We start from the raw sequence: 141,515 nt of genomic DNA, 5'->3' as shown, positions 1-141,515 counted from the left end.
TACCATGGAGCCTTATTCTATTATAATGTATTAGCTACCATGGAGCCTCATTCTATTATAATGTATTAGCTACCATGGAGCCTTATTCTATTATAATGTATTAGCTACCATGGAGCCTTATTCTATTATAATGTATTACCTACCATGGTGCATTATTATATTATAATGCATTAGCTGCCATGGAGCCTTAATCTATTGTATTAGCTACCATGGAGACTTATTCTATTATATTGTATGAGCTACCATGGAGCCTTATTATATTATAATGTATTAGCTACCATGGAGCCTTATTATATTACAATGTATTAGCTACCATGGAGCCTTATTCTATTGTACGAGCTACCATGGAGCCTTATTCTAATGTATTAGCTACCATGGAGCCTTATTCTATTATAATGTATTAGCTACCATGAAGCATTATTCTATTATATTGTATTAGCTACCATGGAGCCTTATTATATTATAATATATTAGTTACCATGGTGCCTTATTCTAAACTACTGTATTAGCTAACATGGAGCCTTATTCTATTACAATGTATTAGCTACCATGGAGCCTTATTCTATTATAATGTATTAGCTACCATGGAGCCTTATTATAATGTATTAGCTACCATGGAGCCTTTTTCTATTATAATATATCAGCTACCACGGAGCCTTATTATAATGTATTAGCTACCATGGAGCCTTATTCTATTATAATATATCAGCTACCACGGAGCCTTATTATAATGTATTAGCTACCATGAAGCCTTATTATAATGTATTAGCTACCATGGAGCCTTATTCTATTATAATGTATTAGCTACCATGGAGCCTTATTATATTTATCAATGTATTAGCTTCCATGGAGCCTTATTATGTTACAATGTATTAGCTACCATGGAGCCTTATTCTATTGTATTAGCTACCATGGAGACTTATTCTATTATATTGTACGAGCTACCATGGAGCCTTATTCTAATGTATTAGCTACCATGGAGCCTTATTCTATTATAATGTATTAGCTACCATGGAGACTTATTCTATTATATTGTACGAGCTACCATGGAGCCTTATTCTAATTTATTAGCTACCATGGAGCCTTATTCTATTATAATGTATTAGCTAACATGGAGCCTTATTCTATTACAATGTATTAGCTACCATGGAGCCTTATTATATTATAATGTATTAGCTGCCATGGAGCCTTATTTTATTATAATGTATTAGCTGCCATGGAGCCTTATTCTAATGTATAAGCTACCATGGAGCCTTATTATATTATAATGTATTACCTACCATGGAGCCTTATTCTATTATAATGTATTAGCTACCATGGAGCCTTATTCTATTATAATGTATTAGCTACCATGGTGCCTTATTATAATGTATTAGCTACCATGGTGCCTTATTATATTGTAATGTATTAGCTGTCATGGAGCCTTATTCTATTCTAATGAATTAGCTACCATGGAGCCTTATTCTATTCTAATGTATTAGCTACCACAGAGCCTTATTATATTATAATGTATTAGCTACCATGGAGCCTTATTCTATTATAATGTATTAGCTACCATGGTGCCTTATTCTATTATAATGTATTAGTTACCATGGAGCCTTATTCTAATATAATGTATTAGTTACCATGGAGCCTTTTTCTATTATAATGTATTAGCTACCAGGTTAGAATCAAGAAATCCAAAACTCCATTCATCTTTAAAATAATTAACATTTAGCAATATCCCAAAAATATAATGAACAATATATACTCGTATGCAATGGATGAAAGTTCATTTCCTTCAAAAGAGACTGACAAAGACACGTTTTTGTTGATCGATTGGTAAGAATTTAAAATAAACTTCACATCTACTACACATCTGTATTCAATGCAAATTCTGATTTATTCAGTCAACAGATTATTTTGATATTAACACGTCACCCCGCTCCTCCGCTCTCTCCACTGGCTTCCAGTTGAAGCTCGCATCCGCTACAAGACCATGGTGCTTGCCTACGGAGCTGTGAGGGGAACGGCACCGCAGTACCTCCAGGCTCTGATCAGGCCCTACACCCAAGCAAGGGCACTGCGTTCATCCACCTCTGGCCTGCTCGCCTCCCTACCATTGAGGAAGTACAGTTCCCGCTCAGCCCAGTCAAAACTGTTCGCTGCTCTGGCCCCCCAATGGTGGAACAAACTCCCTCACGACGCCAGGACAGCGGAGTCAATCACCACCTTCCGGAGACACCTGAAACCCCACCTCTTCAAGGAATACCTAGGATAAGATAAGTAATCCTTCTCACCCCCCCCCCCCTTAATGATTTAGATGCACTATTGTAAAGTGGCTGTTCCACTGGATGTCAGAAGGTGAATTCACCAATTTGTAAGTCGCTCTGGATAAGAGCGTCTGCTAAATGACTTAAATGTAAATGTAAATGTAATAACAACAGAGCTCTGATTTGAACATATTTATATTCTTACTTTTGATACTTAAGTATATTTTAAACCAAACACTTTTAGACTTTTACTAGAATTTTACTGGGTGATTAGTCATTTTCTATTAAATTATCTTTACTTTTACTCAAGTATGACAATTTGGGTACTATTTTCCAACACTGGTGCAACCCAACAGAGTGCTGTTGTGGCTACTGCCTTCATTTTAACGCAGTCTTTTAATACATAATTTGGTGACGCGAATATACACTGCTCAAAAAAATAAAGGAAACACTTAAACAACACATGGATCTGGATAAGAGCGTCTGCTAAATGACTTAAATGTAAATGTAACAAGTCTATACTGCTTCTACATAGTGGAATTGGTGGGAACATTCATGTTTTTCAGGTAGTAGTCAATGCTGTTATAAAAACGCCATCACATTTTCATTGTTCTTTATCTTGACGACAAGTAAACAAATGAACTCAATGAAACAAAACGACTGAATTCAAGAGGTTTCAATGTTCAAAATCAAGAAATGCACATTCTATTAATTCATTCCATAATGTACATGGTGCAATATCTAAATCATGTATTCAAATCAAATTCATTTAGCGAAAAGCCAGATCACATCCAATCCAAGAAGTTTAAGGTTAGAATCAAGAAATCCAAAACTCCATTCATCTATATAATAATTAACATTTAGCAATATTCCAAAAATATAATGAACAATATTAGAGGGGTTTATACTCCTATGCAATTGATGAAAGTTAATCCATTGTATAGTATTTATCATTTATAGTATTTATCATCTCCAGATGAAAACTTGAAAAAAGTAGGTCTATTTTGTCAATGATTTCATGTAAACAATATGATTTAATTTGGCATAAACAAAAACCTAAATTCTCAGGTCAAAAACATAAGTCAGAAATCAGCCTCTATATTCTCTCATGTGTTTTCAGGTCCTCTGAACAGGAAAATGTATTTCCACAATGTGAGCACTGGTAGATGAATGCTTATTCAGATGTCTTAAGTTGGTAAAACTCTTTCCACACAGGGAGCATTGGTAGGGCTTTCCCCCTGTGTGTATCTTTTCATGCTTCTTCAGGCTACTTAAGCGGGTAAAACTCTTTCCACACTGGGAACATTGGAAAGGCTTTTCCCCTGTGTGTGTCCTCTCATGCTCCTCCAGGCTCCTTAAGCGGGTAAAACGCTTTCCACACTGGGAACATTGGACAGGATTTTCCCCTGTGTGTATCCTCTCATGCTCCTCCAGGCTCCTTAAGCGGGTAAAACTCTTTCCACACTGGGAACATTGGAAAGGCTTTTCCCTTGTGTGTATACTCTCATGCGTCGTCAGGCTACTTAAGCGGGTAAAATGCTTTCCACACTGGGAACATTGGAAAGGATTTTCCCCTGTGTGTGTCCTCTCATGCGTCATCAGGCTCCTTAAGTGGGTAAAACTCTTTCCACACTGGGAACATTGGACAGGATTTTCCCCTGTGTGTGTCCTCTCATGCCTCTTCAGCCTGCTTAAACAGGCAAAACGCTTCCCACACTGGGAACATTGGAAATAATGTGTGTGTATCCTCTCATGCGCCTTCAGGTTGCTTAAGCGGTTAAAACACTTTCCACACTGGGAACATTGGAAAGGCTTTTCCCCTGTGTGTATCCTCTCATGCCGTTTTAGGTCCCCTGATTTGGAAAATCTCTTTTCACATTGGGAGCAGTGGTGTTGTCTCCCTGGTTTGGGCGTCTCTGGGTCTGGTTCCCCTGAAGGACTCTTTCCGCTGTCAGAGTGAGAGTCTGGTCTCTCTCCTGCCAAAGACAAACAGATTATTTAGTTAAATACTTAATAGAGACCTGAATAAAATTTCTACATGATAAAACTGTCTCCATGTTAGAGGAGGAGCCTGGTGAAGAGCTCCGGTCTGAGTAACTGACTGACGCTGCTCCCCTCTGTGACATCGCTGCTCCCCTCTGTGACATCGCTGCTCCCCTCTGTGACATCGCTGCTCCCCTCTGTGACATCGCTGCTCCCCTCTGTGACATCGCTGCTCCCCTCTGTGACATCGCTGCCCCCTCCTTTTAAACTACTGCCCAGCCTTTCTGAACAGCCTGACTGAACAACACCTTATCATCTGAAGCTGTGGAAGACCATCACCAAGACCTGCCAGATCTCTACATGTGTTTTGTTAGTTTTGGCAGTTTCTACAGTCTGAGATTGTTTTGTAATGAAATGTGTTGTATATAATACATTAATTACTACTATTGTTATACTATCAGGTTTAGTCCCCCAATCACCTCATGAATTTAAAGGAAGACCATCACTACTACTGTTTACTATCAGGTTTAGTCCCCCAATCACCTCATGAATTCAAAGGAAGACCATCACTACTACTGTTATACTATCAGGTTTAGTCCCCCAATCACCTCATGAATTTAAAGGAAGACCATCACTACTACTGTTATACTATCAGGTTTAGTCCCCCAATCACCTCATGAATTTAAATAAAGACCATCACTACTACTGTTATACTATCAGGTTTAGTCCCCCAATCACCTCATGAATTTAAAAAAAGACCATCACTACTACTGTTATACTATCAGGTTTAGTCCCCCAATCACCTCATGAATTTAAATAAAGACCATCGCTACTACTGTTATACTATCAGGTTTAGTCCCCCAATCACCTCATGAATTTAAAGGAAGACCATCACTACTACTGTTATACTATCAGGTTTAGTCCCCCAATCACCTCATGAATTTAAAGGAAGACCATCACTACTACTGTTATACTATCAGGTTTAGTCCCCCAATCACCTCATGAATTTAAATAAAGACCATCACTACTACTGTTATACTATCAGGTTTAGTCCCCCAATCACCTCATGAATTTAAAGGAAGACCATCACTACTACTGTTATACTATCAGGTTTAGTCCCCCAATCACCTCATGAATTTAAATAAAGACCATCACTACTACTGTTATACTATCAGGTTTAGTCCCCCAATCACCTCATGAATTTAAAGGAAGACCATCACTACTACTGTTATACTATCAGGTTTAGTCCCCCAATCACCTCATGAATTTAAATAAAGACCATCACTACTACTGTTATACTATCAGGTTTAGTCCCCCAATCACCTCATGAATTTAAATAAAGACCATCACTACTACTGTTATACTATCAGGTTTAGTCCCCCAATCACCTCATGAATTTAGAGTATTACTCTGACATTTTTTATTCATGCCCCCTTCAGTCCTTGATTTTCCCTCAATAAGTCTAAATAATGATATATATATATATAAAATGATATATATATATATATAAAATGATATATATATATATATATATATATCATTTTATATATATATATATCATTTTATATATATATATATATATATAATGGACTGTCAATGTTACAATCTTAATCTTCATTTCACCTACAAGACTGACATTACCCCCTGAGGAGGGCATGTCATTTACCCTTTTAATGTAGACCACATGGAGAATTCAAATACATTCTTTATATGAATAAAAGCTTGCTAGAATGACCAAAGTCAGCATTTTGACATGTCTCTCTATCAAACATGTATCACTTCCAGGATCATTTGAACCCCCCCCCCCACAAAAAAATGCTGTAAATTTCACCATAATTGTAAAGCCCAAAAGGTTTAATTGCTACCTTTATAGGGTTACTGTTCCCACATGGCCATATTTCCATGTTACAGCGCGTTTGAGGAAAACAGATGATAGACAGGGCATACCTGGCCTAATTAGCTATCAGCGACTCCTAACACCTGCGTGTAAACGGAAAACGGACGCTGTTGTCGCTGAAAAACACTGTCGGCTGCAACTGTGTTAAAACCGGTTTAAAAACGTGTGCAGTAAGAGTATATTTGTGCAATTATTTTTTTATGTGATATGAACGTAGAGAGATTTATGTTTCTGGAACCGTACCACAATTGAGAATGGATTCACATTTAGATGTAGTACTTGTACTGTTTTGGAGCCAATTCGCCTCAAAGCAGAACAAGTCTGGTCCTTGGACTATAAAGAGTCACGTCAGGTTTCTTCCGTCCATTAGTGGGCAAACAGAGGTTGTGATCCTGTAATTAAGAAAGTACGTACTGGTCTTAATCAGATCTTCTGTCTCCTCCTCGTCGTCGTCTTCTTTCAATGTGACAGTAATCTCCCCCTCCTCTCCTGCATCCTCCTCTTGCTCCTCTTCTTTTACTGTAACATCCTCCTCCTCTTTCACTCTGAACGCGTCTTCCTCTTCTTTCACAGTAACGTATTTTTCTTCGTCTTTAACCGGAACAGACTCAACCTCTACTTGTTTTTTAACGGTGACATCCTCCTCTTCTTTCTCCTCTTTCATGACAACGTTCAGCCACAGACCCTCTTTCTCCGTCCAGCAGACCTCCTCTTCTTTAGCAGGAGGAGAGCAGCTCAGTGAACTCATGGTCGGGGATGTTAGCTAGGTAGCATTAGCGACTAGCCGAGCTCTAAGCTAACTTATTAAGCCAGCTAGGTGAGTAACAATGTACATATAACATTACATAAGGTAACTAGCTAAACGACAGAACTTTAAAACACCAAAACAGTTTAAAGAGCGTGAATGTTTCAGCTATGTTGGCCAGAAAGCTACCGAGGTGTCTGACGAGCTGTTGTTGTTGAAGGAGCGTCCCGTCCACTAGATTATACGTCACATTGGCAGCGTCATCTGAAATACGCTCATCGCCATCTGCTGACTGGAGTTGGTAACGCAGTTGAGGGAAAAGTGTATTTCATTTCATTTAAAGCATACTTTTCATCTGCTACAAATCCAAATCTGACTGCATTTAAGGAAATGTCACATTAATTCAGTCAAACAAACAAATCTGGACCATGGTTTAACAGTGATCTACGTTCTATGAAAGCGGCTGGGAGCAAACTGGAGAATAGCTAGAGGAAAACAAAGCTAACTATATATGAAGTGTGTAAAACGGTATGTAAACATTATTAAAGTGACCAGTGTTCCATTATTAGTGACCAGTGTTCCATTATTAAAGTGAGCATTGTTCCATTATTAAAGTGACCAGTGTTCCATTATTAGTGACCAGTGTTCCATTATTAAAGTGACCAGTGTTCCATTATTAGTGACCAGTGTTCCATTATTAGTGACCAGTGTTCCATTATTAGTGACCAGTGTTCCATTATTAGTGACCAGTGTTCCATTATTAGTGACCAGTGTTCCATTATTAAAGTGACCAGTGTTCCATTATTAAAGTGACCAGTGTTCCATTATTAGTGACCAGTGTTCCATTATTAGTGACCAGTGTTCCATTATTAAAGTGAACAGTGTTCCATTATTAAATGGTTCCATGTCTATGTACATAGGGCAGCAGCCTTGAAGGAGCAGTGCTGAGTACCGGGCGGTAGCCAGCTAGTGATGGCTTTTTAACAGTCTGATGGCCTTGAGATAGAAGCTGTTGCTGTACCAGGCGGTGATATAGTCTGACAGGGTTCTCTCAATAGCACACTGTCTGTGTGGATGGACCATTTACAGATTGTCAGGGATGTGAACCTGCAGCTTTTCACCTTCTCCACTGTGGCTCCTGAAGTCCACGATCAGATCCTTTGTTTTGTTGAAGTTGAGGGTTATTTCCACCACTCCACCAGGGCCCTCACCTCCTCCCTGTAGGCTGTTTGGTCATTGTTGGTAATCAGGCCTATCACTGTTGTGTCGTCAACAAACTTGATGATTGAGTTAGAGGCGTGGCCATGCAATCATGGATTCATAGTAGGACAAGAGGAACTTGTGCATTTCAGACAACATAACAACCCAATGTTAATATCCCAGGACAAATGAGCTAGCAACAGCAAGCGAACGAGCTCAATTGCCATGAATGCTTTTCGACCTGTCCCAAAATGAATGTACTTGGTTCAGAGTTATATTTGATATTTCAAACTGCGTGTCCTGATCGCGTCTGGTGTGGATGGACAAAATCAACATGCATTTATGGTAACTTATTCTATTCTAATGTATTGGAGCCTTACCATGGAGCCTTATTATAATGTATTAGCTACCATGGAGCCTTATTATAATGTATAAGCTACAATGAAGCCTTATTATAATGTAATAGCTACCATGGTGCCTTATTCTATTATAATGTATTAACTCCCATGGAGCCTTATTATAATATATTAGCTACCATGGTGCCTTATTATAATGTATTAGCTACCATGGTGCCTTATACTATTATAATGGATTAGCTACCATGGAGGCTTATTCTATTCTAATGTATTAGCTACCATGGAGCCTTATTATAATGTAATAGCTACCATGGTGCCTTATTATATTCTACTGTATTAGCTACCATGGAGCCTTATTCTATTATAATGTTTTAGCTACAATGGAGCCTTATTCTAATGTATTAGCTACCATGGAGACTCATTCTATTATAATGTATTAGCAACCATGGTGCCTTATATTATACTGTATTAGCTACCATGGTGCCTTGTTCTATTATTATGCATTAGTTACCATGGAGGCTTATTCTATTCTAATGTATTAGCTACCATGGAGCCTTATTCTATTTTAATGTATTAGTTACCATGGTGCCTTATTACAATGTATTAGCTACCATGGAGCTTTATTCTATTATAATGTATTAGCTACCATGGAGCCTTATTATATTATAATTTATTAGCTACCATGGAGCCTTTTTCTATTATAATGTATTAGGTACCATGGAGCCTTATTCTGTTATAATGTATTAGCTACCATGGTGCCTTATTCTATTATAATGTATTAGTTACCATGGAGCCTTATTCTATTATAATGTATTAGCTACCATGGAGCATTATTCTATTATAATGTATTAGCTACAATGGAGCCTTATTCTAATGTAATAGCTAGCATGGAGCCTTATTATAATGTATTAGCTACCATGGAGCCTTATTCTATTCTACTGTATTAGCTACCATGGAACCGTATTCTATTCTACTGCATTAGCTACCATGGAGCCTAATTCTATTGTATTAGCAACCATGGAGTCTTATTCTATTCTACTGTATTAGCTACCATGGAGCCTTATTCTGTTATAAAGTATTAGCTACCATGGTGCCTTATTCTATTATAATGTATTAGCTACCATGGAGCCTTATTCTATTATAATGTATTAGCTACCATGGAGCCTTATTATATTATATTGTATTAGCTACCATGGAGCCTTATTCTATTATAATGTATTAACTACCATGGAGCCTTATTATATTATAATGTATTAGCTACCATGGAACCGTATTCTATTCTACTGCATTAGCTACCATGGAGCCTAATTCTATTGTATTAGCAACCATGGAGTCTTATTCTATTCTACTGTATTAGCTACCACTGAACCTTATTCTATTCTACTGTATTAGCTACCATGGAGCCTTATTCTATTCCAATATATTAGCTACCATGGAGCCTTATTCTGTTATAATGTATTAGCTACCATGGAGCCTTTATCTATTATAATGTATTAGCTACCATGGAGCCTTATTCTGTTATAATGTATTAGCAACCATGGTGCCTTATTCTATTATAATGTATTAGCTACCATGGAGCCTTATTCTATTATAATGTATTAGCTACCATGGAGCCTAATTCTATTTTAATGTATTAGCTACCATGGAGCCTTATTCTATTATATTGTATTAGCTACCATGGAGCCTTATTCTATTATAATGTATTAGCTACCATGGAGCCTTATTCTATTATAATGTATTAGCTACCATGGAGCTTTATTCTGTTATAATGTATTAGCTACCATGGTGCCTTATTCTATTATAATGTATTAGCTACCATTGAGCCTTATTCTATTTTAATGTATTAGCTACCATGGAGCCTTATTCTATTATAATGTATTAGTTACCATGGTGCCTTATTACAATGTATTAGCTACCATGGAGCCTTATTCTATTATAATGTATTAGCTACCATGGAGCCTTATTATATTATAATTTATGAGCTACCATGGAGCCTTTTTCTATTATAATGTATTAGCTACCAGGGAGCCTTATTATATTATAATGTATTAGCTACCATGGAGCCTTATTCTATTATAATGTATTATTTACCATGGTGCCATATTCTATTTTAATGTATTAGCTACCATGGTGCCTTATTCTATTATAATGCATTAGCTACCATGGAGCCTTATTCTATTTTAATGTATTAGCTACCATGGAGCCTTATTCTATTATAATGTATTAGCTACCATGGAGCCTTATTATATTTTGCTGTATTAGCTACCATGGTGCCTTATTCTATTCCAGCGTATTAGCTACCTTGGAGCCTTATTCTATTTTAATGTATTCGCTACCATGAAGCCTTATAATATTATAATGTATTAGCTACCATATAGTCTTATTCAATTCCAATGTATTAGCTACCATGGAGCCTTATTCTATTTTAATGTATTAGCTACCATTGAGCCTTATTCTATTGTAATGTATTAGCTACCATGGAACCTTATTCTATTATAATGTATTAGCTACCATGGAGCCTTATTCTATTATAATGTATTAGCTACCATGGAGCTTTATTCTGTTATAATGTATTAGCTACCATGGTGCCTTATTCTATTATAATGTATTAGCTACCATGGAGCCTTATTCTATTATAATGTATTAGCTACCATGGAGCTTTATTCTGTTATAATGTATTAGCTACCATGGTGCCTTATTCTATTATAATGTATTAGCTACCATTGAGCCTTATTCTATTTTAATGTATTAGCTACCATGGAGCCTTATTCTATTATAATGTATTAGTTACCATGGTGCCTTATTACAATGTATTAGCTACCATGGAGCCTTATTCTATTATAATGTATTAGCTACCATGGAGCCTTATTATATTATAATGTATTAGCTACCATGGAGCCTTATTCTATTATAATGTATTAACTACCATGGAGCCTTATTCTATTATAATGTATTAACTACCATGGAGCCTTATTATATTATAATGTATTAGCTACCATGGAGCCTTATTCTATTATAATGTATTAGCTACCATGGAGCCTTATTCTATTATAATGTATTAGCTACCATGGGGCCTTATTCTAATGTAATAGCTACCATGGAGCATTATTCTATTATAATGTATCAGCTACCATGTTGCCTTATTCTAATGTATTAGCTACCATGGAGCCTTATTATAATGTATTAGCTACCATGGAGCCTTATTCTATTATAATGTATTAGCTACCATGGAGCCTTATTCTATTATAATGTATTAGTTACCATGGTGCCATATTCTATTTTAATGTATTAGCTACCATGGTGCCTTATTCTATTATAATGTATTAGCTACCATGGAGCCTTATTCTATTTTAATGTATTAGCTACCATGGAGCCTTATTCTATTTTAATGTATTAGCTACCATGGAGCCTTATTCTATTATAATGTATTAGTTACCATGGTGCCATATTCTATTTGAATGTATTAGCTACCATGGTGCCTTATTCTATAATAATGTATTAGCTACCATGGAGCCTTATTCTATTTTAATGTATTAGCTACCATGGAGCCTTATTCTATTATAATGTATTAGCTACCATGGAGCCTTATTTTATTTTACTGTATTAGCTACCATGGTGCCTTATTCTATTCTAGCGTATTAGCTACCATGGAGCCTTATTCTATTTTAATTTATTCGCTACCATGGAGCCTTATATAATTATAATGTATTAGCTACCATATAGTCTTATTCTATTCCAATGTATTAGCTACCATGGAGCCTTATTCTATTTTAATGTATTAGCTACCATGGAGCCTTATTCTATTATAATGTATTAGCTACCATGGAGCCTTATTCTATTATAATGTATTAGCTACCATGGAGCTTTATTCTGTTATAATGTATTAGCTACAATGGTGCCTTATTCTATTATAATGTATTAGCTACCATGGAGCCTTATTCTATTATAATGTATTAGCTACCATGGAGCTTTATTCTGTTATAATGTATTAGCTACCATGGTGCCTTATTCTATTATAATGTATTAGCTACCATTGAGCCTTATTCTATTTTAATGTATTAGCTACCATGGAGCCTTATTCTATTATAATGTATTAGTTACCATGGTGCCTTATTACAATGTATTAGCTACCATGGAGCCTTATTCTATTATAATGTATTAGCTACCATGGAGCCTTATTATATTATAATTTATTAGCTACCATGGAGCCTTTTTCTATTATAATGTATTAGCTACCATGGAGCCTTATTACATTATAATGTATTAGCTACCATGGAGCCTTATTCTATTATAATGTATTAACTACCATGGAGCCTTATTATATTATAATGTATTAGCTACCATGGAGCCTTATTCTATTATAATGTATTAGCTACCATGGAGCCTTATTATATTATAATGTATTAGCTACCATGGAGCCTTATTCTATTATAATGTATTAGCTACCATGGGGCCTTATTCTAATGTATTAGCTACCATGGAGCCTTATTCTATTCTACTGTATTAGCTACCATGGAACCGTATTCTTTTCTACTGCATTAGCTACCATGGAGCCTTATTCTATTCCAATGTATTAGCTACCATGGAGCCTTATTCTGTTATAATGTATTAGATACCATGGAGCCTTATTCTATTATAATGTATTAGCTACCATGGTGCCTTATTATAATGTATTAGCTGTCATGGAGCCTTATTCTAATGTATTAGCTACCATGGAGCCTTATTCTATTCTACTGTATTAGCTACCATGGAACCTTATTCAATTCTACTGTATTAGCTAACATGGAGCCTTATTCTATTCCAATGTATTAGCTACCATGGAGCCTTATTCTGTTATAATGTATTAGCTACCATGGAGCCTTATTCTATTATATTGTATGAGCTACCATGGAGCCTTATTCTATTATAATGTATTAGCTACCATGGTGCCTTATTCTATTCTAATGTATTAGCTACCATGGAGCCTTATTCTAATAGAATGTTTTAGCTACCATGGAGCCTTATTATATTATAATGTATTAGCTACCATGGAGCCTTATTCTATTATAATGTATTAGCTACCATGGAGCCTTTTTCTATTATAATGTATTAGCTACCATGGTGCCTTATTCTATTCTAATGTATTAGCTACCATGGAGCCTTATTCTAATAGAATGTTTTAGCTACAATGGAGCCTTATTCTATTTTAATGTATTAGCTACCATGGAGCCTTATTCTATTAGAATGTCTTAGCTACCATGGAGCCTTATTCTATTCTAATGTATTAGCTACCATGGAGCCTTATTCTACTTTAATGTATTAGCTACCATGGAGCCTTATTCTATTATAATGTATTAGCTACCATGGAGCCTTATTATATTGTACTGTATTAGCTACCATGGTGCCTTATTCTATTCTAGCGTATTAGCTACCGTGGAGCCTTATTCTATTTTAATGTATTCGCTACCATGGAGCCTTATAATATTATAATGTATTAGCTACCATATAGTCTTATTCTATTCCAATGTATTAGCTACCATGGAGCCTTATTCTATTTTAATGTATTAGCTACCATGGAGCCTTATTCTATTATAATGTATTAGCTACCATGGAGCCTTATTCTATTATAATGTATTAGCTACCATGGAGCTTTATTCTATTTTAATGTATTAGCTACCATGGAGCCTTATTCTATTATAATGTATTAGCTACCATGGAGCTTTATTCTATTCTACTGTATTAGCTACCATGGAGCCTTTTTCTATTATAATGTATTAGCTACCATGGGGCCTTATTCTAATGTAATAGCTACCATGGAGCATTATTCTATTATAATGTATCAGCTACCATGGAGCCTTATTCTATTATAATGTATTAGCTACCATGGAGCCTTATTCTATTTTAATGTATTAGCTACCATGGAGCCTTATTATATTTTACTGTATTAGCTACCATGGAGCCTTATTATATTTTACTGTATTAGCTACCATGGAGCCTTATTATATTTTACTGTATTAGCTACCATGGAGCCTTATTATATTTTACTGTATTAGCTACCATGGAGCCTTATTATATTTTACTGTATTAGCTACCATGGAGCCTTATTCTACTCTACTGTATTAGCTACCATGGAGCCTTATTCTAATAGAATGTTTTAGCTACCATGGAGCCTTATTCTATTCTAATGTATTAGCTACCATGGAGCCTTATTCTATTTTAATGTATTAGCTACCATGGAGCCTTATTCTATTAGAATGTCTTAGCTACCATGGAGCCTTATTCTATTCTAATGTATTAGCTACCATGGAGCCTTATTCTACTTTAATGTATTAGCTACCATGGAGCCTTATTCTATTATAATGTATTAGCTACCATGGAGCCTTATTATATTTTACTGTATTAGCTACCATGGTGCCTTATTCTATTCTAGCGTATTAGCTACCGTGGAGCCTTATTCTATTTTAATGTATTCGCTACCATGGAGCCTTATAATATTATAATGTATTAGCTACCATATAGTCTTATTCTATTCCAATGTATTAGCTACCATGGAGCCTTATTCTATTTTAATGTATTAGCTACCATGGAGCCTTATTCTATTATTATGTATTAGCTACCATGGAGCCTTATTCTATTATAATGTATTAGCTACCATGGAGCTTTATTCTATTTTAATGTATTAGCTACCATGGAGCCTTATTCTATTATAATGTATTAGCTACCATGGAGCTTTATTCTATTCTACTGTATTAGCTACCATGGAGCCTTTTTCTATTATAATGTATTAGCTACCATGGGGCCTTATTCTAATGTAATAGCTACCATGGAGCATTATTCTATTATAATGTATCAGCTACCATGGAGCCTTATTCTATTATAATGTATTAGCTACCATGGAGCCTTATTCTATTTTAATGTATTAGCTACCATGGAGCCTTATTATATTTTACTGTATTAGCTACCATGGAGCCTTATTATATTTTACTGTATTAGCTACCATGGAGCCTTATTATATTTTACTGTATTAGCTACCATGGAGCCTTATTATATTTTACTGTATTAGCTACCATGGAGCCTTATTATATTTTACTGTATTAGCTACCATGGAGCCTTATTCTACTCTACTGTATTAGCTACCATGGAGCCTTATTCTAATAGAATGTTTTAGCTACCATGGAGCCTTATTCTATTCTAATGTATTAGCTACCATGGAGCCTTATTCTATTTTAATGTATTAGCTACCATGGAGCCTTATAATATTATAATGTATTAGCTACCATGGTGCCTTATTCTATTCTAATGTATTAGCTACCATGGAGCCTTATTCTATTTTAATGTATTAGCTACCATGGAGCCTTATAATATTATAATGTATTAGCTACCATGGTGCCTTATTCTATTCTAATGTATTAGCTACCATGGAGCCTTATTCTATTTTAATGTATTAGCTACCATGGAGCCTTATAATATTATAATGTATTAGCTACCATGGTGCCTTATTCTATTCTAATGTATTAGCTACCATGGAGCCTTATTCTATTCTAATGTATTAGCTACCATGGAGCCTTATAATATTATAATGTATTAGCTACCATGGTGCCTTATTCTATTCTAATGTATTAGCTACCATGGAGCCTTATTCTAATAGAATGTTTTAGCTACCATGGAGCCTTATTATATTTTACTGTATTAGCTACCATGGAGCCTTATTCTACTCTACTGTATTAGCTACCATGGTGCCTTATTATAATGTATTAGCTATCATGGAGCCTTATTCTACTCTACTGTATTAGCTACCATGGTGCCTTATTATAATGTATTAGCTACCATGGAGCCTTATTCTACTCTACTGTATTAGCTACCATGGTGCCTTATTATAATGTATTAGCTACCACGGAGCCTTATTCTATTCTACTGTATTAGCTACCATGGAGCCTTATTCTATTCTAATGTATTAGCTACCATGGATCCTTATTCTATTCTAATGTATTAGCTACCATGGAGCCTTATTCTACTCTACTGTATTAGTTACCATGGAGCCTTATTCTACTCTACTGTATTAGCTACCATGGAGCCTTATTATAATGTATTAGCTACCATGGAGCCTTATTCTATTCTACTGTATTAGCTACCATGGTGCCTTATTATAATGTATTAGCTACCATGGAGCCTTATTCTACTCTACTGTATTAGCTACCATGGAGCCTTATTCTATTATAATGTATTAGCTACCATGGAGCCTTATTCTACTTTTTATTTTTCATTTCTTTCACTCTCTCTATACTATATATAAATAAACAACTCTATACTGCTTCTACATAGTGGAATAACATTGATGGGAACATTCATATATTTCACATCAACAACTTATCAATGTTTTTATAAAAACGCCATCACATATCACATATTAACTCAATGAAACAAAACGACTGAATTCAAGAGGTTTCAAAGTTCAAAATCAAGAAATGCTCATTCTATTAATTTATTCAATCATGTACATGGTGCAATATCTAAATCATGTATTCAATCAAATTCATTTAGCGAAAAGCCAGATCACATCCAATCCAAGAGGTTTAAGGTTAGAATCAAGAAATCCAAAACTCCAGTCATCTATATAATAATTAACATTTAGCAATATCCCAAAAATATAATGAACAATATTAGAGGGGTTTATACTCGTATGCAATGGATGAAAGTTCGTATAGTATTTATCATGTATAGTATTTATCAACTCCAGATGAAAACTTGAAAAAAGTAGGTCTATTTTGTTAATGATTTCATATAAACAATATGATTTAATTTGGCATAAAAAAAAACAATTTTCAGGTCAAAAACACAAGTCAGAACACAGTCTCTCGATTCTCTCATGTGTTTTCAGGTCCTCTAACTGGGAAAATGTCTTTCCACAATGAGAGCAGTCGTATGACTTCTCCTCCTGTGTATGTATTCTTTCATGCTTATTCAGATGTCTTAAATTGATAAAACTCTTTCCACACAGGGAGCATTGGTAGAGCTTTTCTTGTGCGTGTGTTGTCTCGTGCTCTTTTAGGGTCCCGAACTGGGTAAACCGCTTTCCACACAGGGAGCATTGGTAGGGCTTTTCCCCTGTGTGTATCCTCTCATGCTCCTCCAGGCTCCTTAAGCGGGTAAAACGCTTTCCACACTGGGAACATTGGAAAGGCTTTTCCCCTGTGTGTATCCTCTCATGCTGCTTCAGGCTCCCTAACCAGGCGAAACTCTTTCCACACTGGGAACAGTGGTAAGGTTTCTCTCCAGAGTGTATTCTCTTATGCTCCCTCAGGTTTCCTAACAAAGTAAAACTCTTTCCACACTGGGAACATTGGAAAGGCCTTTCTCCTGTGTGTGTCCTCTCATGCCTTTTTAGGGCCCATGATAGGGAAAATATCTTTTCACAATGGGAGCAGTGGTGTTGTCTCCCTGGTTTGGGTTTCACTGGGTCTGGTCCCCCGAAGGACTCTTTCTGCTGTCAGAGTGAGAGTCTAGTCTCTCTCCTGCCAAAGACAAACAGATTATTTAGTTAAATACTTAATAGAGACCTGAATGAAATTTCTACATGATAAAACTGGCTCCATGTCGAGTAGGAGCCTGGTGAAGAGCTCCGGTCTGAGAAACTGACTGATGCTGCTCCCTCTGTGACATCGCTGACCCTGCTCCCTCCTGTGACATCGCTGACCCCTCTGTGACATCGCTGCCCCCTCTGTGACATCGTTGCTCCCGCCTGAGACATCGCTGCTCCCTCTGTGACATCGCTGCTCTCTCCTGTGACATCGCTGCTCTCTCCTGTGACATCGCTGCTCCCTCCTGTGACATCGCTGCTCCCTCCTGTGACATCGCTGCTCCCTCCTGTGACATCGCTGCTCCCTCCTGTGACATCGCTGCTCCCTCCTGTGACATCGCTGCTCCCTCTGTGACATCGCCGCCCCCTGTGACATCGCTGCTCCCTCCTGTGACATCGCTGCTCCCTCTGTGACATCGCTGCCCCCTCTGTGACATCGCCGCCCCTATGACATCGCTGCTCTCTCTGTGCCATCGCTGCCCCCTCCATTTAAACTACTGCCCAGTCTTTCTGAACTGCCTGACTGAACAACACATCATCTGAAGCTGTGGAAGACCATCACCAAGACCTGCCAGATCTCTACATGTGTTTTGTTAGTTTTGGCTGTTTTTACAGTCTGAGATTGTCTTTGTAATGAAAAGTGTTGTATATAATACATTAATTACTACTATTGTTATACTATCAGGTTTAGACTAGTTAGGTTTAGTTTAATGATATATAATGATAAATAATGATATATACAGTGGGGAAAACAAGTATTTGATACACTGCCGATTTTGCAGGTTTTCCAACTTACAAAGCATGTAGAGGTCTGTAATTTTTTATCATAGGTACACTTCAACTGTGAGAGACGGAATCTAAAACAAAAATCACATTGTATGATTTTTAAGTAATTAATTTGCATTTTATTCCTATGGTTGGGTAACTCCTACCAGTAATCTCTTTCCAGAGTTATCCATCCCTGTGATTGGGTAGAGTAACTCCTACCAGTAATCTGCCCTCCTCTTTCCAGAGTTATCCATCCCTGTGATTGGGTAGAGTAACTCCTACCAGTAATCTGCCCTCCTCTTTCCAGAGTTATCCATCTCTGTGGATCCCTGTGGCTTATCCATCCCTGTGGCTTTAATGAAGTGGAAGCTGCATTCATGTAGATCAGGTTGTCATACCTGTGGTATTATTGATCAGGTTGTCATACCTGTGGTATTATTGATCAGGTTGTCATTCCTGTGGTATACGGGCTTTATTGCTTAAACTATTTATACCCTACGTATTTATCTAGACAGGGAAGATAACAGTTTAATGTGGCTCTGTGTTCCCCTACGTATTTATCTAGACAGGGAAGATAACAGTTTAATGTGGCTCTATACTCCCCTACGTATTTATCTAGACAGGGAAGATAACAGTTTAATGTGGCTCTGTGATCCCCTACGTATTTATCTAGACAGGGAAGATAACCTTTTAATGTGGCTCTGTGATCCCCTACGTATTTATCTAGACAGGGAAGATAACAGTTTAATGTGGCTCTATACTCCCCTACTATTTATCTAGACAGGGAAGATAAAATTAATGTGGCTCTATACTCCCCTACGAGACAAAGGAACAGTTTAATGTGGCTCTATACTCCACTATTTTAGATTGGAGATCAAATGTTTCATATGAGACAAAGGAACAGAACGTCACCTTTTAGTTGAGGGTATATTCATACATATCAGTTTTACCATTTAGAAATAAAATATCTAGTCCCTACATTTGAATGCCTCATAAGTATTTGGACAAATTCACTTATATGTGTATTAAAGAATTTGATCCCATATTCCTAGAACACAATGACTACATCAAGCTTGTGACTCTACAAACTTGTTGGATACATTTGCAGTTTGTTTTGGTTGTGTTTCAGATGATGTTGTACCCAATAGAAATGAATGGTGAGATGGTGATGTATAATGTTTACATTATATCAGGGATCCTATTGGAAGACTGAGTGCAGTGAGGCGATCACATTGATAAGTTTTGTTTTGGTTGTGTTTCAGATGATGTTGTACCCAATAGAAATTAACAGTAAGTAATGTATCGTATCATACGAGTCACACAAGAATAGAAAATGTTTCTGAACACTTGTATATTAATGTGGATGCTAACATGATTAGGGATAATCATCAAAGAATCATGAATAATAATGAGTGAGAAAGGTAGAGACATAAATACCATACGCCTTATTGGTACTTAAACGTTTTATATCTCCACTGTCCTAATAAACAGATAGGGAGAGTAGCTGAGGGTTTGAACAAATGGAACATCTCTAATTCATAGACAGAGCTGTGGATGCAAGGACCCACCATGAGATCAAAATGATGGTTTTAAAACCGTTTTGAGTCAAATACAGTGTTTGTTTACATTGTCATTGTTTACAAGCTTATATTTGGGGTTCTGGTGAGGTGCAATGTCCCTTTGGCTTTAAAACCACACATTAGTTCAACAACTACAGAGTTTCTGGACATGTTTTTAAGACAGTACTCACTGGTGTTAATCTGATCTTCAGTCTCCTCTTCCTCTCCTTCATCTCCCAAAACATCCTCCTCTTCTTCTTTCAAGGTGACAGGCTCCTCTTCCTCCCTTTTCATTCTGAAATCTTCTACTTCCCCTTCTTCCACTGTGACAGCCTCTATCCCCTCTTCATCTTTCACTCTAAAATGTTCTGTCTCTTCTTTTACTGTAACATCCTTCTCTTCTTTCAATGTGATACTGATGGCCTCTATTCCTCCTCTTTCATTCTGAAAGCTTCTTCCTCTTCTTCCACTGTGACAGCCTCTATCCCCTCCTCTTCTTCCACTGTGACAGCCTCTATTCCCTCTTCTTCCACTGTGACAGCCTCTATCCCCTTCTTCTTCCACTGTGACAGCCTTTCCCCTCCTCTTCTTCCACTGTGACAGCCTCTACCCCCCTTCCTCTTTCACTCGAAAATGCTCTTTCTCTTCTTCCACTGTGACAGCCTCTATCCCCTCTTCCTCTTTCACTCTAAAATGCTCTTTCTCTTCTTTCACTGTAACATCGTCCTCTTCTTTCAATGTGACACTGATAGCCTCCTCCACCTTTTCATTCTGAAAGCTTCTTCCTCTCCTTTTACTGTAACATCCTTCTCTTCTTTCAGGACAATGTTCAGCCCCAGAGCTTCTTTCTCCGCCCAGCAGACCGCCTCTTCTTTAACAGGAGGGTAGTCGTTCAGTGAGTTCATTGTCGGGCTAGCTAGCATTAACGATAAGCTTAGTGCTAGACTCAGTATAATCAACACATTTGTACATTTAACAAGCAAATTACTTTAAGTTAAATAGTAGATAATAAAGAGGATTGTGTTAAAAACACCGAGATCAATATTCACAAAAATGGTCTAAAGAGCTTTAATGTTTTCGGTTGTATGTTGGCTACAAGGCTAAAGAGGTGGTTGAATGAATCAGTATCCGTGATGGTGAAACAGCTTCCGGTGTCGTGTTGGTCCACTAGATATGACGTCAACATCTGAAGGTCGTGCATCGCCGTCATCTGACTGGAATGGGTAACGCAGTTTAGAAAAATATTCACTACATTGTTTATTCATTTAAAGATGAGCAAATATGTTTTGTCTGACTTCTTTACAGCCAATACTTTCGTCTATGCAGACCTATAGCTACATGTGAATATTACATTAGGAATATATACTGTTAGAGTAGTTTAATGCAGACCTGTAGCTACATATGAATACACGAGAGATACATGAGGTGAGAATAGTTTCCTGTAGATCAGTTGGTAGAGCTTGGCGCACACAACGCCAGGGTTGTTGGTTTGATACCCGCGCGGGACCAGTACGAAAATGTATGCATATGCTAATGTAAGGCGACCTGCGTCTGCTTAATGAGTAACATGTTAAACAATTAAGACCTAATTCAGGACTTAACTCCAGTCTTGACCGTATAATGTCAGTTGCATGCTAACAATGTGGCTGACTAGCTGCTGTTGTTGAAGAAGCGTCCTGTTTACTAGATTACACGTCACGCTATAATATATATTTTACTCAACTGCGTTTTACTCCAGTCAGCAAAAAGCATTGTGGGACTTTAAGCCGATGCTGCTGGTGTGACGTATAATGTAGTGGACGGAACGCTTCTTTCAACAGCAGCAACAGTGAGTAGACACTTCGGTAGCTTGCTAGGACAAAATAGACGAACCAATAAAGCTCTTTAGACGCTTTAGTGTATATTATACACAGTTTTTTAAACACACTTCTGTCGTCTAGTTAGTTATCCACTTTAATGTCATATTTGCGGTGTTGTTGTTTAGTCAGCTAGTGGGCTTGTTAAGTTAGCGTTAGCATAGCTAGCTAACATCTCCGACCATGAGTTCACTAAACTACTCCCCTCTTGATAAAGAAGAGGAGGTCTGTTGGACGGAGAAAGAAACTCTCGTAAAAGAGGAAGAAAGAAGAAGCTGTTACAGTAAAAATAGAAGTAGAGGGTGAAGCTGTTATAGTGAAAGAAGAGGAAGACGCGTTATAGTGAAAGAAGAGGAAGATGTTACAGAGTAAAGAAGAGGAGGATGTTACAGTAAAAGAAAGAGGAGGATGAGATGACTGTTACATCGAAAAAGGGGGAGGAGGAAACTGGATATCTGGGCCCCGTTTCCCAAAGTTATCTTAAGGCGTCTTGGCATGGTTCTACAGATGAAGTTCGCCGTGAAATGCTTTTGGGAAACCGGGGCCTGATAAACACTAGTAAGTGTCGTAAAAACAGAGGCATAAACTCTGCAGTTGAACTGATGTGTGGTTTTAAAAGGGAAATCTACAGTTGCCTTTAAATTATTTATTTATAGCCATTGATTTTTGAAGATTATAAACTGTGTGGTTCCCGCCCTGAATGCTGATTGGCTGACAGCCATGGTATATCAGACCGTATACCACGAGTATGACAACTTTTTACTGTTCTCATTACGTTGGTAACCAGTTTATATAGATAAGGCACGTCAAGGGTTTGTGGTGTAAACCAACACTGTGTAGCCTCAGAACGTGGTTAAAACTAGAATGTTGATATCGTGGATGGAATTTTAGAGTAGTTACATTTCTCCAGCCGCATCCATCACCATCTTATTACCTAAACAGTGGTGGAATGTGTAATTACATCATCACATCATTGTTACATCATAAACGTTTATGAAGTGGCGGAATGGCGCTTTATTGTTTGAGCTGCAGATTGGTTGGTTGATTTGATTGTGGCTTTTTTTTTTGGCAGAGTGACATCTTTGTTGTTGAACTTCTACAGGAAAAACTGTCCCAAGGTCTGGACAGTTGCTGCATCGCAGAGATAAAAATGTAGCATACTTTTGTTTGATAATATCCAGTGTTTTGTTTTATATCCAGTGTTTTGCATTAATTCCAGACTCTTTGAACTTGCAACAAAACAATTTATGAAATCTAATCGGCAAAACGTTGTTTAACCCGGTCAAGTTTGGTTCCTGTGCAATCCCCAGACACTCTAGAAGACAACCAAACTTGTTTCATCATTCTACATTACATATTGGCTACGCAACACGTCAATTATACCACGAAGATCAACCACCATTACTCACCAATGAGACAAGCGGTGTTCACTTGATTGACAGTGCGGTTATTAGTTCTGAATATTTTTTGTATTTTTTTTTATGCCGTTGTCATAGGCAACTGTTGTTTTTGTTTTGATTATTACTTGAAACAGTCGCTAAGGTAATATCTTGTATATTTGGTTGTGATATTTGCAAAATACTTTATTCTTGATGCTGATTAACACCAGTAAGTACTTTCTGAAAACATAAACTCAGTTGTTGAACTGATGTGTGGTTGTTAAAGGGGAACTCTGCAGTTGTTGAACTGATGTGTGGTTGTTAAAGGGGAACTCTGCAGTTGTTGTTGATGTGAAACTCTGCAGTTGTTGAACTGATGTGTGGTTGTTAAAGGGGAACTCTGCAGTTGTTGAACTGATGTGTGGTTGTTAAAGGGGAACTCTGCAGTTGTTGAACTGATGTGTGGTTGTTAAAAGAACTCTGCAGTTGTTGAACTGATGTGGTTGTTAAAAGGGAACTCTGCAGTTGTTGAACTGATGTGTGGTTGTTAAAAGGGAACTCTGCAGTTGTTGAACTGATGTGTGGTTGTTAAAAGGGAACTCTGCAGTTGTTGAACTGATGTGTGGTTGTTAAAAGGGAACTCTGCAGTTGTTGAACTGATGTGTGGTTGTTAAAGGGGAACTCTGCAGTTGTTGAACTGATGTGTGGTTGTTAAAAGGGAAATCTGCAATTATTTTTAAAATTATTTTTATTAGCTTGAATGCTAACACTCATTGATAGGCTGGTTGCAAAATAGCATTTTTACTGGTTGAAGTATTTAAAAAAAGTATAAATCTAATTTTATTTGTCACATACACATGGTTAGCAGATGTTAATACGAGTGTAGCGAAATGCTTGCGCTTCTAGTTCCGACAAAGCGGTTGATTTGTGACAATGACACAAACATTATATTTTGCAGGACATTATAACGAGCCTCACGATTATAATCAAAGTTAAATGCTCTCATAAGCAACCTGGAAATGGAGGCTAATTTTGCAGCCTACGATCTTGATGTGTAGTAATATTCAGAATACATTGTGAAAAACTAAAACCTTCGCTCACCATAACTAGTGGTTTCCTCATTACCAGATATACTACATCCATAACCAGTGGTTTCCTCATTACCAGATATACTACATCCATAACTAGTGGTTTCCTCATTACCAGATATACTACATCCATAACTAGTGGTTTCCTCATTACCAGATATACTACATCCATAACTAGTGGTTTCCTCATTACCAGATATACTACATCCATAACCAGTGGTTTCCTCATTACCAGATATACTACATCCATAACTAGTGGTTTCCTCATTACCAGATATACTACATCCATAACTAGCGGTTTCCTCATTACCAGATATACTACATCCATAACTAGTGGTTTCCTCATTACTAGATATACTACATCCATAACTAGTGGTTTCCTCATTACCAGATATACTACATCCATAACTAGTGGTTTCCTCATTACCAGATATACTACATCCATAACTAGTGGTTTCCTCATTACTAGATATACTACATCCATAACTACTGGTTTCCTCATTACCAGATATACTACATCCATAACTAGTGGTTTCCTCATTAGCATGGAGGAATTTCTGCAACCAAATTGCCCTCTTGTGGCAATGTTTGCAAACACAGAAAGGGGTGTTTATTGGAAACCGAATCTCATCTGGCACAATGCACTGCGCCCGGCCCGCCACAGGAGTCGCTAGTGCGCGATGAAACAAGGATATCCCTACCGGTCAAACCCTCCCTAGCCCGGACGACGCTAGGCCAATTTTGCGTCGTCCCATGGACCTCCCGGTCACGGCCAGCTGTGACAGAGCCTGGGCTCGAACCCAGAGACCACTGCGCCACCCAGGAGGCCTAAAAAATTTTGATCACTTGACTGTCTTAAGACAATAGTCAATTTAGTTTGTAAAAGCATTTAAACATTCATTACAGACCTCAATTGTTGTACAACATCCTGGGCATCACCTTTTAGCTGAATGATACAGTGGATTTATGCTGTTGTGGGTCTTTAACCATCTGTCTGACTTTGTTGTTCACACAGGAGAAGGATGTGACTATTGTGGATCTTCTGGGGAGCCTCAACAACATCATGATGCTGACGAGGCAGAGGAGAGTCTCTCTACATCAGAACACCTCAAGAAACACCAGCGGAAACCCACAAGGAAGAATTATCACCACTGCTCTGACTGTGGGAAGAGTTATTTAAGATCAGATTCACTAAAAATACACCAGAGAACACAAACAGGAGAGAAGCCTTACAGCTGTTATCAGTGTGGGAAAAGTTTTACTTCATCTAGCCACCTGACCATACACCAGAGAACACACACAGGAGAGAAGCCTTATACGTGTGATCAATGTGGGAAGAGTTTTGTTACATCTAGCTGTCTGACCATACACCAGAGAACACACACAGGAGAGAGACCTTACCACTGCTCTGACTGTGGAAAGAGTTTTGTTATCTCAGGAAATTTAACATCACACCAGAGAACACACACGGGAGAGAAGCCTTATAGCTGTAATCAATGTGGGAAGAATTTTTCTCACTCAGGCAACCTGATAGCACACCTGAGAATACACACTGGAGAGAAACCTCACTGCTGCTCTGACTGTGGGAAGAAATTCATCTTTTTAGCAGATCTTAAAATACATCAGAGAATCCATACAGGAGAAAAACCTTACCACTGCTCTGACTGTGGAAAGAGTTTTGTTTCATCAAGACATTTAAAATCACACCAGAGAACACACACAGGAGAGAAGCCTTATAGCTGTGATCAATGTGGGAAGAGTTTTGGAACATCTAGCAGCCTGAAAACACACCAGAGGGGACACACAGGAGAGAAACCTTATAGCTGTGATCAATGTGGGAAGAGTTTTGTTACATCTAGCAGTCTCACTATGCACCAGCGGACACACACAGGAGAGAAACCTCATACCTGTAGTCAATGTCACATGAGATACTCTGCTAAAAGATCTCTGATTAAACATCAGAAAATACATACATGAAGAAGTTGTTTCATGATATCAATGAAATAATGTTACAATATAGAATGTTTTAACATTGTAGTAGGAGTATTTTAACGACGTTCTGTTGGTTTAAGTGTCATGTGGATATGAGCCTCATCAGGGCAAAATCCAGGCTCTTTGAAATTTTATTGAAAGGGTATTTAACCAAAAAAGTGTTGCGTTACCCTTACCTCGTTGTGAATTAAAATGCATCACTTCAAAATGTAGCTAGCTGTTTTCTACAAATTGTCCTCCAACCAGTGATGTACACATTATTCTCAGATTCCGTGTCGTGTTTGAGCTGTTAGTTTAATTTTGGAGACATATAATTGAAACGCATCCCTCCAAAATGCAGCTGACTGTCTTCTGCAGGTTGTCCTCTCACCAGTGAGGCAAAAGATATCTCCCATTTTCAGGTGTTTTGTTTAGTTGTGTTCGTTTCAACAGCACGTACAACCTGATTTCCCCTAATCGATATCAGTGATTTATTACTACTTGTCAAAACAACAGTGTTTTTGGTGCTTGTGCAGTTTATAAGGTGCTTGTTTAAAAAAGATACAAGTAATATGTGTGGCAGATGTTTGTGTACATAGCACATTTTATGTTTAGGTTCTCAATATATCTCAAACTGTTTCTGCATATTTGGTGATTGATATGGACACGTTAAAACTGTTTTGACATTGGGGCTATCCCATCTAGCAAAATGACTTTGAAAACAAGACTATCCCATCTAGCAACATGACTTTGAAAACAAGACTATCCCATCTACCAACATGACTTTGAAAACAAGACTATCCCATCTAGCAACATGACTTTGAAATCAAGACTATCCCATCTAGCAACATGACTTTGAAAACTAGACTATGCCGAAGTCCAATCTACCTCTGGTTTTGGGATAGTATAATAAATTGGTCTATAATACATTTTATAAACAAATCTACATCACTCCAGTATTTCTAAAACTACATTCAAGTGCTAATTGTCTTTGTTCCACTACTGAAGAAGCAAGAACTCAAATCACCTCATATTTCAAACAGCCTGACAAAATATACATGTTTTATTATTCCATGCCTCACCATTAAGTGAAGTATTGCGAAGCGAAGGAGTGTACATTCTGTTTTGATATTTCAGCATATTTTCAATTCATGTAACATTTTGTAATCATTAATATTTATGCTACCAACTGAAAAAATGTTGGTACAATTATGTTATTTTCCATTGGATATTACATCCAGTCCTTACTATTTTAATCAACGTCACTTCCTTAGAATGCTCATTAGTCTTTCAGTTTTTTTTTCTTAATGTTTGTTGTGGTGTAAATATTTCATTCGTTTTCCAGTGCGAAGCGCACTGCATTGCATCCGTGTCTGAAATGTGCTTCATAAATAATGCTCGGTTTGATTTGAACATATCGTACAACCAATGAACCCAATGACCGACCAATCAACAGACTCAAAAACCAATGAATAAACATGTACAAAGGCAACAAAAAATATCTTGGTCCATGAATAGTATCTTAGTATGAATAACAGTATAAATGCAGTCACTGGTAAAATAGGACACAAGCCTATTGGGAATTATTGATCAATTATTGATCCAAAAAAGACACACACCTGTTCTGGGTTAATTCCATAGCTGTTTGCATGGCTTGGTAGTGTATTAGCCGGGTATGAGACATGATAATTAATACAATTGAAGTAAAGTATAAAATAAACAGTATTATCCTAAATTGAGAGATGAATTAAAAATCACATCAACATCACAATCTTTCAGAATGTACCTGTTTTCCGTATAGAATGACATATACATGACGTATACAGATTATATTACAACTCTTTGTGTTTTGTCTTAGTGGTTGTTTCTTTAGTAAATAGGAAACTCAACAGTGTGTTAGTCTGAGAAACATTATTGAGCTGGTTGGTTTATTGTTGTTGAAAGCTTGAAATGTACACATTGAGAAGTGATATTGCAGCAACAGTTTTAAAGGGGGTAATTGTATCAAATATATAGCCTTGCATGTTTGAATTAGAGCTCCTTTAAAGTGTTTTCATCACAGCCTGGTAAACACTTTCTTGTAAGTTGTCTACGTTGACATTTGGCATAAGTTCAACACTCAGGAGTCAATGTCCTATCTTTTGTCTTTTTCATAGCCTGAGAGAGAGAATATATTCCACACTTAAATAATAGGTCATCGTTCACGCACACACAGCCCTCTCTTCATAGTTGTTTATATAGTATATTGTCATAGCTTCTAATTATCGTTTCTAATCACAGATTGAATATAAATATAGGTGGCCTTGGTTTCTAATCATACTTTCTCATCAATAAGCGGGTCAAGTAGACCCTAAGAGGGCAGAAGCTATTGTTTACAAACGGTATGAATAAAAAACATTGTTTCATTGTATAAATATTCTTAATTTTTAAAAATATACATGTAAATGCCTAGAATTAATACCTATCATTCTTAAATAATATATATCTATATACACACACCACCTTGAATATTCAGCTCCCCTTCAAAACAGTTCCATGAGGAAGGAAGGATTCCTCGATTATCGTTTAATCTGTTCTGGGACTGCTGCCTGGTGACTGCTGCCTGCTGACTGGTGCCTGCTGCCTGGTGTCTGCTGCCTGGTGTCTGCTGACTGCTGCCTGGTGCCTGCTGCCTGCTGCCTGCTCCCTGCTGCCTGGTGTCTGCTGACTGCTGCCTGGTGTCTGCTGCCTGGTGTCTGCTGCCTGCTGCCTGGTGCCTGCTGCCTGGTGCCTGCTGCCTGGTGCCTGGTGTCTGCTGCCTGGTGCCTGGTGACTGCTGCCTGGTGTCTGCTGCCTGGTGCCTGCTGCCTGGTGCCTGCTGCCTGGTGCCTGCTGCCTGGTGCCTGGTGTCTGCTGCCTGGTGTCTGCTGCCTGGTGTCTGCTGCCTGGTGTCTGCTGCCTGGTGTCTGCTGCCTGCTGCCTGGTGTCTGCTGCCTGCTGTCTGCTGACTGGTGTCTGCTGCCTGGTGCCTGCTGCCTGGTGTCAGCTGCCTGGTGTCTGCTGCCTGCTGTCTGCTGCCTGGTGTCTACTGCCTGGTGACTGCTGCCTGGTGTCTGCTGCCTGGTGTCTGCTGCCTGCTGCCTGGTGTCTGCTGCCTGGTGTCTGCTGCCTGGTGTCTGGTGTCTGCTGCCTGCTGCCTGGTGTCTGCTCCCTGCTGCCTGGTGTCTGCTGCCTGGTGTCTGCTGCCTGCTGCCTGGTGTCTGGTGTCTGCTGCCTGGTGTCTGCTCCCTGCTGCCTGGTGTCTGCTGCCTGGTGTCTACTGCCTGGTGACTGCTGCCTGCTGACTGCTGCCTGGTGTTTAGGGTAAGGCCGTCAGTACAAAAACGTAGAATAGCATCTGTTTCATCTGCTCTTCCGGAGTCGTTCAGAGTGCACACTTTTCGTTTTTTAACTATCTCAATATTCTTGCGGTTATTTGGACTTACGCCGAAAATTGTGTGATGGTGAAGGGCTACGTAACGGACAGGGCGAAGGTTTGCTTCTGAGAATCCCCGTCTAACAGTCGCTTCCCCAATCACTTATGTCCAGTAGCCTTCAGAAATATCCATTAGGAGGGATTCACAGACTATCTTTGTTATCTGTCCTGGCCACTATATATTCGGGGCTGTTGGCCTGTGCTAAAGCTGTGCTAACATAATGTTAAAGTATATGCTCCACTAGACTCGCTCCGCGTTCGTGTCCCTAGCTAGAGAATGTACGGAATGAGTTTACAGGGCAGTGTTGACATTTTTTCGGGAAATATCATGTATCCAACACCCTGTATATTTGGTTTAGAGAACAAAGGCAGTGAATTCAAACAACAGGAGGGGATGTCGAGACATTTTGTCTACAACCGGGGGGGGGGGGTGCTGATTAGAAATATCAATGTTTAACCCCGGGGGTCGGCAGATATCTGGACATGCTGTATGCATGATAGTGCAAACCTTGGTTTCAAACGATCTTCTACAGAGATAAAGTGCTCTGAGTGCGTATGCCTGGGCAATGTTATAATTCAACATTTTTACCCCCCACACACACAAACATTGGTAATCAGTGTATCAGGCTCCTGTGGCGCAATCGGTTAGCGCGTGGTACTTATACAGCAGTATGCAGCGAAGCAATGCCGAGGTTGTGAGTTCGAGCCTCACCAGGAGCATCTGCTTTTCTTGAACCCTCTGCCTGTCTATTTATTGTCCAGAAATGGGCCATTTTTCAATCCATTTCGGAGGACATTTCATAAGTATGTCATTGAGATAACAGGTCAGAGTGCAGACACAGCTAAATTACTTTTATTTAATTCCAACATTTTTAGTACAAACTTTTTTAAGACATGTTAGAATTAATGACCAAATGTGACTAATATTTAAACATGCATCACGAGTGTTTTATGTAAAAACATTGGAGGCCTACAGTTGTACATCATTACAAACTTTAATAACCAGTAATGTTTATAACATAACATTGTAGGAAAGACTATAAAATAATACATGTTTTTTTTAAAAAGACATTACATTTCTCGGGGACAGACCCTGGCGTGAGAGAAAAGACAGCTTCCCTTTTCGTTAAATGGTGAGACACATTTTTAAAACCATTGATTTAATTCAAAATATTTATTACATTTTAACACACGTTATAATTCAACATTTTTTTTACTATTTCTTACAGATAAAGGGTCCGGTTAGCCCTGACCATTATCCGTTTCCAATTCACCATCACAAAGACGCTTGCCTGCTCCATCAAAGCTCTGTAAGTTTTCCCTCCATGGGTAGATCATCCATCTGGCATGTAAATCCTTAAGCCCACAGCATTGATTAATAAGATGGGCAGAAACTGTTTAGCCATAAGTAAAGGTCTTTCATAAAGTGGCTGTCGTGATTGACCGTGACACATATTTAACACGTATTGCTTGTTACAGAATACTACTGTTGTACATTGAATAGCAGAGGGAACTCAACAGTGTGTAAGGCTGAGAAACATTATTTAGATGGCTGTTTTATTGTTGTTGAAAACTTGAAATGGACACAATGCCAAGGGACCTTGTTTCTAACACACACACACACACACACACACACACACACACACACACACACACACACACACACACACACACACACACACACACACACACACACACACACACACACACACACACATATATACATATATACACACACACATATATACACACCCACACACACACACAATCACCCTCCCAGATATTCCTGCTTCATAGATAGCAACCATAAGAACAATAAAACTGGGGGTGTGGGGCCATATTCTTTCAAAAGTTCAAACACAGAACCAGCTAGCTAACATAGCATCCCTGTTTGAGCAGGGTGTTTGAGTAGACTAAACTAGATAGCTGCATTTGCTAGCTAAGTAAGTGAAACTGAAAGTGGAAAATAAATGACGAAATATCTCTCTCTCACTTCTCCTTCATTTTGGAATAAAATAATTTGTTCAAAACTGTTCAACTATTGTATTTTTCTCTCTTTTAGTCAACTACTCACAACATGTTATGCACTGCAGTGCTAGCTAGCTGTAGCTTATGCTTTCAGTACAAGATACATGATCTGATCCTTTCATTGGTTGGACATCATGCCACTTCATGCTGCAAGAGCTCTGATGGGTTGGAGGATGTCCTCCGGAAGTTGTCATATTAACTGTGTAAGTCTATGGAAGTCTTGAGAACCATAATCCTCCTAGGTTTTGTATTGAAGTCAATGTACCCAGAGGAGGATGCAAAATAGTATGTTTTAATCAATTAATTGGTTACATGATTATATTTAGTATAGTTTTATCTAAAAAGGATAACTTTTGAGATGTTTTACCATTTTTATTTTTAATAAAATAACTTGAGGACGATGGTTCTTCCCTTCCTCCTTTGAGGAGCCTCCACTGCACCCAAAGGACATCCAGCCAACTTGACACAATTGTGGGAAGAAACTGGAGTCAACATGGGCCAGCATCCCTGTGGAATGCTTTCGACACCTTGTAGAGTCCATGCCCCGACGAATAGAGGCTGTTCTGAGCGGAAAGGGGAGGGTCCAACTCCATATTAGGAAGTTGTTCCAAATGTTTGGTATAATCGGTGTATAACGAACTGAACAACCGAACTGACATCATATTCATTAAGTACCACCGCATATGTTCAATTGGTCGGATTACCAGAATATAGTTCATTTCCCCCCACCTTCTGATGTTCCCAGAATCTCTATGTTAACCAAGGGGTTTTCTCATGTCACATCAGTAGGGTAGAGAGAGGAAAAAGGGGGAAGAGGTATTTATGACTGTCATAAACCTACCCCCCAGGCCAACGTTATGACACCTACATATCAATTCATACACACAAACTATATAGGTCAAATAGGGGAGAGGCGTTGCTTGATCTGTTTTTGGAAACCAGGTTTGCTGTTTATTTGAGCAACATGAGATGGAAGGAAGTTTCATGCAATAAGGGCCCTATATAATACTGTACGCTTTCTTGAATTTGTTCTGGAAACTTGGGGACTGTGAAAAGACCCCTGGTGGCATGTCTGGTGGGATAAGTGTGTGTGTCAGAGATGTGTGTAATTTACTTGTAAGAACTTTGATGATATCTGTACATTATAGAAACACCTGTGATGACAAATGTACAATGATTCATGTTTTGCTTTAGCTTGAGATAAAGAATCAGTGGTAGACACCTTGCAAGTGCATGAAAAGGTCAACTGTACAAAGTCAGATGTCTGTGTGTTGAAACTATATTTTAGGTAACAGATGGATAAAGGGAACTAAGAGTTCCTGTTGATACTATGTTCCAGTCTTACTTCCAGTCTTACATGATAGCAATAAGGGGAAGAGTGATTGGGGAAACTAACTGCCAATAACGCAATAAACTAAACTCCGCCTAGCAGAAACATCGTTGTATTAGCAACTATTAATTATGAGATTATATGGTATTAAAGTTAAGGGACATCAGCCTGGGCGGGGTGATCCTCAGTAGGGGATAAAAAGGGAAAACACCATCTTTTGAACTGAGTGTCTTGCTTGCAAATTGCTGTAAGTGTAAACTCCGGGTTGCAATACTTATTAAACAAACTAACCTCTGATCAAATAAGTTTTCCTGTGGTCTCTTCTGTGCACATAGGGCAGAATTCCCTTACAGACTATGCAAACAATTTAGGATTTTCAACACATTCATGTTTCTTATTAAAAAGAAGTGATGCAGTCAGTCTCTCCTCAACTCTTAGCCAAGAGAGACTGGCAGTATAGTATTTATATCAGCCCTCTGGTTACAATAAAGAGCAAAACATGGCGCTCTGTTCTGGGCCAGCTGCAGCTTAACTAGGTGTTTCCTTGCAGCACTGGACCACAGATTAGACAAAACTAGAGCCTGCAGAACTTGCTTATTGGAGTGTGGTGTCAAAAAAGCAGAGCATCTCTTTATTATGGCTAGACCTCTCCCCAGCTTTACAACCATTGAATCTATATGTTTTGACCATGACCGTTTACCATCTAAGGTAACGCAAAGTAATTTAGTCTCCTCAACTTGTTCAACAGCCACACAATTCATTACCAGATTCAGCTGAGGTCTAGAACTTAAGGAATGATTTGTACCAAATGCAATGCTCTTAGTTTTAGAGATGTTCAGGACCAGTTTATTACTGGCCACGCATTGCAAAACAGACTGCAAGTCTTTGTTAAAGGTTTCAGTGGCTTCATTTGCTGTGGTTGCTGGTGCTTATATGGTTTGTTTAATGCCAGTGGCAGGTCATTGGTAAAAATAGAAAAGAGTAGAGGGCCTAGAGAGCTTCCCTGCGGTACATCACACTTTATATGTTTGACATTAGAGAAGCTTCCATTAAAAGCCATAGCACAAACATTCTTAAACAACAGGTTATGGTCAATAATATCAAAGGCTGCACTGAAATCTAACAATAGAGCTCCCACAATCTTCTTGTTTTCAATTTCTCTCAACCAATCATCAATCATCATGTTAGTGCAGTACATGTTGAGTGCCCTTCTCTATAATCATGCTGAAAGTCTGTTGTTAATTTGTTTACAGAGAAATAGCATTGTATTTGCAATTTTTTCCAACAGGTTGCTAAGAGCTGGCAGCAAGCTTATTGGTCTGCTGTTAGAACCAGTAAAGGCCGCTTTACCACTCTTGGGTAGCGGATTAATTTGGCTTCCCTCCAGGCCTGAGAACAAAGACTTTCCTCGAGGCTCATATTAAAAATACGACAGATAGGAGTGGCTATAGAGTCAGCTACCGTCCTCAGTAGCTTTCCATCTGTTGTCAATCCCAAGAGGTTTGTCATTATTGATCGATAACAATTTTCCCACCTCTCCCACAATAAATTTACAATATTCAAACTTGCAACTGCTTTTCTTTCATTTATTTTTTTTTTTATGCATGAATATAATTGCTCACTGTTTCCTTCCCATCATTCTTTATATCATTGATCTTGGCTTCATAATAAAGTTTCTTCTTCTTTTTGTTGAGTTTGGTCACATCATTTCTCAGCCAATCAGATGTGCAGCCAGACGTACTAGCCACTCCTTTTCCCCCATCTCTTTCAAACATACATTTTTTAAATTCCTCATCAATCCATGGAGCCTTAACAGTTCCAACAGTCAGTTTCTTAACAGGTACAGGTAATAATTGGAAGAAGCAATTTCATATGGTAAAAACAGGTAAACACATTATCAGTCAACAATATAAGACAACGGGAGCACTGTGTATGTTCTCTGATGAATGTTAAGTCAATGTGATGTGAAATATCACTATACACGCTAAGAGAATTTATCTCTCCTGTGTAGATTCTCTAATGACGTTTAAGTGTAATATGTTACGAGTAATATGAGCAATATGTTTTCCCACAGTCTGAGCTTTTCTCCTCTGTGTGCAGTCTCATGTGTTCTTTCATGCTTCCTAAATGGGCAAAAGATTTGCACCCTGTGAGGAGTGGTTAGGCTTCTCCCCTGTGTGTATTCTCTCATGTTTCTTCAGATCACCTGACCTGCCGAAACACTTTCCACACTGTGAGCAGTGGTAAGGCTTCTCCCCCGTGTGAATTTTCTGGTGAGCTTTTAGGTGTCCTTTCAGTTTAAAACTATTTCCACACTGTGAGCAGTGGTAAGGCTTCTCCCCTGTGTGTGTTCTCTCATGTTGTTTCAGATCCCATAATAAGTTACAACCCTTTCCACATTGGGAACAGTGGTAAAGCTTCTCCCCTGTGTGTAATCTCTCATGTTTTTTCAGATCCCCTGACCAGTTGAAACACTTTCCACACTGGGAGCAGTGGTAAGGCTTCTCCCCCGTGTGTATTCTCTCGTGTTGTGTCATGGCCCCTAACTGGTTAAAACACTTGCCACACTGGGAGCACTGGTAAGGCTTCTCCCCTGTGTGTATTATCTCGTGAACTTTCAGGTTCCTTAACCGGCTAAAACTCTTTCCACACTGGGAGCAGCGGTAAGGCTTCTCCCCTGTGTGTATTCTCTCGTGAGCTTTCATGTGTCCTTTCTGGTTAAAACTCTTTCCACACTGCGAGCAGTGGTAAGGCCTCTCCCCTGTGTGTGTTCTCTCATGTTGTTTCAGCTCCCATAAGAGGTTACAACCCTTTCCACATTGGGAACAGTGGTAAGGCTTCTGCCCTGTGTGTAATCTCTCATGTCGTTTCAGAGACCCTAACAGGTTAAAACTCTTTCCACACTGGAAGCAGTGGTAAGGCTTCTCCCCTGTGTGTATTCTCTCGTGTTTGTTCAGGGTTCCTTTATGGCTAAAACTTTTTCCACACTGGGAGCAGTGGAAAGGCTTCTCCCCTGTGTGTATTCTCTCATGTTGTTTCAGCTCCCACAAGAGGTTAAAACTCTTTCCACAGTGGGAGCACTGGTGTCGTCTTGTTGGTTTGGACGTCCCTGGCTCTGGTTCTTCTGAGTCTGGTCTTTCACCTGCCAAAGAGAAAAAGTGTTTTTTAAAATAGAGACCTGAATGAAACCTCCACATGATAAAACGGTCTTGCTACGAGGGTAAATCCTAATCAGATCCCTCAATAACCTAAGGCCAGTTAACAATCTTGGTGTGATTTTAAAACAAATATTGTAGAGTTTCCTGGTAATTACTGATAATGTTTACACTACTTATTTATTAATTCTGTTTTTGTCAGAACACAAAAAACTAGACAGTTCTAGAACACTCAAGACACAGACGTCACACGATTCCAATCGAGCAGGTGGTTCTAAATATAGAACATTCATAGCTGTATGATACAGAATGCGACCTATAGTCGTGGACAAAAATTTTGAGAATGAAAGAAATATTAATTTCCACAAAGTCTGCTGCTTTTGTGTCTTTAGATAATTTTGTCAGATGTTACTATGTAATGAAGTATAATTACAAGCATTTCATAAGGCTTTTATTCAAAGGCTTTTATTGACAATGACATGAAGTTGATGCAAAGATTCAATATTTGCAGTGTTGACCCTTCTTTTTCAAGACCTCTACAGTCCACCCTGGCATGCTGTCAATTAACTTCTGGGCCACATCCTGACTAATGGCAGCCCATTCTTGCATAATCAATGCTTGGAGTCAGAATTTGTGGGTTTTTGTTTGTCCACCTGCCTCTTGAGGATTGACCACAAGTTCTCAATGGGATTAAAGTCTGGGGAGATTCCTGGCCATGGACCCAAAACATTGATGTTTTGTTCCCTGAGCCACCAAGTTATCACTTTTGCCTTATGGCAAGGTGCTCCATCATGCTGGAAAAGGCATTGTTCGTCACCGAACTGTTCCTGGATGGTTGGGAGAAGTTGCTCTCGGAGGATGTGTTGGTACCATTCTTTATTCATGGCTGTGTTCTTAGGCAACATTGTGAGTGAGCCCACACCCTTGGCTGAGAAGCAACCCCACACATGAATGGTCTCAGGATGCTTTACTGTTGGCATGAAACAGGACTGATGGTAGCGCTCACCTTGTCTTCTCCAGACAAGCTTTTATCAGGACGCCCCAAACAATCAGAGAAAGGGGATTATCAGAGAAAATGATGTTACCCCAGTCCCCAGCAGTCCAATCTTTGTACTTTTTGCAGAATATCAGTCTCCCTGATATTTTTCCTGGAGAGAGGTGGCTTATTATTTGCTGCCCTTCTTGACACCAGGCCATCCTACAAAAGTCTTCGCCTCACTGTGCATGTAGATGCACTCACACCTGCCTGCTGCCATTCCTGAGCAAGCTCTGTACTGATGGTGCCCCGATCCCGCAGCTGAATCAACTTTAGGAGGCGGTCCTGGCGCTTGCTGGACTTTCTTGGGCGTCATGAAGCTTTCTTCATAACAATTGAACCGCTCTCCTTGAAGTCCTTGATGATCCGATAAATGGTTGATTTAGGTGCAGTCTTACTGGCAGCAGTATCCTTGCCTGTGAAGCCCTTTTTGTGCAAAGAAACAATGATGGCACGTGTTTCCTTGCAGGTAATCATGGGTGACAGAGGAAGAACAATGATTCCAAGCCACACCCTCCTTTTGAAGCTTCCAGTTTGTTTTGGGGGGGGGGAATCAGTTCATTTGCAAAGAGGGACTTGGCAATTAATTACAATTCATCTGAACACTCTTCATAACATTCTGGAGTATATGCAAATTGCCATCATACAAACTGAGGCAGCAGACTTTGTGAAAATTAATATTTGTGTCTCAACTTTTGCCCAGGACTGAACACACTTCCTTAAATATAAAATAAGTAAAGAAGTAATTTTAAGTGGAAGTCCAAAACGTGTTTTTTTTTTCCCGCGAAGATACAAAGCACATCAGTCTCCCCATTGTTGAAAGGGTTCGACACATTGCTGTTTAAATGGACCAATTTCTTATTTAGACATTCATAAATTTTCAACATTTTGATTATCGCTGATGTCATATTTTGGGTAAAAAAAACAAGGTGAAATATTTGGAAAGATGTTCCTAAAACTGATAGTTTCTACAATAAACAAAAATATAAACGCAACATGTAAAGTGTTGGATGTTTCATGAGCTGAAAAAAAAAGATTGCAGAATTTATTGAACATTTATTCTTTGCCAAGATAATCCATCCACCAATCAAGAAGCTGATTGAACAGCTTGATTATTACACAGGTGTACCTTGTGCTGGGGATAATAAAAGGCCACTCTAAAATGTGCAGTTTTGTCACACAACACAATGCCGCAGATTGTCTCAAGTTTTGAGGGAGCGTGCAATTGGCATGCTGACTGCAGGAATATCCACTGGAGCTGTTACCAGATAATTGAACGTTAAATTCTCTTCCAGAAGCCTCCTCCAATGTCGTTTTAGAGAATTTGGCAGTACATCCAACTGCCTCACAACCACAGACCATCCTAGGATATATAGGGTAGGATAAATGTATATTAATACATGTAATATAGGATAAATGGTATATTCTAGAATTCATCCGTGATGTCATAATGACATATAAAGACGCCCAGGACCTCCACGTCATCTGAGACCAGCCACCAGAGTTGTATTTCTCTTTGTAATGAAGCCCTTTTGTGGGGAAAACTCATTCTGATTGGCTGGGCCACGCAATGGGTGGGCTTCCTGCCCAGTCATGCAAAGTCCATAGATTAGGGCCTAATTTAATTATTTACAATGACTGACTTATATGAGCTGTAAATCGTTGAAATTGTTGTTTATATTTTGGTTCAGTATACACAGACCCACACACACACTGCATTTGTTAAGTATTCCAGACCCCTTGACCTTTTCCAAATCAAAAACAAAAGTAACAGTCAGAATCTGCTGTGGCCACCAGCTGCATTAAGTACTGCAGTGCATCTCCTCCTCATGGACTGCACCGGATTTGACAGTACTTGCTGTGAGATGTTACGCCACTCTTCCACCAAGGCACCTGCAAGTTCCCAGGCATTTCTGGGGGGGGGGGGAATGGCCCTAGCCCTCACCCTCCAATCCAACAGGTCCCAGACGTGCTCAATTGGATTGAGATCCGGGCTCTTTGCTAGCCATGGCTGAACTTTGACATTCCGGTCTTGCAGGAAATCACACACAGAGCGAGCAGAATGGCTGGTGTCATTGTCATGCTGGAGGGTCATGTCAGGATGAGCCTGCAGGAAGGCCACCACATGAGGGAGGAGGATGTCTTCCCTGTAACGCACAGAGTTGAGATTGCCTGCAATGACAACAAGCTCAGTCTGATGATGCTGTGACACACCGCACCAGACCATGACGAACCCTCCAGCTCGATCCCGCTCCAGAGTACAGGCCTCCGTGTAATGCTCATTCCTTCGACGATAAACGCGAAATCTGACCATCGCCCCTGGAGACAAAACCGCAACTTGTCAGTCCTGTCTGGTCGGGGTAGATCCAAGAGGTTCGACCATTTCACAGGTGCATGTTCATTAATTGTTTATGGTTCATTGAATAAGCATGGGAAAAAGTTTTTAAACTCTTTGCAATGAAGAAGATCTGTGACGTTATATGGATTTTTTTACGAATAATCTTTGAAGGGTCCTGAAAAAGATCCGTACATTTTTTTTTTTGCTGAGTTTATGTTTTATGTTGAAGTTTATGTTATTTTGTATATGTTTTATGTTGAAGTTCATGTTATTTTGTAGATGTTTTATGTTGAAAAGTGTTTTATTCTCAGACATAAATAAACAACTCCAGGTGAAAGACAAAGGCCATAGCTGTAATAAAATAACAAATTAACTGGCAAAGCAGCAGAGCGAGGCCCGCATCCAGCAACGTCACGAGTCACGTTTTGCAGCTGTTTCAGTACAGCACTACAGGGAGAGAGAGGGAGAGCAGCTGTTTCAGTACAGCACTACAGGGAGGGAGAGCAGCTGTTTCAGTACAGCACTACAGGGAGAGAGGGGGGTGGCAGCTGTTTCAGTACAGCACTACAGGGAGAGAGGGGGAGAGCAGCTGATTCAGTACAGCACTACAGGGAGAGAGAGGGAGAGCAGCTGTTTCAGTACAGCACTACAGGGAGAGAGGGAGAGCAGCTGTTTCAGTTCAGCACTACAGGGAGAGGGGGAGAGCAGCTGTTTCAGTACAGCACTACAGGGAGAGAGGGAGAGCAGCTGTTTCAGTACAGCACTACAGGGAGAGAGGGGGAGAGCAGCTGTTTCAGTACAGCACTACAGGGAGAGAGGGGAGAGCAGCTGTTTCAGTACAGCACTACAGGGAGAGAGAGGGGGAGAGCAGCTGTTTCAGTACAGCACTACAGGGAGAGAGGAGAGAGCTGTTTCAGCTGTTTCAGTACAGCACTACAGGGAGAGAGAGAGAGCAGCTGTTTCAGTACAGCACTACAGCACTGTTTCAGTACAGGGGAGAGAGGGGGAGAGCAGCTATTTCAGTACAGCACTGCAGGGAGAGAGAGGGAGAGCAGCTGTTTCAGTACAGCACTACAGGGAGAGAGAGGGAGAGCAGCTGTTTCAGTACAGCACTACAGGGAGAGAGAGGGAGAGCAGCTGTTTCAGTACAGCACTACAGGGAGAGAGGGGGAGAGCAGCTGTTTCAGTACAGCACTACAGGGAGAGAGAGGGGGAGAGCAGCTGTTTCAGTACAGCACTACAGGGAGAGAGGGGGAGAGCAGCTGTTTCAGTACAGCACTACAGGGAGAGAGGGGGAGAGCAGCTGTTTCAGTACAGCACTACAGGGAGAGAGAGGGGGAGAGGGAAAAAAATCCACGGGACTAGTTTCAATGTATGGAATCAATTAGGAGTTTCCTTAGGAGGCCTCCTTTAAGACTCCATAATGTTTCATCATTAGATGCTACAGCCCTCCTTTAAGACTCCATAATGTTTCATCATTAGATGCTACAGTCCTCCTTTAAGACTCCATAATGTTTCATCATTAGATGCTTTAAGACTCCATAATGTTTCATCATTAGATGGCACAGGCCTCCTTTAAGACTCCATAATGTTTCATCATTAGATGCACAGGCCTCCTTTAAGACTCCATAATGTTTCATCATTAGATGCTACAAGACTCCATAATGCCATTAGATGCTCCTTTAAGACTCCATAATGTTTCATCATTAGATGCTACAGTCCTCCTTTAAGACTCCATAATGTTTCATCATTAGATGCTACAAGGCTCCTTTAAGACTCCATAATGTTTCATCATTAGATGGCACAGTCCTCCTTTAAGACTCCATAATGTTTCATCATTAGATGGTACAGGCCTTCTTTAAGACTCCATAATGTTTCATCATTAGATGCTACAGCCCTCCTTTAAGACTCCATAATGTTTCATCATTAGATGCTACAGTCCTCCTTTAAGACTCCATAATGTTTCATCATTAGCTGTTACAGTCCTCCTTTAAGACTCCATAATGTTTCATCATTAGATGCTACAGTCCTCCTTTAAGACTCCATAATGTTTCATCATTAGATGCTACAGTCCTCCTTTAAGACTCCATAATGTTTCATCATTAGATGCTACAGTCCTCCTTTAAGACTCCATAATGTTTCATCATTAGATGCTACAGTCCTCCTTTAAGACTCCATAATGTTTAGAATGTGTCTGGAAGCGCTACTCTATTTATTCTACTCTCATCTTTTCGGTTTTAATAATATTTATAAAAATGTTATAATAGGTAATAACTAACTTTAACAACTAGGGTTAATACCTGCCTGGCGCACCAACAAAATATTTATATTTACCCCCTCTAACAATACCGCTACAGAATTAGCGTAGTAGGCCATGTAACTTAAGGTAATAAGAAATATTTAGGACTAACTTGTTCCTTGCCACCCATTCTGAAACTAACTGCAGCTCTATGTTAAGTGTTGCAGTCATTTCAGTCGATGTAGTAGCTGACGTGTACAGTGTTGAGTCATCCGCATACATAGACACACTGGCTTTCCTTAAATGTCACTGGCATGTTGTTGGTAAAGATTGAAAAAAGAAGGTGCCAAACAGCTGCCCTGGGGAATTCCTGATTCTACCTTGATTTTGTTGTACAGGCTTCCATTAAAGAACACTGTGTTCTGTTAGACAGGTAGCTCTGGGGCGGCAGGTAGCCTAGCGGTTAGAGCGGTAGGCTAGTAACCGAGAGATTGCTGGATCGAATCTCTGAGCTGACAAGGTAAACTCTGTCGTTCTGCCCCTGAACAAGGCAGTCCGAGGCCGTCATTGAAAAAATAATTTGTTCTTAACTGACTTGCCTAGTTAAATAAAGGTTACATTTAAAAAAAAAAATACTCTTTATCCACAATACAGCAGGGGGTGTAAAAGCCATACGTTTTTTTCAGCAGCAGACTACGATCGATAATGTCAAAAGCCACACTGAGTCAAACAAAACAGCCCCAACAATATGTTTATCATCAATTTCTCTCAGCCAATCATTCATTTGTAAGTGCTATGCTTATTGAATGTCCTTCCCTATAAGCTGAAAGTATCAATTTGTTTACTGTAAAATAGCATCGTATCTTGACAAAATATTTTTTTCCAAAATTGTAAGGGTTGGTAACAGGCGGATTGGTCGGCTATTTAAGCCAGTAAAGGGAGCTTTACTATTCTTGGGAAGTGGAATGACTTTAGCTTCCCTCCAGGTCTGAGGGAACACACTTTCTAGTAGGCTTAAATTGAAGATAATGCGAATAGAACTGGCAATATCGGCCGCTATTATCCTCAATCATTTTCCATCCACGTTGGTCAGACACCATGACAACATGTCATTGTTGATTTTTTTGCCCAAAATTTCAATGAAGGTGTTCCAAAGCTTTTTACAATCATTCTTCATGTATTTTATCTTTGTTTCGTGGTGTACTTTCTTCTTTTTATTCAGTTTAGTCAAATGATGTCTCAATTTGCAGTGGGTTTGCCAATCTCAGCCATCTCTTTTGCCTCCCTCTTAAATCATACCATTTTTAAATTCCTCATCAATCCACGTGGATTTAACAGTTTTTACAGTCATTTTCTCAATGGGTGCTGCTTATTAGTAACTGGGATAAGCAGTTTCAAATGTGTCAAGGGCAGCGTCTGGTTGCTCATCATTACACACCACGGACCAACAAATATTATTTACATCAACAACATAGGAATCACTACAAAAAAATGTATGACCTCCTATACACAATATTAGGCCCAGCCTTTGGAACTGTGGTTTTCCTAGACATGGCTACTATATTGTGATCACTACATCTGATGGATCTGGATACTGCTTTAAAACCCATTTCTGCAGCATTAGTAAAGATATGATCAAACCATGTTGATGATTTCATTCCTCCCCTGTTTGTCACTACCCTGGTAGGTTAATTGATAACCTGAACCAGGTTGCAGGCACTGGTTACAGTTCAAAGCTTTCTCTTGAGTAGGCAGCCTGATCACAGTTTTCCTCCAGTATTAGATAATTAATGACCAAAGTCTTGAGTTTAGTTTGCCTCTTCTACAGTCTTGTAAAGATAGGGGGGCTGACTGGGACAACCAATGTAACATCCATCATGTTTTATGGAAACGTTTTTGTAAAACAAGCACCTTATATCAGGTCTTCTTGAAACTTTCCCTCTAAAGTGAACTTTCATCAAGGTTTTATATGGTCAATTGGTTTCTCTTTTCATTGGCAGAATTATTTTTTAGTGTTATGATATTCATAACATCCATATACACCAGTCTCTCTTCCTGTCAGCTAACAGAACTCTGCTGGTTGTCATGGTAACAGATACCAGTCCACCTTCCTGTCAACTAACAGAACTCTGCTGGTTGTCATGGTAACAGATACCAGTCCACCTTCCTGTCAGCTAACAGAACTCTGCTGGTTGTCATGGTAACAGATACCAGTCCACCTTCCTGTCAACTAACAGAACTCTGCTGGTTGTCCTGGTAACAGATACCAGTCCAACTTCCTGTCAACTAACAGAACTCTGCTGGTTGTCCTGGTAACAGATACCAGTCCAACTTCCTGTCAACTAACATAACTCTGCTGGTTGTCCTGGTAACAGATACCAGTCCAACTTCCTGTCAACTAACATAACTCTGCTGGTTGTCCTGGTAACAGATACCAGTGGGCAGATCTATTGTATTTGTTCAAACTAAATTACAGCACTTACTTTGATGAGTCAAATCTGATCCTTTCTTCTCTTCTCCTCCTCTCACAGTTCCACTCAGCCCCGTTGTTTTCCTGCAGTCCACCAGCAGCACAGACAACCTCTTCATACCCAGCAGTAAGGTGCTACCGGGAGAGGCACGCCACGGGGACTCCGGGAGGAAGGAAGGGCTAGCGTTGTCCTGGTAACCATAAAGAGGGGACACAGACACATATCATTATGGATGCTGATGTCACTGTTGTCATATAAAGTGCCTTACAGAAATCCAGCCCCTGATAGAGCAAGCTGATGATGAGCAACGTCACCGCACGAAGAGGCAAAAAAAGACTTACCCCCATCGCGACGTCCACCCCCCCAGGCTAACTTTCTAGCCCCTGCTATCTGCTTGCTTGCTAACCCGGTCTGCTAACTGCTAAACTTCCGGGCCCTGGTCTGCTAACTGCTAACTTGCCTGGTCTGCTAACTGCTTGCCCTTGCTAACTGCTTGCTAAGCATCCTGGAATGACATTGACCTCATCTCATCAGTAGATAATGCCTGGCTATTCTTTGAAAGTGCCATCCTCACCATCTTAAATAAGCATTCCCCTCTCAAAAAATGTTGAACTAGGAATAGATAAAGTCCTTGGTTCACACCAGACCTGTCTGCCCTTGACCAGCACAAAAACATCCTGTGGCGTTCTGCATTAGCATCGAATGCCCCCCATCAATGCTCAACAAACTGGATGCAGTCTATCACAGTGCCATCCATTTTGTCACCAAAGCCCCATACACTACCCACCATTGCGACCTGTATACTCTCGCTGGCTGGCCCTCGCTTCATACTCGTCGCCAAATCCACTGGCTACAGGTTATCTACAAGTCTCTGCTGGGTAAAGCCCCGTCTTATCACAGCTCACTGGTCACCATAGCAGCACCCACCCATAGCACGGGCTCCAGCAGGTATATCTCACTGGTCACCCCCAAAGCCAATCCCTCCTTTGGTTGTCTTTCCTTCCAGTTCTCTGCTGCCAATGACTGGAACGAATTGAAAAAATTTCTGAAGCTGGAGACTCACATCTCCCTCACTAGCTTTAAGCACCAGCTGTCAGAGCAGTTTACAGATCACTGCACCTGTACTTAGCCTATCTGTAAACAGCCCATCTATCCACCTAACTCATCCCCATACTGGTATTTATTTATTTTGCTCCTTTGCAACCCAGTATCTCTACCTGCACGTTCATCTTCTGCCGATCTACCATTTCAGTGTTTAATTGCTATATTGTAATTATATTCGCCACCATGGCCTATTTAATGCCTTAACTTACCTCATTTGCACTCACTGTATATAGACTTTTTGTTTTCTTTTGTTCTACTGTATTATTGACTATGTTTTGTTTATTCCATGTGTAACACTGTTGTTGTATGTGTCACATTGCTATGCTTTATCTTGGCCAGGTCGCAGTTGTAAATGAGAACTTGTTCTCAACTAGCCGACCTGGTTAAATAAAGGTGAAATAAAAATAAATACACTTTAAAAAGCTGTACCAAACGGCTAGCGTTGTCCTGGTAACCATAAAGAGGAGACACAGACACATATCATTATGGATGCTGATGTCACTGTTGACATAAAGTGCTTTACAGAAACCCAGCCCACGATAGAGCAAGCTGTATGCCAGACCAGACCAAGCTGTACCATCTGGTGTTCTGATCTGGAGAGACTCTTCTCTGCCTCTTCAGCTTCATGGGGTTGTTGAGGCTCCCCAGAGGATCCACCATAGTCATGTCTCTCTCCTGTGTGAATGAGAACATCAAACAGATGGTAAACTTATGACCATCTACTGCAATCCGAGTCTTACAAGAGGCATGAATATGTATAAAAAAGTGCCTATAATGGAAACTTTCATCGTGATTTCCTAAAATATTGTTTGTGTTGCAAATGTAAACTGGGTCTTTCCACAAAAAAGGGTGCCTTCTGCGTCCCTTTGACAATTTAAGTAGAAATTATGCCTCATTGTTGAATTCTGAAAAGCCTGTTAGATGAAGTGCACTTTAACGTGGACTACACGGATATTTCAATAAATCTAATAGAAAAGTCACAAAAATATATGTACCAATGACGGATAGCACCTCTAACAATGTATTGAGCACTGAACAACATATTAAATTGTAGAACTTCATTAGAATGCCCCTTTCAAACCCCACATTAGTTCAAGAAATGCATATTTTGTGCCCGTTTTTAGGTCAGTGCTCACTGGTCTTACTCGAATCTTCAGCCTCATCCTTTTTCACTCCCAAAACGTCTTCCTCCTCCACTTTAATTGAGATAGCCTCCTCTTCCTCTTTTACTCCAAAAGGTTCTTCCTCTTCTTTCAAAATTACGGCATCTTCCTCCTTTTGATTCTGAAAGCTTCTACCTCCTCCTCTTCCACAACCTCTTTCCCATCTTCCTCTTTCACTGTAATATCATCCTCTTCTTTCAATATGATAGACTCCTCTTCCTCCCTTTTCATCCTGAAAGCTTCTTCCTCTCCGTTCACCAGAGCTTCTTTCTCCGTCGAGTTTAGTGAGCTCATGTTCCGGGCGATTAGCCTAGTGCAATATCAATTTACCACATTAGTTAATTTAACAAGCAATCTACGTTTCAATGAACGAGTAGATATGTACACAGAATTGTATTTAAAACACTAAGAGTAATATACACAAGATTTGTCTTAAACGCTTCAATGTTTCGGTTTAATGTTCGCTAGCAAAACCACCACGTTGGTTGAATAAGAAGCCTTTGTCGCTGTTGAAGAAGCCTCCAGTTCCGTCCACTAGATTGTACGTCACGCAAGAAGCATCACCTGAAATACTCATATCGCCATCTGCTGACCGGAGTGGGAAACGCAGTTTGGAATAAATAAATAAAAAACACATAATAACACCTCACATAATGGTGGCCAAAATCAATGAAAACTTCTCACCCAGCGGCATATGGGATATTTATGTGAGTGTTGGTGTTACCACATGAAGCAGTGCCCACTTTACAAAAGGGAACATGGACAGATATGTCTCTACCTGTGTAGAGCACATGCCCCTTTACCCTCCCAGTCTCTAAAGTGCCCTGGTATAATTTGTATTCATTTATTGTTATAGTTATTCTGAACTCTCTGCCTGAAAATCATCGTTAAATTTGCCTCAGTGATTTGTATTTCCCTTCAACCTTTTGAAGATTAAACAGCCAGGAAATGCCCCTGTCTGAGTGCAGTCTACCACTATGTGTAGCTGTTAGCGATGATGCTAATGATCCACTATGTGTAGCTGTTAGCGATGATGCTAATGATCCACTATGTGTAGCTGTTAGCGATGATGCTAATGATCCACTATGTGTAGCTGTTAATGATCCACTATGATGATGCTAATGACAACCATCTTCTGGTTGATGAAAAAGCTTTCCCACAAACCTTGTCAATTAAATGTTAACTACAAAGTAGTCTGTTCCTACCTGGCAGAATATACCATGACTATTAGCATCAATCCAGTTGTGATTTGTTCAGCAGACTCTGCAATCACATGTGTGCGACAGAGACACCACTAACCAAGCAAGGCTCTTGTGTGCGACAGAGACACCACTAACCAAGCAAGGCTCTTGTGTGCGACAGAGACACCACTAACCAAGCAAGGCTCTTGTGTGCGACAGAGACACCACTAACCAAGCAAGGCTCTTGTGTGCGACAGAGACACCACTAACCAAGCAAGGCTCTTGTGTGCGACAGAGACACCACTAACCAAGCAAGGCTCTTGTGTGCGACAGAGACACCACTAACCAAGCAAGGCTCTTGTGTGCGACAGAGACACCACTAACCAAGCAAGGCTCTTGTGTGAGACACCACTAACCAGACAGAGACACCACTAACCAGACAAGGCTCTTGCTGGTGACACTTGAATTAAAGGGTATCTACACATAAAAATGAAAATGTCTTAGATTTTTCTCAGACTTCAAACATGTTCTCCTGATGTGGTTTAAGTGTTGTTGTGGACTAAGAACATCCAATGTTGTTGTTTTCTATTAACAGCGTGATTTAGAGAGAAAAGCAGACAAACAGGGACAAATCAGAAACCTAAACGGAGAAAATAGAATTAGGTAAAAAAAAAAATTAGATAGAGATGTTATGGAGCCATAAATATTCTATACATTTTCTCTCATTACTGTATTATCTAGGGATAGTGTAGAGTAACAGCTGTATCCTGAAGTGACCTTTAACCTTTTTGAAATCGGGCACGATTAATAAGAAGTTAATGTTTAATTTGGTGTATTACACTTGTGAATGTATGAAAGTTAAATAATCCCAAAAATATTTTTGAATTTCGCGCTCTGTCATTTCAGCGGATGTTGTCTAGGGGTTCCTAGCCTTAAGAAGTTTTAAGGAGAAGTTTATTTTTAAACGCTTCAACATTTCAGTTTAATGTTCGCTAGCAAACCACCGCGTTGGTTGAATCAGAAGCGTTTTGTCACCGTTGAAGAAGCCTCCTGTCCCGTCCACGAGACGCAAGAAGCATCACCTGAAAGACTCACATCGCCATCTGCTGACTGGAGTGAGTAATGCAGACTGGAGAAAAATCTCCATTACAATGTTTATTCTGGCAAGCAATGTCATAAGAAATCATTTAAAAACAACCAGTTGTTATTTTTTCTCTTACTTCTTACAGCCAATACTTTCCTCCAGGATTGACCTGCCCATTAGTCAGGTTTAGGTGACAGATTGAAGAGGTGGGCATATTCCGAGCTAAACTGACAAAGGCTAATTGCTAACAACACATAATATCACCTCACATAATGGTGCCCAAAATGAAGGAAAACTTCTCTCACCCAGCGGCATATGGACTATTGAGGTGAATGTTGCTGTTGCCACATGAAGCAGTGCCCACATTGTTTAAGGACAGATAGGAGGTGGACAGACAGGGCTCTACCTTTGTAGAGCACATGCCCCTTTGCCCTTCCAGTCTCTGAAGTGCCCTTTTGGGTGGTGGTATAATCTGTATTCATTTTTGGTCATAGTTATTCTAAACCCACTGCCTGCAAGTCAGTGTTGAATTCACCTAACTGAATATCTTACAGATAGACCCTGTCTCACTCTCTCATCATGTCACAAGCTGTCAGGCTCCGAGAGGCAGGGCAATAAAAGGCCCCAGCTCACTCAACTGCCCCTCACCTCTCCAACAGCCATCAACCTAGAACATCCTGAAGACAGAACATCTAAAAGATAATCTGGGAAGCCTTTCTTCCTCATGGAGCTTTTCAAAAGTGAGGTGAATATTCAATGTGATGTTTGTACAGTGCATTTGGAAAGTATTCAGACCCCTTGACTTTTTCCACATTTTGTTAAGTTACAGCCTTATTTTATAAATGGATTTTAAAAAATGACATATTCTGAACTGGTTCTCTATCAGCAATCTACTGATAGAGGAAATTATGGTTGACATGACTAATTATGTATACATTCCAATCAGAACTGACTAGTCAAAATGCTATAATGTACTGTACATGTGAATTTTCTCTCTTGCTCCCATTCCCAATTGTATATAATGTAGTCAGGAGTTTAGTAACAATGAAGGTCTGTTCCTTAGTTCATTCAGTTGTACAATCTCCAGGTGGCGGGAACGGCCCATCTCCAGACTGTCTAGAATGTTGATTTATACTGACTGGCCTTGACTTCGTGCTGATAACGCGAAGGCTCCAGAGCTAGAGGGCCCCTCTACTTGTGGAAATAGATAGAACGTTTAGAAAACGCTGACGTCATTTTCAGTTTATAACCTGTGGAAATATGTGTATGCGGTTAGTACTCTCTTGTAATAAACGCTGTTACCTTTGGCTCTTAAGACTGGTCTCGATCTACTTCATGCATAATTAATGAACTTACAACTCATTAATGAATTAGAAATGAGTGCGAATTGGTTTTGGCAATAAAACATACAGGAATTTAGAATTCCTCTATCATCTACACAATACCCCAATATGAAAAAGTAAAAACAGGTTTTTAGAAAATGTAGCTAATTTATTAAAAGATAAAAAGCAGAAATACCTTATTTACATAACAGTAAGTATTCAGACCCCTTGCTATGAGACTGTCGGAGCAAAAACCAAGCCATGAGGTAGAAGGAATTGCCCGTAGAGCTTCGAGACAGGATTACGTTGAGGCACAAATCTTGGGAAGGGTACCAAAACACTTCTGCAGCATTAAAGGACCCCAAGAACACACTGTGGTGAAGAAGGCGCAACAGAGCCTCTTCAACACCAGGAGGCAGAAGAAATGTGGCTTGCTGCCACGAATCCCACCGAAGATGGTGCCTCTTCCTGTTCGGGCGGCGCTCGGCGTCGCCGGCCTACTAGCTGCCATCGATTCCCTTTTTTTTGTTTCTGTTAGTTTGGTCTGATTGGTTACACCTGTTTTGAGTTTAGTTTTGTTTGTGGGCTATTTAAGGGCACGAGGCCCGCCGGCTATTGTATGCGCCTGGTGTTTTGACCTACTTTTCTCCAGAATAAACACAGTGTTCCTTTACCCTCTGCTCTCTGCGCCTGACTCCACACCCACTACTCCTAGAAGTCGTAACACTTGTCACCTAAAACCCTCACACAGTTTTACAGATGCACAATGAAAGCATCCTGTCTGGCTGTATTACCGCCTGGTACGGCAGAGCCTCTTCAACATCAGGAGGCACGAGAAATTTGGCTTGTCACCTAAAACCCTCACAGAGTTTTACAGATGCACAATGAAAGCATCCTGTCGGGCTGTATTACAATACAAGCCATAGAAAGTTGGTTTTAATTTCAGTTTAACCCACCAGAAAAGACAGAACAAATAATACTACAACAATTCTGGTTAAACTCAAATATACTAATTGATAAAAAAAAATGTTTTTAAAATGAATACATAAAAAAGGTATAATCTTTGTAAATTATATCATAAATAGGACTGGTGGAGTTGTCACACATGCAGACAACAGAAATATATGGAAATGTCTGCACTACCCAACATTACAACCAACTAATTGCAGCATTACCACAAACATGGTGGAAAGGGGAAAAAGTAAGACACTTGTCTGTCAGTCCTGCATTAAAGACCAACATTGGTTAAAGAAAATTATGAATGACGCAAGATTCAAAACTTGGAATTTTTCAATTTGAATTATTATACAAAATTATTGCAACCAATACAATGTTCTATATATGGGGGATACAATGAACCTCTCTGCAGATTTAGCTGCGAAGAGACAGAATCATTAGATAATTTGTTTTAGTACTGTAATTATGTCGCTTGTTTTTGGTCACATGTCAAGGAATGGCAACATTTACCTGGAGCTAACTCTGCAGACAGCACTACTGGGGGATTTGAAAAGTCATAGACAATTGATCAATAATATAATAATACTTTTAGCAAACATGTTTATTTTTAATTTACTATCTGTAGCAACTATGAGAATATAAAGGTCAATAACTTTTGTGAAACAGCACAGTTAAAAATATATGGCAAATAGAAATCAAAAGGGGTGGTCTTCAGAGATAGATAGGAGAGGTTTAGGGTAACTGAAGGATAGGACTGGGTGGTCTTCAGATATAGATGGGAGAGGTTTAGGGTAACTGAAGGATAGGACTGGATGGTCTTCAGAGATAGATGGGAGAGGTTTAGGGTAACTGAAGGGTAGGACTGGATGGTCTTCAGAGATAGATGGGAGAGGTTTAGGGTAACTGAAGGATAGGACTGGATGGTCTTCAGAGATAGATGGGAGAGGTTTAGGGTAACTGAAGGGTAGGACTGGATGGTCTTCAGAGATAGATGGGAGAGGTTTAGGGTAACTGAAGGATAGGACTGGATGGTCTTCAGAGATAGATGGGAGAGGTTTAGGGTAACTGAAGGATAGGACTGGATGGTCTTCAGAGATAGATGGGAGAGGTTTAGGGTAACTGAAGGATAGGACTGGATGGTCTTCAGAGATAGATGGGAGAGGTTTAGGGTAACTGAAGGATAGGACTGGATGGTCTTCAGAGATAGATGGGAGAGGTTTAGGGTAACTGAAGGGTAGGACTGGATGGTCTTCAGAAATAGATGGGAGAGGTTTAGGGTAACTGAAGGATAGGATTTAAAACAAACTAAATATAACTATTGTATAATACATTGTGTCTGTAAAATGTACATAGTATGTATGAGCTGGACGTAGAAGCCTAATAGTTGTTGTGCATTAGTTTCCTCCAATCAGGGAAGGGGTGGTAGGGTTAGTGGAAAACAAAGGAAAATACATGTCTATACATACAGTGCCTTTGGAAAGTATTCAGGCTTTTAGAAATGATTACAAATGTATATAGAGATATATATATTTAAACAGAAATAACTGATTTACATAAGTATTCAGACCCTTTGCTGTTCAAATCGAAATTGAGCTCAGGTGCATCTTGTTTCCATTGATCATCCTTGAGATGAGGTGGAAGGAATTGTCCGTGCATTAGCGCCGACACAGATCTGGGGAAGGGTTAGACAAAAAAATAATAATTCTGCCGCATTGAAGTTCCCAAAGAACACAGTGTCTACCATGGCTCTTAAAAGGAGAGGTTTGGAACCACCAACTGCTCTTCCTAGATTCAGACCGCCTGGCCAAACTGAGCAATCAGGAGATCTTGGCCTTGGTCTGGGAGGTGGAAGGAACCTGATGGTCACTCTGACAGAGATCTAGTGTTCCTCTGTGGAGATAAATATAAAAAATAAATAAATATATCCCATTTAGAAGACGTGTTGTCCATGGCTCTTACAAGTCGGCTGGGGCCACTACTTTTTTTTTTTTACATAGGGTGGCCCCAGCGGGAATCGAACCCACGAGCAATCAGGCGAGAAGCGCCATGCTCTACCGACTGAGCCACACAGGACCCACAGGACCTAAATAACCTAAATAACCTAAATAACCCACAGGACCTAAATAACCCATATGCCACTGGGTGAGAGAAGTTTTCATTGTATTTGGGCAGCATTATATTAAGTGTTATGTGTTGTTCGTGATGAGCCTTGGTCAATTTAGCTTGGAGTATGGCACCCTATTCTATCTGTCACCTAATCCTGCCTAATAGGCAGGCCGATCCTGGAGGAAAGTATTGGCTGTAAGAAGTAAGAACATAACATCTGGTTATTTTTAAATGACCTCTTATGACATTGCTTGCCAGACTGAACATTGTAATTCATATTTTTCCAAATTGCGTTACCCACTCCAGTCAGCAGATGGCGATATGACTTTTTCGGGTGATGCTTCTTGTGTGACGTATTATCTAGTGGACGGGCGGGAGGCTTCTTCAACAGCGACAAAAGGTTCCTGGTTTACCCACGCGGTGCTTTGCTAGCAAACCTAAAAATTGAAGCTGTTTCGACCAATCTTGTGTATATTACTCTTAGTGTTTTGAACATAATTCTGTTTACCTATCTACTGGTTCGTTTAAACGTAATTTGCTTGTTAAATTAGCAAATGTGTTACATTGATACTGCACTAGGCTAATCTCCCGGAGCATAAACTCACTAATCTAGACGGAGAAAGAAACTGGTGAAAGGAGGCAAAGAAGCTTGAAGAATGAATAAGGAGGCGATCACATTGAAACAAGAGGATGATATTACAGTGAAAGAGGAATATGGGAACGAGGTTGTCAAAGTGGAAAAAGGGGTAGGAGCTTTCAGAATCAAGAAGGAGGAAGAACCTTTTGAAGTAAAAGAGGAGGATTTCTCAATAAAAGAGGAAGACGAGACCGAACATCCGATTACCACCAGTGAGTACTGTTTTATAAACAGGGGCACTATGCAGTTGTTGAAATAATGTTTATTTTTTAAAAAATTGCCATTATACTGAAGTTCTGCACTTTAGTATGTTGTTCAGTACTGTAGGAATTGTTTAAGGGGCAATCTGCCATTGGTACATATATTTTTGGAACTTCAAATTTTGATTTATTGAATTCTCCATGTGGTCTATATTAAAGTGCACTTAATCTATTATAACAGGCTTTTAAAATATAATATACCGTGCATAATTTATACTTAAAATGTCGAAGGGACGCAAAAGGCATCCATTTTGTGGAACGGCCCTTTAACATTTGCATCACAGTGGTGGGGGGAAAAGTACGCAATTGTAAAAGTAAAGATACCTCAATAGAAAATTACTCAAGTAAAAGTGAATCACCCAGTAAAATACTACTTGAGTAAAAGTCTCAAATGTAATTAAATATACATCATTTCAAATTCCTTTATATTAAGTAGACCAGATGGTGCCATCTTGTTTTTATTTTTAACATTTTATTGACGGATAGCCAGGGACACACTCCAACCCTCTGACAATCTACAATTGAAACGTGTGTTTGTTGAGTCCGCCAGGTCGGAGGCAGTAATGATTTACCAGGGACGATCTCTTGATTAGTGTGTTAATTGGACCATTTTCCTGTCCTGCTAAGCATTTGATGTTCTTGTTCACACAGGAGAGGGACGTGACTATCGTGGATCCTCTGGGGAGCCTCAACAACCCCATGAAGAGGCAGAGAAGAGTCTCTCCAGATCAGAACACCAGATGGTACAGCTTGGTCTGGTCTGGCATACAGCTTGCTCTATCGTGGGCTGGGTTTCTGTAAAGCACTTTATGTCAACAGTGACATCAGCATCCATAATGATATGTGTCTGTGTCCCTTCTTTATGGTTACCAGGACAACGCTGGCCGTTCCGTCCTCCCGGAGTCACAGTGTCGTACCTCTCCCGGGGGAAGAAGTTGTCTCTGCTGCTGGTGGACTGCAGGAAAGCAACAGGGCTGAGTGGAACTGAGAGAGGAGGAGAGAAGAACGGATCAGATTTGACACATCAAAGTAAGTGCTGTTGTTTAGTTTGAACAAATACAATAGATCTGCCCACTGGAATCTGTTACCAGGACAACCAGCAGAGTTCTGTTAGTTGATATGAAGATGGACTGGTATCTTTTACCAGTAGGGCTGTCCCCGACTACAAAAAATCTTGTTTGACTTAGTCACCTGTTCTTTTGACCAATTGATTGGTACACATTTTAAACATGTATTTCTATATATACAGTACTGTTGAAAAGTTTGGGGTCACTTAGAAATGTCCTTGTTTGTGAAAGAAAAGCACATTTGTTGTCCATTAAAATAACATCAAATTAATCAGCAATACAGTGTAGACATGTTGTAAATGACTATTGTAGCTGGAAAGTTTTTTTAATGGAATATCTAAATAGGCGTACAGAAACCCATTATCAGCAACCAGAGGCCCCGGTGCACAACTGAGCAAGAGTACAAGTACATTAGTGTCTAGTTTGAGAAAGACGCCTCACAACTGGCAGCTTCATTAAATAGTACCCACAAAACACCAGCCTCAACGTCAACAGTGAAAAGGTGACTCCGGGATGCCGGCCTTCTAGGCAGAGTTGCAAAGAAAAAGCCACATCTCAGACTGGCCAATAAAAATAAAATATTAAAATGGGCAAAAGAACACAGACAGTGGACAGAGGAACTCTGCCTAGAAGGCCAGCATCCTGGAGTCGCGTCTTCACTGTTGACATTGAGACTGGTGTTTTGCTGGTGCTATTTAATGAAGCTGCCAGTTTTGGACTTGTGAAGCATCTGTCTCTCAAACTAGACACTCTAATGCACTTGTCCTCTTTCTCAGTTGTGCACCGGGGCCTCCCACTCCTCTTTCTATTCGGGTTAGAGTCAGTTTGTGCCGTTCTGTGAAAGGAGTAGTACACAGCGTTGTACGAGAACTTCAGTTCCTTGGCAATTTCTCACATGGAATAGCCTTCATTTCTCAGAACCAGAATAGACTGACAAGTTTTAGAATAAAGTTCTTTGTTTCTGGCCATTTTGAGCCTGTAATCAAACCCACAAATGCCGATGCTCCAGATACTCAACTACTCTAAAGAAGGCCAGTTTTATTGCTTCTTTAATCAGAACAGTTGTCAGCTGTGCTAACATAATTGCAGAATAGTTTTCTAATGATCAATTAGCCTTTTAAAATGATAAACTTGGATTAACTAACACAACGTGCCATTGGAACACAGGAGTGATGGTTACTGATAATGGTCCTCTGTGTAGATAATAATGGGCCTCTGTGTAGATAATAATGGGCCTCTGTGTAGATAATAATGGGCCTCTGTGTAGATAATAATGGGCCTCTGTGTAGATAATAATGGGCCTCTGTGTAGATAATAATGGGCCTGTGTGTAGATAATAATGGGCCTGTGTGTAGATAATAATGGGCCTGTGTGTAGATAATAATGGGCCTGTGTGTAGATAATAATGGGCCTGTGTAGATAATAATGGGCCTGTGTGTAGATAATAATGGGCCTCTGTGTAGATAATAATGGGCCTCTGTGTAGATAAATGGGCTACAATAGTCATTTACAACATTAACAATGTCTACACTGTATTTATGATCAATTTGATGTTATTTTAATGGACAAAAGGACATTTCTAAGTGACCCTGAACTTTAGAAGGGTAGTGTACATCCCAACACGGTCCATGTTGGAAACAGCATTCTGCATGAGTTCCGACTCTTTCAACTTGCAGCAAAAAAACAATTTTATGAAATCTAATTGGCTAAACGTTGTTTAACACGGTCGAGTTCGGTTTCTGTGCAATCCTCTGACACTCGTTTCATCATTCTACATTATGTATTGGCTATGCAACACCTGGTGGTGTCCAATGACCACCTATCGTTTTGAAACCTAGCCGGGTAGCCAATGAGCTGGGCTTTCCAGCAGTATGTGAACGCCGTTTGTAGGACAAACAGCCATCATGCTAGAGCTGTGCGCACCAGAGTTCATTCTCTGGTGAAAGGAAACAGGACGCACTGTAGTTTACGTTTCACAGCTGTTCGTTCTCTTCTAAAAACTTCTCAAATCTGAAATAGTTAAACATGGCTACTAAGAGTGGAAAAGCTAAATCAAAAGTCCAAGTATAAACATGTTGATGATATTATTGCAGAAATTGAGAGTGACACGAAAGGAATGGATGAGGACTCTATGAGTGATCTGAGTTTTGATTCCAGCGCGGATGAAATGTTTTTGGAAGAAGAAGATCCACTTTTCGATCAGTAAGTAATAAATAATTTTTGCTTCTCATGCTAATGCAGTTGTTCAAATGGTTGCATATTAATTTGAGATTTTTTTATTGATTTATATACAGTGGGGAGAACAAGTATTTGATACATTGCCGATTTTGCAGGTTTTCCTACTTACAAAGCACGTAGGTCTGTCATTTTTTATCATAAGTACACTTCAACTGTGAGAGATGGAACCTAAAACAAAAATCCATAAAATCACGTTGTATGATTTTTTTAAGTCATTAATTTGCATTTTATTGCATGATATTAGTATTCGATCATCTACCAACCAAAAAAGATGAGAGGCCTGTAATTTTCATCATAGGTACACTACAACTATGACAGAGAAAATGAGAAGAAAAAATTCCAGAAAATCACATTGTAGGATTTTTAATTAATTAATTTGCAAATTATGGTGGAAAATAAGTATTGGCCTCATCTTTTTAAGCGGGAGAACTTGCACAATATAAATACGTATGTTTACAAATTACAGGCCCCTCATCTGAACTTGCACAATTGGTGGCTGACTAAATACGTTTTTTGCCCCACTGTGATGTCTTCACTATTATTCTACAATGTAGAAAAGAGTACAAATAAAGAGAAACCCTGGAATGAGTAGGTGTTCTAAACCTTTTGACCGGTAGTGTATATTATGTTATATGGTTTTTAGGTAAGACGAACTGATATGATTGTGTATATGGTACATATATACACTGCTCAAAAAAATAAAGGGAACACTTAAACAACACAATGTAACTCCAAGTCAATCACACTTCTGTGAAATCAAACTGTCCACTTAGGAAGCAACACTGATTGACAAATTTCACATGCTGTTGTGCAAATGGAATAGACAACAGGTGGAAATTATAGGCAATTAGCAAGACACCTCCAATGAAGGAGTGGTTCTACAGGTGGGGACCACAGACCACTTCTCAGTTCCTATACTTCCTGGCTGATGTTTTGGTCACTTTTGAATGCTGGCGGTGTTGGCTAGTCATTGTGAGTGAGGGTCTGTTTGTATGTATGTGAACGACCCATAGCCTATGTATGTGAACGACCCATAGCCTATGTATGTGTATATATGTATGTATATATAATATGTGTGTATATATGTATGTATAAGTGTGTGTGTCATGTTAATTAATATAATTAATTGTATGGTGTAGAATGTAGGCAAACACAGCCAGCATGCTTCCTCCAATCAGTCTACATTAGAGAGAGCATGGTCTACCAGCTGCTGCTCCACCCCACCCCCACATGAAATAGCCTATTTGAGGCAAGCCCACAACAAAGTGAAATGGAACAGCGCTTTATATTCCCTGTACTCTATATGTATGTGTGTGTTTATTATACCTGTTGATGCAGGGCTCATATGTGAAACTATTCTAACTGAACATTTTCTTTCACAGTGGCTCCGACTGGGAGTCCCCAGTGCCAACTTGTCCATCCCCCTGTGAAGCTGGTTCATCCAGCTGTCCCCCTGCTGTCTCCGGCTCCACGCCTCCCGGGCTCCTCCCCTCTAGAGGACCGGCATTGAAGAGGAAGAGGGGAAGTGTGTCATCCGCTAACAGAGGGACAGAAGGGCGTTGGCACACCGTCCTAGAAGACGATGTGGAGCCACCCCAACCAACTTTTAGGCCGAAAAGGAAGCCAGGACCTCAACTAAACATGACTGCTAAGTACAGTCCCCTTCAGCTTTTTCAGCTGTTCTTCACCCCATCCGTTGTAGAGTCGCTCGTGTCTAACACCAATAAGTATGGGAAGAAGAAGCAAGCAGGCAAAAAGGCAGCATGGAAGCCCATATCCACGGCAGACTTGTTCTGCTACCTTTCTCTGGTCATCTACATGGGGCTGGTGAGGCTGAAAAGCCTGAGGGACTACTGGAAAACGTCATCTCTCTACCAACTGCCTTTCCCCATGACTGTTATGTCCTGCAAAAGGTTTCTGGATCTCTCCCAGGCGCTTCACATCAGTGACCCAATGGTTGATGAAGAGAATGAGAAGAAGAGAGCACAGCGAGGTTTGATAGACTGTGCAAAATCAAACCTCTCTACCACAGCATTGTCGAGGCCTGCAAGACATACTTTCAGCCAGCCCAGAACGTGTCAATCAATGAGAGGATGGTGGCCTCAAAGGACAGCATTGGCCTCCAGCAGTACGTGAGAAACAAACCAACCAAGTGTGGTTTCAAGCTGTTTGTGTTGGCTGATTCTGAGTGTGCCTACACGTGCAATTTCTTGGTCTACGAGGGGAAGAACAGTTTCGCTTACGGTAAGGAACTCAGCTATGCCTCTGTAATGGTGTTATTGGATTTTCAACTGCTCGGGAAGGGCTACAAACTGTTTGTGGATAACTTCTACACAAGCCCTGCCCTGTTTGCAGACCTTAGGAAGCGGGGAGTGTGGGCTTGTGGCACCATTCGTACCACCAGGGAGGGCTTCCCGAAGACGAAGGTGAACGACATGCCTAAGCATGCTGATCGGGGACCATGCGATGGATCCGTGAAGATGGCATGCTGTTTGTAAAGTGGATGGATGCCAGAGAGGTGGTGATGTGCTCCACAATCCACAAGTCCTTCAATGAGAATTATGTTGTCAGACGTGTGAAGGATGGTGCTGGGGCGTGGACCACCAAAAATGTCCCCATTCCTGCTGCTGTGAAGGACTACAACAAGAGCATGGGAGGTGTGGACCTATCAAATGCGCTAGTAGGCTATTACAATGTTCTCCACAAGACAATGAAATGGTACAAGACCTTCTTCTATCATTTCATCGACATTGCTGTGGTGAATGCATTCATCCTACACAAGGAAATGGCTAAGAGCTGTGGAAAGCCCTTCCTCTCACAGAAAGCCTTCAGAGAGCAGCTCATCAAGGAGCTTGCTGGCTACAGCACCACTGCACCACGTTCTACACCACTCTACCTCTGTCCCTTCTGCTCCTGCCACAAGTGTTCATCTGCCCAAATATATTTGTGCAGACATGGATGTGCCTAAGGGCCAAAGGGGCTCAGCATGGAGGCGTTGCTGTGTTGTTTGCAAGAAGAAGTCCCCCATCACCTGCACAACATGCTCAGTGACCCTCTGCTTTACATCAGAAAGAGACTGCTATGGCATCTGGCATCAGCAGCAGAACATTGTGTAGAGCTCTGGCATCAGCAGCAGAATATTGTGTAGAGCTTTGGCAAAGTGGGTGGGGTTATATCCTTCCTGTTTGGCCCTGTCCGGGGGTGTCATCGGATGGGGCCACAGTGTCTCCTGACCCCTCCTGTCTCAGCCTCCAGTATTTATGCTGCAGTAGTTTGTGACGGGGGGCTAGGGTCAGTATGTTATATCTGGAGTACTTTTCCTGTCCTATCCGGTGTCCTGTGTGAATTTAAGTATGCTCTCTCCAATTCTCTCGTTCTCTCTTGGAGGACCTAAGCCCTTGGACCATGTGTCAGGACTACCTGGCATGATGACTCCTTTCTGTCCCCAGTCCACCCGGCATTGCTGCTGTTCCAGTTTCAACTGTTCTGCCTGCGGCTATGGAACCCTAAACTGTTCATTTTTACTCTTGAGGTGTGTAGCAAAAACCAAAAGAGATCAGACCCCTCCCCCAGTAGCCGGTCCAGATCCAGAGCCACATCCTCTACGCTCTAAGACCAACTATTGACTGGGGAATGCGGGAAGAAACTGCCACAGCAGCAAGTGACCAGCAGAGGGAGCCAAATACACAGGAACTATAAGTACTGGACATTAAACAAGAACCAACCTACAGGAATACTGAGGAGGAGTGGTAGGAACAGATCTACCAAACCAACGCCCCAACGGAAGAATGCCTATGGGCATCAGTGCTGAAGGACTTAACATTGGACTAAGTGATACTTAATCTAGAGCACGTTGCAAAGAAAAGTGGCAAGGACATAATGTAATGGCACACTGTGTTAAGATAGATTGCACTCCCGAACATCTTCCCCCAAACTGAGTGTCTAAAAGAGGTATAAAAGGAGGAGAGATCAGTGCCAAGACATGATCCTCTACCCATATGATTTGGACATCATAGAGAATCATCAGATCAGGTAAATTACTTTTGCTATACTCTGTTTGTATTGACTACTTTGACATCAAGGCGCGACTATTGACTGGTATATCTTAAAGAATTGTGTTGTACACTGGAAGCTCACTCCACTTAAAAACAGTAAGAGAACAAGGTTGTGTAAGAGAGAACTTCACCCCTCAACAGAGCGAGGCGTAGAGAACTCTTGGGAGCAACAAGTTCCATCTTTGGAGTGCAATCGCAGTTCGGCAAGATTGAAACAGCCCAGAAATAAATAAAGCCTTGTGGAATAGAGCTTCAAGGTAAATATATGGGTGTTTGCTTTGTTTTAAGAGTTTTAGAAGTGTTTTAAGCTAATTATATTTGCAATATTATTTGGCATAGTATAGTGCATTAAGGATTGATTGAGAATTATTGATGTATTAGGAAACTGTAGAACCATTGAATTGTAATAATGTGTATTAGACAAAAAACAGAGTGACTTAATAAAAGCTTGAAACTTAGACAACTAGGCCAGATTAACGATCTGGAGAGCAAACGCCTTTGACACTCTCACTGAACAGAAAGTGACCCTGGTTATAGGTTAAAGTTATTGCACTAAAGAATATTTCATTGTGTGGACATTAATATATCTTTATTAAAGTCAATACATATAACAATACTAGTTTCCAAGTGACTACTAGCTGACGAGCATAATAGCTAACAGAAAACAAGTTATTAGGTATTGATATATAAAAGAAGACAAGACAAGACAAGGTAGGGGAGTATAGGAAGAATCTATAAACATAAAGTACTCATCTATCCAAGACCTCATACTAGACCGGAAAATAAGGGAGTGACAACGTGAACGAAGGAACAAACCCAACTCACGCGAAGGGCCATTACGAAGAAATAGAAGGGTTGGTAGGGCCGCACGGCTCGGCCCTTGTTACACCGCAGTAACTAAAATCCTAAAGTACTCTGCCCAGCCAGAAGACGGGGAAGAGGCATTTGCTGCAGGTGTTGGGCAAAAGTCAGCAACTATCATTATGACATCATGGATGAATTCTAGAATATACTATAAACTATCATTATGACATCATGGATGAAAGAATATACCTGGTTAAACCATCATTATGACCTCATGAATTAATTCTAGAATATACTATACAGCCTAGAAAACTGGTTAAATTATCATTATGACATCATGGATTAATTCTAGAATATATTATATAGCCTAGAAAACTGGTTAAACTATCATTATGAGTCTGATTCAGTCAGGCCACATGTCCCTCTGATATCCTGTTTCCATGGACACATCTGAAATCCGGCTACCTGATGTCCCTCTGATATCCTGTTTCCATGGACACATCTGAAATCCGGCTACCTGATGTCCCTCTGATATCCTGTTTCCATGGACACATCTGTAATCCGGCTACCTGATGGCCCTCTGATATCCTGTTTCCATGGACACATCTGTAATCCGGCTACCTGATGTCCCTCTGATATCCTGTTTCCATGGACACATCTGTAATCCGGCTACCTGATGTCCCTCTGATATCCTGTTTCCATGGACACATCTGTAATCCGGCTACCTGATGTCCCTCTGATATCCTGTTTCCATGGACACATCTGTAATCCGGCTACCTGATGTCCCTCTGATATCCTGTTTCCATGGACACATCTGTAATCCGGCTACCTGATGGCCCTCTGATATCCTGTTTCCATGGACACATCTGTAATCCGGCTACCTGATGTCCCTCTGATATCCTGTTTCCATGGACACATCTGAAATCCGGCTACCTGATGTCCCTCTGATATCCTGTTTCCATGGACACATCTGTAATCCGGCTACCTGATGGCCCTCTGATATCCGGGAATGAACCCGGGTCTGTGTTAACGTCTCCAGCACTGCGATGCCGATTAAGATGAGCAGTGTAAGGTGCTACCATGACCACCTACATCTATATCCTGCCGATAGTCAGTTTAATATCCAATTATTACTGTGCGTGTAACTGTCCTCGTTGATTCCTGCAGCTGATATATCACTAGCCACTTTAAACAATGCTACCTTATATGTTTACATACCCTACATTATTCATCTCATATGTATACATATATACTGTACTCTATATCATCTACTGCATCCTTATGTAATACATGTATCACTAGCCACTTTAATAATGGGAATTGATGGGAAATTATGTAAATATATCACTAGCCACTTTAAACAATGCTACCTAATATAATGTTTACATACCCTACATTATTCATCTCATATGTATATACTGTACTCTATATCATCTACTGCATCCTTATGTAATACATGTATCACCAGCCACTTTAACTATGCCACTTTGTTTACATACTCATACTCACTCATTCATATATCTTTATGTACATATTCTTTATCCCTTACGCTGTGTATAAGACTGTAGTTTTGGAATTGTTAAGTTAGATTACTTGTTGGTTATTACTGCATTGTCGGAACTAGAAGCACAAGCATTTCGCTACACTCGCATTAACATCTGCTAACCATGTGTATGTGACAAATAAAATTGGATTTGATTTGAACTATTCCCGGGAATTAAAATACTTAACGTCTGAGGAGCTGCATGGACTCTCACGCTGTCCTTCCCTCTCAGGCCCCACATGGGATTTAGAGCTTTTCGAATAACTGAAGGTTTCGGAATATGAATAGATATTCCCCTGTAGTGGAATCAGTAAACCCGAAGAAGAAGTCAGCAACCTATCGGAGGTGTTCGGTGAGAGAAAGGCGGGTTGAGGTTGCCAGGGTTACAGTAGGACAGAAGGTGTTGTATGCCGATAGCAGTGAAGAGCGTGGTAAAGAGGAAGATGGGTACAGGGTGAGGGATCCCTGTGAATAGGCAGAGACCAAGGGAGAGTGATGGGAAGAATATGTGCTTCAGTAAAGGTGGGCTTTTTTTTTTTAGCATTCATAGCCATGGTTGTCAACTGTACTACAGAAATGGATCGGAAGTCACGGGGGTTGTGGGGGCTGCGGCAGAGAAGTACTTTGGATTGCGAGGATTTACTGCAGAACAGTTGCAGGGGTAGTGTTCCGTCCTCCCAGACCGTTGGCCTGGAGTACGATTAAATAGTGGAATGGGTTAATAGTTGTCAGGGAAACTTTCCTTTTACACTTGGTGTTACCGAATCAAGAATTGAATGTTGGTTGGCCGTGAATGGCCTCACACACCAGTACAGCAGGTGGCGGTATACGCGCCTTAAACCCGGATGAGCGCCGCCAACCAAATCCTAAAGAAGAAGAACAACCACCTCGGTGTCTTGCTAGGCAACAAAGCTGAAACATTGGTGCTCTTCAAACGATTTCGGTGATTATTAGCCACTGTGTTTTAAACTAATTTTTTATCCTCTAGTTAGTTACTACCCCTTTCGTTTAAATATTCCGTTGTTAGTCATCTAGCTAGCTGGTTAAGTTAGGACGAGTATTAGACGAGTTGCTAATGCTAACTAGCTAGCAAGTTAGCATCCCCGACCATGAGCTCACTAAGCTACTCCACCCATGAGGAGGTCTGCTGGACGGAGAAAGAAGCTCTCGTCAAAGAGGAGGAGGAAGAGAAAGATGTTACAATACAAAAACAAATAGAGGGTGAGACTGGTACTGTGAAAGAAGAAGAGAAAGACGTTTCAGTGAAAGAAGAGGAAGACGCGTTCAGAGTGAAAGAGGAGGAGGATGTTACAGTAAAAGAAGAGAAGGAAGAGAGAGAGGAGGATGCCGTTTTTGGAGTGAAAGAGGAGGAGGATGTGACAGTAAAAGAGGAGGATGTAACTGAAGAGATGGAGAATGCCGTTTTTGGAATGAAGAAGGATGAGGGGGAGGTGACTGTGAAGGAAGAGGAGGAAGACTATGCCGTTTTTGGAAAGAAGGAGGTGGAGGTGACTGCTACTGTGAAGGAAGAGGAAGAAGCTTTCAGTGTAAAAGAGGAGGAGGATGTTACTCTGAAGGAGGAGAATGCAGTTTTTGGAATGAAGGAGGAGGGGGAGGTGACCGTTTCAGCAAAAGAAGAGGAAGAAGTGTTCAGAGTGAAAGAGGGGGAGGATGTTACTCTGAAGGAGGAGAAAGAGGAGAATGCCGTTTCTGGAATGAAGGAGGAGGGGGAGATTACTGTCTCATTGGAGGAGGAGGAAGAAGAAGAAGAGACGACAGGAGATCTGATTAACGACGGTAAGTACTGTCTTAAAAACAGGGGCAAAAACTCTGCAGTTGTTGAACTATATGTGTGGTTGGGAATTGTTAAAGCCACAGATTGTTGTCAACCAACAAAATGTTAATGGCTAAAATGCTTCCCATTTCTTATATTTTTCCCAACATTTTTAATCATCACTGAATATCTCTTCCTGTAGTGCTTTGCTCATTCTCTACCCTCGACATCCCATGAGAGCATGCAACCGAAAGGTTGCAAGTTCATATCCCAGAGCTGACAAGATACAAATCTGTCGTTCTGCCCCTGAACAGGCAGTTAACCCACTGTTCCTAGGCCGTCATTGAAAATAAGATTTGTTCTTAACTGACTTGCCTAGTTAAATAAAGGTAAAAATAAAAAGAGCCAAGTTATTATTGTGTATTTATTATAGTTATTATCAATGGTAGTATAATTAGGTCCCTGGTTGTTTAGTTATAAGGTAAGGCTGACTGATCTGGTTTAAAATGAAATATACATTTGACCTTTATTTAACTATTTTCAATGACGGCCTAGGAACAGTGGGTGAACTGGCCTAGGAACAGTGGGTGAACTGGCCTAGGAACAGTGGGTTAACTGGCCTAGGAACAGTGGGTGAACTGGCCTAGGAACAGTGGGTGAACTGGCCTAGGAACAGTGGGTGAACTGGCCTAGGAACAGTGGGTGAACTGGCCTAGGAACAGTGGGTGAACTGGCCTAGGAACAGTGGGTGAACTGGCCTAGGAACAGTGGGTGAACTGGCCTAGGAACAGTGGGTTAACTGGCCTAGGAACAGTGGGTTAACTGGTCTAGGAACAGTGGGTGAACTGGCCTAGGAACAGTGGGTGAACTGCCTTGTTCAGGGGCCGAACAACAAATTTTTACCTTGTTAGCTCGGGGATTCGATCTTGCAACCTTTCGCTCTAACCACTAGGCTACCTGCCGCCCCATTTAAGGTTTGAGATCTCTGTGGTTACCATACCACACACAACCAACTCTGATTTCAAATGATGAAAGATTCTTCTTTTGAAAAAAGCGAGCCACATGAATGTAAGCAATAAGGCATGAGAACCCGTCCTTGACTTGGACTGAAATAGCTTCCGTTACTGTTTATATTTAAGGTGCAGGAACAATACAGTACTTTCAAACTCTTATTTTTTTTATAAGAGGTGCAGAAACTCAAGCGATAGAACATTTTTAGGTGCCGGTACTCAGTTCTGGTGAGCTCCTGCCCAAATCAAGCAGTGAAGAGAACCAGTGTGTTATTGTCGACAACACAGCATTGGTCTGTTCAGGTTAAACATGACGTGAAGCTGAGTTCCGGGAAACGTCTCTAAAGAGTCTGTTATTATTCACAAAAACAGGGGTTTGACTGCTTTATTTATTTCCTAAAATGGTTACATGTTAAAAAGTTGTTATTTTGTATGTTATGTTAATCTTTATTTAACCAGGCAAGTCAGCTAAGGACAAATTTCTTATTTACAATTACGGCCTACCCCAGCCAAACCCTAACCCAGATTGTGTATCATCTATATACTGGGTGGTGGTGGTGGTGTATCATCTATATACTGGGTGGTGGTGATGGTGTATCATCTATATACTGGGTGGTGGTGGTGTATCATCTATATACTGGGTGGTGGTGATGGTGTATCATCTATATACTGGGTGGTGGTGGTGTGTATCATCTATATACTGGGTGGTGGTGGTGGTGTATCATCTATATACTGGGTGGTGGTGGTGGTGTATCATCTATATACTGGGTGGTGTGTATCATCTATATACTGGGTGGTGGTGGTGGTGTATCATCTATATACTGGGTGGTGGTGGTGGTGTATCATCTATATACTGGGTGGTGGTGGTGTATCATCTATATACTGGGTGGTGGTGGTGTATCATCTATATACTGGGTGGTGTGTATCATCTATATACTGGGTGGTGGTGGTGGTGTATCATCTATATACTGGGTGGTGGTGGTGTGTATCATATATATACTGGGTGGTGGTGGTGTATCATCTATATACTGGGTGGTGGTGGTGTATCATCTATATACTGGGTGGTGGTGGTGGTGTATCATCTATATACTGGGTGGTGGTGGTGGTGTATCATCTATATACTGGGTGGTGGTGGTGGTGTATCATCTATATACTGGGTGGTGGTGGTGGTGTATCATCTATATACTGGGTGGTGGTGGTGGTGTATCATCTATATACTGGGTGGTGGTGGTGGTGTATCATCTATATACTGGGTGGTGGTGGTGTATCATCTATATACTGGGTGGTGGTGGTGGTGTATCATCTATATACTGGGTGGTGGTGGTGGTGTATCATCTATATACTGGGTGGTGGTGGTGTATCATCTATATACTGGGTGGTGGTGGTGGTGTGTATCATCTATATTCTGGGTGGTGGTGTATCATCTATATACTGGGTGGTGGTGGTGGTGTATCATCTATATACTGGGTGGTGGTGATGGTGTATCATATATATACTGGGTGGTGGTGGTGGTGTATCATCTATATACTGGGTGGTGGTGGTGTATCATCTATATACTGGGTGGTGGTGGTGGTGGTGTATCATCTATATACTGGGTGGTGGTGGTGGTGGTGTATCATCTATATACTGGGTGGTGGTGGTGGTGTATCATCTATATACTGGGTGGTGGTGTGTATCATCTATATACTGGGTGGTGGTGGTGGTGTATCATCTATATACTGGGTGGTGGTGGTGGTGTATCATCTATATACTGGGTGGTAGTGGTGGTGTATCATCTATATACTGGGTGGTGGTGGTGGTGTATCATCTATATACTGGGTGGTGGTGGTGGTGTATCATCTATATACTGGGTGGTGGTGTATCATCTATATACTGGGTGGTGGTGGTGGTGGTGTATCATCTATATACTGGGTGGTGGTGGTGGTGTATCATCTATATACTGGGTGGTGGTGGTGTGTATCATCTATATACTGGGTGGTTGTGGTGGTGGTGGTGGATCATCTATATACTGGGTGGTGGTGGTGGTGGTGTATCATCTATATACTGGGTGGTGGTGGTGGTGTATCATCTATATACTGGGTGGTGGTGGTGTGTATCATCTATATACTGGGTGGTGGTGGTGGTGGTGGTGTATCATCTATATACTGGGTGGTGGTGTGTATCATCTATATACTGGGTGGTGGTGGTGGTGGTGGTGTATCATCTATATACTGGGTGGTGGTGGTGTATCATCTATTTACTGGGTGGTGGTGGTGTATCATCTATATACTGGGTGGTGGTGGTGTATCATCTATTTACTGGGTGGTGGTGGTGGTGTATCATCTATATACTGGGTGGTGGTGGTGGTGTAGCATCTATATACTGAGTGGTGGTGGTGTATCATCTATATACTGGGTGGTGGTGGGTATCATCTATATACTGGGTGGTGGTGGTGGTGTATCATCTATATACTGGGTGGTGGTGGTGGTGTATCATCTATATACTGGGTGGTGGTGGTGGTGTATCATCTATATACTGGGTGGTGGTGGTGGTGTATCATCTATATACTGGGTGGTGGTGTATCATCTATATACTGGGTGGTGGTGGTGGTGTATCATCTATATACTGGGTGGTGGTGGTGGGGTGGTGGTGTATCATCTATATACTGGGTGGTGGTGGTGGTGTATCATCTTTATTCTGGGTGGTGGTGGTGGTGTATCATCTATATACTGGGTGGTGGTGGTGGTGTATCATCTATATACTGGGTGGTTGTGGTGTATCATCTATATACTGGGTGGTGGTGGTGGTGTATCATCTATATACTGGGTGGTGGTGGTGGTGGTGTATCATCTATATACTGGGTGGTGGTGGTGGTGTATCATCTATATACTGGGTGGTGGTGGTGGTGTATCATCTATATACTGGGTGGTGGTGGTGGTGGTGGTGTATCATCTATATACTGGGTGGTGGTGGTGGTGTATCATCTATATACTGGGTGGTTGGTGGTGTATCATCTATATACTGGGTGGTGGTGGTGGTGTATCATCTATATACTGGGTGGTAGTGGTGGTGTATCATCTATATACTGGGTGGTGGTGGTGGTGTATCATCTATATACTGGGTGGTTGGTGGTGTATCATCTATATACTGGGTGGTGGTGGTGGTGTATCATCTATATACTGGGTGGTTGTGGTGTATCATCTATATACTGGGTGGTGGTGTGTATCATCTATATACTGGGTGGTGGTGTGTATCATCTATATACTGGGTGGTGGTGGTGTGTATCATCTATATACTGGGTGGTGTGGTGTATCATCTATTTACTGGGTGGTGGTGGTGGTGTATCATCTATATACTGGGTGGTGGTGGTGGTGGTGGTGTATCATCTATATACTGGGTGGTGGTGGTGGTGGTGTATCATCTATATACTGGGTGGTGGTGGTGGTGTATCATCTATATACTGGGTGGTGGTGGTGGTGTATCATCTATATACTGGGTGGTGTGTATCATCTATATACTGGGTGGTGGTGGTGGTGTATCATCTATATACTGGGTGGTGGTGTGTATCATCTATATACTGGGTGGTGGTGGTGGTGTATCATCTATATACTGGGTGGTAGTGGTGGTGTATCATCTATATACTGGGTGGTGGTGGTGGTGGTGTATCATCTATATACTGGGTGGTGGTGGTGTATCATCTATATACTGGGTGGTGGTGGTGTATCATCTATATACTGGGTGGTTGTGGTGTATCATCTATATACTGGGTGGTGGTGGTGTATCATCTATATACTGGGTGGTGGTGGTGTATCATCTATATACTGGGTGGTGGTGGTGTATCATCTATATACTGGGTGGTGGTGGTGTATCATCTATATACTGGGTGGTGGTGGGTATCATCTATATACTGGGTGGTGGTGGTGGTGTATCATCTATATACTGGGTGGTGGTGGTGTATCATTTATATACTGGGTGGTGGTGTATCATCTATATACTGGGTGGTGGTGGTGTGTATCATCTATATACTGGGTGGTGGTGGTGTATCATCTATATACTGGGTGGTGGTGTGTATCATCTATATACTGGGTGGTTGTGGTGTAGCATCTATATACTGGGTGGTGGTGGTGGTGTATCATCTATATACTGGGTGGTGGTGGTGTATCATCTATATACTGGGTGGTGGTGTGTATCATCTATATACTGGGTGGTGGTGGTGTGTATCATCTATATACTGGGTGGTGGTGGTGTATCATCTATATACTGGGTGGTGGTGTGTATCATTTATATACTGGGTGGTGGTGGTGTGTAGCATCTATATACTGGGTGGTGGTGGTGTGGATTCTCTATATACTGGGTGGTGGTGGTGTATCATCTATATACTGGGTGGTGGTGGTGTGTAGCATCTATATACTGGGTGGTGGTGGTGGTGTAGCATCTATATACTGGGTGGTTGTGCAATTGATAAACTTGATCTCCACTATAAAAATCATAAATTATTTTAGACTTCCTGAAGTCATTAACCAGCATTTCTCTCCTGTTCTATTGGTTTCCATATCAACTTTCTTTCATTGTCCAGAAGCCATCCCGGTCGTATTATCAACCCATTCTGGTCATGTTAACAACCCATCCTGGTTGTAGTTTCAACCCATCCTGGTCATAGCATCAACCCATATCACCAACCCATATTATCAACCCATCCTGGTCGTATTATCAACCCATCCTGGTCATGTTATCAACCCATCCTGGTCATGTTAACAACCCATCCTGGTTGTCGTATCAACCCATGCTGGTCATAGCATCATCCCATATCACCAACCCATATTATCAACCCATCCTTGTCGTGGTTAACAACCCATCCTGGTCATGTTAACAACCCATCCTGGTCATGTTAACAACCCATCCTGGTCATGTTAACAACCCATTCTGGTCATGTTAACAACCCATCCTGGTTGTGTTAACAACCCATCCTGGTCATAGCATCAACCCATATCACCAACCCATATTATCAACCCATCCTTGTCGCGGTTAACAACCCATCCTGGTCATGTTAACAACCCATCCTGGTCATGTTAACAACCCATCCTGGTCATGTTAACAACCCATCTTGGTCATGTTATCAACCCATCTTGGTCATGTTATCAACCCATCTTGGTCATGTTATCAACCCATCCTGGTCATGTTATCAACCCATCTTGGTCATGTTATCAACCCATCTTGGTCATGTTATCAACCCATCTTGGTCATGTTATCAACCCATCTTGGTCATGTTATCAACCCATCTTGGTCATGTTATCAACCCATCTTGGTCATGTTATCAACCCATCTTGGTCATGTTATCAACCCATCTTGGTCATGTTATCAACCCATCTTGGTCATGTTATCAACCCATCTTGGTCATGTTATCAACCCATCTTGGTCATGTTATCAACCCATCTTGGTCATGTTAACAACCCATCCTGGACAGGTTAACAACCCATCCTGGTTGTTGCTATTAGATTCCCCTCTTTCTAAGTTTCTAGAGGAGATTTTCATCTCTGTCACACATTGAATCGCTCACATGAAGTACCACAGTTGGAGTCACAATACCCATAAACCTAGCGGTCAAACAGGGGAATGATTCCAATCGTTTTTTCGAAATCCAATCGGGATTTTAGAAACTTAAAATAAGTTCTGTGTTTTGTGTATTCCTGGTGTGACGTTCTGATAACTGTGTACATTCCTCTAGGACAAGGTGACGTATGAAACCTCCGCTCACTGTCAACTGCCTTTATTTTCAGCAAACTTAACATGTGTAAATATTTGTATGAAAATAACAAGTTTCAACAACTGAACAAGTTCCACAGACATGTGACTAACAGAAATTGAATGTGTCCCTGAACGAAGGGGGGGGGATCAAAATAATCAAAAGTAACAGTCAGTATCTGGTGTGGCCAGCAGCTGCATTAAGTACTGTAGACATTTCTGGGGGGAATTGCCCAAGCCCTCACCCTCCGATCCAGCAGGTCCCAGACGTGCTCAATGGGATTGAGACCTGGGCTTTTCGCTGGCCTTGGCAGAACATTGACATTACACGTGGTCTGCCACTGCGAGGATGATCAGCTGTGTACGTCCTGTCTCCTGTAGCGCTGTCTTAGGCGTCTCACAATACAGGCATTGCAATTTATTGCCCTGGCCACATCTGCAGTCCTCATGCCTCCTTGCAGCATGCCTAAGGCATGTTCACGCAGATGAGCAGGGACCCTGGGACGTCTTTCTTTGGTGTTTTTTAGAGTCAGTAGAAAGGCCTCTTTAGTGTCCTTAGTTTTCATAACTGTGACCTTTTAATTGCCTACCGTCTGTAAGCTGTTAGTGTCTTAACGACCGTTCCACAGGTGCATGTTCATTAATTGGTTATGGTTCATTGAACAAGCATGGGAAACTATGTTTAAACTCTTTACTATGAAGATGTGTGAAGTCATTTGGATTTTTATGAATTGTCTTTGAAAGACAGGGTCCTGAAAAGGGACATTTTCTTTTTTTTGCTGAGTTCATGTATGTGTATACAGGACCAGTCCAAAGTTTGGACACACCTCCTCATTCAAGGGTTTCTCTATTTTTACTATTTTCTACATTGTAGAATACTAGTGAAGACAACTAAAACTATGAACATAACACATATTGAATCATGTTGTAATGAAAAAGTGTTAAACAAAAAAATATAGAAAATAAGCTTTGCACACTCTTGGCATTCTCTCAGCCAGTTTCACCTGGGATGTTTTTCCAACGGTCTTAAATGAGTTCCCACATATGCTGAGCATTTGTTGGCTGCTTTTCTTTCACTCTGCGGTCCAACTCATCCTAAACCATCTCACTCGGGTTGATTGTGGAAACCAGGTCATCTGCAGCAGCCCTCCATCACTTGTAGTCAAAATAAAGAAAAGGCCTGTAATGAGTAGGTATGCCCAAACCTTTGACGTTGTACTGTATATACACAATACCAGTGAAGTTTGGACACACCTACTCTTTCCAGAGTTTTTCTTTATTTCGAGTATTTTCTACATTGTAGAATAATATTGAAGACATTGGTGTTTACATGTCATTATAATGATGTACCCTTCTAGTAACAACCCAACAATTGGTCATTATAGCAAGTAAAGGGAACTAACGCTAGACGACACAGGCGTGTTTAAAAGAGAGTGGCTAATATATACACGAAAGCGTCTTTATTGGTTCATCTATTTAGTCTAGCAAGCTACCGAGCTGTCTGACTAACTGTTGCTGCTGTTGAAAAAAGCGTTCCGTCTACTACATTATACGTCACACCTGCAGCATCGCCTTAAAGTCTCAGATCGCCATCTGCTGACTGGAGGGGGTAACGCAGTTGAGATAAAATTAATATTTAATTTTCAGACAAGTTAAAGCGTGAGAAGAAATTAGAAGAAATTAGGGAATTTTTACTCCCCAATGTTACCACACTGTGTGGTTGAAGACTTAGTACATTAGTTAAAGTTAGTAACTTAGTTGTGGTCACGATCTGGTTACCTATAAGAACAAACAGTTATGTTTTTGCATTATTATGTATTTATTAACTTATTTCCAGGGTGTCTTCTAAACTTCCCACAATGCACTATTTCTCAACGTCATATGGATGTAGTCTGTGCTACTGTGTTCATATCCTAGCAGCCTTTTAAATATGAGGTTGGAAAATATTTAAGAATATATGACAATATTCTTACCAAGACGAGGAGAGTTGAAGAAAGTATCATTACAAAGATCACCTGTCTCGTTCAAAAGTCTGTTGAAAGTCTCTCAGAGGAGGACAAATCTGTTCTGTTTGAGCTACAACACAAGTTGGATGATATGTATAAACTGAAAGCAGAGGGAGCCTTTGTCAGATCTGGGAAGAAGTGGCTGGAGGAGGATGAACAAAATTCATCTTGTTTTTTTCAGGTTAGAAAAAGACCACTCTTAAAAATAATACAATTTAACAATTAAATATCAATGGTCTCATCACAGACAATCCCAAATTAGTCTCTAACTTTAATTCCAACTTCTTCAGGAATTTATATACACTGCTCCAAAAAAATAAAGGGAACGCTAAAATAACACATCCTAGATCTGAATGAATGAAATATTCTTATTAAATACTTTTTTCTTTACATAGTTGAATGTGCTGACAACAATATTACATAAATTTGATTTCCATGGATAATTTTTATCAACCCATGGAGGTCTGGATTTGGAGTGACACTCAAAATTAAAGTGGAAAACCACACTACAGGCTGATCCAACTTTGATGTAATGTCCTTAACCTGTTGAAACTCCCCATCCCGGATCCGGGATCGTGACTAAAGCCTCAGGCTCATTAGCATAACGCAGCGTTAACGATTTCTGAAAATCGCAAATAAAATTAAAATAATGCGTCTGCTCTCAAGCTTAGCCTTTTCTTAACAACACTGTCATCTCAGATTTTCAAAATATGCTTTTGAACCATAGAAATTGACTAATTTGTGTAAGAGTATGCAAAGCTAACATAGCATTTTGAGTAGCATTTAGCACGCAACATTTTCACAAAAACCAGATAACCAAATAAATAAAATCATTTACCTTTGAAGATCTTCGGATGTTTTCAATGAGGAGACTCTCAGTTACATACCAAATGCGCAGTTTTTCCTGAAAGCGTCTGTGTGTAGGAGAAATCGTTCCGTTTTCTACATCGCATCTGGCTACCGAAACGAACCGAAAATTCAGTCACCTACAACGTCAAACTTTTTCCGAATTAACTACATAATATCGACCGAAACATGGCAAACATTGTTTGGAATCAATCCTCAAGGTGTTTTTTCACATATCTCTTCATTGATATATCGTTTGTGGAAGCTTGCTTTCCTCTCTGAATCCCATGGAAAAATACTGGCAGCTGACTTTTGCGCACCAATTTCGGCGCAGGACACCGGGCGGACACCTGGTAAATGTGGTCTCTTATGGTCAATCTTCCAATGATCTGCCTACAAATACGTCACAATGCTGCAGACACCTTGGGGAAACGACAGAAAGGGCAGACTTACTCCTCTCGCATTCACAGCCATATAAGGAGACAATGGAAAACAGAGCCTCAAAAATCCTGCTCATTTCCTGGATCCCGTCTCATCTTGGTTTTGCCTGAAGCTCACGTTCTAGGGCACGCACAGAAAATATCTTGGTAGTTCTGGACACGTCAGAGTGTTTTCTTTCGAAAGCTATCAATTGTATGCATAGTCGAGCATCTTTTTGTGACAAAATATCTTGTTTAAAACGGGAACGTTTTTCATCCAAAAATGAAATAGCGCCCCATAGCATCAAGAGGTTAAAACAAGTCAAAATGAGGCTCAGTAGTGTGTGTGTGGCCTCCACGTGCCAGTATGATCTCCCAAAAACGCCTGGGCATGCTCCTGATGAGGTGGCGGATGGTCTCCTGAGGGATCTCCTCCCAGACCTGGACTAAAGTATCCGCCAACTCCTGGACAGTGTGTGGTGAAACGTGGCGTTGGTGAATGGAGTGAGACATGATGTCCCAGATGTGCTCAATTGGATTCAGGTCTGGGGAACAGGCGGGCCAGTCCATAGCATCAATGCTTTCCTCTTGCAGGAACTGCTGACACACTCCAGCCACATGAGGTCTAGCATTGTCTTGCATTCGGAGGAACCCAGGGCCAACCGCACCAGCATATGGTCTCACAAGGGGTCTGAGGATCTCATCTCGGTACCTAATGGCAGTCAGGCTACCTCTGGCGAGCACATGGAGGGCTGTGCGGCTCCCCAAAGAAATGCCACCCCACACCATGACTGACCCACCGCCAAACCGGTCATGCTGGAGGATGTTGCAGGCAGCAGAACGTTCTCCACGGCGTCTCCAGACTCTGTTATGTCTGTCACATGTGCTCAGTGTGAACCTGCTTTTATCTGTGAAGAGCACAGGGCGCCTGTGGCGAATTTGCCAATCTTGGTGTTCTCTGGCAAATGCAAAACGCCCTGCACGGTATTGGGCTGTATGCACAACCCCCACCTGTGGACATCAGGCCCTCATACCACCCTCATGGAGCCTGTTTCTGACTGTTTGAGCAGACACATGCACATTTGTGGCCTGCTGGAGGTAATTTTGCAGGGCTCTGGCAGTGCTCCTCCTGCTCGTACTTGCACAAAGGCGGAGATAGCGGTCCTGCTGCTGGGTTGTTGCCCTCCTACGGCCTCCTCCACGTCTCCTGATGTACTGGCCTGTCTCCTGGTCGCGCCTCCATGCTCTGGACACTACGCTGATAGACACAACAAACCTTCTTGCCACAGCTCGCATTGATGTGCCATCCTGGATGAGCTGCACTACCTGAGCCACTTGTGTGGGTTGTAGACTCCGTCTCATGCTACCACTAGAATGAAAGCACCGCCAGCATTCAAAAGTGACCAAAACATCAGCCACGAAGCATAGGAACTGAGAAGTGGTCTGTGGTCACCACCTGCAGAACCACTTCTTTATTGGGGGTGTCTTGCTAATTGCCTATAATTTCCACCTGTTGTCTATTCCATTTGCACAACAATATGTGAAATTTATTGTCAATCAGTGTTGCTTCCTAAGTGGACAGTTTGATTTCACAGAAGTGTGATTGACTTGGAGTTACATTGTGTTGTTTAAGTGTTCCCTTTTTTTTTTTGAGCAGTGTATATATGTACCATATACACAATCATATCAGTTCGTCTTACCTAAAAACCATATAACATAATATACACTACCGGTCAAAAGGTTTAGAACACCTACTCATTCCAGGGTTTCTCTTTATTTGTATTCTTTTCTACATTGTAGAATAATAGTGAAGACATCAAAACTATGAAATAACACGTATGAAATCATGTAGTAACCAAATAAAAGTGTTTAAAAAAATTCAAATATATTTAATTTTTGAGTTTCTTCAAATAGCCACCCATTGCCTTGATGACAGCTTGGCACACTCTTGGCATTCTCTCAACCAGCTTGACCTGGAATGCTTTTCCAACAGTCTTGAAGGACTTTCCACATATGCTGAGCACTTGTTGGCTGCTTTTCCTTCACTCTGCAGTCCAACTCATCCCAAACCATCTCAATTTGGTTGAGGTCGGGGGATTGTGGAGGCCAGGTCATCTGATGCAGCACTCCAGTACTCTCTTTCTGGGTAAAATAGCCCTTAAACAGCCTGGAGGTGTGCTGGGTCATTATCCCGTTGAAGAATAAATGATAGTCCCACTAAGCCCAAACCATATAGGATGGCGTATCACTGCAAAATGCTATTTTCATACATTTCTATTGAATAATAAATCACCAGAATACGTTCTATACATATTGTCTGTACATATACAAAATGCAGAGGTCAGATAACAAGGTTTAGAACAAGTCCCTTCTGTTGCAAACCAAACGCTGGACTAGAAACATGGGGTAATAATGTTGAGTTTCTTTTTTCCAGTGGAGATTAGTTTATAAATTGCCTGGCTGGGCTGTGGGACAGTGGAGATTAGTTTATAAATTGCCTGGCTGGGCTGTGGGACAGTGGAGATTAGTTTATGAATTGCCTGGCTGGGCTGTGGGACAGTGGAGATTAGTTTATGAATTGCCTGGCTGGACAGTGGAGATTAGTTTATAAATTGCCTGGCTGGGCTGTGGAGATTAGTTTATGAATTGCCTGGCTGGGCTATGGGACAGTGGAGATTAGTTTATGAATTACCTGGCAGGGCCATTGGACAGTGGATGTGTAGGAATGATTAAAATGGAACTGTTAACAGCCATTCCCGAGTAGTATTGTGAATAACTAGTGGCTATTAACCAATCTGCATGCAGGATCCAAGTGTACGGTTTTATAATGAAGGATCTCGTCTAGATTAAACCTCATAGGAAGGACGTTTTTATCATGTGGAGGTTTCATCCAGGTCTCTCTATTTAACCAAATACTCTGTCTTTGGCAGGAGAGAGACCAGTCTGTCACTCTGACAGCAGTAAGAGTGCTTCAGGGGAACCAGACCCAGAGACTCCCAAACCAGTGAGACGACTCAACTGCTCCCAGTGTAATAAGAGTTTCAAGTTGTCATGGAACCTGAAAGAGCATGAGAGGGCACACACAGGAGACAAGCCTTTCCACTGCTCCCAGTGTGGAAAGAGGTTTCCACGATCACAGAACCTAAAAATACATCAGAGGACACACACAGGAGAAAAGCCTTTTCTCTGCTCCCAGTGTGGAAAGTGTTTTACCCAGTTATGGAGCCTGAACAAACATAATCGAATACACACAGGAGAAAAGCCTTACCATTGTTCCCATTGCGGAAAGAAATTTAGGTTGTTAGATAAGCTGAAGGAGCATGAGAGGACACACACAGGAGAGAAACCTTACCATTGCTCCCTGTGTGAAAAGAGTTTTACCCAATTAGCTTACCGAAAAGAGCACGAAAGGAAACACACTGAAGAAAAGACTTACCAATGCTCCCAGTGTGAAAAGAGATTTTCACGATCACAGGAACTAAATTCACATGAGAGGACACACACAGGGGAGAAGCTTCATCACTGCTCTCATTGTGAAAAGTGTTTTACACAGTTAGGGAGCCTGAACAAACATAATAGAATACACACAGGAGAAAAGCCTTACTCCTGTGCCCATTGTGGAAAGAGATTTTCTAGATCACAGGACCAAAAAGCACACGAGAGGACACACACAGGGGAGAAACCTTACCATTGCTCCCTATGCGGAAAGGATTTTACCCATTTAGGGAGCCTGAACAAACATAAGAAGAGAATACACTCTGGAGTGAAGCCTTACTCATGTTCCCATTGCCTAATGAATTTCAGGTTGTTAAATAACCTTAAGGAGCATGAGAGGACACACACATCTTACCATGGTCGCAGTGGAAAAGATTTGACCAATTTAGGGAAACTATAAGATCATGAGAGGACACATGGGAGAAATCACCCAGTTGTTCCCAGTGTGGAAAGAGTTTTACCTAGTTAGGGAGCCTGAAAAGGAACATACACACACAGGGGAGGAAAAGCTCACAGTTTGGAAAGAGTTTTAATTAGGGAACCTAATTGTGGAAAGACATTTTCCCAGAGGACCTGAAATCACATGATAGAATAGACAGGCTGTGTTCTGACTGATGTTTGACTGTTGTTTTATGCCACATTAAATCATATTGTTTATATAAAATCTTAATCAACAAGCCTGTTTTAGTTTTTTCCTCTAGATACATGATTATGTCTAAAATCAGATTACAATTTTAAAAATGTTTTTGTTATTGTTTTTTTATTCTACACTTTGATAGATTGGACCCTTAGATGTTAATGACATGATTTAGATATTTTAAAATGTAAATTATTAGTTGCACATTGTGTGTATTTCTTGATTCTAACCTTAAAACCTCAAGAAACGTAGTTGTTTTGGTTTCATTTAGTTAACTTGTGTTCTAGTCTCCAAGCTAAAGATGTATGAAACTGTGGTGATATTCTGAGAACGTAGTTGTTTTGGTTTCAATTAGTTAATTTGTGTTCTAGTCTCCAAGCTAAAGATGTATGAAACTGTGGTGATATTCTGAGAACGTAGTTGTTTTGGTTTCATTTAGTTAACTTGTGTTCTAGTCTCCAAGCTAAAGATGTATGAAACTGTAGTGATTTTCTGATGACGTAGTTGTTTTGGTTTCATTTAGTTAACTTGTGTTCTAGTCTCCAAGCTAAAGATGATGTTGTAAACATGAAGAACACTCACTTCCTCATGAATGTTCCCGTCAGTATTATTCCACCCTGTTAGAGAGAACACAGGTGCTGATTGTTAAACACATTTGATCAATGCAACATTTTTATCTGAAATAAAATTAAATAGATATTTTTTTTACTGTGTTAGCCACTAGTGGAGATTGATTTATGTACATCTATGTACTTACAGAAATGAGCTCTTCTGAGTATTGAAATTTTAATTTTGTAATACAGTTATGTTTATCCCCGTTTCGTAACGTTTTTCAACAGAATCATTGGGATAAACACACCTCTGATCAACCGCACACACAGTTCACTTTCATAGCAGCCACATACAAGCAACACGACCCCTTTTCTCATGGTATAATTCTTACTCCCATCTACGCGCTCTCCACTTCTCACCTTTTCCCTTCATTTGTGGACTTCAGTGCACATCAGCTCTATGTGATCAGGAGAAAAAACCTTTCCAAGCCAAACCACATCATAACCGCTACACACAGCCTATATCATTGTCACCATAATAGCTAAAGTAACGTTGTAGTCAACAAAGCTAATAAGACGTTAGTAAACCTGCTACAATCATGCAGTAGCTTTATAGGGCAATAAATGAGTAAAACCAAAAGCTTACCTTGACTTGGAAGAGTTCCAGTGTTGGATAGCCAGCTAGCTAACTTAGCATCCCTCTCTGTTGGATAGCCAGCTAGTTAACTTAGCATCCCTCTCTGTTGGATAGCCAGCTAGCTAACTTAGCATCCCTCTCTGTTGGATAGCCAGCTAGCTAACTTAGCATCCCTCTCTGTTTGAGCCGGGTGTCTGAGTAGGCTAAACTAGTAGGCTAAACTAGCTAGCTGCATTCGCTATTAAGTGAAAGTAAAAAACATACTATGAAATATAGCTAGTTTTTGCTTCTCCTTAATTTTTGAATAAATTATTTGTTAAAAAATTTTCAACTATTGTGTCTTTCTCTCTTTGAGTAAACTACTCACCATATTGTATGCACTGCAGTGTTAGCTACCTGTAGCTTATGCTTTCAGTACTAAATTCATTCTCTCATCCTTTGATTGGGTCAACAACATGTAAGTTAATGTTGCAAGAGCTCTGATATGTTGGAGCCAGTGTACCAAGAGTGTACCAAGAGGAGGACGGAAGCCAGCTGTCCTCCGGCTAAACCATGGTGCTACCTTACAGAGTGCTGTTGAACCTACTGTAGACCTTCATTGATGGAGGTGTGTGGCGACCAATCAGGGAGAGCTTGTCTGTAAATTGAAGGGGTTTCAGGGTATTGAACAGGGGTGTGTTCAATTTGATTGAACGTTGTGGAAGAGTTTGTACCGAATAACACTATTACCAACATCTTGTATGTTCTTGAACAGACTATGAGGTACATTTTGGTTTGCTCCAGTTGGTGGGTGTGTCGGTGTGTGGCTAGAGTCTAAGGCATTTTGGGCCGTTTTCCACACGCTACCCGTGGTGATCTGAAGGATCAGGATACAGTGGGTCTCTCTCGTAGAGGGGGAGAGCGGGAAGTCTTCTGTTTTCAAATCGGTCATCAAATACGGTGCCCCTATGGCCTGTCGTGTTCGAGATAGGAATGTAAACCGTGGAACACGGAGAGACCCTTGGACAATCAAAAGTTTGAATAATTAAACAATATTTATATTTTTGAGAGAATGGGAATGGTCCGTGGACACTTAAGGGACAGTCCTGATAAGTGTGTTTTATTTTTGGCGATCTCATGAAGGACAGGAAACAGTCATTACTGTGTCTGTGGTTGTGTTCCACTTCTGAATTATGGGGGTTCCATCTACATATTGTGAAACGTATGTAATTAAACTTGACACTATTTGTGAAAAGATGTATTGTGATGTCAACCTTCTATATGAGAAAATATGGGTTTTCATGTCAAGTTAACCAAATCAGGGGCCACGGCCACGTGAGCATAGACATTTGGGCGGCACATGGACCACCCTGTTCTCAGAAGTATATAAAACCCACTCCTGACGGAAATTTACATCAGACCACGCAAGCGTAAGCTAAGGTTGCAAATGGTGAATTTCTAAGACCGAAAATATGAAGCGGCAGCAACAAGTTGAAATGGTTGGCACTACAACTCTACCAAAGGACAAGACTATACAGCGTGGAGCATTGGCTACACGGCTGGAAATGGTTCACCTCTCTGGGATATTCGGGACGGTAGCGTCACACCCTGCCAACAGCCAATGAAAGCCAATTCCTCTAGCATACAAGTATTTTACACCATTTTAAAGATACAATTCTCGTTAATCCGGCAACAGTGTCTTGATTTCAAAAATGCTTTACGGCGAAAGCTCCACAAACGATTGTTATGTCACCACCAAGTCACAGAAAAACACAGCCATTTTCCAGCCAAAGAGAGGAGTCACAAAAAAACAGAAATATAGATCAAATTAATCACTAACCTTTCATGATCTTCATCAGATGACACTCATAGGACTTCATGTTACACAATACATGTATGTTTTGTTCGATAAAGTGCATATTTATATCCAAAAATCTTATTTTATATTGGCGTGTTATGTTCAGTATATATCAATTCACAGAAATGCTCATAATAAACATTGATGAAAGATACAACTATTATACATGGAACTTCTCCTTAATGCAACCTCTGTGTCAGATTTAAAACAAATTTAAGTAGAAAGCAAACCATGCAATAATGTGACTACAGCGCTCAGAGACCCAACAAGCCAAATAGATATCTGCCATATTGTGCAGTCAACAGAAGTCAGAAATAACATTATAAATATTCACTTACCTTTGATGATCTTCATCAGAATGCACTTCCAGGAATCCCAGTTCCACAATAAATGTTTGATTTGTTCGATAATGTCCATCATTTATGTCCAAATAGCTACTTTTGTTAGCGCGTTTTGGAAACAAATCCAAAGTCAAGAAGCGCGTTCACTAGGAGCAGACGAAATGTCAAAAAGTTCCGTTACAGTCCATAGAAACATGTCAAACGATGTATAGAATCAATCTTTAGGATGTTTTTAAAATAAATCTTCAATAATGTTCCAACCAGAGAATTCCTTTGTCTGTAGAAAAGCAATGGAACGCAAGCTACCTCTCACGTGAACGAGCGTCACGAGCTTGTGGCACTCTGCCAGACCACTGACTCAAAGAGCCCTTATGAGCCCCTCCTTTACAGTAGAAGCCTCAAACAAATTTCTAAAGACTGTTGACATCTAGTGGAAGCCTTAGGAAATGCAACATGATCAATATCCCACTGTATCTTCAATAGGGAATGAGTTGAAAAATGACCAACCTCAGATTTCCCACTTCCTGGTTGGATTTGTTCTCAGGTTTTTGCCTGCCATATGAGTTATGTTATACTCACAGACATCATTCAAACAGTTGTAAAAACTTCAGAGTGGTTTCTATCCAAATATACTAATTATATGCATATTCTAGCTTTTCTGGCTGAGTAGCAGGCAGAGTACTCTGGGCACCTTATTCATCCAAGCTACTCAATACTGCCCCCAGTCACCAAGATGTTAAACTCTGAGACTATCGATTCACTACAGAAGTAAGAAGTCCTAGGCCATCAAACTACCTGTCTGCAGCCAGAAAAGTACGAAGCCTAGGACAAGAATACAGACAACCGCCAAAACATCTACAGTATTCTATGCGACAACCATGGGTACGCCTAACGTATCCATTATAAACACAGCCAAAGTCTTTGTCGATTGACTCTCCAGCAAGAGTAACCGGCGACCACAGAGAAAGACATCTAGGCATAAATATGTAAATGTCATTTATTTTCGATTGAGCTGTAGTTCATGTAAGATATGAGCCATTTCTATGAGTGTAGTAGTGTGTGTGTGTGTGTGTGTGTTATAAAATGACTGTGTTCTCATTTTTGACTTCAGAGCGCTCTCTCCGAATAAAGAATTAACCTTTTGCAGAGACTTTGCCGAATTATTTTTAAACCAGGGACTTACAAACCTTGGGGATTTGGTCAAAGCTATAAAATAGTTGAGTTATCATCATTGGGATTGAAAATTCTCGTGACTGTGTTTTCATGTTATTCTGTGACTTGGATTAGTTAGTTAGTAAATAAATAATTAAACCAATTTGTATATCGCTGATTCATTATTTATGCGAGGGTTTGTGCAGATATCCGAGGTTTGCAATGTTCAGTAATGAGAACCGATGCGAGACAGTACGTTAAGCGATTGTTTTGATAAGATATGAAAACATCTGGGGAGTCGATTTGGGAAATAGTCTCTTTAAACATTTTCCCGTGGTGCCCCGACTTCCTAGTTAATTCAAGTTTAAATGATTAGTTTAATCACGTAATAATAATTACACAGAATTGATTTGATAAAATAACAGTCTTCACATTTATTGATGTCACGGAACGACACTACTTTGACATTTTGTCTTTGACAGTGGTCCTCCTTTATGGGATAAACCAGTCCTTAATGGTTATGGGTTCAGCTGTATAGGATAAACCAGTCCTTAATGGTTATGGGTTCAGCTGTATAATAAACCAGTCCTTAATGGTTATGGGTTCAGCTGTATAATAAACCAGTCCTTTATGGTTATGGGTTAAGCTGTATAGGATAAACCAGTCCTTTATGGTTATGGGTTCAGCTGTATAGGATAAACCAGTCCTTTATGGTTATGGGTTCAGCTGTATAATAAACCAGTCCTTAATGGTTATGGGTTCAGCTGTATAATAAACCAGTCCTTTATGGTTATGGGTTCAGCTGTATAATAAACCAGTCCTTTATGGTTATGGGTTCAGCTGTATAATAAACCAGTCCTCTATGGTTATGGGTTCAGCTGTATAATAAACCAGTCCTTTATGGTTATGGGTTCAGCTGTATAATAAACCAGTCCTTTATGGTTATGGGTTCAGCTGTATAATAAACCAGTCCTTTATGGTTATGGGTTCAGCTGTATAATAAACCAGTCCTTTATGGTTATGGGTTCAGCTGTATAATAAACCAGTCCTTTATGGTTATGGGTTCAGCTGTATAATAAACCAGTCCTTTATGGGTATGGGTTCAGCTGTATAATAAACCAGTCCTTTATGGTTATGGGTTCAGCTGTATAATAAACCAGTCCTTAATGGTTATGGGTTCAGCTGTATAATAAACCAGTCCTTTATGGTTATGGGTTCAGCTGTATAATAAACCAGTCCTTTATGGTTATGGGTTCAGCTGTATAATAAACCAGTCCTTAATGGTTATGGGTTCAGCTGTATAATAAACCAGTCCTTTATGGTTATGGGTTCAGCTGTATAATAAACCAGTCCTTTATGGTTATGGGTTCAGCTACCAGTCCTTCCTACATAGACCGGTCCCAGTTGTAATGATGGTAAACACAGACCGTCCCAGTTGGTAATGATGGTAAACACAGACCAGGTCCCAGTTGGTAATGATGGTAAACACAGACCAGGTCCCAGTTGGTAATGATGGTAAACACAGACCGGTCCCAGTTGATAATGATGGTAAACACAGACCAGTTCCCAGTTGGTAATGATGGTAAACACAGACCAGGTCCCAGTTGGTAATGATGGTAAACACAGACCAGTCCTAGTTGATAATGATGGTGAACACAGACCGCCAGGTTCTAACTAAAACAGGTTCTAACTGATAATGATGGTAAATCAGGTTCTAACTGATAATGATGGTATAAAACAGGTTCTAACTGATAATGATGGTAAAACAGGTTCTAACTGATAATGATGGTATACAACAGGTTCTAACTGATAATGATGGTATAACAGGTTCTAACTGATAATGATGGTAAAACAGGTTCTAACTGATAATGATGGTATACAACAGGTTCTAACTGATAATGATGGTATAAAACAGGTTCTAACTGATAATGATGGTAAAACAGGTTCTAACTGATAATGATTGTATACAACAGGTTCTAACTGATTATGATGGTATACAACAGGTTCCAACTGATAATGATGGTATAACAGGTTCTAACTGATAATGATGGTATACAACAAGTTCCAACTGATAATGATGGTATAACAGGTTCTAACTGATAATGATGGTAAAACAGGTTCTAACTGATAATGATGGTAAAACAGGTTCTAACTGATAATGATTGTATACAACAGGTTCTAACTGATAATGATGGTAAAACAGGTTCTAACTGATAATGATTGTATACAACAGGTTCTAACTGATTATGATGGTATACAACAAGTTCCAACTGATAATGATGGTATAACAGGTTCTAACTGATAATGATGGTATAAAACAGGTTCTAACTGATAATGATGGTATAACAGGTTCTAACTGATAATGATTGGTATAAAACAAGTTCTAACTGATAATGATGGTATAACAGGTTCTAACTGATAATGATGGTAAAACAGGTTCTAACTGATAATGATGATAAAACAGGTTCTAACTGATAATGATGGTATACTACAGGTTCTAACAGATAATGATGGTAAAACAGGTTCTAACTGATAATGATGGTAAAACAGGTTCTAACTGATTATGATGGTAAAACAGGTTCTAACTGATAATGATGGTAAAACAGGTTCTAACTGATAATGATGGTATAAAACAGGTTCCAACTGATAATGATGGTAAAACAGGTTCTAACTGATTATGATGGTATAAAACAGGTTCTAACTGATAATGATGGTAAAACAGGTTCTAACTGATAATGATGGTATAAAACAGGTTCTAACTGATAATGATGGTAAAACAGGTTCTAACTGATAATGATGGTAAAACAGGTTCTAACTGATAATGATGGTATAAAACAGGTTCCAACTGATAATGATGGTAAAACAGGTTCTAACTGATAATGATGGTATAAAACAGGTTCTAACTGATAATGATGGTAAAACAGGTTCTAACTGATAATGATGGTATAAAACAGGTTCTAACTGATAATGCTGGTAAAACAGGTTCTAACTGATTATGATGGTATAAAACAGGTTCTAACTGATAATGATGGTAAAACAGGTTCTAACTGATAATGATGGTATAAAACAGGTTCTAACTGATAATGATGGTAAAACAGGTTCTAACTGATTATGATGGTATAAAACAGGTTCTAACCGATTATGATGGTATAAAACAGGTTTTAACTGATAATGATGGTAAAACAGGTTCTAACTGATAATGATGGTAAAACAGGTTCTAACTGATAATGATGGTATAAAACAGGTTCTAACTGATAATGATGGTAAAACAGGTTCTAACTGATAATGATGGTAAAACAGGTTCTAACTGATAATGATGGTTATAAAACAGGTTCTAACTGATAATGATGGTATACAACAGGTTCTAACTGATAATGATGGTATAAAACAGGTTCTAACTGATAATGATGTTAAAACAGGTTCTAACTGATAATGATGGTAAAACAGGTTCTAACTGATAATGATGGTATAAAACAGGTTCCAGTTGATTTTGTTTGGAAACCCCCTATGTACCATTCTAGCCCAATCTTAACATGTTATGTCCCATTCTAGCCCCATCTTTTTATTTATTTCACCTTTATTTAACCAGGAAGGCAAGTTGAGAACAAGTTCTCATTTACAATTGCGACCTGGCCAAGATAAAGCAAAGCAGTTCGACACATACAACGACACAGAGTTACACATGGAGCAAAAAAAACATGCATTCAATAATACAGTATAAACAAGTCTATATATGATGTGAGCAAATGAGGTGAGGTAAGGGAGGTAAAGGCAAAAAAAGGCCATGGCGGCAAAGTAAATACAATATAGCAAGTAAAACACTGGAATGGTAGATTTGCAATGGAAGAATGTGCAAAGTAGAAATAAAAATAATGGGGTGCAAAGGAGCAAAATAAATTAATTAATTAAATGCAGTAGGGAAAGAGGTATTGTTTGGGCTAAAATATAGGTGGGCTATGTACAGGTGCAGTAATCTGTGAGCTGCACTGACAGTTGGTGCTTAAAGCTAGTGAGGGAGATATTTGTTGCCAGTTTCAGTGCTTTTTGTAGTTCGTTCCAGTCATTGGCAGCAGAGAACTGGAAGGAGAGGCGGCCAAAGAAAGAATTGGTTTTGGGGGTGACTAGAGAGATAAACCTGCTGGAGCGTGTGCTACAGGTGGGAGATGCTATGGTGACCAGCGAGCTGAGATAAGGGGGGACTTTACCTAGCAGGGTCTTGTAGATGACATGGAGCCAGTGGGTTTGGCGACGAGTATGAAGCGAGGGCCAGCCAACGAGAGCGTACAGGTCGCAATGGTGGGTAGTATATGGGGCTTTGGTGACAAAACGGATTGCACTGTGATAGACTGCATCCAATTTGTTGAGTAGGGTATTGGAGGCTATTTTGTAAAGGACATCGCCAAAGTCGAGGATTGGTAGGATGGTCAGTTTTACAAGGGTATGTTTGGCAGCATGAGTGAAGGATGCTTTGTTGCGAAATAGGAAGCCAATTCTAGATTTAACTTTGGATTGGAGATGTTTGATATGGGTCTGGAAGGAGAGTTTACAGTCTAACCAGACCCCTAAGTATTTGTAGTTGTCCACGCATTCTAAATCAGAGCCGTCCAGAGTAGTGATGTTGGACAGGCGGGTAGGTGCGGGTAGCGATCGGTTGAAGAGCATGCATTTAGTTTTACTTGTATTTAAGAGCAATTGGAGGCCACGGAACTTAACATGTTATGTACCACTCTTGCCCCATCTTAACCTATTATGTACCATTCTAGTAGCAAACCAACAATTAGCCATTAAGTGGAGATTAGTTTCTGAATTTTCTGGGAGGGCTGTGGGACAGTGGAGATTAGTTTATGAATTTCCTGGGAGGTGTCACGAACCGGCTCAAAGCCCGTAACAAAGGGAGACAACGTGGAGATAGGAGTAACAAAATATATATTTATTAACCAAAGCAACTAAGGAAAATATACAATGGTGTGTGTAATCAGTAATCAGTAGTGTAAGTGAGTGTTTTGCATGCATGAATGTGATAATGCAGGGTGTTGAAAGGTGCCAATGCAAACAAACAAAAGGCCACCAAGAACCACAACACAATCTACAATGGTGTCTGCATGGAGAGAGTCTCTTCCATGAATGTGGAAGAGGTCTATTTATCCTGGGACACACCTGGCCCAGGTGTTTCCCATGTAGCTGACGACCCTCCCCAACTCCGCCCACCGGCATCCTAATAAGGAAACAAGAACAAAGACAGAATACGGCAGACAGAGTGGGAGGGTCGTCACAGGAGGGCTGTGGGACAGTGGATGTGTAGGAATAATTCAAATGGAACTGTTAACAGCCATTAACTGGGATTAACGTGAATAAGTAACAGCTATCAACCAATCAGCATCCAGGATCCACATTTTGTGTTTCATAATGAGGGATCTAGTCTGGATTAAACCTCATAGGAAAACAGTTTTATAATGGAGGTTTCAGTCAGGTCTGTCTGTTTAACTAAATACTCTGTTTAACTAAATACTCCTTTTGTCTTTGGCAGGAGAGAGACCAGACTCTCCATCTGACAGCAGAAAGAGTCCTTCAGGGGAACCAGACCCTGAGACGCCCAATCCAGCGATGCAACACCACTGCTCCCAGTGTAATATGAGTTTTAAGTGGTTATGGAAGCTGAAAGAGCATGAAAGGAAACACACTGGAGAAAAGCCCTTCCAATGCTCCCAGTGTGGAAATAGATTCTCACGATCACATGACCTAAAATCACATGAGAGGACACACACAGGCGAAAAACCTCACAATTGCTCACAGTGTGGAAAGCTTTTTCCCATTTAGGGAACCTGAACAAACATAAGAGAATACACTCTGGAGAGAAGCCTTACCCCTGTTCCCATTGTGGAAAGAATTTTAGGTTGTCGGGTAACCTGAAAACGCATGAGAGGACACACACAGGGGAGAAACCTTACCATTGCTCCCTGTGTGGTAAGGATTTTACCAAGTTAGGGAACCTGAAAGATCACGAGAAGAAACACACAGGAGAAAAGCCTTACCACTGCTCCAATTGTGGAAAGAGATTTTCAACATCATCAGACTTAAGAAAGCATGAGATGACGCACACCGGGGAGAAATCGTACCATTGCTCTCAGTGTGGAAATAGTTTCTTACGATCACATGACCTGAGAGCACATGAGCGGACACACACAGGGGAAAAACCACACAGTTGTTCCCAGTGTGGAAAGTGTTTTTTGCATTTAGGGAACCTGAACAAACATAAGAAAATACACTCTGGAGAGAAGCCTTACCCCTGTTCCCATTGTGGAAAATTCTTTAGGTCATTAGATAACATGAGGGAGCATGAGAAGACACATGCAGGGAAGAAGCTTTACCATTGCACCTTGTGCGGAAAGAGATATTCACGATCACATGATCTAAAATCACATAAAAGGAAACACACAGGGGAAGAAAACACGCAATTACACACACAGGGGAAAATCACACAATTGGTCCCAGTGTGGAAAGAATCACACGCAGTTAGAGAACCGTTCCCATTGTGGAACTATATTTTCCCAATCACATGACCTCAATTCACATCAAATCTAACCAAGCTATATTTATTCAGCACATTTCAGACATGGAGTGGAACACAATGGGCTTCACAGGAGAAAACAATGAAAACAAAACTGAAATATTTACTACACAAGAAACATAAGAGGATATAAAAAACAAAAGATTAACAATAAAAACATTTGTGCCCAGCTGTGGATAAAACACTGCTAGCATTTGTCTGCTCCATTTGCATGATGGCTAGCAGCTAATTGCTACTTAACACTGCTAGCATTTATCTGCTCCATTTTCATGATGGCGAGCAGCTAATTGCTACTTAACACTGCTAGCATTTGTCTGCTCCGTTTTCATGATGGTTAGCAGCTAATTGCTACTTAATTGTACTGTTGTTGTTAGTTTGGCTCCTCCCCCTCCCCTCTCGCCCATTCATTGTACTGTTGTTGTTAGTTTGGCTCCTCCCCCTCCCCTCTCGCCCATTCATTGTACTGTTGTTGTTAGTGTGGCTCCTCCCCCTCCCCTCTCGCCCATTCATTGTACTGTTGTTGTTAGTTTGGCTCCTCCCCCTCCCCTCTCGCCCATTCATTGTACTGTTGTTGTTAGTTTGGCTCCTCCCCTCCCCTCTCACCCATTCATTGTACTGTTGTTGTTCTTTTGGCTCCTCCCCTCCCCTCTCGCCCATTCATTGTACTGTTGTTGTTAGTTTGGCTCCTCCCCTCCCCTCTCGCCCATTCATTGTACTGTTGTTGTTAGTGTGGCTCCTCCCCTCCCCTCTCGCCCATTCATTGTACTGTTGTTGTTAGTGTGGCTCCTCCCCCTCCCCTCTCGCCCATTCATTGTACTGTTGTTGTTAGTTTGGCTCCTCCCCTCCCCTCTCGCCCATTCATTGTACTGTTGTTGTTAGTTTGGCTCCTCCCCTCCCCTCTCGCCCATTCATTGTACTGTTGTTGTTAGTTTGGCTCCTCCCCCTCCCCTCTCGCCCATTCATTGTACTGTTGTTGTTAGTTTGGCTCCTCCCCCTCCCCTCTCGCCCATTCATTGTACTGTTGTTGTTAGTTTGGCTCCTCCCCTCCCCTCTCGCCTATTCATTGTACTGTTGTTGTTAGTTTGGCTCCTCCCCCCCCTCTCGCCCATTCATTGTACTGTTGTTGTTAGTTTGGCTCCTCCCCCTCCCCTCTCGCCCATTCATTGTACTGTTGTTGTTAGTTTGGCTCCTCCCCTCCCCTCTCGCCCATTCATTGTACTGTGGGCAGTGTGTTAGTGATAGGATAAAGGCAGGACGTTGGGACTTCGGGGTGAGGGGAGTCCTAGCTAGACGCGGGTGCGGTCTAGTCTTTTCACCATACAGACATATGAACAGGTCGTTTTATGTATTTTTCACATCAAGTAATCTATGCTTTTAAGTTGATTGGAGAATCATTTAGTTGTTAGATATAAGAAGAATAAACCTTTTTGTTGCACCATGTCCCTGGATCTCATTGGATGTTTTTTGCCGTTTGGGAACTTTGAATGTGGACTGTACGCGTCCGAAACAACCCTGCTTCAGGTTTGGGCAGTGGCTGTGGTCAATATGTAAGGAAGCCACTACAGTTGTTATTTGATCTGATTTTAATAGCTAGCATTTAGGCAAAAAGTATTTAGTCAGCCACCAATTGTGCAAGTTCTCCCACTTAAAAAGTTGAGAGAGACCTGTAATTTTCATCATATGTACACTTCAATTATGACAGACAAAATGAGAATTTTGTTTCCAGAAAATCACATTGTAGGATTTTTAGACTCAACAAAATGTTAAAAGTCCAGGCACGTATATATAAAATCCAGTCTTGCTTTATCAAAGGCCTTTTCAAAATCCGCTATAAATACCAGGCCTGACTCCTTAGATGTTTCACGGTGTTCTATTATTTCTAGTAGTTGTCGTAGTTTATCTCCAATGTATCTTCCCATGTTAAAAACCTGTCTGATCAGGATGAACAATACCTGGTAAAACCCTTTAAATTACATTTTACATTTAAGTCATTTAGCAGACGCTCTTATCCAGAGCGACTTACAAATTGGTGAATTCACCTTCTGACATCCAGTGGAACAGCCACTTTACAATAGTGCATCTAAATCATTAAGGGGGGGTGGTGAGAAGGATTACTTATCTTATCCTAGGTATTAAATTCTGAGTGCTATGCATTTTACTAGTATTTTTGCATCACAGGTGTAAGATGCCTCCAGTTTTTCTTTTATAGATAGACTGTGTCTTTGTATTTTCCATCTGGGCACTGCGTTCATCCACCTCTGGCCTGCTCGCCTCCCTACCACTGAGGAAGTACAGTTCCCGCTCAGCCCAGTCAAAACTGTTCGCTGCTCTGGCCCCCCAATGGTGGAACAAACTCCCTCACGACGCCAGGACAGCGGAGTCAATCACCACCTTCCGGAGACACCTGAAACCCCACCTCTTCAAGGAATACCTAGGATAGGATAAGTAATCCTTTTCACCCCCCCCCCTTAAATGATTTAGATGCACTATTGTAAAGTGGCTGTTCCACTGGATGTCAGAAGGTGAATTCACCAATTTGTAAGTCGCTCTGGATAAGAGCGTCTGCTAAATGACTTAAATGTAAATGTTTTAATAATAGTGAAATCAGACCTTCCTGCTGAGTACCTGGCAGACTACCATTTCTATGTGGACTAATTAAAACAAGCTAATATTGGAGCTTTGAGTAAATCAAAGACGGCTTGATATACCTCTACCTGTATGCCATCAAGCTCTGGGGTTTTTCCAGACTGAAAGGATTTACTAGCCTCAAAAATTATTCCTCTGTAATTTGGCCCTCGCAATGGTCTTTCTGTGCATTTGTTAATTTTCCATTTCAATTTTTTGGGGTGGGAAAGAATTTCTTACAGTAGTCATCATTCAGAGCATGAGACGGAAAGGAACAAATCTACTTAAAATATTTAGCTTCCTCTTTTAAAATATAATTCGGAGAATCATAGATGACTTTGCCTTTAATAAGTTTCTGCTAATTATTTTTTGTTGGGGCTGCTGTGTTGGAGATTCAGGAAGAATTTGGTGCATTTTTCTCCATATTCATTTGCTTTATTTTTGTAATAGATTACATTAGATCGTTCTGGAATAAGTTCCTCAAGTTCTTTTGTTGTTTTTTTCTCTAACCTATTTTGTATCTCTGTAGTATTGTTTTTATTGCTTCTCCCTGAACTATAGGTTCATGTATTTCCATTGTTAGTCTTCTCTTTAGACAGAAACAACTCTTTTATTATTATTATTGATTAATATTGATAGATATTGATATTGATTGATAGATGAATACCATATAGAGTAATACCATATAGAGTAATACCATATAGAGTAATACCATATAGAGTAATACCATATAGAGTAATATCATATAGAGTAATACCATATAGATGATCTGTTTTTCCATCCACTTTTATATTCAAAACCTTCCTTGCGAATAATTCTTGACTGTTTACACATTCGGATCGACATTTTTGATAATTAATATCATCACACCTTTTGAGTTCCGTGACAGAACATTATTTCACCAACCCCATTTCCTTTTTCAACGCAACTTCATCTCAGGATGTAGATGGAGTTTCCTGTAAATAGTAGATGATATATTCCTTTTCTTTCAGCCACATAAAGACTGATCTTTTCCTATAATCTCTTCAACCGTTACAATTCTAACTGGCTATACTTATTGTAGCCCTTACTGTAACTAGATATTATTCTCAGTCTAAATGCACCATAATTAGTGCTTGTAAAGTTACTGCCATAAGAGGTATTATGAAGGGCAAAAATAGAGATTTCAAATGTCTGATGTTTAGAATTCAAGAAACGGGTTCTAACAACATTTGTTTGTTTTTGTTTGCCTGTGAGCCAATGCCACAGATGTTAGAACACGTAGTCAAGATATTACGTGTGTAGTAGATCTGAGTAGATTGATGTGTATGGTCGTGGATGTGATTTAGTGAGAGTGTGTACGATGTCTGGATTAGAGTAAGACTGTAATGTGTGATGTCTGAATAAAGAATAACCCAGACAGTTTGCATGGTTGAGTGTCTGTGTGTGTGTGTGTGTGTGTGTGTGTGTGTGTGTGTGTGTGTGTGTGTGTGTGTGTGTGTGTGTGTGTGTGTGTGTGTGTGTGTGTGTCTGTGTGTGTGTGTGTGTGTGTGTGTGTGTATAACATGGAGTGTAGCCTTAATATTCAGGATGATGATTGTAATCCGTATCGTATCAACATTATAGTTACAATAAACTTCATTTTCATAGAAAAACACATCCCAGCATTTCCATGGTAATTGACGTTTCACATAATGATGAAAGAGACCTTGCATTACTATAGAGACGGATTCACTACAGTACAAATGTATCCCGTACATTATGTTGTTATTCCCCATCGTTTATATTCTGATAACTTCCCATTGCTTGTTGTAAACATAAATAAACATATAGACCAAGACACAAAAGATAGACGAACAGAAATCATATTTAATTACAGAAAAGTTCTCGACAATAGAGAGAGACAGCGTGAGAGAAGAAAAGAGAGGAGAGGAGAGAGAGATGATACTGGGGAATCCTCCACAAGCTACTGGGGAATCATCCACAAGCTACTGGGGAATCCTCCACAAGCTACTGGGGAATCATCCACAAGCTACTGGGGAATCAACAAGCTCCTGGGGAATCATCCAAAAGCTACTGGGGAATCATCCACAAGCTACTGGGGAGTCCACCACAAGCTACTGGGGAATCATCCACAAGCTACTGGGGAGTCCACCACAAGCTACTGGGGAATCATCCACAAGCTACTGGGGAATCCTCCACAAGCTACTGGGGAATCATCCACAAGCTACTGGGGAGTCCACCACAAGCTACTGGGGAATCATCCACAAGCTACTGGGGAATCCTCCACAAGCTACTGGGGAATCATCCACAAGCTACTGAGGAATCCTCCACAAGCTACTGGGGAGTCCACCACAAGCTACTGGGGAATCCTCCACAAGCTACTGGGGAATTATCCACAAGCTACTGGGGAATCCTCAACAAGCTACTGGGGAATCATCCACAAGCTACTGGGGAATCCTCCACAAGCTACTGGGGAATCCTCCACAGGCTACTGGGGAATCCTCCACAAGCTACTGGGGAATCCTCAACAAGCTACTGGGGAATCCGCCACAAGCTACTGGGGAAGCCTCCACAAGCTACTGGGGAATCATCCACAAGCTACTGGGGAATCATCCACAAGCTACTGGGGAATCCTCCACGAGCTACTGGGGAATCATCCACAAGCTACTGGGGAATCATCCACAAGCTACTGGGGAATCATCCACAAGCTACTGGGGAATCCTCAACAAGCTACTGGGGAATCCGCCACAAGCTACTGGGGAAGCCTCCACAAGCTACTGGGGAATCATCCACAAGCTACTGGGGAATCATCCACAAGCTACTGGGGAATCCTCCACAAGCTACTGGGGAATCCTCCACGAGCTACTGGGAATCATCCACAAGCTACTGGGGAATCATCCACAAGCTACTGGGGAGTCCACCACAAGCTACTGGGGAAGCCTCCACAAGCCAAGAGTGGCAAAGCTGTCATCAAGGCAAAGGGTGGCTACTTTGAAGAATCTCAAATATAAAATATATTTTGATTTAACACTTGGTTTAACACTTGTTTTGGTTACTACATGATCCCATATGTGTTATTTCATAATTGTGATGTCTTCACTATTAAAGAAATAAAGAAAAAACCTGGAATGAGAAGGTGTATCCAAACTTTTGACTGGTACTGTATGTTGGGTTGGTAGAATGTGGAAAACCCACCTCATTGGTTAATATTCACTGTAGTAGAAACATCTGTTGGGCTGGTAGAATGTGGAAAAACCCACCTCATTGGTTAATATTCCCTGTAGTAGAAACATCTGTTGGGCTGGTAGAATGTGGAACAACCCACCTCATTGGTTAATATTCCCTGTAGTAGAAACATCTGTTGGGCTGGTAGAATGTGGAACAACCCACCTCATTGGTTAATATTCCCTGTAGTAGAAACATCTGTTGGGCTGGTAGAATGTGGAAAACCCACCTCATTGGTTAATATTCCCTGTAGTAGAAACATCTGTTGGGCTGGTAGAATGTGGAACGACCCACCTCATTGGTTAATATTCCCTGTAGTAGAAACATCTGTTGGGCTGGTAGAATGTGGAACGACCCATCTCATTGGTTAATATTCCCTGTAGTAGAAACATCTGTTGGGTTGGTAGAATGTGGAACGACCCATCTCATTGGTTAGTTTTCCCTGGGTAATGAGTAATGCAGTTTAAAGGCAGTGGTCCATTTTGAACCCACAACTCCCTCCCTGTTTTTCAACTAGTCGCTCAGTACAGCACCGTTAATATTTAATTGAACGTTCTAGTTCTTTTCCGTACTGGTCACAGCTCAGTACTGTTACACCGTGTAGAAGCAGTTTGGACCTACTCAGCACAGTACACCGTGTTTTGGACCTACTCAGTACTGTTACACCGTGAGCAGTTTGGACCTACTCAGTACTGTTACACCGTGTAGGAGCAGTTTGGACGTACTCAGTACTGTTACACCGTGTCGGAGCAGTTTGGAGCAGTTTGGACCTACTCAGTACTGTTACACCGTGTCGGAGCAGTTTGGACCTACTCAGTACTGTTACACCGTGTAGGAGCAGTTTGTGACAGTTTGGACTACTCAGTACTGTTACACCGTGTCGGAGCAGTTTGGACCTACTCAGTACTGTTACACCGTGTAGGAGCAGTTTGGACCTACTCAGTACTGTTACACCGTGTAGGAGCAGTTTGGACCTAGCTACCTCATTGGGATATTATCTGTTTGTTTGATTTTCTAAATGTGCAGGAGTAAATTGTTTTAAATTCTCACTCATTAAAGATATTCGCTTAATCGACACATGCTCTTCTTTATACGTCTCAATATAGTAATATTATATAAATAAATAAAAATAAATAAATAAAACATCTAATTAAGTGTCTCAAAATAAAATAAAAATGTCCCTTGACTGTTACCCTCCCAGCCACCTGGTGGCGATGTGACTGTTTCAGTCAATGCTGCCGGTGTGACGTATTATCTAATGGACGGGACGCTTCTTCAAACAACGGCAGCGAGTTATTCACCTCGGTAGCTTTCTAGCCAACATAGCAGATCTTTAAATGCTTTCGTTGTATATTAGCGACTGTGTTTTAAACACAGTTGTCGTATCTACTAGCTAGTTACACCATTTCATTAAATATCTACGTTGTTTTTAGTCAGCTAGCTAGCTGGGTAAATTAGCAGTGCTAGTCTTGTCACTAATGCTAACTAGCTAACATCCCAACCATGAGCTCACTAAACGACTCCCCACCTTCTGAAGAGGAGAAATGCTGGACGGAGAAAGAAACTCTGGGGCTGAACATTGTCGTGAAAGAGGAGAAGGAAGAAGAGGATGTCACAGTAAAACAAGAAACAGAGAGTGAGGCTGTTACAGTGAAAGAAGAAGAGAAAGAAGTTAAATTGACAGAAGATGAAGACGCGTTCAGAGTGAAAGAGGAGGATGTTACAGTAAAAGAAGAGGAGGAAGAGAAAGAGGAGATGACTGTCACAGTGAAAGAAGAAGAGGAAGACATTTTTGGAATGAAGGAAGTGGGGGAGATTACTGTCACATTGGAAGAAGAAGAAGAAGAGACAGGAGATCTGATTAACAACAGTGAGTAATATCTTTGTGAAAGCTACAAATAGACGGGGCGGCCAATTAAAGCGTAAATCAATCAAATCAAATGTATTTATTAAGCCCTTTTACATCAGCTGAGTGCTGGACAGAAACCCAGCCTAAAACCCCAAACAGCAAGCAATGCAGATGTAGAATCACGGTGGCTAGGAAAAACTCCCTAGGAAGAAACCTAGAGAGGAACCAGGCTATGAGGGGTGGCCAGTCCTCTTCTGGCTGTGCCGGGTGGAGATTATAACAGATGTTCAAATGTTCCAAAATGACCTGCAGGGTCAGATAATAATAATCACAGTGGTTGTAGAGGGTGCAACAGGTCAGCACCTCAGGAGTAAATGTCAGTTTGCTTTTCATAGCCGGTCATTCAGAGTATCTCTACCGCTCCTGCTGTCTCTAGAGAGTTGAAAACAGCAGGTCTGGGACCTGTAGCACATCCGGTGAACAGGTCAGGGTTCCATAGCCGCAGGCAGAACAGTTGAATCTGGAGCAGCAGCACTACCAGGACAGGAAGATCACATCAGTGACACAACCCACTCAAGTGACGCACCCCTCCTAGGGACGGCATTAAAGAGCACCAGTAAGCCAGTGACTCAGCCCCTGTAATAGGGTGAGAGGCAGAGAATCCCAGTGGAAAGAGGGGAACCGCCAGGCAGAGACAGCAAGGACGGTTCGTTGCTCCAGTGCCTTTCCGTTCACCTTCACACCCCTGGGCCAGACTACACTCAATCATATGACCCACTGAAGAGACGAGTCTTCAGTAAAGACTTAAAGGTTGAGACAGAGTCTGCATCTCTCACATTGATTGGCAGACCATTCCATAAAAATGGAGCTCCCTAGGAGAAAGCCCTGCCTCCAGCTGTTTGCGTAGACATTCTAGGGACAGTAAGGGGCATGCGTCTTGTGACCGTAGTGTACGGTAGGTATGTACGGCTGGACCAAATCGGAAAGATAGGTAGGAGCAAGCCCATGTAATGCTTTGTAGGTTAGCGGTAAAACCTTGAAATCAGCCCTTGCCTTAACAGGGGAGGCTAGCACTGGAGTAATATGATCAAATGTTCTAGTGCTAGTCCAGATTCTAGCAGCTGTGTTTAGCATTAACTGAGGTTTATTTAGTGCTTTATACTATCATCGAACGCTATGGAACCCTATAGAACACTATGGAACGCTATAGAACCCTATAGAACACTATGGAACGCTATGGAACACTATAGACTATCATCTCTGGAAGATAAATATGTATTATTAGATTTAATTGTGCTGAGACTCACTTAAAATGTTTGCCTGACAGAAACCATTGATTTCAAAGTTTAACAAACCATACAGCTCTATTTACAAGGACCACTTTTAGTCCCCAACCGACCCCTCATGCCCCTAGGGGGGGTCGTTCGTACCCCTGGGGGGGGTCGTGCCCCACAGTTTGGGAACCACCCTGAATCCTACTGACAACTTTACAAGCGTGATTCATAAATCAGGGAGAGATGTTTAATTAGACAAGAATGGATTCACTTTTTCTATGATAGATAAGGACACTACAGTTAAACGTTTCACATTGGATTTATTAACTACAAAAAGGTGGGATGCGTTTTTTAATTATGTTGCTGCTCTGCACAAACAAGCTGGTTAGCTAGTTAGCTGGCTTGGGCCCAACGTTAAGCCACCAGACATTCAAAGCTGCTCCTCCTTGGTTTAATTCTGTGGGCCTAATTCAGATGGTGACTGGCAGCTCACTGGTCTGTCCATGGTGACTGGCAGCTCACTGGTCTGTCCATAGTGACTGGCAGCTCACTGGTCTGTCCATAGTGACTGGCAGCTCACTGGTCTGTCCATAGTGACTGGCAGCTCACTGGTCTGTCCATAGTGACTGGCAGCTCACTGGTCTGTCCATAGTGACTGGCAGCTCACTGGTCTGTCCATAGTGACTGGTCTGTCCATAGTGACTGGTAGCTCACTGGTCTGTCCATAGTGACTGGCAGCTCACTTGTCTGTCCATAGTGACTGGCAGCTCACTGGTCTGTCCATAGTGACTGGTCTGTCCATAGTGACTGGCAGCTCACTGGTCTGTCCATAGTGACTGGCAGCTCACTGGTCTGTCCATAGTGACTGGTCTGTCCATAGTGACTGGCAGCTCACTGGTCTGTCCATAGTGACTGGCAGCTCACTGGTCTGTCCATAGTGACTGGTCTGTCCATAGTGACTGGCAGCTCACTGGTCTGTCCATAGTGACTGGCAGCTCACTTGTCTGTCCATAGTGACTGGTCTGTCCATAGTGACTGGCAGCTCACTCTGTCCATAGTGACTATCTGTCCATAGTCTGGCAGCTCACTGGTCTGTCCATAGTGACTGATAGCTCACTGGTCTGTCCATAGTGACTGGCAGCTGACTGGTCTGTCCATAGTGACTGGCAGCTCACTGGTCTGTCCATAGTGACTGGTTTGTCCAGCTCAGCTCACTGTCTGTCCATAGTGACTATCCCAGTTCACTGGTCTGTCCATAGTGACTGGTCAGCTCAGTTCACTGGTCTGTCCATAGTGACTGGTCATAGTTCACTGTGTCTGTCCATAGTGACTGGCAGCTCTGTCCCATAGTGACTGGCAGCTCACGTGTCTGTCCATAGTGACTGGCAGCTCACGTGTCTGTCCATAGTGACTGGCAGCTCACTGGTCTGTCCATAGTGACTGGCAGCTCACGTGGTCTGTCCATAGTGACTGGCAGCTCACGTGACTGGCAGCTCTGTCCATAGTGACTGGCAGCTCACGTGTCTGTCCATAGTGACTGGCAGCTCACTTGTCTGTCCATAGTGACTGGCAGCTCACTGGTCTGTCCATAGTGACTGGCAGCTCACTGGTCTGTCCATAGTGACTGGCAGCTCACTGGTCTGTCCATAGTGACTGGCAGCTCACTGGTCTGTCCATAGTGACTGGCAGCTCACGTGTCTGTCCATAGTGACTGGCAGCTCACTTGTCTGTCCATAGTGACTGGCAGCTCACTTGTCTGTCCATAGTGACTGGCAGCTCACTTGTCTGTCCATAGTGACTGGCAGCTCACTTGTCTGTCCATAGTGACTGGCAGCTCACTTGTCTGTCCATAGTGACTGGCAGCTCACTGGTCTGTCCATAGTGACTGGTCTGTCCATAGTGACTGGCAGCTCACTGGTCTGTCCATAGTGACTGGCAGCTCACTTGTCTGTCCATAGTGACTGGTCTGTCCATAGTGACTGGTCTGTCCATAGTGACTGGCAGCTCACTTGTCTGTCCATAGTGACTGGTCTGTCCATAGTGACTGGTCTATCCATAGTGACTGATAGCTCACTGGTCTGTCCATAGTGACTGGTCTGTCCATAGTGACTGGCAGCTCACTGGTCTGTCCATAGTGACTGGCAGCTCACTGGTCTGTCCATAGTGACTGGTCTGTCCATAGTGACTGGCAGCTCACTGGTCTGTCCATAGTGACTGGCAGATCACTGGTCTGTCCATAGTGACTGGTAGCTCACTGGTCTGTCCATAGTGACTGGTCTGTCCATAGTGACTGGCAGCTCACTGGTCTGTCCATAGTGACTGGCAGCTCACTGGTCTGTCCATAGTGACTGGCAGCTCACTGGTCTGTCCATAGTGACTGGTCTGTCCATAGTGACTGGCAGCTCACTGGTCTGTCCATAGTGACTGGTCTGTCCATAGTGACTGGCAGCTCACTGGTCTGTCCATAGTGACTGGTCTGTCCATAGTGACTGGCAGCTCACTTGTCTGTCCACAGTGACTGGTCTGTCCATAGTGACTGGCAGCTCACTGGTCTGTCCACAGTGACTGGTCTGTCCATAGTGACTGGCAGCTCACTGGTCTGTCCATAGTGACTGGTCTGTCCATAGTGACTGGTAGCTCACTGGTCTGTCCATAGTGACTGGCAGCTCACTGGTCTGTCCATAGTGACTGGCAGCTCATTGGTCTGTCCATAGTGACTGGTCTGTCCATAGTGACTGGCAGCTCACTGGTCTGTCCATAGTGACTGGCAGCTCACTGGTCTGTCCATAGTGACTGGTCTGTCCATCGTGACTGTTAGCTCACTGGTCTGTCCATAGTGACTGGCAGCTCACTGGTCTGTCCATAGTGACTGATAGCTCACTGGTCTGTCCATAGTGACTGGTCTGTCCATAGTGACTGGCAGCTCACTGGTCTGTCCATAGTGACTGGTAGCTCACTGGTCTGTCCATAGTGACTGGTCTGTCCATAGTGACTGGCAGCTCACTGGTCTGTCCATAGTGACTATCAGTTCACTGGTCTGTCCATAGTGACTGGTCTGTCCATAGTGACTATCAGTTCACTGGTCTGTCCATAGTGACTGGTCTGTCCATAGTGACTGGCAGCTCACGTGTCTGTCCATAGTGACTGGCAGCTCACGTGTCTGTCCATAGTGACTGGCAGCTCACGTGTCTGTCCATAGTGACTGATAGCTCACTGGTCTGTCCATAGTGACTGGTCTGTCCATAGTGACTGGCAGCTCACTGGTCTGTCCATAGTGACTGGTAGCTCACTGGTCTGTCCATAGTGACTGGTTTGTCCATAGTGACTGGCAGCTCACTGGTCTGTCCATAGTGACTATCAGTTCACTGGTCTGTCCATAGTGACTGGTCTGTCCATAGTGACTGGCAGCTCACGTGTCTGTCCATAGTGACTGGCAGCTCACGTGTCTGTCCATAATGACTGGCAGCTCACGTGTCTGTCCATAGTGACTGGCAGCTCACGTGTCTGTCCATAGTGACTGGCAGCTCACGTGTCTGTCCATAGTGACTGGCAGCTCACTTGTCTGTCCATAGTGACTGGTCTGTCCATAGTGACTGGCAGCTCACTGGTCTGTCGATAGTGACTGGCAGCTCACGTGTCTGTCCATAGTGACTGGCAGCTCACGTGTCTGTCCATAGTGACTGGTCTGTCCATCGTGACTGGTAGCTCACTGGTCTGTCCATAGTGACTGGCAGCTCACTGGTCTGTCCATAGTGACTGATAGCTCACTGGTCTGTCCATAGTGACTGGTCTGTCCATAGTGACTGGCAGCTCACTGGTCTGTCCATAGTGACTGGTAGCTCACTGGTCTGTCCATAGTGACTGGTTTGTCCATAGTGACTATGAGTGTAGTAGTGTGTGTGTGTGTGTTATAAAATGACTGTGTTCTCATTTTTGACTTCAGAGCGCTCTCTCCGAATAAAGAATTAACCTTTTGCAGAGACTTTGCCGAATTATTTTTAAACCAGGGACTTACAAACCTTGGGGATTTGGTCAAAGCTATAAAATAGTTGAGTTATCATCATTGGGATTGAAAATTCTCGTGACTGTGTTTTCATGTTATTCTGTGACTTGGATTAGTTAGTTAGTAAATAAATAATTAAACCAATTTGTATATCGCTGATTCATTATTTATGCGAGGGTTTGTGCAGATATCCGAGGTTTGCAATGTTCAGTAATGAGAACCGATGCGAGACAGTACGTTAAGCGATTGTTTTGATAAGATATGAAAACATCTGGGGAGTCGATTTGGAAATAGTCTCTTTAAACATTTTCCCGTGGTGCCCCCCGACTTCCTAGTTAATTCAAGTTTAAATGATTAGTTTAATCACGTAATAATAATTACACAGAATTGATTTGATAAAATAACAGTCTTCACATTTATTGATGTCACGGAACGACACTACTTTGACATTTTGTCTTTGACAGTGGTCCTCCTTTATGGGATAAACCAGTCCTTAATGGTTATGGGTTCAGCTGTATAGGATAAACCAGTCCTTAATGGTTATGGGTTCAGCTGTATAATAAACCAGTCCTTAATGGTTATGGGTTCAGCTGTATAATAAACCAGTCCTTTATGGTTATGGGTTCAGCTGTATAATAAACCAGTCCTTTATGGTTATGGGTTCAGCTGTATAGGATAAACCAGTCCTTTATGGTTATGGGTTCAGCTGTATAGGATAAACCAGTCCTTAATGGTTATGGGTCCAGCTGTATAATAAACCAGTCCTTAATGGTTATGGGTTCAGCTGTATAATAAACCAGTCCTTTATGGTTATGGGTTCAGCTGTATAGGATAAACCAGTCCTTAATGGTTATGGGTTCAGCTATACAGGATAAACCAGTCCTTTATGGTTATGGGTTCAGCTATACAGGATAAACCAGTCCTTAATGGTTATGGGTTCAGCTGTATAGGATAAACCAGTCCTTTATGGTTATGGGTTCAGCTGTACAGGATAAACCAGTCCTTTATGGTTATGGGTTCAGCTGTATAATAAACCAGTCCTTTATGGTTATGGGTTCAGCTGTATAATAAACCAGTCCTTTATGGGTATGGGTTCAGCTGTATAATAGACCAGTCCTTTATGGTTATGGGTTCAGCTGTACAGGATAAACCAGTCCTTTATGGGTATGGGTTCAGCTGTATAATAAACCAGTCCTTTATGGTTATGGGTTCAGCTACCAGTCCTTCCTACATAGACCGGTCCCAGTTGGTAATGATTTTAAACACATACCGGTCCCAGTTGGTAATGATGGTAAACACAGACCGGTCCCAGTTGGTAATGATGGTAAACACAGACCAGGTCCCAGTTGGTAATGATGGTAAACACAGACCAGTTCCCAGTTGGCAATGATGGTAAACACAGACCGGTCCCAGTTGGTAATGATGGTAAACACAGACCAGTTCCCAGTTGATAATGATGGTAAACACAGACCAGTTCCCAGTTGGTAATGATGGTAAACACAGACCGGTCCCAGTTGATAATGATGGTAAACACAGACCAGTTCCCAGTTGATAATGATGGTAAACACAGACCAGGTCCCAGTTGGTAATGATGGTAAACACAGACCAGTTCCCAGTTGGTAATGATGGTAAACACAGATCAGGTCCCAGTTGGTAATGATGGTAAACACAGACCAGTTCCCAGTTGATAATGATGGTAAACACAGACCAGTTCCCAGTTGGTAATGATGGTAAACACAGACCAGTTCCCAGTTGGTAATGATGGTAAACACAGACCAGTTCCCAGTTGGTAATGATGGTAAACACAGACCGGTCCCAGTTGATAATGATGGTAAACACAGACCAGTTCCCAGTTGGTAATGATGGTAAACACAGACCAGGTCCCAGTTGGTAATGATGGTAAACACAGACCAGTTCCCAGTTGGTAATGATGGTAAACACAGACCGGTCCCAGCTGGTAATGATGGTAAACACAGACCAGGTCCCAGTTGATAATGATGGTAAACACAGACCAGGTCCCAGTTGGTAATGGTGGTAACACAGACGGTCAGGTTCTAACTAAAACAGGTTCTAACTGATAATGATGGTATAAAACAGGGTTCTAACTGATAATGATGGTATAAAACAGGTTCTAACTGATAATGATGGTATAAAACAGGTTCTAACTGATAATGATTGTATAAAACAGGTTCTAACTGATAATGATTGTATACAACAGGTTCTAACTGATAATGATGGTATACAACAAGTTCCAACTGATAATGATGGTATAACAGATTCTAACTGATAATGATTGTATACAACAGGTTCTAACTGATAATGATGGTATACAACAAGTTCCAACTGATAATGATGGTATAACAGGTTCTAACTGATAATGATTGTATACAACAGGTTCTAACTGATAATGATGGTATAACAGGTTCTAACTGATAATGATTGTATACAACAGGTTCTAACTGATAATGATGGTATAAAACAAGTTCCAACTGATAATGATGGTATAACAGATTCTAACTGATAATGATTGTATACAACAGGTTCTAACTGATAATGATGGTATACAACAAGTTCCAACTGATAATGATGGTATAACAGGTTCCAACTGATAATGATTGGTATAAAACAGGTTCTAACTGATAATGATTGGTATAAAACAGGTTCTAACTGATAATGATGGTATAAAACAGGTTCTAACTGATAATGATTGGTATAAAACAGGTTCTAACTGATAATGATTGGTATAAAACAGGTTCTAACTGATAATGATTGGTATAAAACAGGTTCTAACTGATAATGATGGTAAAACAGGTTCTAACTGATAATGATGGTATAAAACAGGTTCTAACTGATAATGATTGTATACAACAGGTTCTAACTGATAATGATGGTATAACAGGTTCTAACTGATAATGATTGGTATAAAACAGGTTCTAACTGATAATGATGGTATACAACAAGTTCCAACTGATAATGATGGTATAACAGGTTCTAACTGATAATGATTGTATACAACAGGTTCTAACTGATAATGATGGCATAAAACAGGTTCTAACTGATAATGATTGGTATAAAACAGGTTCTAACTGATAATGATTGGTATAAAACAGGTTCTAACTGATAATGATTGGTATAAAACAGGTTCTAACTGATAATGATGGTAAAACAGGTTCTAACTGATAATGATGGTATAAAACAGGTTCTAACTGATAATGATGGTATAAAACAGGTTCTAACTGATAATGATGGTAAAACAGGTTCTAACTGATAATGATTGGTATAAAACAGGTTCTAACTGATTATGATGGTATAAAACAGGTTCTAACTGATAATGATGGTATAAAACAGGTTCTAACTGATTATGATGGTATAAAACAGGTTCTAACTGATAATGATGGTAAAACAGGTTCTAACTGATAATGATGGTATAAAACAGGTTCTAACTGATAATGATGGTATAAAACAGGTTCTAACTGATAATGATGGTATAAAACAGGTTCTAACTGATAATGATGGTATAAAACAGGTTCTAACTGATAATGATGGTATAAAACAGGTTCTAACTGATTATGATGGTATAAAACAGGTTCTAACTGATAATGATGGTATAAAACAGGTTCTAACTGATAATGATGGTAAAACAGGTTCTAACTGATAATGATGGTATAAAACAGGTTCTAACTGATTATGATGGTATAAAACAGGTTCTAACTGATAATGATTGGTATAAAACAGGTTCTAACTGATAATGATTGGTATAAAACAGGTTCTAACTGATAATGATTGGTATAAAACAGGTTCTAACTGATAATGATTGGTATAAAACAGGTTCTAACTGATAATGATTGGTATAAAACAGGTTCTAACTGATAATGATTGGTATAAAACAGGTTCTAACTGATAATGATTGGTATAAAACAGGTTCTAACTGATAATGATGGTATAAAACAGGTTCTAACTGATAATGATTGGTATAAAACAGGTTCTAACTGATAATGATGGTATAAAACAGGTTCTAACTGATAATGATTGTATACAACAGGTTCTAACTGATAATGATGGTATAACAGGTTCTAACTGATAATGATTGGTATAAAACAGGTTCTAACTGATAATGATGGTATACAACAAGTTCCAACTGATAATGATTGTATACAACAGGTTCTAACTGATAATGATGATAAAACAGGTTCTAACTGATAATGATTGGTATAAAACAGGTTCTAACTGATAATGATTGGTATAAAACAGGTTCTAACTGATAATGATTGGTATAAAACAGGTTCTAACTGATAATGATGGTAAAACAGGTTCTAACTGATAATGATGGTATAAAACAGGTTCTAACTGATAATGATGGTATAAAACAGGTTCTAACTGATAATGATGGTAAAACAGGTTCTAACTGATAATGATTGGTATAAAACAGGTTCTAACTGATTATGATGGTATAAAACAGGTTCTAACTGATAATGATGGTATAAAACAGGTTCTAACTGATTATGATGGTATAAAACAGGTTCTAACTGATAATGATGGTAAAACAGGTTCTAACTGATAATGATGGTATAAAACAGGTTCTAACTGATAATGATGGTATAAAACAGGTTCTAACTGATAATGATGGTATAAAACAGGTTCTAACTGATAATGATGGTATAAAACAGGTTCTAACTGATAATGATGGTATAAAACAGGTTCTAACTGATTATGATGGTATAAAACAGGTTCTAACTGATAATGATGGTATAAAACAGGTTCTAACTGATTATGATGGTATAAAACAGGTTCTAACTGATAATGATGGTATAAAACAGGTTCTAACTGATAATGATGGTAAAACAGGTTCTAACTGATAATGATGGTATAAAACAGGTTCTAACTGATTATGATGGTATAAAACAGGTTCTAACTGATAATGATTGGTATAAAACAGGTTCTAACTGATAATGATGGTATAAAACAGGTTCTAACTGATTATGATGGTATAAAACAGGTTCTAACTGATAATGATGGTATACAACAGGTTCTAACTGATAATGATGGTATAAAACAGGTTCTAACTGATAATGATTGGTATAAAACAGGTTCTAACTGATAATGATGGTATAAAACAGGTTCTAACTGATTATGATGGTATAAAACAGGTTCTAACTGATAATGATGGTATACAACAGGTTCTAACTGATAATGATGGTATAAAACAGGTTCTAACTGATAATGATTGGTATACAACAGGTTCTAACTGATAATGATGGTATAAAACAGGTTCTAACTGATAATGATTGGTATAAAACAGGTTCTAACTGATAATGATTGGTATAAAACAGGTTCTAACTGATAATGATTGGTATAAAACAGGTTCTAACTGATAATGATTGGTATAAAACAGGTTCTAACTGATAATGATTGGTATAAAACAGGTTCTAACTGATAATGATGGTATAAAACAGGTTCTAACTGATAATGATTGGTATAAAACAGGTTCTAACTGATAATGATTGGTATAAAACAGGTTCTAACTGATAATGATGGTATAAAACAGGTTCTAACTGATAATGATTGGTATAAAACAGGTTCTAACTGATAATGATTGGTATAAAACAGGTTCTAACTGATAATGATTGGTATAAAACAGGTTCTAACTGATAATGATTGGTATAAAACAGGTTCTAACTGATTTTTTATTTTTTTTTACCTTTATTTTACTCGGCAAGTCAGTTAAGAACACATTCTTATTTTCAATGACGGCCTGGGAACAGTGGGTTAACTGCCTGTTCAGGGGCAGAACGACAGATTTGTACCTTGTCAGCTCGGGGGTTTGAACTCACAACCTTCCGGTTACTAGTCCAACGCTCTAACCACTAGGCTACCCAGCTGATAATGATGGTATAACAGGTTCTAACTGATAATGATGGTATAACAGGTTCTAACTGATAATGATGGTATAAAACAGGTTCCAGTTGATTTTGTTTGGAAACCCCCTATGTACCATTCTAGCCCCATCTTTTTATTTATTTCACCTTTATTTAACAAGGTACGCAAGTTGAGAACAAGTTCTCATTTACAATTGCGACCTGGCCAAGATAAAGCAAAGCAGTTCGACACATACAACGACACAGAGTTACACATGGAGCAAAAAAAACATGCATTCAATAATACAGTATAAACAAGTCTATATATGATGTGAGCAAATGAGGTGAGGTAAGGGAGGTAAAGGCAAAAAAAGGCCATGGCGGCAAAGTAAATACAATATAGCAAGTAAAACACTGGAATGGTAGATTTGCAATGGAAGAATGTGCAAAGTAGAAATAAAAATAATGGGGTGCAAAGGAGCAAAATAAATTAATTAATTAAATACAGTAGGGAAAGAGGTAGTTGTTTGGGCTAAATTATAGGTGGGCTATGTACAGGTGCAGTAATCTGTGAGCTGCACTGACAGTTGGTGCTTAAAGCTAGTGAGGGAGATATTTGTTTCCAGTTTCAGTGCTTTTTGTAGTTCGTTCCAGTCATTGGCAGCAGAGAACTGGAAGGAGAGGTCGGCCAAAGAAAGAATTGGTTTTGGGGGTGACTAGAGAGATAAACCTGCTGGAGCGTGTGCTACAGGTGGGAGATGCTATGGTGACCAGCGAGCTGAGATAAGGGGGGACTTTACCTAGCAGGGTCTTGTAGATGACATGAAGCCAGTGGGTTTGGCGACGAGTATGAAGCGAGGGCCAGCCAACGAGAGCGTACAGGTCGCAATGGTGGGTAGTATATGGGGCTTTGGTGACAAAACGGATTGCACTGTGATAGGCTGCATCCAATTTGTTGAGTAGGGTATTGGAGGCTATTTTGTAAAGGACATTGCCAAAGTCGAGGATTGGTAGGATGGTCAGTTTTACAAGGGTATGTTTGGCAGCATGAGTGAAGGATGCTTTGTTTGCGAAATAGGAAGCCAATTCTAGATTTAACTTTGGATTGGAGATGTTTGATATGGGTCTGGAAGGAGAGTTTACAGTCTAACCAGACCCCTAAGTATTTGTAGTTGTCCACGTATTCTAAATCAGAGCCGTCCAGAGTAGTGATGTTGGACAGGCGGGTAGGTGCGGGTAGCGATCGGTTGAAGAGCATGCATTTAGTTTTACTTGTATTTAAGAGCAATTGGAGGCCACGGAACTTAACATGTTATGTACCACTCTTGCCCCATCTTAACCTATTATGTACCATTCTAGTAGCAAACCAACAATTAGCCATTAAGTGGAGATTAGTTGATTAATTTCCTGGGAGGGCTGTGGGACAGTGGAGAATAGTTTATGAATTTTCTGGGAGGTGTCATGAACCGGCTCAAAGCCCGTAACAAAGGGAGACAACGTGGAGATAGGAGTAACAAAATATATATTTATTAACCAAAGCAACTAAGGAAAATATACAATGGTGTGTGTAATCAGTAATCAGTAGTGTAAGTGAGTGTTTTGCATGCATGAATGTGATAATGCAGGGTGTTGAAAGGTGCCAATGCAAACAAACAAAAGGCCACCAAGAACCACAACACAATCTACAATGGTGTCTGCATGGAGAGAGTCTCTTCCATGAATGTGGAAGAGGTCTATTTATCCTGGGACACACCTGGCCCAGGTGTTTCCCATGTGGCTGACGACCCTCCCCAACTCCGCCCACCGGCATCCTAATAAGGAAACAAGAACAAAGACAGAATACGGCAGACAGAGTGGGACGGTCGTCACAGGAGGGCTGTGGGACAGTGGATGTGTAGGAATAATTCAAATGGAACTGTTAACAGCCATTAACTGGGATTAACGTGAATAAGTAACAGCTATCAACCAATCAGCATCCAGGATCCACATTTTGTGTTTCATAATGAGGGATCTAGTCTGGATTAAACCTCATAGGAAAACAGTTTTATAATGGAGGTTTCAGTCAGGTCTGTCTGTTTAACTAAATACTCTGTTTAACTAAATACTCCTTTTGTCTTTGGCAGGAGAGAGACCAGACTCTCCATCTGACAGCAGAAAGAGTCCTTCAGGGGAACCAGACCCTGAGACGCCCAATCCAGCGATGCAACACCACTGCTCCCAGTGTAATATGAATTTTAAGTGGTTATGGAAGCTGAAAGAGCATGAAAGGAAACACACAGGAGAAAAGCACTTCCAATGCTCCCAGTGTGGAAATAGATTCTCACGATCACATGACCTAAAATCACATGAGAGGACACACACAGGCGAAAAACCTCACAATTGCTCACAGTGTGGAAAGCTTTTTTCCCATTTAGGGAACCTGAAGAAACATAAGAGAATACACTCTGGAGAGAAGCCTTACCCCTGTTCCCATTGTGGAAAGAATTTTAGGTTGTCGGGTAACCTGAAAACGCATGAGAGGACACACACAGGGGAGAAACCTTACCATTGCTCCCTGTGTGGTAAGGATTTTACCAAGTTAGGGAACCTGAAAGATCACGAGAAGAAACACACAGGAGAAAAGCCTTACCACTGCTCCAATTGTGGAAAGAGATTTTCAACATCATCAGACTTAAGAAAGCATGAGATGACGCACACCGGGGAGAAATCGTACCATTGCTCTCAGTGTGGAAATAGTTTCTTACGATCACATGACCTGAGAGCACATGAGCGGACACACACAGGGGAAAAACCACACAGTTGTTCCCAGTGTGGAAAGTGTTTTTTTGCATTTAGGGAGCCTGAACAAACATAAGAAAATACACTCTGGAGAGAAGCCTTACCCCTGTTCCCATTGTGGAAAATTCTTTAGGTCGTTAGATAACATGAGGAGGCATGAGAAGACACATGCAGGGAAGAAGCTTTACCATTGCACCTTGTGCGGAAAGAGATATTCACGATCACATGATCTAAAATCACATAAAAGGAAACACACAGGGGAAGAAAACACGCAATTACACACACAGGGGAAAAATCACACAATGGGTCCCAGTGTGGAAAGAATCACACGCAGTTAGAGAACCGTTCTCATTGTGGAACTATATTTTCCCAATCACATGACCTAAATTCACATCAAATCTAACCAAGCTATATTTATTCAGCACATTTCAGACATGGAGTGGAACACAATGGGCTTCACAGGAGAAAACAATGAAAACAAAAACTGAAATATTTACTACACAAGAAACATAAGAGGATATAAAAAAACAAAAGATTAACAATAAAAACATTTGTGCCCAGCTGTGGATAAAACACTGCTAGCATTTGTCTGCTCCATTTGCATGATGGCTAGCAGCTAATTGCTACTTAACACTGCTAGCATTTATCTGCTCCATTTTCATGATGGCGAGCAGCTAATTGCTACTTAACACTGCTAGCATGTGTCTGCTCCATTTTCATGATGGCTAACAGCTAATTGCTACTTAACACTGCTAGCATTTGTCTGCTCCGTTTTCATGATGGTTAGCAGCTAATTGCTACTTAACACTGCTAGCATGTGTCTGCTCCATTTTCACGATGGTTAGCAGCTAATTGCTACTTAACAGGAATCCAGGACTTGCGGTGTCAGCCATAAAGGCTGACTACATTGCGGAACCAGTAGCAATTGTTTTTTTGTTTTTTTTTGTTTTTTTCTTGTGGAGTATTACAACATACAATCTACCTGCAGTGAAGCCGTTCAACATTTACATTACATTCAGTCATCTAGCAGACTCCCGTCCGGAGTGACCCACACGAGCAACCAGGCTCAAGCGTCCCGCCCAAAGGGATGTCGACAGATCTCCCAACAAGTCAAATCGAGGACTCAAACCATTTATATATATTTTGTGAAATGAATACCAAGTATGTCCACTTCACCATCAGCCCATTTTACAGGTAAACTACAGGATCATGTAAAAGCTGTTTTTTGTAAAGGTCCAATACGTAATATTGTAGACTTGTCATAATTAGGAATCCAGAAAAGTTATCTTCAATGAGACAGTGAGACAACGTGAGTCATCGGCACCTTTTTGTTTTTTTCAAGCCTTGGATTTCTAATCCTCTAATGTTGTTGTTAGTTTGGCTCCTCCCCTCCCCCTCCTCTCGCCCATTCATTGTACTGTTGTTGTTCTTTTGGCTCCTCCCCTCCCCTCTCGCCCATTCATTGTACTGTTGTTGTTCTTTTGGCTCCTCCCCTCCCCTCTCGCCCATTCATTGTACTGTTGTTGTTAGTTTGGCTCCTCCCCTCCCCTCTCGCCCATTCATTGTACTGTGGGCAGTGTGTTAGTGATAGGATAAAGGCAGGACGTTGGGACTTCGGGGTGAGGGAGTCCTAGCTAGACGCGGGTGCGGTATTGTCTTTTCACCATACAGACATATGAACAGGTCGTTTTATGTATTTTTCACATCAAGTAATCTATGCTTTTAAGTTGATTGGAGAATCATTTAGTTGTTAGATATAAGAAGAATAAACCTGTTTGTTGCACCATGTCCCTGGATCTCATTGGATGTTTTTTGCCGTTTGGGAACTTTGAATGTGGACTGTACGCGTCCGAAACAACCCTGCTTCAGGTTTGGGCAGTGGCTGTGGTCAATATGTAAGGAAGCCACTACAGTTGTTATTTGATCTGATTTTAATAGCTAGCATTTAGGCAAAAAGTATTTAGTCAGCCACCAATTGTGCAAGTTCTCCCACTTAAAAAGTTGAGAGAGACCTGTAATTTTCATCATATGTACACTTCAATTATGACAGACAAAATGAGAATTTTGTTTCCAGAAAATCACATTGTAGGATTTTTAGACTCAACAAAATGTTAAAAGTCCAGGCACGTATATATAAAATCCAGTCTTGCTTTATCAAAGGCCTTTTCAAAATCCGCTATAAATACCAGGCCTGACTCCTTAGATGTTTCACGGTGTTCTATTATTTCTAGTAGTTGTCGTATAGTTTATCTCCAATGTATCTTCCCATGTTGAAAACCTGTCTGATCAGGATGAACAATACCTGGTAAAACCCTTTTTTAAATTACATTTTACATTTAAGTCATTTAGCAGACGCTCTTATCCAGAGCGACTTACAAATTGGTGAATTCACCTTCTGACATCCAGTGGAACAGCCACTTTACAATAGTGCATCTAAATCATTAAGGGGGGGGTGGTGAGAAGGATTACTTATCTTATCCTAGGTATTAAATTCTGAGTGCTATGCATTTTACTAGTATTTTTGCATCACAGTGTAAGATGCCTCCAGTTTTTCTTTTATAGATAGACTGTGTCTTTGTATTTTCCATCTGGGCACTGCGTTCATCCACCTCTGGCCTGCTCGCCTCCCTACCACTGAGGAAGTACAGTTCCCGCTCAGCCCAGTCAAAACTGTTCGCTGCTCTGGCCCCCAATGGTGGAACAAACTCCCTCACGACGCCAGGACAGCGGAGTCAATCACCACCTTCCGGAGACACCTGAAACCCCACCTCTTCAAGGAATACCTAGGATAGGATAAGTAATCCTTTTCACCCCCCCTTAATGATTTAGATGCACTATTGTAAAGTGGCTGTTCCACTGGATGTCAGAAGGTGAATTCACCAATTTGTAAGTCGCTCTGGATAAGAGCGTCTGCTAAATGACTTAAATGTAAATGTTTTAATAATAGTGAAATCAGACCTTCCTGCTGAGTACCTGGCAGACTACCATTTCTATGTGGACTAATTAAAACAAGCTAATATTGGAGCTTTGAGTAAATCAAAGACGGCTTGATATACCTCTACCTGTATGCCATCAAGCTCTGGGGTTTTTCCAGACTGAAAGGATTTACTAGCCTCAAAAATTATTCCTCTGTAATTTGGCCCTCGCAATGGTCTTTCTGTGCATTTGTTAATTTTCCATTTCAATTTTTTGGGGTGGGAAAGAATTTCTTACAGTAGTCATCATTCAGAGCATGAGACGGAAAGGAACAAATCTACTTAAAATATTTAGCTTCCTCTTTTAAAATATAATTCGGAGAATCATAGATGACTTTGCCTTTAATAAGTTTCTGCTAATTATTTTTTGTTGGGGCTGCTGTGTTGGAGATTCAGGAAGAATTTGGTGCATTTTTCTCCATATTCATTTTCTTTATTTTTGTAATAGATTACATTAGATCGTTCTGGAATAAGTTCCTCAAGTTCTTTTGTTGTTTTTTTCTCTAACCTATTTTGTATCTCTGTAGTATTGTTTTTATTGCTTCTCCCTGAACTATAGGTTCATGTATTTCCATTGTTAGTCTTCTCTTTAGACAGAAACAACTCTTTTATTATTATTATTGATTAATATTGATAGATATTGATATTGATTGATAGATGAATACCATATAGAGTAATACCATATAGAGTAATACCATATAGAGTAATACCATATAGAGTAATACCATATAGAGTAATATCATATAGAGTAATACCATATAGATGATCTGTTTTTCCATCCACTTTTATATTCAAAACCTTCCTTGCGAATAATTCTTGACTGTTTACACATTCGGATCGACATTTTTGATAATTAATATCATCACACCTTTTGAGTTCCGTGACAGAACATTATTTCACCAACCCCATTTCCTTTTTCAACGCAACTTCATCTCAGGATGTAGATGGAGTTTCCTGTAAATAGTAGATGATATATTCCTTTTCTTTCAGCCACATAAAGACTGATCTTTTCCTATAATCTCTTCAACCGTTACAATTCTAACTGGCTATACTTATTGTAGCCCTTACTGTAACTAGATATTATTCTCAGTCTAAATGGACCATAATTAGTGCTTGTAAAGTTACTGCCATAAGAGGTATTATGACAGTCAAAAATAGAGATTTCAAATGTCTGATGTTTAGAATTCAAGAAACGGGTTCTAACAACATTTGTTTGGTTTGTTTGCCTGTGAGCCAATGCCACAGATGTTAGAACACGTAGTCAAGATATGACGTGTGTAGAAGATCTGTGTAGGTCGATGTGTATGGTCGTGGATGTGATTTAGTGAGAGTGTGTACGATGTCTGGATTAGAGTAAGACTGTAATGTGTGATGTCTAAATAAAGAATAACCCAGACAGTTTGCATGGTTGAGTGTCTGTGTGTGTGTGTGTGTGTGTGTGTGTGTGTGTGTGTGTGTGTGTGTGTTACATGAAGTGTAGCCTTAATATTCAGGATGATGATTGTAATCCGTGTCGTATCATAAACCTCATTAAACATAATTTTCATAGAAAAACACATCCCAGCATTTCCATGGTAATTGACGTTTCACATAATGATGAAAGAGACCTTGCATTACTATAGAGACGGATTCACTACAGTACAAATGTATCCCGTACATTATGTTGTTATTCCCCATCGTTTATATTCTGATAACTTCCCATTGCTTGTTGTAAACATAAATAAACATATAGACCAAGACACAAAAGATAGATGAACAGAAATCATATTTAATTACAGAAAAGTTCTCGACAATAGAGAGAGACAGCGTGAGAGAAGAAAAGAGAGGGGAGAGGAGAGAGAGATGATACTGGGGAATCCTCGACAAGCTACTGGGGAATCATCCACAAGCTACTGGGGAATCCTCCACAAGCTACTGGGGAATCCTCCACAAGCTACTGGGGAATCATCCACAAGCTACTGGGGAATCATCCACAAGCTACTGGGGAATCCTCCACAAGCTACTGGGGAATCCTCCACTAGCTACTGGGGAATCCTCCACAAGCTACTGGGGAATCCTCCACAAGCTACTGGGGAATCCTCCACAAGCTACTGGGGAATCATCCACAAGCTACTGGGGAATCATCCACAAGCTTCTGGGGAATCCTCCACAAGCTACTGGGGAATCATCCACAAGCTCCTGGGGAATCCTCAACAAGCTCCTGGGGAATCATCCAAAAGCTACCGGGGAATCATCCACAAGCTACTGGGGAGTCCACCACAAGCTACTGGGGAATCATCCACAAGCTACTGGGGAGTCCACCACAAGCTACTGGGGAATCATCCACAAGCTACTGGGGAATCCTCCACAAGCTACTGGGGAATCATCCACAAGCTACTGGGGAGTCCACCACAAGCTACTGGGGAATCATCCACAAGCTACTGGGGAGTCCACCACAAGCTACTGGGGAATCATCCACAAGCTACTGGGGAATCCTCCACAAGCTACTGGGGAATCATCCACAAGCTACTGAGGAATCCTCCACAAGCTACTGGGGAGTCCACCACAAGCTACTGGGGAATCCTCCACAAGCTACTGGGGAATCATCCACAAGCTACTGGGGAATCCTCAACAAGCTACTGGGGAATCATCCACAAGCTACTGGGGAATCATCCACAAGCTACTGGGGAATCCTCCACAAGCTACTGGGGAATCCTCCACAGGCTACTGGGGAATCCTCCACAAGCTACTGGGGAATCCTCAACAAGCTACTGGGGAATCCGCCACAAGCTACTGGGGAAGCCTCCACAAGCTACTGGGGAATCATCCACAAGCTACTGGGGAATCCTCCACAAGCTACTGGGGAATCCTCCACGAGCTACTGGGGAATCATCCACAAGCTACTGGGGAGTCCACCACAAGCTACTGGGGTAGCCTCCACAAGCCAAGAGTGGCAAAGCTGTCATCAAGGCAAAGGGTGGCTACTTTGAAGAATCTCAAATATAAAATATATTTTGATTTAACACTTGGTTTAACACTTGTTTTGGTTACTACATGATCCCATATGTGTTATTTCATAATTGTGATGTCTTCACTATTAAAGAAATAAAGAAAAACCTGGATTGAGAAGGTGTATCCAAACTTTTGACTGGTACTGTATGTTGGGTTGGTAGAATGTGGAAAAAACCCACCTCATTGGTTAATATTCACTGTAGTAGAAACATCTGTTGGGCTGGTAGAATGTGGAAAAACCCACCTCATTGGTTAATATTCCCTGTAGTAGAAACATCTGTTGGGCTGGTAGAATGTGGAACAACCCACCTCATTGGTTAATATTCCCTGTAGTAGAAACATCTGTTGGGCTGGTAGAATGTGGAACAACCCACCTCATTGGTTAATATTCCCTGTAGTAGAAACATCTGTTGGGCTGGTAGAATGTGGAAAAACCCACCTCATTGGTTAATATTCCTGGTAGAATGTGGAACGACCCACCTCATTGGTTAATATTCCCTGTAGTAGAAACATCTGTTGGGCTGGTAGAATGTGGAAAAACCCATCTCATTGGTTAATATTCCCTGTAGTAGAAACATCTGTTGGGCTGGTAGAATGTGGAACACCCACCTCATTGGTTAATATTCCCTGTAGTAGAAACATCTGTTGGGCTGGTAGAATGTGGAACAACCCACCTCATTGGTTAATATTCCCTGTAGTAGAAACATCTGTTGGGCTGGTAGAATGTGGAAAAACCCACCTCATTGGTTAATATTCCCTGTAGTAGAAACATCTGTTGGGCTGGTAGAATGTGGAACGACCCACCTCATTGGTTAATATTCCCTGTAGTAGAAACATCTGTTGGGCTGGTAGAATGTGGAACGACCCATCTCATTGGTTAATATTCCCTGTAGTAGAAACATCTGTTGGGTTGGTAGAATGTGGAACGACCCATCTCATTGGTTAGTTTTCCCTGGGTAATGAGTAATGCAGTTTAAAGGCAGTGGTCCATTTTGAACCCACAACTCCCTCCCTGTTTTTCAACTAGTCGCTCAGTACAGCACCGTTAATATTTAATTGAACGTTCTAGTTCTTTTCCGTACTGGTCACAGCTCAGTACTGTTACACCGTGTAGAAGCAGTTTGGACCTACTCAGCACAGTTACACCGTGTAGGAGCAGTTTGGACCTACTCAGTACTGTTACACCGTGTAGGAGCAGTTTGGACCTACTCAGTACTGTTACACCGTGTGGAGCAGTTTGGACGTACTCAGTACTGTTACACCGTGTAGGAGCAGTTTGGACCTACTCAGTACTGTTACACCGTGTAGGAGCAGTTTGGACCTACTCAGTACTGTTACACCGTGTCGGAGCAGTTTGGACCTACTCAGTACTCTTACACCGTGTAGGAGCAGTTTGGACCTACTCAGTACTGTTACACCGTGTCGGAGCAGTTTGGACCTACTCAGTACTGTTACACCGTGTAGGAGCAGTTTGGACCTACTCAGTACTGTTACACCGTGTAGGAGCAGTTTGGACGTACTCAGTACTGTTACACCGTGTAGGAGCAGTTTGGACCTACTCAGTACTGTTACACCGTGTAGGAGCAGTTTGGACCTACTCAGTACTGTTACACCGTGTTGTTTGGACCTACTCAGTACTGGTACACCGTGTAGGAGCAGTTTGGACCTACTCAGTACTGTTACACCGTGTAGGAGCAGTTTGGACCTAGCTACCTCATTGGGATATTATCTGTTTGTTTGATTTTCTAAATGTGCAGGAGTAAATTGTTTTAAATTCTCACTCATTAAAGATATTCGCTAATCGACACATGCTCTTCTTTATACGTCTCAATATAGTAATATTATATAAATAAATAAAAATAAATAAATAAAACATCTAATTAAGTGTCTCAAAATAAAATAAAAATGTCCCTTGACTGTTACCCTCCCAGCCACCTGGTGGCGATGTGACTGTTTCAGTCAATGCTGCCGGTGTGACGTATTATCTAATGGACGGGACGCTTCTTCAAACAACGGCAGCGAGTTATTCACCTCGGTAGCTTTCTAGCCAACATAGCAGATCTTTAAATGCTTTCGTTGTATATTAGCCACTGTGTTTTAAACACAGTTGTCGTATCTACTAGCTAGTTACACCATTTCATTAAATATCTACGTTGTTTTTAGTCAGCTAGCTAGCTGGGTAAATTAGCAGTGCTAGTCTTGTCACTAATGCTAACTAGCTAACATCCCAACCATGAGCTCACTAAACGACTCCCCACCTTCTGAAGAGGAGAAATGCTGGACGGAGAAAGAAACTCTGGGGCTGAACATTGTCGTGAAAGAGGAGAAGGAAGAAGAGGATGTCACAGTAAAACAAGAAACAGAGGATGAGGCTGTTACAGTGAAAGAAGAAGAGAAAGAAGTTAAATTGACAGAAGATGAAGACGCGTTCAGAGTGAAAGAGGAGGATGTTACAGTAAAAGAAGAGGAGGAAGAGAAAGAGGAGATGACTGTCACAGTGAAAGAAGAAGAGGAAGACATTTTTGGAATGAAGGAAGTGGGGGAGATTACTGTCACATTGGAAGAAGAGGAGACAGGAGATCTGATTAACAACAGTGAGTAATATCTTTGTGAAAGCTACAAATAGACGGGGCGGCCAATTAAAGCGTAAATCAATCAAATCAAATGTATTTATTAAGCCCTTTTTACATCAGCTGAGTGCTGGACAGAAACCCAGCCTAAAACCCCAAACAGCAAGCAATGCAGATGTAGAATCACGGTGGCTAGGAAAAACTCCCTAGGAAGAAACCTAGAGAGGAACCAGGCTATGAGGGGTGGCCAGTCCTCTTCTGGCTGTGCCGGGTGGAGATTATAACAGATGTTCAAATGTTCCAAAATGACCTGCAGGGTCAGATAATAATAATCACAGTGGTTGTAGAGGGTGCAACAGGTCAGCACCTCAGGAGTAAATGTCAGTTTGCTTTTCATAGCCGGTCATTCAGAGTATCTCTACCGCTCCTGCTGTCTCTAGAGAGTTGAAAACAGCAGGTCTGGGACCTGTAGCACATCCGGTGAACAGGTCAGGGTTCCAGAGCCGCAGGCAGAACAGTTGAATCTGGAGCAGCAGCACTACCAGGACAGGAAGATCACATCAGTGACACAACCCACTCAAGTGACGCACCCCTCCTAGGGACGGCATTAAAGAGCACCAGTAAGCCAGTGACTCAGCCCCTGTAATAGGGTGAGAGGCAGAGAATCCCAGTGGAAAGAGGGGAACCGGCCAGGCAGAGACAGCAAGGACGGTTCGTTGCTCCAGTGCCTTTCCGTTCACCTTCACACCCCTGGGCCAGACTACACTCAATCATATGACCCACTGAAGAGACGAGTCTTCAGTAAAGACTTAAAGGTTGAGACAGAGTCTGCATCTCTCACATTGATTGGCAGACCATTCCATAAAAATGGAGCTCCCTAGGAGAAAGCCCTGCCTCCAGCTGTTTGCGTAGACATTCTAGGGACAGTAAGGGGGCATGCGTCTTGTGACCGTAGTGTACGTGTAGGTATGTACGGCTGGACCAAATCGGAAAGATAGGTAGGAGCAAGCCCATGTAATGCTTTGTAGGTTAGCGGTAAAACCTTGAAATCAGCCCTTGCCTTAACAGGGAGGCTAGCACTGGAGTAATATGATCAAATGTTCTAGTGCTAGTCCAGATTCTAGCAGCTGTGTTTAGCATTAACTGAGGTTTATTTAGTGCTTTATACTATCATCGAACGCTATGGAACCCTATAGAACACTATGGAACGCTATAGAACCCTATAGAACACTATGGAACGCTATGGAACACTATAGACTATCATCTCTGGAAGATAAATATGTATTATTAGATTTAATTGTGCTGAGACTCACTTAAAATGTTTGCCTGACAGAAACCATTGATTTCAAAGTTTAACAAACCATACAGCTCTATTTACAAGGACCACTTTTAGTCCCCAACCGACCCCTCATGCCCCTAGGGGGGGTCGTTCGTACCCCTGGGGGGGGTCGTGCCCCACAGTTTGGGAACCACCCTGAATCCTACTGACAACTTTACAAGCGTGATTCATAAATCAGGGAGAGAGATGTTTAATTAGACAAGAATGGATTCACTTTTTCTATGATAGATAAGGACACTACAGTTAAACATTTCACATTGGATTTATTAACTACAAAAAGGTGGGATGCGTTTTTTAATTATGTTGCTGCTCTGCACAAACAAGCTGGTTAGCTAGTTAGCTGGCTTGGGCCCAACGTTAAGCCACCAGACATTCAAAGCTGCTCCTCCTTGGTTTAATTCTGTGGGCCTAATTCAGATGGTGACTGGCAGCTCACTGGTCTGTCCATGGTGACTGGCAGCTCACTGGTCTGTCCATGGTGACTGGCAGCTCACTGGTCTGTCCATAGTGACTGGCAGCTCACTGGTCTGTCCATAGTGACTGGCAGCTCACTGGTCTGTCCATAGTGACTGGCAGCTCACTGGTCTGTCCATAGTGACTGGCAGCTCACTGGTCTGTCCATAGTGACTGGCAGCTCACTGGTCTGTCCATAGTGACTGGTCTGTCCATAGTGACTATCAGCTCACTGGTCTGTCCTGGCAGCTCACTGGTCTGTCCATAGTGACTGGTTTGTCCATCTGGCAGCTCACTGGTCTGTCCATAGTGACTGGCAGCTCACTTGTCTGTCGATAGTGACTGGTCTGTCCATAGTGACTGGCAGCTCACTGGTCTGTCCATAGTGACTGATAGCTCACTGGTCTGTCCATAGTGACTGGTCTGTCCATAGTGACTGGCAGCTCACGGTCTGTCCATAGTGACTGGCAGCTCACTGGTCTGTCCATAGTGACTGGTAGCTCACTGGTCTGTCCATAGTGACTATCAGTTCACTGGTCTGTCCATAGTGACTGGTCTGTCCATAGTGACTATCAGTTCACTGGTCTGTCCATAGTGACTGGTCTGTCCATAGTGACTGGCAGCTCACGTGTCTGTCCATAGTGACTGGCAGCTCACGTGTCTGTCCATAGTGACTGGCAGCTCACGTGTCTGTCCATAGTGACTGGCAGCTCACGTGTCTGTCCATAGTGACTGGCAGCTCACGTGTCTGTCCATAGTGACTGGCAGCTCACTTGTCTGTCCATAGTGACTGGTCTGTCCATAGTGACTGGCAGCTCACTGGTCTGTCGATAGTGACTGGCAGCTCACGTGTCTGTCCATAGTGACTGGCAGCTCACGTGTCTGTCCATAGTGACTGGCAGCTCACGTGTCTGTCCATAGTGACTGGCAGCTCACTTGTCTGTCCATAGTGACTGGCAGCTCACTGGTCTGTCCATAGTGACTGGCAGCTCACTGGTCTGTCCATAGTGACTGGTAGCTCACTGGTCTGTCCATAGTGACTGGTAGCTCACTGGTCTGTCCATAGTGACTGGCAGCTCACGTGTCTGTCCATAGTGACTGGCAGCTCACTTGTCTGTCCATAGTGACTGGCAGCTCACTTGTCTGTCCATAGTGACTGGCAGCTCACTTGTCTGTCCATAGTGACTGGCAGCTCACTTGTCTGTCCATAGTGACTGGCAGCTCACTGGTCTGTCCATAGTGACTGGTCTGTCCATAGCAGCTCACTGGTCTGTCCATAGTGACTGGCAGCTCACTTGTCTGTCCATAGTGACTGGTCTGTCCATAGTGACTGGTCTATCCATAGTGACTGATAGCTCACTGGTCTGTCCATAGTGACTGGTCTGTCCATAGTGACTGGCAGCTCACTGGTCTGTCCATAGTGACTGGCAGCTCACTTGTCTGTCCATAGTGACTGGTCTGTCCATAGTGACTGGTCTATCCATAGTGACTGATAGCTCACTGGTCTGTCCATAGTGACTGGTCTGTCCATAGTGACTGGCAGCTCACTGGTCTGTCCATAGTGACTGGCAGCTCACTGGTCTGTCCATAGTGACTGGCAGCTCATTGGTCTGTCCGTAGTGACTGGCTGCTCATTGGTCTGTCCATAGTGACTGGCAGATCACTGGTCTGTCCATAGTGACTGGTAGCTCACTGGTCTGTCCATAGTGACTGGTCTGTCCATAGTGACTGGCAGCTCACTGGTCTGTCCATAGTGACTGGCAGCTCACTGGTCTGTCCATAGTGACTGACAGCTCACTGGTCTGTCCATAGTGACTGGTCTGTCCATAGTGACTGGCAGCTCACTGGTCTGTCCATAGTGACTGGTCTGTCCATAGTGACTGGCAGCTCACTGGTCTGTCCATAGTGACTGGTCTGTCCATAGTGACTGGCAGCTCACTTGTCTGTCCACAGTGACTGGTCTGTCCATAGTGACTGGCAGCTCACTGGTCTGTCCACAGTGACTGGTCTGTCCATAGTGACTGGCAGCTCACTTGTCTGTCGATAGTGACTGGTCTGTCCATAGTGACTGGCAGCTCACTGGTCTGTCCATAGTGACTGATAGCTCACTGGTCTGTCCATAGTGACTGGTCTGTCCATAGTGACTGGCAGCTCACTGGTCTGTCCATAGTGACTGGTAGCTCACTGGTCTGTCCATAGTGACTATCAGTTCACTGGTCTGTCCATAGTGACTGGTCTGTCCATAGTGACTATCAGTTCACTGGTCTGTCCATAGTGACTGGTCTGTCCATAGTGACTGGCAGCTCACGTGTCTGTCCATAGTGACTGGCAGCTCTGTCTGTCCATAGTGACTGGCAGCTCACGTGTCTGTCCATAGTGACTGGCAGCTCACGTGTCTGTCCATAGTGACTGGCAGCTCACGTGTCTGTCCATAGTGACTGGCAGCTCACTTGTCTGTCCATAGTGACTGGTCTGTCCATAGTGACTGGCAGCTCACTGGTCTGTCGATAGTGACTGGCAGCTCACGTGTCTGTCCATAGTGACTGGCAGCTCACTTGTCTGTCCATAGTGACTGGCAGCTCACTGGTCTGTCCATAGTGACTGGCAGCTCACTGGTCTGTCCATAGTGACTGGTAGCTCACTGGTCTGTCCATAGTGACTGGTAGCTCACTGGTCTGTCCATAGTGACTGGCAGCTCACGTGTCTGTCCATAGTGACTGGCAGCTCACTTGTCTGTCCATAGTGACTGGCAGCTCACTTGTCTGTCCATAGTGACTGGCAGCTCACTTGTCTGTCCATAGTGACTGGCAGCTCACTTGTCTGTCCATAGTGACTGGCAGCTCACTTGTCTGTCCATAGTGACTGGCAGCTCACTTGTCTGTCCATAGTGACTGGCAGCTCACTTGTCTGTCCATAGTGACTGGCAGCTCACTGGTGACTGGCTGTCCATAGTGACTGGTCTGTCCATAGTGACTGGCAGCTCACTGGTCTGTCCATAGTGACTGGCAGCTCACTTGTCTGTCCATAGTGACTGGTCTGTCCATAGTGACTGGTCTGTCCATAGTGACTGGCAGCTCACTTCTGTCCATAGTGACTGGTCTGTCCATAGTGACTGGTCTATCCATAGTGACTGATAGCTCACTGGTCTGTCCATAGTGACTGGTCTGTCCATAGTGACTGGCAGCTCACTGGTCTGTCCATAGTGACTGGCAGCTCACTGGTCTGTCCATAGTGACCTGCAGCTCACTGGTCTGTCCATAGTGACTGGTCTGTCCATAGTGACTGGCAGCTCACTGGTCTGTCCATAGTGACTGGCAGCTCACTGGTCTGTCCATAGTGACTGGCAGCTCACTGGTCTGTCCATAGTGACTGGCAGATCACTGGTCTGTCCATAGTGACTGGTAGCTCACTGGTCTGTCCATAGTGACTGGTCTGTCCATAGTGACTGGCAGCTCACTGGTCTGTCCATAGTGACTGGCAGCTCACTGGTCTGTCCATAGTGACTGACAGCTCACTGGTCTGTCCATAGTGACTGGTCTGTCCATAGTGACTGGCAGCTCACTGGTCTGTCCATAGTGACTGGCAGCTCACTGGTCTGTCCATAGTGACTGGTCTGTCCATAGTGACTGGCAGCTCACTTGTCTGTCCATAGTGACTGGTCTGTCCATAGTGACTGGCAGCTCACTTGTCTGTCCACAGTGACTGGTCTGTCCATAGTGACTGGCAGCTCACTGGTCTGTCCACAGTGACTGGTCTGTCCATAGTGACTGGCAGCTCACTTGTCTGTCGATAGTGACTGGTCTGTCCATAGTGACTGGCAGCTCACTGGTCTGTCCATAGTGACTGATAGCTCACTGGTCTGTCCATAGTGACTGGTCTGTCCATAGTGACTGGCAGCTCACTGGTCTGTCCATAGTGACTGGTAGCTCACTGGTCTGTCCATAGTGACTATCAGTTCACTGGTCTGTCCATAGTGACTGGTCTGTCCATAGTGACTATCAGTTCACTGGTCTGTCCATAGTGACTGGTCTGTCCATAGTGACTGGCAGCTCACGTGTCTGTCCATAGTGACTGGCAGCTCACGTGTCTGTCCATAGTGACTGGCAGCTCACGTGTCTGTCCATAGTGACTGGCAGCTCACGTGTCTGTCCATAGTGACTGGCAGCTCACGTGTCTGTCCATAGTGACTGGCAGCTCACTTGTCTGTCCATAGTGACTGGTCTGTCCATAGTGACTGGCAGCTCACTGGTCTGTCCATAGTGACTGGCAGCTCACGTGTCTGTCCATAGTGACTGGCAGCTCACGTGTCTGTCCATAGTGACTGGCAGCTCACGTGTCTGTCCATAGTGACTGGCAGCTCACTTGTCTGTCCATAGTGACTGGCAGCTCACTGGTCTGTCCATAGTGACTGGCAGCTCACTGGTCTGTCCATAGTGACTGGTAGCTCACTGGTCTGTCCATAGTGACTGGTAGCTCACTGGTCTGTCCATAGTGACTGGAAGCTCACTGGTCTGTCCATAGTGACTGGCAGCTCACTTGTCTGTCCATAGTGACTGGCAGCTCACTTGTCTGTCCATAGTGACTGGCAGCTCACTTGTCTGTCCATAGTGACTGGCAGCTCACTTGTCTGTCCATAGTGACTGGCAGCTCACTTGTCTGTCCATAGTGACTGGCAGCTCACTTGTCTGTCCATAGTGACTGGCAGCTCACTTGTCTGTCCATAGTGACTGGCAGCTCACTTGTCTGTCCATAGTGACTGGCAGCTCACTGGTCTGTCCATAGTGACTGGTCTGTCCATAGTGACTGGCAGCTCACTGGTCTGTCCATAGTGACTGGCAGCTCACTTGTCTGTCCATAGTGACTGGTCTGTCCATAGTGACTGGTCTGTCCATAGTGACTGGCAGCTCACTCGTCTGTCCATAGTGACTGGTCTGTCCATAGTGACTGGTCTATCCATAGTGACTGATAGCTCACTGGTCTGTCCATAGTGACTGGTCTGTCCATAGTGACTGGCAGCTCACTGGTCTGTCCATAGTGACTGGCAGCTCACTGGTCTGTCCATAGTGACTGGCAGCTCACTGGTCTGTCCATAGTGACTGGTCTGTCCATAGTGACTGGCAGCTCACTGGTCTGTCCATAGTGACTGGCAGCTCACTGGTCTGTCCATAGTGACTGGCAGCTCACTGGTCTGTCCATAGTGACTGGCAGATCACTGGTCTGTCCATAGTGACTGGTAGCTCACTGGTCTGTCCATAGTGACTGGTCTGTCCATAGTGACTGGCAGCTCACTGGTCTGTCCATAGTGACTGGCAGCTCACTGGTCTGTCCATAGTGACTGACAGCTCACTGGTCTGTCCATAGTGACTGGTCTGTCCATAGTGACTGGCAGCTCACTGGTCTGTCCATAGTGACTGGTCTGTCCATAGTGACTGGCAGCTCACTGGTCTGTCCATAGTGACTGGTCTGTCCATAGTGACTGGCAGCTCACTTGTCTGTCCACAGTGACTGGTCTGTCCATAGTGACTGGCAGCTCACTGGTCTGTCCACAGTGACTGGTCTGTCCATAGTGACTGGCAGCTCACTGGTCTGTCCATAGTGACTGGCAGCTCACTGGTCTGTCCATAGTGACTGGCAGCTCACTGGTCTGTCCATAGTGACTGGTCTGTCCATAGTGACTGGCAGCTCACTGGTCTGTCCATAGTGACTGGCAGCTCACTGGTCTGTCCATAGTGACTGGTCTGTCCATCGTGACTGGTCTGTCCATAGTGACTGGCAGTTCACTTGTCTGTCCATAGTGACTGGTCTGTCCATAGTGACTGGCAGCTCACTGGTCTGTCCATAGTGACTGGCAGCTCACTAGTCTGTCCATAGTCACTGGTCTGTCCATAGTGACTGGCAGCTCACTGGTTTGTCCATAGTGACTGGTCTGTCCATAGTGACTATCAGTTCACTGGTCTGTCCATAGTGACTGGTCTGTCCATAGTGACTGGCAGCTCACTGGTCTGTCCATGGTGACTGGTCTGTCCATAGTGACTGGCAGCTCACTGGTCTGTCCATAGTGACTGGTAGCTCACTGGTCTGTCCATAGTGACTGGTAGCTCACTGGTCTGTCCATAGTGACTGGCAGCTCACGTGTCTGTCCATAGTGACTGGCAGCTCACTTGTCTGTCCATAGTGACTGGCAGCTCACTTGTCTGTCCATAGTGACTGGCAGCTCACTGGTCTGTCCATAGTGACTGGCAGCTCACTGGTCTGTCCATAGTGACTGGTCTGTCCATAGTGACTGGCAGCTCACTGGTCTGTCCATAGTGACTGGCAGCTCACTTGTCTGTCCATAGTGACTGGTCTGTCCATAGTGACTGGTCTGTCCATAGTGACTGGCAGCTCACTTGTCTGTCCATAGTGACTGGTCTGTCCATAGTGACTGGTCTGTCCATAGTGACTGGCAGCTCACTGGTCTGTCCATAGTGACTGGTCTGTCCATAGTGACTGGTCTGTCCATAGTGACTGATAGCTCACTGGTCTGTCCATAGTGACTGGTCTGTCCATAGTGACTGGCAGCTCACTGGTCTGTCCATAGTGACTGGCAGCTCACTGGTCTGTCCATAGTGACTGGCAGCTCACTGGTCTGTCCATAGTGACTGGCAGCTCACTGGTCTGTCCATAGTGACTGGCAGCTCACTGGTCTGTCCATAGTGACTGGTCTGTCCATAGTGACTGTCAGCTCACTGGTCTGTCCATAGTGTCTGGTAGCTCACTGGTCTGTCCATAGTGACTGGTCTGTCCATAGTGACTGGCAGCTCACTGGTCTGTCCATAGTGACTGGCAGCTCACTGGTCTGTCCATAGTGACTGGCAGCTCACTGGTCTGTCCATAGTGACTGGCAGCTCACTGGTCTGTCCATAGTGACTGGCAGCTCACTGGTCTGTCCATAGTGACTGGTCTGTCCATAGTGACTGGCAGCTCACTGGTCTGTCCATAGTGACTGGTCTGTCCATAGTGACTGGCAGCTCACTTGTCTGTCCATAGTGACTGGTCTGTCCATAGTGACTGGCAGATCACTTGTCTGTCCACAGTGACTGGTCTGTCCATACTGACTGGCAGCTCACTGGTCTGTCCACAGTGACTGGTCTGTCCATAGTGACTGGCAGCTCACTGGTCTGTCCATAGTGACTGGTCTGTCCATAGTGACTGGTAGCTCACTGGTCTGTCCATAGTGACTGGCAGCTCACTGGTCTGTCCATAGTGACTGGCAGCTCATTGGTCTGTCCATAGTCACTGGTCTGTCCATAGTGACTGGCAGCTCACTGGTTTGTCCATAGTGACTGGTCTGTCCATAGTGACTGGTCTGTCCATAGTGACTGGCAGCTCACTGGTCTGTCCATAGTGACTGGTCTGTCCATAGTGACTATCAGTTCACTGGTCTGTCCATAGTGACTGGCAGCTCACTGGTCTGTCCATGGTGACTGGTCTGTCCATAGTGACTGGCAGCTCACTGGTCTGTCCATAGTGACTGGTCTGTCCATAGTGACTGGCAGCTCACTGGTCTGTCCATAGTGACTGGCAGCTCACTGGTCTGTCCATAGTGACTGGCAGCTCACTAGTCTGTCCATAGTCACTGGTCTGTCCATAGTGACTGGCAGCTCACTGGTTTGTCCATAGTGACTGGTCTGTCCATAGTGACTGGTCTGTCCATAGTGACTGGCAGATCACTGGTCTGTCCATAGTGACTGGTAGCTCACTGGTCTGTCCATAGTGACTGGTCTGTCCATAGTGACTGGCAGCTCACTGGTCTGTCCATAGTGACTGGTCTGTCCATAGTGACTATCAGTTCACTGGTCTGTCCATAGTGACTGGTCTGTCCATAGTGACTGGCAGCTCACTGGTCTGTCCATGGTGACTGGTCTGTCCATAGTGACTGGCAGCTCACTGGTCTGTCCATAGTGACTGGTCTGTCCATAGTGACTGGCAGCTCACTGGTCTGTCCATAGTGACTGTCAGCTCATTGGTCTGTCCATAGTGACTGGCAGCTCACTGGTCTGTCCATAGTGACTGGTCTGTCCATAGTGACTGGCAGCTCACTGGTCTGTCCATAGTGACTGGCAGTTCACTTGTCTGTCCATAGTCAATGGTCTGTCCATAGTGACTGGCAGCTCACTGGTCTGTCCATAGTGACTGATAGCTGACTGGTCTGTCCATAGTGACTGGCAGCTCACTAGTCTGTCCATAGTGACTGGTCTGTCCATAGTGACTGGCAGCTCACTGGTTTGTCCATAGTGACTGGTCTGTCCATAGTGACTGGTCTGTCCATAGTGACTGGCAGATCACTGGTCTGTCCATAGTGACTGGTAGCTCACTGGTCTGTCCATAGTGACTGGTCTGTCCATAGTGACTGGCAGCTCACTGGTCTGTCCATAGTGACTGGTCTGTCCATAGTGACTATCAGTTCACTGGTCTGTCCATAGTGACTGGTCTGTCCATAGTGACTGGCAGCTCACTGGTCTGTCCATGGTGACTGGTCTGTCCATAGTGACTGGCAGCTCACTGGTCTGTCCATAGTGACTGGTCTGTCCATAGTGACTGGCAGCTCACTGGTCTGTCCATAGTGACTGTCAGCTCATTGGTCTGTCCATAGTGACTGGCAGCTCACTGGTCTGTCCATAGTGACTGGTCTGTCCATAGTGACTGGCAGCTCACTGGTCTGTCCATAGTGACTGGCAGTTCACTTGTCTGTCAATGGTCTGTCCATAGTGACTGGCAGCTCACTGGTCTGTCCATAGTGACTGGTCTGTCCATAGTGACTGGCAGCTCACTGGTCTGTCCATAGTGACTGGTCTGTCCATAGTGACTGGCAGCTCACTGGTTTGTCCATAGTGACTGGTATGTCCATAGTGACTGGCAGCTCACTGGTCTGTCCATAGTGACTGTCAGCTCATTGGTCTGTCCATAGTGACTGGCAGCTCATTGGTCTGTCCGTAGTGACTGGCTGCTCATTGGTCTGTCCATAGTGATTGGCAGCTCACTGGTCTGTCCATAGTGACTGGCAGCTCACTGGTCTGACCATAGTGACTGGTAGCTCACTGGTCTGTCCATAGTGACTGGTAGCTCACTGGTCTGTCCATAGTGACTGGCTGCTCACTGGTCTGTCCGTAGTGACTGGTCTGTCCATAGTGACTGGTCTGTCCATAGTGACTGGCAGCTCACTGGTCTGGCCATGGTGACTGGCAGCTCACTGGTCTGTCCATAGTGACTGGCAGCTCACTGGTCAAATCAAATCAAATTTTATTTGTCACATACACATGGTTAGCAGATGTCAATGCGAGTGTAGCGAAATACTTGTGCTTCTAATTCCGACAATGCAGTAATAACCAACAAGTAATCTAACTAACTAGCTACACTGTTTGTATTCAGTCATGTTACCAGTCACCTTGCCCTGATTAAAAGCAGTGGTTCACGCTTTCAGTTTCTCGCGAATGCTGCCATCAATCCAAAGTTTCTGGTTAGGGAATGTTTTAATCGTTGCTATGGGAACGACATCTTCAACGTACGTTCTAATGAACTTGCACACCAAATCAGCGTATTCATCAATGTTGTTGTCTGACGCAATACGAAACATGTCCCAGTCCACGTGATGGAAGCAGTCTTGGAGTGTGGAATCAGCTTGGTCGGACCAGCGTTGGACAGACCTCAGCGTGGGAGCTTCTTGTTTTAGTTTCTGTCTGTAGGCAGGGATCAGCAAAATGGAGTCGTGGTCAGCTTTTCCGAAAGGAGGGCGGGGCAGGGCCTTATATGCGTCGCGGAAGTTAGAATAACAATGATTCAAGGTTTTGCCAGCCCTGGTAGCGCAATCGATATGCTGATACAATTTAGGGAGTCTTGTTTTCAGATTAGCCTTGTTAAAATCCCCAGCTACAATGAATGCAGCCTCAGGATGTATGGATTCCAGTTTGCAAAGAGTCAAATAAAGTTCGTTCAGAGCTTTATTTGACTCTTTGGTCCGTCCATAGTGACTGGCAGCTCATTGGTCTGTCCATCCATTTACTGTGCTATACTCTACTGTGCTATACTCTACTGTACTGTGCTATACTCAACTTTACTGAGCTATACTCTACTTTACTGAGCTATACTCTACTCTACTGAGCTACACTGTACTGTACTGAGCTATACTCTATTGCACTGAGCTATAATCTATTGTACTGTACTGCGCTATACTCTGCTCTACTGTGCTGAGCTATACTCTCCTCTACTGTGCTGAGCTATACTCTCCTCTACTGTGCTGAGCTATACTCTCCTCTACTGTGCTGAGCTATGCTCATCAACTCATCTCCACTGTCCCACAGCCCAGCCAGGCAATTCATAAACTAATCTCCACTGTCCCACAGCCCAGCCAGGCAATTTATAAACTAATCTCCACTGTCCCACAGCCCAGCCAGGTAATTCATCAACTAATCTCCACTGTCCCACAGCCCAGCCAGGTAATTCATAAACTAATCTCCACAGCCCAGCCAGGCAATTTATAAACTAATCTCCACTGTCCAGCCAGGCAATTCATAAACTTATCTCCACTGTCCCACAGCCCAGCCAGGCAATTCATAAACTAAACTCCACTGTCCCACAGCCCAGCCAGGCAATTCATAAACTAATCTCCACTGTCCCACAGCCCAGCCAGGCAATTCATAAACTAATCTCCACTGTCCCACAGCCCAGCCAGGCAATTCATAAACTAATCTCCACTGTCCCACAGCCCAGCCAGGCAATTCATAAACTAATCTCCACAGCCCAGCCAGGCAATTTATAAACTAATCTCCACTGTCCAGCCAGGCAATTCATAAACTAATCTCCACTGTCCCACAGCCCAGCCAGGCAATTCATAAACTAATCTCCACTGTCCCACAGCCCAGCCAGGCAATTTATAAACTAATCTCCACTGGAAAAAAGAAACTCAACATTATTACCCCATGTTTCTAGTCCAGCGTTTGGTTTGCAACAGAAGGGACTTGTTCTAAACCTTGTTATCTGACCTCTGACCTCTGCATTGTACAGACAATATGTATAGAACGTATTCAATAGAAATGTATGGAAAATATGTATTGATTCAAATGTAATCTCCCTTTCCTTTACCTGCTATATTGAAAATATAGTGGGTAATTGTTGGTTTGTTACTAGAACGGTACATAAGGGGTTAAAATGGGGCAAGAATGTTTATTTCAACATTTACTTGCTATAGTGACAGCTAGTGGTTAATTGTTGGGTTGTTACTCGAATGGTAAATAATGGGTTAACAGTCATTACCCGGGTAGTATTGTGAATAACTAATGGCTATTAACCAATCGGCATTCATGTTCCAAGTGTACTGTTTTGTAATGAAGGATCTAGTCTCGATTAAACCTCATAGGAAGAAAGTTTTATCATGTGGAGGTTTCATCCAGGTCTCTCTGTTTAACCAAATACTCTGTCTTTGGCAGGAGAGAGACCAGTCTCTCACTCTGACAGCAGTAAGAGTCCTTCAGAGGAACCAGACCCAGAGACTCCCAAACCAGTGAGACGACTCGACTGCTCCAAGTGTAACAAGAGTTTTAAGTTGTCATTGAACCTAAAAAACCATGAGAGAAAACACACAGGAGGAAAAGCTTTCCACTGCTCCCAGTGTGGAAAGAGATTTTCACGATCACAGAACCTAAAAAAACATAGTAGAATACACACAGGAGAAAAGCCTTACCACTGTTCCCATTGTGGAAAGAATTTTAGGTTGTTGGATAAGCTGAAGGAGCATGAGAGGACACACACAGGGGAGAAACCTTACCATTGCTCAGTGTGTGGAAAAAGTTTTGCCCAGTTAGCTTACCAAAAAGAGCATGAAAGGAAACACACCGAAGAAAAGCCTTTCCAATGTTCCCAGTGTGGAAAGAGATTTTCCAGATCACAGAACCTAAAAATGCATCAGAGGACACATACAAGGGAGAAAACGTATCTTTGTTCCCAGTGTGGAAAGTGTTTTACTCATTTATGGAGCCTGAACAAACATAATAGAATGCACACAGGAGAAAAACCTTACCACTGTTCCCATTGTGGACAGAGTTTTAGGTTGTTAGGTAACCTAAAAGAGCATGAAAGGAAACACACAGGAGAAAAGCCTTTACAATGTTCCCATTGTGGAAAGAGATTTACACGAGCACAGCAACTAAAATCACACGAGAGGACACACACAGGGGAGAAACCATACCACTGCTCCCAGTGTGAAAAAAGTTTTACGCAGTTAGCGAGCCTGAACACTCATAAGAAAATACACACAGGAGAAACGCCTTACCCCTGTGCCCTATGTGAAAAGAGATTTTCACGACCACAGGAACTGAAATCACACGAGAGGACACACACAGGGGAGAAACCTTACCACTGCTCCCAGTGTAAAAAGAGTTTTTCACTGTTAGGGAGCCTGAACAAACATAATAGAATACACACAGGAGAAAAGCCTTACCACTGTGCCCATTGCGGAAAGACATTTTCACGATCACAGGACCTAAAATCACATGAGAGGACACACACAGGAGAAAAGCCTTACCCCTGCCCCCATTGTGGAAAGAGATTTTCACGATCACAGGAACTAAAATCACATGAGAGGACACACACCGGGGAGAAACCTTATCATTGCTCCCTGTGTGGAAAGGATTTTTCCCATTTAGGGAGCCTGAACAAACATAAGAAGACAATGCACTCTTGAGTGAAGCCTTACCCATGTTCCCATTCCCAGGCTGTGTTCTGACTTATGTTTGACTTGTTTTATGCATTAAATCATATTGTTTATATTAAGTCTTAATCAACAATAGTTTTTCCTCTGGAGACATGATTATGTCTAAAATCAGATTATAATTTTAAAATGTTTTTTGTTTTTGTTTTGATTCTACACTTTGATAGATTGAATACATGTTAGAACCCTTAGATGTTAATGATGCGATTTAGATATTTTAAAATGTAAATTGGATGAATATTGTGTGTATTTCTTGATTCTGACCTTGAAACCTCGAGAAACGTCTGTTGTTTTGGTTTCATTTAGTTAACTTGTGTTCTAGTCTCCAAGCTAAAGATGTATGAAACTGTAGTGATTTTCTGATGACGTAGTTGTTTTGGTTTCAATTAGTTAACTTGTGTTCTAGTCTCCAAGCTAAAGGTGTGATGATGTTGTAAACATGGAAAACATTCACGACCTCATGAATGTTCCCGTCAGTGTTATTCCACCATGTTAGAGAGAACACAGGTGCTGATTGTTAAACACATTTGATCAAGGCAACATTTTTATCTGAATGAAAGTATTAATGAATATGTATTCATTTTGTTGGCCACTAGTGGATATTCACTATAAAACAATAAAAAGTCAACAGTAAATATTACAATCACAGAAGTTCCAAAAGAATAAAGACATTACAAATGTCATATTATGTCTATATTCAGTGTTGTTGTGTTGTGCAAATCGTTAAAGTACAAAAAGGAGAATATATAAACATACATATACAGTTGAAGTCGGAAGTTTAGACACTTAGGTTGAGGTCATTAAAACTCGCTTTTCAACCACTCCACAAATTTCTTGTTAACAAACTATAGTTTTGTCAAGTCGGTTAGGACATATACTTTGTGCATGACACAAGTTACAGACAGATTATTTCATTTGTAATTCACTGTATCACAATTCCAGTTGGTCAGAAGTTTATACACTAAGTTGACTGTGCCTTTAAACAGCTTGATACATTCCAGAAAATGATGTCATGGCTTTAGAAGCTTCTGATAGGCTGATTGACATCATTTGAGTCAATTGGAGGTGCACCTGTGGATGTACTTCAAGGCCTATCTTCAAACTCAATGCTTCTTTGCTTGATATCATGGGAAAATCAAACGAAATCAGCCAAGACCTCAGAAAAACATTGTAGACCTCCACATGTCTGGTTCATCCTAGGGAGCAATTTCTAAATGCGTGAAGGTACCACGTTCATCTGTATGGGACCACGCAGATGTCATACCGCTCAGGAAGGAAACTCGTTCTTTCTGTCTTCTAGAGATTAACGTACTTTGGTGCGAAAAGTGCAAATCAACATGGGGACAAAGATCTTACTTTTTGGAGAAATGTCCTCTGGTCTGATGAAACGAAAATAGAACTGTTTGGCCATAATGCCCATCGTTATGTTTGGGGGAAGGGGGGGGGGCTTGTGTTGTGTAACAGTATAATTTTAAACCGTCCCCTCGCCCATACCCAGGCGCAAACCAGGGACCCTCTGCACACATCAACAACAGTCACCCACGAAGCATCGTTACCCATCGCTCCACAAAGCCGCGGCCCTTGCAGAGCAAGGGGAACCACTACTTCAAGGTCTCAGAGCAAGTGACGTCACCGATTGAAACGCTATTTAGCGCGCACCGCTAACTAAGCTAGCCGTTTCACATCCGTTACACTTGGAAGCCGAAGAACACCATCCCAACCGTGAAGAACGGGGTGACGGCATCATGTTGTGGGGGCTTTGCTGCAGGAGGGACTGGTGCACTTCACAAAATAGATGGCGTCATGAGGAGGGGAAAGTATGTGGATATATTAAAGCAACATCTCAAGACATCAGCCAGGAAGTTAAAGCTTGGTCACAAATGGGTCTTCCAAATGGACAATGACCCCAAGTATACTTCCAAATTGGAGTGGCCATCACAAAGCCTTGACCTCAATCCTACAGAACATTTGTGGGCAGAACTGAAAATGGGTGTGCGAGCAAGGAGGCCTACAAACCTGACTCAGTTACACCAGCTCTGTCAGGAGGAATGGGCCAAAATTCACCCAACTTATTGTGGGAAGCTTGTGGAAGGGATACCCTAAACGTTTAAAGGCAATGCTACCAAATACTAATTGAGTGAATGTAAACTTCTGACCCACTGGGAATGTGATGAATGATATAAAATCTTAAATAAATAATTCTCTCTACTATTATTTTGACATTTCACATTCTTAAAATGAAGTGGTCATCCTAACTGACCTAAGACAAGACAAAGAATATTTACTAGGATAAAATGTCAGGAATTGTGAGAAACTGAGTTTAAATGAATTTGCCTAAGGTGTATGTTAACTTCTGACTTCAACTGTCCATCTATGTACTTACAGAAATGAGCTCTTCTGAGTGGGTGAATGGATGGCTGGAAGGTGGATAACACAACGTGTCAGTGAGCTCTTCTGAGTGGGTGAATGGATGGCTGGAAGGTGGACAACACAACGTGTCAGTGAGCTCTTCTGAGTGGGTGAATGGATGGCTGGAAGGTGGATAACACAACGTGTCAGTGAGCTCTTCTGAGTGGGTGAATGGATGGCTGGAAGGTGGACGACACAACGTGTCAGTGAGCTCTTCTGAGTGGGTGAATGGATGGCTGGAAGGTGGACAACACAACGTGTCAGTGAGCTCTTCTGAGTGGGTGAATGGATGGCTGGAAGGTGGACAACACAACGTGTCAGTGAGCTCTTCTGAGTGGGTGAATGGATGGCTGGAAGGTGGACAACACAACGTGTCAGTGAGCTCTTCTGAGTGGGTGAATGGATGGCTGGAAGGTGGATCACGTGTCAGTCAGAACATCAGGAGGGTTTGACAGCCTTTGACCTTTTATTTAATTGAGTTTGCTTCTTTAGTTTGTTCCCAGTTTAGAACAGAACAATAAGTTGGGTGAATTTTGGCCCATTCCTCCTGCCAGAGCTGGTGTAACTGAGTCAGGTTTGTAGGCCTCCTTGCTCGCACACACATTTTCAGTTCTGCCCACACACCACATTGGTTCGTATTCTTTGTAGTAGACACATCTGTTGGGTTGGTACTGTTACACCGTGTAGGAGCAGTTTGGACCTACTCAGTACTGTTACACCGTGTAGGAGCAGTTTGGACCTACTCAATACTGTTACACCATGTAGGAGCAGTTTGGACCTACTCAGTACCTTTACACCGTGTAGGAGCAGTTTGGACCTACTCAGTACTGTTACACCATGTAGGAGCAGTTTGGACCTCACTGCCTTATTGGGATATTATCTGTTTGTTTGATTTTCTAAATGTGCAGGAGTAAATTGTTTTAAATTCTCACTCATTAAAGATATTCGCTAATCGACACATGTTTTTCTTTATATGTCTCAATATAATAATATTATATAAATAAAGGAATGAAAAATCTAATTAAGTGTCTCAAAATAAAATAAACATTTCCCTTGACTGTTACCCTCCCACCCAGCAGGTGGCGATGTGCCTGTATCAGGCAATGCTGCTGGTGTGACGTATAATCTAATGGACGGGACGCTTCTTCAAACAACAAAAGCGTTATTCACCTCCGTAGCTTTCGAGCCAACATAGACGATACAATTGCAGATCTTTAAATGCTTTCGTTGTATATTAGCCACTGTGTTTTAAACACACTTGTCGTATCTCCTGGCTTGTTACCCAATTTAATATTTACGTTGTTGTTAGCTAGCTATCTGGGTAAATTAGCAGTAGTGCTAGTCTTGTCACTAATGCTAACTAGCTAACATCCCAACCATGAGCTCACTAATCGACTCCCCACCTTCTGAAGAGGAGAAATGCTGGACGGAGAAAGAAACTCTGGGGCTGAACATTGTCGTGAAAGAGGAGAAGGAAGAAGAGGATGTCACAGTAAAACAAGAAACAGAGAGTGAGGCTGTTACAGTGAAACAAGAAGAGAAAGAAGTTAAATTGACAGAAGATGAAGACGCGTTCAGAGTGAAAGAGGAGGATGTTACAGTAAAAGAAGAGGAGGAAGAGAAAGAGGAGATGACTGTCACAGTGAAAGAAGAAGAGGAAGACGTTTTTGGAATGAAGGAAGTGGGGGAGATTACTGTCACATTGGAGGAGGAAGAAGAAGAAGAGGAGACAGGAGATCTGATTAACAACAGTGAGTAATATCTTAAACACAGGGGTACAAACTCTGCAGTTGTTGAACCGATGTGTGGTTTTAAAGGGGCATTTACTGAAGTTCTACACTCTAATAGTTCTGTACTGTAGGAATCGTTAAAGCTACAAGGAGACGGGGGCGACCAACAAAACGTTAATGGATCAAATGCTTCCTGTTTGATTTTTCACAACATTTGTAAACATCTGAATATCTCTTTCTGTAGAGCTTTGCTTGACATCACATTAAATCAAAAATCAACTAATGTCTGACTTCAAATAATGAAGAGGACAGAATCAAGACAAGGAAGGATCATTTTGATCAGAATGAATGAATGTATACAATAATAATTTCCACAGGTTATTTAAAAACCGATGTAGTTCGTTTTGTGCCAACAGAAATAAGGGGTTAATTGTGTGCCCCATAGGGCACCCAATTGGCTCAGCGTCTCCAAGGTTAGTAGGGGAGGGTCTGCTTGGGGTCGGCTGTCATTGTAAAATAAGAATTTGTTCTTAACTGTCTTGCATAGTTTAAACAAATAATTGTTGTTGCAAATTGCTAAATGATCAATGACATCACCATCTTAAAACACTTCCACATGTTAGCTCAGTCTAAAAACACCAACATTCCCCATGTTGGAAATTATGGGAAAATGACAATTTCTGTCAAACAGTAACACTGTTTCTTTTCTTAACCTTTTTGTAACACAAGTTTCATGTTTTAAATTCCCCAAAATAAACAGATATTAAAACATTTGTACACATTTTTTGTGGTCAAAATTTGTGTTTACAAATATGTTTTTCGTGTTTTGAACAGTTATTTTGAAACATTTCATCCATTCCATGTTATTCATTCAAAAGTTGTGAGTGTCTGTGATTGGCTGAGAAATTAGCATTTGGGCTAATCTGACGACCTAAAATAGCCACTTATAAGGAACGCTGTGGTCTCTGGAACTCAACTGTGTTATAGACAATGGAACACTGGACTCTGGAACTCAACTCCGTTATAGACAATGGAACACTGGACTCTGGAACTCAACTCTGTTATAGACAATGGAACGTTGTGGACGCTGGAACTCAACTCCGTTATAGACAATGGAACGCTGTGGACTCTGGAACTCAACTCTGTTATAGACAATGGAACGCTGTGGACTCTGGAACTCAACTCTGTTATAGACAATGGAACGCTGTGGACTCTGGAAACTCAACTCTGTTATAGACAATGGAACGCTGTGGACTGGAACTGGAACTCAACTCCGTTATAGACAATGGAACGCTGTGGACTCTGGAACTCAACTCTGTTATAGACAATGGAACACTGTGGACTCTGGAACTCAACTCTGTTATAGACAATGGAACATTGGACTCTGGAACTCAACTCCGTTATAGACAATGGAACGCTGTGGACTCTGGAACTCAACTCCGTTATAGACAATGGAACGCTGTGGACTCTGGAACTCAACTCCGTTATAGACAATGGAACACTGTGGACTCTGGAACTCAACTCTGTTATAGACAA

At 41.6% G+C, this 141,515-nt stretch overlaps 4 protein-coding genes, 1 non-coding gene and 2 pseudogenes across 5 annotated transcripts; 5 read left to right on the top strand and 2 right to left on the bottom strand.

Moving 5' to 3' along the window:
• Positions 1-1,954: 1,954 nt before the first annotated feature.
• LOC135530711 (zinc finger protein 501-like) lies at positions 1,955-7,101 on the bottom strand. Its single transcript, XM_064958931.1, has 2 exons — positions 6,547-7,101; positions 1,955-4,228 (listed from the first exon to the last, which is right to left on the bottom strand). The coding sequence occupies exons 1-2, from the start codon at positions 6,878-6,880 to the stop codon at positions 3,369-3,371; spliced, it is 1,194 nt and encodes a 397-aa protein (XP_064815003.1). The 5' UTR covers positions 6,881-7,101; the 3' UTR covers positions 1,955-3,368.
• A 15,483-nt stretch (positions 7,102-22,584) lies between these two features.
• On the top strand, positions 22,585-27,078 carry LOC135530746 (gastrula zinc finger protein XlCGF17.1-like). The gene is made up of 2 exons (XM_064958947.1): positions 22,585-22,730; positions 25,655-27,078. The coding sequence occupies exons 1-2, from the start codon at positions 22,586-22,588 to the stop codon at positions 26,614-26,616; spliced, it is 1,107 nt and encodes a 368-aa protein (XP_064815019.1). The 5' UTR covers position 22,585; the 3' UTR covers positions 26,617-27,078.
• Positions 27,079-30,690: 3,612 nt separating this feature from the next.
• Positions 30,691-30,784, top strand: trnai-uau (transfer RNA isoleucine (anticodon UAU)). The gene is made up of 2 exons: positions 30,691-30,728; positions 30,749-30,784. It is a non-coding gene; the product is annotated as a tRNA-Ile (tRNA).
• A 4,196-nt stretch (positions 30,785-34,980) lies between these two features.
• Positions 34,981-47,039, bottom strand: LOC135530695 (zinc finger protein 135-like). Its single transcript, XM_064958930.1, has 4 exons — positions 46,902-47,039; positions 46,343-46,440; positions 44,674-44,851; positions 34,981-36,564 (listed from the first exon to the last, which is right to left on the bottom strand). Exons 2-4 carry the CDS (start codon positions 46,343-46,345, stop codon positions 35,546-35,548), a joined length of 1,200 nt encoding a protein of 399 aa, XP_064815002.1. The 5' UTR covers positions 46,346-46,440; positions 46,902-47,039; the 3' UTR covers positions 34,981-35,545.
• Positions 47,040-54,234: 7,195 nt separating this feature from the next.
• Positions 54,235-60,278, top strand: LOC135525642 (piggyBac transposable element-derived protein 4-like). Its single transcript, XM_064953391.1, has 5 exons — positions 54,235-54,427; positions 55,349-55,504; positions 57,636-57,744; positions 59,163-59,768; positions 59,813-60,278. Exons 1-5 carry the CDS (start codon positions 54,235-54,237, stop codon positions 60,276-60,278), a joined length of 1,530 nt encoding a protein of 509 aa, XP_064809463.1.
• Positions 60,279-65,065: 4,787 nt separating this feature from the next.
• Positions 65,066-114,066, top strand: LOC135525635 (zinc finger protein 271-like; annotated as a pseudogene).
• A 6,663-nt stretch (positions 114,067-120,729) lies between these two features.
• LOC135530596 (zinc finger protein OZF-like) lies at positions 120,730-136,504 on the top strand (annotated as a pseudogene).
• The last annotated feature ends 5,011 nt before the right edge of the window (positions 136,505-141,515 follow it).

The sequence above is a fragment of the Oncorhynchus masou genome, chromosome 5 (assembly GCF_036934945.1).
Source record: "Oncorhynchus masou masou isolate Uvic2021 chromosome 5, UVic_Omas_1.1, whole genome shotgun sequence".
Classification (NCBI taxonomy): domain Eukaryota; kingdom Metazoa; phylum Chordata; class Actinopteri; order Salmoniformes; family Salmonidae; genus Oncorhynchus; species Oncorhynchus masou.
Note: the sequence above shows the minus strand (reverse complement) of the source record. Positions and strands in the feature narration are given on the sequence as shown.

Coding starts and splice junctions, on each gene's coding strand:
- LOC135530746 (XM_064958947.1), top strand. CDS start 22,586: ATGACTGTTACATCGAAAAAGGGGGAGGAGGAAACTGGATATCTGGGC. Junction 22,731..25,654: donor CCGGGGCCTGATAAACACTA/GTAAGTGTCGTA, acceptor TTGTTCACACAG/GAGAAGGATGTGACTATTGT.
- LOC135530695 (XM_064958930.1), bottom strand. Junction 36,565..44,673: donor ATCAGATTTGACTCATCAAA/GTAAGTGCTGTA, acceptor TCTCTTTGGCAG/GTGAAAGACCAGACTCAGAA.
- LOC135530711 (XM_064958931.1), bottom strand. CDS start 6,880: ATGAGTTCACTGAGCTGCTCTCCTCCTGCTAAAGAAGAGGAGGTCTGC. Junction 4,229..6,546: donor AGAAGATCTGATTAAGACCA/GTACGTACTTTC, acceptor TGTCTTTGGCAG/GAGAGAGACCAGACTCTCAC.
- LOC135525642 (XM_064953391.1), top strand. CDS start 54,235: ATGAATAAGGAGGCGATCACATTGAAACAAGAGGATGATATTACAGTG. Junction 54,428..55,348: donor CGAACATCCGATTACCACCA/GTGAGTACTGTT, acceptor TATGGTTACCAG/GACAACGCTGGCCGTTCCGT. Junction 57,745..59,162: donor GAAGATCCACTTTTCGATCA/GTAAGTAATAAA, acceptor TTTCTTTCACAG/TGGCTCCGACTGGGAGTCCC.